Raw genomic sequence first — 120,794 nt, 5'->3', positions numbered from 1 at the left:
GGAGCTCTCTGGGTTACAGTGACTGGTGTTAAGTACTACTCAACGAACGTAGAGGGCAGCAACACACAAGCGTGTTGCTCTAAGGAAGGTCAACTCCGCTCGAATTTTGTGACCACTTTAAAAAATAAGGTGGGGTTTTGGGAAATTTGTCGAGTTGATTTTTTTCATTTGTTAATTTCAAATATTTTTTAATGAACAATTATTAGATCGGTTATTCTGGGTATAAATATTAAAAATATTACTTTTATTTTTAAAGAAAATATTTAGCTTAAATAATCATGATTTTGACATTTTTCCTCATTTTGGAATATTAAGTCTATGACGAGGATACCTCATATCTCTTATTTTCTTCTGCTGAATTTCGCTGCACCACTAATAAATGCATAGACAACCACCGTAATAATCGAGGTCATTTTTCTGGCCTGGCTGCGCCGAGTCTGGGCCGGTCGCGCAGCTAGCTAGTGATGTTGATGATGCGCTGGGGCTTCAGGCGACTCGTCATAGACCTTCTAGCAACATAGACAATGACGTCTAATTTGCCTAGTCTGATTTGAAGTGCAATTGCTTCAGGGCTGATGTTTATCAACGATTATTGTTCAAGGTTAGATTTCAAATTTTTAATTTCATTCGACTTTTAAATCTATAAATCTGAAATAAAGGCGCTGTTTCCCCGAAATCCGGGTCTAAATTTCAACTTCGAGTCCGAGACTATGGACGGCGAAAAAACCCATGCATCGGATGCATTGCATTGGCTGCGCGCTGCGCTGCAGCTGCACTGTGATGATGGGTTCAGCGAAGAGCTCAGAGAAAATAAGGTGGTCATATTCAATCCCGAAATGCTTTGCGAGTGGTCACAAAATCGTCTCGACGCAAATCACCTAATACAGCCGTCTGGTGAAATCGCTGATAACAACAATCACCGATTTGGTAATGATTTAGTTTCTAAAACTTATATTTGTAAAGTTTTAAATATCAACTTATGTTTTTAAATGTATGTATATTCTCCAACATAATTTTTTAATGTTATCTTTGATATCGTTGTAGTCATATTCTTTCATATTGTTTTCGTGATCGCTACTAATTTGTTGTTGTATTTGATCGGCGTATGATTTCGTTGGCATAAATGATAAAATATGCGCGTACCTCAGCTGCATGCGCGTATCGAGTTGACCTTCCTTATAGCAACACGCTTGTGTGTTGCTGCCCTCTACGTTCGTTGGTACTACTTTACTACTACTTACACGAATATAGTAGCGTCGGACTGTACGCGCACAGAAGCTGACTCCGGGATCTTTCGGAGGGGATCAATGGTTGCAGTTACCGATTATCTGCAAGTGCAAAGAAAATTCCACTGTAGATTGTAGGTCCTAAATATGCAGCTTATAAGTACTGTTCCAGATCACTAGATATTCTGGAATTCAATTGTCTATATCCACTATCCAGTCCAAATTCTACCAGATTCTTCAAGTTCAAAATTGAAGGAAGCAGACTACACAGACATGACAGAAGGAGTCCGACGTCGAGACTAATTCTGCGCATCAGAATAGTATGGTATTTTTAAATAGGCACATTTGATGCTTGTATTTCCTTCTTCAATTTCTTCTATAGTTATGTGACGGTAGGCCTATGAATTATCTCGTACTTACTGTGAAAGGCCGAGCCAGCTGCAAAGGACGAGGGCGTTTCTGGAAATTCTGGTCTTGAACTACATTTTTTGTCTTGTTTTTCTCCTTTATTTTCTATATTAATCGACACATTTGCATCCCCCGGTGCATGCAGCCTCTCTATTCTACCCCATCTTTATTTTTGTTTTCCCCTTAGACTTAGTTTTAGTTCCTCTTTCCCTTCCCATTATTTTCCTTCTCTCTCGATTTCTTTTCCCCTTATTGCTGGGGGATACCAAGGGTGACATGGATAGACAAGCAAACTTACTTGATCGACCCCCCCCCCCCCAGGACCAAAATCCAATTGAAACCAGTTGGATTTCCAACTGGTTTCAATTGGTTTCAATTGGTTTTAACTGGTTTCAATTGGTTTTAACTGGAATTTAACAACTTCCAGTTGAAACCAATTGAAACCAGTTGGGCAACTGGAAATCCTAACTGGAACCAGTTGGGTAACTGGAAATGACTTCCAATTGGAAATAATTTCTAACTGGAACCAGTTGGGTTACTGGAATTCCCAACTGGAACCAGTTGGGCAACTGGAAATCCTAACTGGAACCAGTTGGGTAACTGGAAATGACTTCCAACTGGAAATGATTTCTAACTTGAACCATGCAATTGTGTAACTGGAAATCCTAACTGGTACCAATTGGGTAACTGGAGATGACTTCTAACTGGAAAGATGGGTAACTGGAAATGAATTCTAATTGGAACCAGTTGGGTAACTGGAAATAAAACTGGAACCAGTTGGGTAACTGGAAATGATTTCCAATTGGTTTCCAATTGGAAATTTTCCAGTTACCCAACTGGATCCAATTGAAACCAGTTGGGCAACTGGAAATCCTAACTGGAACCAGTTAGGTAACTGGAAATAACTTCCAATTGGAAATGATTTCTAACTGGAACCAGTTGAGTAACTGGAAATCCCAACTGGAACCAGTTGGGCAACTGGAAATCCTAACTGGAAATGACTTCCAACTGGAAATGATTTCTAACTTGAACCATGCAGTTGTGTAACTGGAAATCCTAACTGGTACTAATTGGGTAACTGGAGATGACTTCTAACTGGAAAGATGGGTAACTGGAAATGAATTCTAATTGGAACCAGTTGGGTAACTGGAAATAAAACTGGAACCAGTTGGGTAACTGGAAATGATTTCCAATTGGTTTCCAATTGGAAATTTTCCAGTTACCCAACTGGATCCAATTGAAACCAGTTAATTTGCATATTATCTGCTAGTGTGCACAGATTAATGTTTTATGAGATTCATCATCATTAACAATGTGTCTATTTAATTCTTTTCAATTTCAAGCAAGTACCACACTTTTTAAAGATAAGTATTTAGAACACTTAGCAGTGAAAACCATGTTCATAAATGTTATAGATTATAATTAAAACAGATTAAAGGATAATTAGTACACCACTAACTGCTACCAAATTACATCAAATAAAAATACATATATTTGAAGATCTTCCATATAAATATATACATTTGAAAGTCTGTATTTTATCGATGCCCTTTACATTGGTATTAATAGACATATAACACTGCTTCTGTGTTGGCATGAGCAATAGTTAGTGGAAATGCTAATTAATTTGTAACTAATTAAGTTCGTTCCAACTGGAAGTTCCAATTGGATCCAGTTGGAAACCAATTGGTTTCAACTGGTTCCAGTTGAAACCAGTTGCCTCCAATTGGTTTCAACTGGAACCAATTGAAACCAGTTGCCTCCAATTTGATTCAATTGGTTTTAATAGGGAAATTGGAACAACTGGAACCAATTGACACCAATTGCCAACTGGTTCCAGTTGCCCAATTGGTTTTAACTGGAACCAATTGGCAACTGGTTTTCAATTGGAACCAATTGGTTTTAACTGGAACCAATTGGCAACTGGTTTTCAATTGGAACCAGTTGTTCCAATTTCCCTATTGAAACCAGTTGGCCAACTGGTTTCAATTGGTTTTGCCCTAATTGGTTTCAACTGGATTTTGGTCCTGGGCCCTTGGCCCCATTAATAATTATGCGAGTAGTCGTCTGTATATCATTATCAATTCTCCAATGAACCAGTTTCTAACGTTCTCAACACTGTGTATATTATGCCGGGATATTATGTTGACTGTCAAACAAATATCCAACAAACTATAGTTTCCAACATTGTGTCAATGTTAACTGTCAACAACTCTCCAATAAACTATTCCAATTACGCTGTCCACGTTGTGCCATTGTCCGTTGTTCAACAACTCTCCGTCAAACTAGTTTCCACTCCTTTGTCAACGTTGTGCCATTGTCGACTGTCCAACAAATCTCCAAGAAAATAGTTTCCAACGTTGTTCCTTTGTCGGTTGTTCAGCAACTCTCCATCGATCTAGTTTCCGACGTAGTCAACGCTGTGCCTTTGTTGGCTGTTCAACACCTATCCAATCAAACACGCGTTTCCAACGTTGTGACGTTGTTGGCTGTCCAGCAAATCTCCAACACACTAGTTTCCAATGTTGTGCCATTGTCTGTTGTTCAACAACTTTCCAACGTTGCCAACGTTGTGTCATCGTCGACTATCCTACTGATCTCCAATCTATACCAGTTTCCAACGTTGTGCCAGTGTCAGTTGTTCAACAACCTCCCATCTAACTAGTTTCCAGCTTTATCAACGTTGTGTCAGTGTATACTATCTAACTAATCTCCAATCTACCAGTTTCCAACGTTGTGCCATCGTCGACTATCCAACAAATCTCCATCGAACTAGTTTCTAGCTTTGACAACGTTGTGCCATAGTTGGTTGTTCAACAACTTTCCATCGAACTAGTTTCCAACGTTGCCAACCTTGTGTCATCGTCGACTATCCAACTAATCTCCAACCTACTAGTTTCCATCGTTGTGCAATTGTCGACTGTCCAACAACTCTCCAACTAACAAGTTTCCAACGTTGCCAACGTTGTGCCTTTGCTGGCTGTTCAACAACTATCCAATCAAACGTGTTTCCAACGTTGTGACATTGTCGACTGTCCAACAACTCTCCAACTAACAAGTTTCCAACGTTGCCAACGTCGTGTCATTGTTGATTGTCCATCATCTTTCCATCAAACTAGTTTCCAACGTCGATTCAACGTTAATCCATCAAGTTTTTCCAACGTCCAACGACTTTCAAGTTTCCAACGTGGAGCCAACGTTGGCTTGTTACCTGGGAAAGCATTGGAAAATAAGATCAAAATTAAAGGATTTGCTCTACACTTTTGTATGATTCTGGGATTTTTTAAATAACAAATTAAAGATTTCATGACATCTGTGGGCAACTGTCCCGCCCCAGTCCACTCTGTAAGGGCATGCGATAAGCTTTGTTATTCGTTATGACCATTCAACAATAAAATGTATAACCAGGTGCCGCTGATCAGTCTTGACCGGCGCCGATCTAGATTTGGTTAGCAATAGGCCCTTCTTCATTATTCTACCGGCGCCTATTTATTGGAACCAGGGGACGCTGATCATTCTTGACCGGCGCCGATTTAAATTAAGGTGGCGCCGGTTAAGACAAAGGCTGCGCCGATTTGTCTTGACCGGCGCCGATTTAAACAAGTTGTGCTAATTATTTTTACCGACGTCACGTAAGATTCAGGCAGCGGCAATTCATAATCGACTGGCGCCGAGTTAGAACCAGGAGGCGCCGATTATTCTTGACTGGCGCCGATTTGAATTTAGGTGGAGCTGATTATTCTTGATCGGCGCCGGTTAAGACTCAGGCAGCGCCGATTTATAACCAGATGGCGCTGATTATTCTTGTCCGGCCCCGATTTAGATAAAGGTGGCGCTGATTATCCTTGATCGGCGCCGGTTAAGAACTCAGGCAGCGCCGATTTTTCTTTACCGGCGCCGATTTATAACCAGATGGCGCTGATTATTCTTGTCCGGCCCCGATTTAGATTTAGGTGGCGCTGATTATCCTTGATCGGCGCCGATTAAGAACTCAGGCAGCGTCGATTTTTCTTGACTGGCGCCGATTTATAACCAAATAGCGCTGATTATTCTTGTCCGGCGCCGATTTAGATTTAGGTGGCGCTGATTATTCTTGATTGACGCCAGTTATATGCAGGCAGCGCACAGCTACCGGCGAAGTTGTTGGGAAAAAGGTAGTTAAAAGAAAAGATAAGGAAGATGATATATGATTGTGCGTTGCTGGGGGATAGTCTTTCCTTTACTGTTGCTAATGTTATATCAGTGTATATTTTTTTAAGCGGCGCCTTTTTTTTTCTTTTCTTTCCTTTACTTTTATTTTTTCAAGCGGCGCCTTTTCTTTCTTTTACTTTTCTATTATTTTTTTTAGCCTTCGGCGCCGCTCAAATATTAGGGGGGGGCGTGCGCCCCCTGTGCCCCCCCCCCCTGGATCCGCCGATGGCCCGGTATACGATTCGTCTGTACACCTCGCAATCAGGGGCGTCGATCCATTTTTCAGATTTGGGGGCAAAATCATGAATCGTTCTAAAGGCGCTCGATCACACCAAACAAACTCACCTACACACACACACAGGCCTAATTATTATATATATATATGTGAGAAAGAGACTCGGACACATATCTCACCAACAAATTAATGCGAGCGCGAAGCGCGAGCTGAAATTTTTTAGAATGCTGACCTGAAAACAGGAATGGTACCTGTTTAGGACTGTTTGTAGCAGTAACTCATGTGGAGGATACATATCTCACTATACAGATAATGCGAGTAACGAGAGCGAGCTGAAATTTCTTTATATTCTGACCTGAAAGATTCATTTTTGGTACTAATGATTAGAATGGGTATCTAAAATAACAATAGATGCGAGCGCGAAGCGCGAGCTGAAAATTTTGATATTTCGATCTGAAAAAATTGACAGGTTAATGGACGTTTTTGATAAAGAACAAGATATATATTCAACAAAAGATTATTGCAAATCGGAGCGTGAGTTAATTCTTTTTAGGTTTAGAACTGAGAACGGGACATTCTTTTCACCTAATTAATCATGAAAAGTATGGGTTTTGGTAAATAAATGATGCGAGCGCGAAGCGCGAGCTGAAAATGTTTATATTCCAATCTGAAAAACGGACATTTTGAGCACGATTTTAAATAAAGAACGAGTTGTGTATCTCAATCTCGCTTGCTGATTTCTGTGTAACACTGCAATCTTATTTTATTTTTGCACATGCATGCGGAATTATTGGGGGGGGGGCAAAACGATATGTTTGCCCCCCAATATTTTCATTGGTGGGGCGATCGCCCCCCCCCCTGCCCCCCCCCCCCCAGGATCGACGCCTCTGCTCGCAATACCATCGGGGTGCAAGTTAACTCTTATGCAGGGGCCGCGGAAGCAGGGGGGGGGGGGGCTGGGGGACTTCAGCCCCCCACTTTTTTTTCCAAAACCGTGTACAAAATCTTAAAAATGACCATAGGATTCTGATTTTTTTGCATGGTGCCCCCACTTTTGGCTCAGCCCCCCCCCCCCCCCACTCTGAAAACCGTTCCACGGCCCCTGTTATGCGAGAGTCCGTGTCTGTTGTACACCCTGGTACTCTTTGCATGCACCCCACCAGTCTCGCTGATAGACGAGTCGCTTTTAAGACCTTAACAGACGTATGGTATAAATGAAATTGATTTGTGATCGAAGATTACCCGAAATAACAATGCACTAACGCCACACTTTACCTTTTTACTTTAAGTAAAATGATTTGTTAAAGATTTGATATATATGTGATGATTATTGCTTCAAAAACACATTTGATTACGTATACATTTGGAGAAACAGTAAATAGAGCTAGTTGAATCACAACCATCAGCACAAGCCAGAAAAGAATCGGATCATGTCGCTATAGGGACCTTATTCAGTCTCAGCGCTTCTCCCTAGCTGGCATAGCGGTAAAAATCCGATCATGTAAAACGAGGTGAGTTCGAGTCCCAACTAAAGAAACTAAACAATCGATACAGAAAGTGAATGAACCGGAAGTCTTGACAATCTTTTGTTTATTTTAGGTGGGGGCACTAGCGTACCTAGGGGGGCAGACTGCCCCCCTGACGAGTCACAACCCATGCAAGGGACGTATCCCTGCCCCCCTGACGAGTTACAACTGATCCCTGACGAGCCAATTTGTCAATTTTTTATAAGGTGCGAAATGTTCTGTCATATGCGGTTGAAGACCTTTTTTTTTTTTTTTTTTTGCTTGTCAATTTTTTTTCTGGTACGAAATCCTTTATTTGTGGTTGAAGACCTTTTTTTTTTTGCGGACGAATTTGCCCCCCCCCCCCCTTTGGAAAATCCTAGGTACGCCACTGGGTGGGGGTATATATTAAGCACCCTAAGGGGTCGACGTGTACACCCTCTAAGGTGCAGACACCCAAAATAGGGGTGCACACTGTACACCCCTATTCGGGGTGTACGTGTGCACCGCTAGGGTACGTACTCGTATAGGGACAAGCCTGTTAAATCATTGTAAATGATAAGTAAAAAAAAAAGTTTAATACTCACTTATGAAATGAAATTGAAATGAATGGGATTTTTTTTTAAAGAAACTAAACTGGCATTTTGAGATTTGTCTTTGATTTGAACGGTTTCAATAAAGTTTTGCTACTCACCATGCATGCAATGCAAATTATTTCGTCGATACATATATGAAAAAATAGATTATAACTACTATTTCCACACTGCAAAAACCCTGGTAGTTAATTTAACACCAGCCCGGAATCTATATATGTCCACACCAGAGAAGTGTTAAACAACACCAGTATCGTTTTGGTCTAACACCAGATAGGTGTTTATACAACACCAATTAGTATTAAAACAGCATCGGTTTGATTCCAAACTGGTGTTGTTTCAATACTTATCTGGTGTGGACATACAGTGCGTCCCACAAAAACGAAACCGAGATTTATCGATGATTTATCATAACTTAATCACAAATACAATAGACAAATGACCTACCTTTGTAAAGCTTAGAATCTCCTCTTTCATCTGAAATTAGTTAAATTATTTCTCATTCACGCATGAGTGAGCAAAAGCAATTTGAAGAGGGGATACCAAAAAGTCATTTGGCGGGCTGTATCAGGGTTTCAAAAGGAAAACCACATTTCTAAAAAGTTCAATATCTGCTCTTTAATTTGGTACCTCAATTACAGAAAATGGTCAAGAAATAAGAAAGTTCTGGTTATTTGAAATAGGGCTTGAATTTCAATAATTTCATAAAATGAAGAGGTTTTACAGGCTAGCGTTCAAACTCACTCGACACTCCGTTTTGTTGACGATCAGCCATGCATGAAGTTTTTTGTTAACCATGCGATAGCTTCTGGGAAACCGGTGAAAACACGTTTATTTAATGAAATTATGGAAATACAAGCATTGTTTCGAGGGAACGTAACTTTTTTACTTCTTGACCATTTTTTGTGATTAAGGTATCAAATTAAAGAGCAGATATTGAACTTTTTAGGCATGTGATTTTCTTTTTAAAATTCAGATACCCCCCGCCAAATGAGTTTTTGGTATCCTTTCTTCAAATTGTTCTTGCTTACTCATGCGTGAATGAGGAATAATCTATAAGTAATATCAGATGAAAGAGGAGATTCTAAGCTTTACATTGGTAGGTCATTTGTCTATTGTGTTTGTGATTAAGTTATGATAAATCATCGCTAAATCTCGGTTTCGTTTTTTCTGGGACGCACTGTATAGATTCCGGGCTGGTGTTATATCAACACCGGAGTTTTTGCAGCGCATTCGGAAAATAATTCTTTAATGGATAACTGACTGAAATATGCTAATTTCATGATAGACACAAACATGTTATTGCAGAGAAGTGGAGTGTGTCCTAAACATAGAGATGTATACTAATAATAATTAGTATACATCTCTATATGGTCCTAAATGCTTGTGTTTACCCCAATAATAGCATTAGGGAATTTTAGCAATCACTAAGCAGACGCTACGCGGATTATCTTTTGTCAAATGCCCTTCATAACAAAGCAGCCTTTGTCGAAAATAGGTTCAGCACTGTCGTCATGCCAAAAGACATATTTGCAATTTTTCGTCCGGTCCGAATGTTCCGTTTTAGATGGGTATTTTGGGGGTTGGAAATAATTATATCTAAATGCACAGGCGGATCCAGGGGGGGGGGGCACGAGGGGCCCGGCCCCCCCCCCCTATTGGCGGAGCAAAAAAAGGAAAGAAAGAAAAAAAAAAGGAAAAGAGAGTAGAAAAAAGAAGAGGAGGAAGGCGAGTGAATAAATAAAGATTAAAATGAGGGGAAGACTTGGAAATTAAAGAAAATTTTTCATGTCCCTACATAAAATTTTCGCTCGCGCTTCGCGCTCGCATTGCCTGTTAGGTGATTTACATAACTTGTTCAATATGGAGCTTAAATATCAAGTTTGGAAGTCAATATACAAAACATATTTCACCTCGGAAATCGATTAACTCTCATTATTTTGTGTGATTTACAATTTTTTTTGGTGCTCTGTAAAAGTGTCAGTTTTATGGTCTGATAACTAACATTTTATGCTCGCGCTGCGCGCTCGCAAATTTTGATTTATCAGGTACATTTTCAAAATATCCCTTTTCAGGTCTGATTGTCAAAAAGGTATCAACCAGCGCTGCACGCTCGCATTTTGATTGGCGATCGAGTTATGTCAATATTGTTTACACAACAAACTACTTAAAATTCCCTTTTCATGACAGTTTATCAAACTTTTTAGACATTTTTATAAAAAATTCGGTTCGCGATTTGCACTCGCATTAATTCCGCGCCCTCATTATGCATTTAATAACTAAATTTCCCTTTTGTTTCATCTCGCGCTTAGCAAGAGGATAGAAAGATAGTCATCATGTCCTAAGGATGTCCTATGTCAAAACTTAAAGTAATAATAATGAAAAATATCAGCTCTTTGTTAAGTGCGACCCATATCCACCTTACAATTTTCCTACACAAATGCTTGAAAATACTACAGCTGAAACTGACCCTTTTTTAGAACGGAATATCAAATATTTTATGCTCGCGCTTCGCGCTCGCTTTGATTTTCATGATAAAAGATGTATTAAGAATGCATAGCCATAGATTCTAGGATTAAGTCTAAAACACGCGCGCATCTCTGCTCGCGCTTTGTGCTCGCATTATTAATGCATGAAGATAACATGGAGCGTTGTGGTCCAGTGGATTAGTCTCCGGACTTTGAAACGGAGGGTCGTGGGTTCGAATTAAATCCCAGCCATGGCGTAATTTCCTTCGGCAAGGAATTTATCCACATTGTGCTGCACTCAACCCAGGTGAGGTGAATGGGTACCTGGCTGGAATTTATTCCTTGAAATGCGTGTGCGCTGTAATCTGAGTAATTACGGCAGCCAAGCTACAGCTGGGGTAATAATATCCAAGTCCTTTGGAAGCGCATAGAGACATTATTCATAATTGTGATATGCGCTATACAAGAACTGTTTATAATTATTATTATTAAGATCCCCTATTACCCATTCATGATTTGCAAAACATGAATAGAGTGTACGTTTTTAGGTTTAAATCTCGAATTTTTCCATCAATTGTTTAGTTATATAACTATCCTGTTCACGATTACAAATATTGATTAAAATTTTCAATTCTTTATGTAGAAATGTAAAAAATTTTCAGCTCGCACTTCGCGCTCGCATTATTTGATTGTTGAAATATTTAACGTCTGCATGGCTAAATGCAAGCAGTCCTTAGCAGGTAGAACCTACCTTTTCGATCAGTTCAAAACGTATATATATTTTTTACTGCTCGCGCTTTGCGCTCGCATTATTAACGTGAAGAAGAGCCCCAATTACTCATCCTTTTCATGATTTACAAATTAACATGAATAGAGTGTCGCATTTTTAGGTCTAAATCTCGAAATTTTCCGCTCGCGCTTCGCGCTCGCATCAATTGTTAAGTTATATACCTATCCTGTTTAAGTTACAAAAAGTGCTTAGAATTTCCATTCTTTAGGTAAAATGTCAAAAATTTTCAGCTCGCGCCTGGCGCTCGCATTATTTGATTGTTGAAATATATGTCTTCATGGCTTACTGCAAGCAGTAGGTAGGCCGACATTTTCGATCAGTTCAAAACGTGTATCAAAAATTTCTGCTCGCGCTTCTTGTTCGTAGTAGGGGGTCTAATTATTTAGTTTCATACACATCTTTTTCAGGATAACAAAAATTGCCTAGAATGTTCAAAGTTTAGGAAAAAAATACACAAACTTTCCCCCAAAGAATTGCGCGCGCGAATAAGGATTATGATATTATATATTTATGATATTATATATTTATGCTGATTTATAAGAATAAAGCTAAAAAGTAACTATATAAGGACTGCCCCTTTAAAGAAACAAACAATAATCATGTTCGAGCGGCCGATCGGGGAAAATATGGCTGGAAAAAAATCGGCCCGCCCCCCCTATTGGCGAAGGCTGGATCCGCCCCTGAAATGAATAAATTAAATTTCACAGAACACAACACTGGAAATTTCATGATCAAATTCTAATAACAAATAACAAAGTAATTGAATTCTAAAGTTTAGCCTACCGTCATGGGCTGATGATGTCATATCAACTTTCCCTGTCCTTATGTTACATGATTAAAACTCATAAATTTTCATATTTTCATACATGCGTGTATGATACGTCTCCCTTGTAACACAGAAGTTTTGGCAGTGGTTATTTTACACATTAAATCACGAGTCTATATTTTCCCCCATGTATTAATATATATTTAACCTTCATTTTATAAGACTATCCCCCAAAGGTGCAATAGCAATTACTAGCTTTGTCCCAGTATTCTTCCCGACTGTCATGATTTCACCACTTTGTCCCAGATGATAAAAATAGAATTACTGGATTTCTGTAAAATACCTTGATCTGTACCATTGACCCACTGGCGGATGGGGAAGGGGGGCACAGCTAGCCCGTGCCCCCCCCCCCCTTGAGAGGCACAATTAAAATTTGAAATGTAAAAATGCCGTTAATTACCTCGGGAAAACGTGCCGCCCCCCCTTTCGAAAAATCCTGGATCCGCCCCTGCATGGACTTATTTTGGTTTAGCGTGACAGGCCCTTTTGAAAGGGGAATTGATTTGGGGTTATTTCGAGGATGAAAAAACAAAAAGAAACAAACAACTAAACGCAAAGGTCCGGGTGCGCACTCTGTCCTGCAATGCAAATTGTGTGACCTGAGATTTTTTTCGTTTCGCATCTGGAACGGAAATATTCAATCTGCGTTTCGTGTGCAAAATTCTGGTTGCTACTATGGTAACTTTCCAAAGCCACATTTGGTTCCTCCCAGAGCTTGAGAGGCCGCACGGGGGGCGAAATTATTTTTCCCACCGAGTTCTGGATCAACATATGAATATTCATGACTTGCGTCTTCGGATTAAGTGTACGCATGCGCGTGGACTTTGCCTCGACCGTATGCCGCGGTCGCAAGCATTCACGTTCAGTTGCTCAGAATGAATTAGCATCGTCAAATTACCTGTACCCTTACATAGTTACATAGGCCTTACAGGCTTTGATATATATATATATATATATATATATATATATATATATATATATATATATATATATATATATATATATATTCAATTCTTAAACACTTATCAAACTAGCTGCCATTATAATGGCAAGACATGTGCTAGGCTAGGAATAGCTTAGGCTAGCGCATTAACTTTACCTCAAATCTGGACCTGTCTAATAGTAATAGCCGACTAATGCCATTGTTAACTTCGAACCGGTCAATTCCGAACTTTACGTTTGATTTTATTTACCATGGTTTAATATGTCTATTCCGTATACAGAACCAGTCCTAGATCTAAAGAAAAAATATCTTAGTTCTAGTCTAGTCTCTAGATCTAGACTCTGATGTACGCTGTATCAGCATGGAACAACTAGTGTAGCGGGGGGGGGGGGGGGGCAGACTGCCCCCTGACGATTTACAACTGATCCAGGGGACGTGCCCCCCCCCTTTGAGAAGCCAAATTAATAATTTGTAATGTCAAAATGCAGCAAAAAAAAAGACTTATGTCCCCTCTTTTGAACGTGGAGATCTTTTTTATTTTTTTTTTTTGCTTGTCAAATTTTTTTCAGCTAAGAAATCCTTAATTTGGGGTGAAGACGGGGATCAAGATCACTGACGTTAGTTTGTGCCTGACGTTAGAATACGTTCCATGCACTGCAGTGGCGTAGCTAGGATTTTTTTTCCGGGGGGGGGGAGGGCACCGGCTATTTTTTCCAGTGTGTGTGCATGTGTCACAAGGGCGGATCGGACTTTCACCAATAGGGGACGGGACCCGAAATTATCTTCACCTATATTTTCCAGATCAGTCACTTCTTAGTTTTATTCTTATGAAACAATATAAACATGAAATAACCTCATAAGCCTTATCAGAATTGTGAGCGCGAAGCGCGAGCGATTTAAAAAAAAATATCATGGCATGGTATGTATGATCATGAACAAGATTCCTATGTTACTAGATGGTTACTGCAAACGCCAAGCACGAGCAGAAATTTGTATTAACTGTTCTAGCATTATCGAAAAGGGACCTGTTAAGGACTGCTTTCAGTTACCCACGAAGACGGTATATATTTCAATAATGCGAGCGCGAAGCGCGAGCAATTTTTTACATTCCGACTTAAAAAAAATGGTAATTCTAAGCACTTTTTGTATTAATAAATGGGATAGGTATGTAACTAAACAATTGATGCGAGCGCAAAGCGCGAGAGGAAGAAAGTTGAGATTTTAGACCTAAAAGCAGGGGACTGAGCGAAAAAAATTAACCTTTGTACATTTAAACAAAAATAATTTCATGATAGAGACATATTAAAATAATGATATAGTTACCTGTGTACACATAATCCATCATTTTTCTATAGGCGATTTACATTGCAATAATTATTATTACCACGGTCATCTGATCCTGGCATTCTCAACGTATGTTTTTCTCCACTCCCTGGGACAGGAGCAGCAGAAAATTGTTATTGGGGGGGGGGGGGGGTCAACACCAAAAAGGCACTCATTTATCAAAATGAGTTTTTTTGTGCAAACAGATACATGTATTTTCAAAATGAGATCATGAACTGCGTGAAGTAATTGTGTGTTTTGTAGAAATTAAGTTGAGCAAAGGCTTTCTAATTATAAGATAGATATTTTGAATTAGGTTTCACTTCTCAGCGACAAAGCATAGCGAGCAAGCGGTTTAAAAAAAATAATTCCCCGAGTTTCGTAATTTTGTCAAAATGATGAGGCAGAAATTATATCTAACAGAACGAGTGACAATTTATCCCGGCCACGTGAAGTTTATCGTCGGTGAATATCGTCTGCTGCTATTCGTTGAGTTGATTTGCCTTCAGATTCGGATATATTCACTTCTTTGTAAGTACAGTTATATCATTATTCTCCTTCTTTAGAGCCTTGACAGAGGGAAGAGACTCTGTATGGCTGGTCAAGGCTGGAATTTTCATGGATTTATTTTGGCCCGCAGTAGGCCTAGGTGCAGCTAGCACTAGCAGCTGCATGAGTTGGTAGCGTATCGGCATGCAAGTTGAAATGTCCGACTCATCATCATAGACGTAATTCCCCTAATTTACCTCCATCCGCGTCACTAGAGCTAGAAACTTCATCATCATTCTCTTCATCTTCAAAATCATCAATTTGAAAATCCAAAATCTAGATAAACTTCTGGGTTTTCTTTCATTTCGTGATCGAAGTATTCAGTGACAGTGTGGAAAAACGTACCCTCGCAACAGGTTTTGCATGCAAGTGGAGCTTGACGTGGGAGAGCCAATCACGTTTCTCGTACACTTATACACGTCATCAAAAAACCCCAATTTCGCGGACGTAATTGAGCGTGTTTGAAGCATTCAGATAAAGAACTTTGAACTATCAATTAAGTGAGTTTCATCGGTCTCCATGATGAATGATGCACACCATCGTGTTCTTCTTATTTCCCCCTCTAATTTGATATATAATTCTTAATTTCTATGATTTTCAATATATTTCTACTTTAAGAGATGCATTTTCATAATCTGGAAAAGCCTTGCTTCCTTTATTTAGGGTGCTTTTTGGTACCGCATGGTCGTGCCTGGTATCAACTCATCAATGGAATTAAGTGGTCCCCCCGCGGGAATTCGAATCTAATCCCCCATTTCTGGGGAAAGTAAAACATAATGCCCATTACATGGTGTGCTAGACGCATATCGTTTGTGTAGGAGTACACAAAAGGCTGGTACGTTCAGACGTATACATACTGTGTACATAATCAACGCATGCGAAATGGTTTCGGCTGGAGAGGTGATTTGACCCATGGAAATAATTGCCAGAGATCCACCAATAATCCACATTAAATGCAATATCGATTCGATGGACTGTAATGATTTATATCTAAGCCTTAATTCAGTAACTTTTTCCTCACTCAATATGTACTCGATTTGTTTGAAAAACCTCTTTCATATCCATGTCATAATCTATTGTAGGTCCTGCATTTCGAATATCTCCAGCCATCAGTCGTAATGTACATGCATGTAATGGTGGGGGTGTCGCGGGAAAGAATTTTGCACACGAAAAGCAGATCTGTAGGGCCTGTAACCCCCCTGTAACACAAAGCTTAGTATTGATTGTAGAGCAGTTTTCTACGTTTGATTCTATTGACTATAATGTACAATCAATCTTAAAAATCAAGTGTATGATTAAGCGTTAACTTTTGTGTTAGGGGACCCTAATATTAGCGTCCGTGAGGATTGCGAAAGGTGGCTATTATTAGAGAAACAGAACTACGCGGTACGGATAGATAGCATGCAGGGGCCTGTTGCATGAAATGGTCTTTGGTAGGACCACTCTACGTAAGAACGAGATATCGCTCAACTGTTTCACAAAGCCGGTTTGGGCGATACGAAGGATGGTCCTTGGAAAGACACCTCCAGACATGTCCTACGTAGGCATGATCTTCTTTGCACACCGCCCGCCACCGTCGGCATTGAGAGAAAATGCGTTTACGGCAAGCCACACTGACATATCACCTTTAAACATTTTTTGGGGTTGCACACTGATGCATTTTGTCTGGGATGGCGCCAAGTTATTTTTTATATGGGGGATAGTTGTCATCAATTTCAGGTCGTCTTTTTGCACGGCAAGACGATCGACCAAAAACAGATGTCATTTTAACTTCTCCGGGCATTATGTCCGGGGTAATGTAGGCCCAAATATTTTTTTTAATATGTTTTCTTTTATTCTCCGTCCTATCCCCACACCATTTCCATTAATTTTTTTTGAAATATTGAAATGGGCGGCACTATCTCTCTGACCCCTCATGCTTTCTCATTATAGATAATTAAACAACATGAAAACAAATATCTTTAAAAGAAATGATGTAAGGTAAAAAACTTGTTTATAACGTTCAGCAAAAAAACAAACACGATACAAAACTAAAATGTTAAACATGGTAAATCATTCATTTATTTTTATTTCATTTTCATTACAATTTTTTTTTTGCTGAGATTAATTTTAATCAATGAAAATTAATTGTCGGATTTGGGCTAACTTGAGATGTGAAACAGTGAAACAAAACAAAAAATCTGCAGTAACAAAATAGCTAATTGAATTTAAGATACAGATTAGGCCTATATATAGCTTACGAATCCATTACAATTATTACAAATGAAGATAAGCTAGTTCATATTAAAGAAAAGATTATGGAAAGTCCATATACGAAGAGGCGCATGTTAAATCGTAGGGTAGACCCCTTTCGGCCCCTATGTAATGTTAAAGCAATAATGTAGTCTCTACATACTCCTCAACTTTGAAATGTTGAACATATATATTTCTCATATTCTTAAACCTTATATTCTTATATAAGCTTCCATAAATTAAGTGATCAACTTTAAAGATGACCAACGTTTATATGATCATTGTAATATTTAGCATTATTTCTGTAAATAGTATTTTTTCCATTGCGGATATTAATTGCACACCTTTTTCTATGTTTTAATTGTAATTGCAAAGCTCTACTTTATCCACTTGGACATGTTTGCAGCAATTTTCATATTTTCCTTGTCTTCGGTTACTCATCATGCAACTGAGGTATGTTTATACTCTAAACACTCACATTTGTATTTCTTGCGTTATATCTGACAAATAAAATAAATAAATTAGATTTTTCACAGGCAGCCTCTCATATATTCCATTTTAGTCTCATACAATCAGACACTGTTGATTTTGTTTACTTCATTAAAACCCTATTTTTACCTCAACAGATAACATATTAACGCATAATTTGCAAAATCATCATTATATATATGTATTCTATAAAAAAAATCAGTGTATTGAACTAATAAAATGTCGAAATTACTTAGTTGAATCAATTTTTATGTCGGACAAGGGTCTCTTTCATTGAAATATCAATGAAAGGTGTCTCTAAAAGGACACCGTGTTCTAAATAAGGGAAATAATGAAAATTTCGATTTTATCCAGTTATGTTTGTGAATCTTGAAAGTTTTTTCTCTTTTTACCTCATAAAGTACGCTCCATACATCAATTCTACAATCAGTAATAAATAAAACATTATTTGATCCCCTTTTATTGAAATATATGATTTTATGAAAAGTCGTCATTCCGAAATAAAAGGTTCAGGTGACGATGAAGACTAAATATTTTCCCGATACTATCGATATCAAACGATGTCGCGGACTTGAAAGACAAAATTGCCTTCGTGAAACGGAAAGCGCTGATTTGTCGCCAATCTTCCAATCTCGGAAGAATGGTCCTAGGACGTTCCTACGTATCGCTCATCTCGTCATGCAACAGGCCCCAGGGGCCCGTTTCTCAACACATGGACAAGTTAGTCATATCTTTATCCACCAACCACGGAGTTAGTTCCAATCTTACTAAACCTGTTTCTCGAAAGGCTTCCTAACTAGAATACCTTGATATCGTTACTATCGGTAAAAAGAGCAGACGAGACATAGCCTTAGTCACAAAATAGCATAATTTTCAAAAAGAAAAATTATGACAAAATTGCAAATATCGTGATGAATTGGGAAATAAATCTTTTCAAAATAATAGCACAGGTGAATTATGCATCATACATACTGAGACCATGAAGATTGGAGCATTCAATTGCAGAGAAAATAAAATTCTGAATAATTCATTTCATGACTAAAAAATCACTTGTGGACGTTGAGATGGGTACCCCCGGGATATCAAATTTTAATAGTTTACGAAAGTAAACCATAACGGTTTTCTTTGTAAAATGATGATAATTACTACGGTCTTTTATGACTCCGAAAGTCATCAAAATTATAGTTTAACGAAACATTTTTAATAATTGATACCGAAACATACGAAATTTGACAAATTATATGCATAAATTAGAGATAGAATTTATCCAACTGTTAATAGGGGTCTGAAAACAACAAATACGAGTTCAGTTATGGATGGCCTGACGTGGTAGAATCTTTATCGATTAAATCATTTTACTATTTCAAAATGAATGGTTTTGTGGCGTTTTACCAACAGTTTTTATAGTTTCTTTGTATTACAATTATCATTGAATGCATTAATTATCCCACTTGTTTTGTGATGTAATTTCTATCTCTATGATTGATTACGTAAGATTATAATTTTTATAATTTCTAGGCACTTTTGCATGTCGTAGTCTACCCACGTGATGCCACTACGTCATTAAGAAAGAAGTTGACAGGTTCGGAGGTGTCATAAATATTTAGTGAGGTTGTTGTACCCGATCTTGGTAAAGAGGGCTTCGTGAAACGGTTAGCGGACAAGTAGCTCACTATCTCCGATTTAGTCAAGAAGTTAGACTTATGACGGTGTTGAGAAACGGGCCCCAGGAGCCGATTGCCCGAAAGGGTCTTTGCAAGAACCGTCTTTCGTGTCGCCCATTTATTATGATGCGCCATATGTGAAACGCATTTTAAATAAATTACCTGTAAATTAACACATTTCATTCATCCGTTAAAGTAAACAAAATCTTTGTTTATAAAATGATGTGATATATCATGAAATCGTATACAAATTGATTTAAATGCTAGCTAACAAATTTTATTTCTTTATCTTACATTTCAGAAATATCTCGCATACAGCGCATTTTAAAAGATGGGCGACACGAAAGACGGTCCTTGGAAAGACCCTTCGTGCAATCGGCCCCTGGGGAGCGTTTCATGAAAGGACTTGTCGGACGTTTTATCCGACAAGTCCCATTTTATCCGACAGTTACCATAGTAACAGTACCTCTCAGCCAATCAACATCAGAGAAAGATGTCAGATCTGACAACTTGTCGGATGAAAATGTTGATGAAACACTCCCCAGATCCCCATCCTCGGCCTCCGATCCGAGAGATATAATATATATGTAGTGACTGGTATTCAGACTAGCCTTTTGATTCTCGAGACTTGCTCGCTGTATGCCTGGACCTGGTAATTTTGCATCGATTTTCATTTTTGCAACGCAGTTTGCTGTTTGAGAGACGAAATTTATCGTTGAATGACTTGCACATGACTGTTCAATAAATAAAAACGATTCGAGACTTTTTTTGACGTATCTCAACCTGACTTTGTCATACCCTTTGCTTGGACAACTGCAGTCAATTGCGTGTATTTCTTTGTGTTTAGTCCCATGCATTCAATAATGTGGATTTTTTTCTTTTTTGATTAAATTTAAATGCAATCTTTGACTATTAAATAACGGTACAGTACGAATTCCATTCCTCCTTTCAGAATAGATGTGTATGCTGATTTCAATAAATGTGTACCGGTACGTATGCTTGTCTCGATGGTGATTGTGATAAAAAATATGGATGGACCTAATTTCAGTAGGCTAGGGCTAGGCACTCGAGTCCTACTCCTACTACCTAGTACCAATGAGGTCCAACATTACATGTATGGACCTCATAGGCGACATCAGTAGTATTTTTGGTTAGAAATCTCTGAGAACAGGATATTTATATATTATATCACAAGTACAAGCTATATTCCTTTCTCTTATTTAAATTATAATTTTATAGTGTAAATGCATCGTTAGCATTAGCAACAAAAAAAAATGAAAGAAATGAAGGGGAACTTACATTTTCACGGCTTTTTCCTGATTTTCTGGGCAGCTGCTCTTCTCTTCTGCTCGCGATCGAAGCTGATATGAAGATCACGTGATTCGCGTTCTCGTCAGCTGATCGGTTGGTTATTCTTTTCGTCAGACGTTAATAATATATTTTATAATGCTAGCATTCATCGCTAATTTAGGTGAAAGAGATTGAAGTTAAACAGCGCCAGGTCGGAATCATAATTATTTTGGAAGAGTGTATTTATACACTCGATCTCATACCTGACGTAGACGGCGCTATTCAACAAATGCACAATCTTCAATATAAAAAATAAAACAGAACGCCTTGAACACAGGCCAAAATGCCTAACGATTTCTCCGCGGCATTAACAACTATCGTAAAGGGCGCTCCATTTATCAATAAAGATGGATGCTAAGCTGTCTATGGCGACAAAATTTGCCGCAAATATTTACGAAGAATTGTGAGAAATGGTCTGAAAATGCAACAAAAGAACCGGTGAGTACCGATTAAACATTATCAATTTATTTAATAGAACATATTTAATGACTACAATGTAACAATTTCTAGATAATATTGCTTAGTTCTAAGCTAGGGCGGCCCAAATGCGCGTGAGTGGAGTCCCAGTTTATTAGCACGGGTAAGTATTGGGGTGTCGCCTAGAGTGGGGCTAGGGCTAGGGCGGCCCTACCGTAACTTAAATCACTCTAGGCGACACCCCAATATACTTATCCGTGTTAATATAAACTGGGACTCCACTCACGCGCATTTGGGCCGCCCTAGCTTAGAACTAAGCTTTGTTTTACTAAAAAATAAATATTCTTATGATTCAATAAATGTTACTTAATAAATTAGTACTGTTAAATCGGTACTCACCGGTTCTTTTCTTGAATTTTCTGGCAATTTCCCACGCTTCTGGCTTCAATTCTGCGACTGTTCCTGTCGCGGTAGACAGCTACATATGCAACTTTATTTATAAATGGAGCGCCCCTTACGAGAGTTGTTAATGCCGCGGAGAAATCGTTAGGCATTTTTGCCTGTGTTCAAGGCGTAGCTGTTCTATTTTTTTTTAATAGGTATGAGATCGAAATCACAGCGAACTCGTATTTACACTCTTCCATAATGATTCCGAAAGAGAGGCGCATCACCCCCACCCACATGGGCGCAAATCCCAGGGGGACATGTCCCCCTCACCCAAAATAGTCGGGGGCACATTATGAAATGCCCCTCTACTATTTTTGGTCTTTTAATTCAAAATCGAAATAAAACATGTATTTTGGAAGAGACGATCTTACTTTTGGGGTGCCCTTTTTTTTGGGGGGGGGGGCTTGTTTGCTTGTCAAATTTCTTTTGGTCAAGATGACCTTCTTTTAATTGGGGTGATAAACCTTTTTTTTTTTTGCTTGTCAAATTTTCCAGCCCCTAGTCCCCCTACCTTTGGGGAGAGATTTCCGCCCTTGCCTAACACTACTCTTGATATTGTTTGCGAATCTGCACGGGCGTCGGGGGCTGGGGGATGAGGAAAAGCGGTGAGACGAGAAAAAAATAAAAGGGAAAAGAGGACAGAAATAAAGTGAACGAAAGATAAATTAATGGAAAATAAAAGGGAGGAGAAAATAGTGAGAAAAGTGATGGGTAGGTCGAGATTTTATGTGCCCGTGCAAAAAGAAATGAGCAGAGGTTGAGATGTTGTCCGTTTGGGCAAATGTTTGTCTGTTTGTTGGACTGGCGCTTGTTGCAAAAATTATTAAGCTGATTGAATCAGGACTAAATGTTCCAACTGCTTCATGAGGATTTAGCGGTTGTAGGTATAAATCCGTATAAATCGCGCTCTAACGCTCTAAAACTGTGTTCCGGGCTGTGTTCTTAAAAGTTGTCCTTCATATTCATTTTCACAAAAGAATAAGTTTTCAATCAATTGTCTATAGTTATCCCGTTTATGATAAAAAAATACTTAGAAATTGGGTTAGGTTAGGGTTAAAAATTATCAGGGCACAAAATATATTTTTTCAGCTCGAGCGTCGAGCTGGCATTATTTGATCTGTGAGATTATGTTTTTAATGACATTCATTCTATTCACAGCAATATATTATTAAACATTGCCGCACGCGCTGCGCGCCGCATGAATTATAGATAGGTCTATACTTATCAGGTGAATGCTTTACCGCTTCACACTGATCATGCTGATACTGTTTTGTAAATTAAAGGGGAATTTCACCTTGATAAAAATATTGTAATAATAAGAAAAATAATTTCAAAATATCGGTGAAGGTGTTATTATTTTTTTTTAAATTGGAGTTAATAGAATTTCGAATGCTTGATTTGTGACGCCATAAACAAGCAGTTGCTCTATATTCTATGTAATATAAAATGCCAAAATTTCCCATTTTTAATGGTCCGTAATGACCCACTTTTTTTTTTGTGGAACGAGTAGGGGTATGAAGTTATCTATTGAAATACTGAATGTACAATAAAAGTCATTATCATGTATTTCTTGACATTTCATTTACTTTTTTTACCATAATTATCCTAAAGCTGCTCGCATAGGCCTACGCCGTCACAAATAATTTTTTTTAAAAATCTCACCTTTAATTTTTTTTTTGGGGTGGGGGATGGATTTTCCTCGAACGCATACCAATTTTTCAAATTATTTTTTTCTGCTATTTTCATAATAAACTTTAAATGAATTCACCTTTGCACTACTTAATTTTTTCAAAGACAAATTACATCTAGTCATCATCATCATCACCAACTTCATTCTCATCTTCATCACCACTACCACCATCATCATCATCACCGCCACCATCACCACCACCATCATCTTTACCAAGATAATTTTCATCATCATAATCTTTGCCATCATCGTCTTTCTTTTTTTCTTATTTTTTCCCCTTCCAGTTCTTTTTTAGAGGGGCACACCACCACGCCCCCTCACTGGATATCCGCCTCTAAATGTGTTTGATGTTGTATATAAGTTGGCGGATGCCTCATGAATTGAAATAACAGAGAAAATAAGGAAATGGAAAAAAGTAAGAAGAAACAGAAGGATGAGAAGAAAAAAAGAAAGCCAAACAAACAAGAAAAAACAATATCAAAATTTCGTAATAAAGTCTTCTACGTCAGTTTAATAATTATTTTTTTAATGAAATGAGAACATAAAAGAATTGAAACAAGTAAAAAGGGCTACATCATAGTTAAAAGAAATAGAGGGAAGCTCCGAGACAATAAAAAAGGGTAAAAAAATAAGAAAAGACTTTGAAACACTCACAACACGAGCATAATAAAAAAATTGGGAATAAGCTAGGTCAAGACGCTGAGGGACCCCCCCCCCCTCTCTGGTTATTTATCTATCAAACTCGCATTTACAAGAACTTCTTACTAATCAAAATGTTGCGAGCAAAAAGCACGAGCTAGCATTTTTTTTTAAATATTCAAAACTGATAGAGAGACACCTTTTAAACAATTCATGAAACATAATAATCATTCATTAGCTTAATCGAATCATTCGATTGCGAAAGGATCTGAGAATTTTGTGCTTTTAGGAATTCATTAGAAACATAAAATTGTATCACAACATTAAAATAAGACGGGGCGCAACGCATGAGCTAAAGCTTTATATACCAATACAAAATTTGGACATTTAAAATATTTTCGTAGTTATGAAAAAGATTGATATTTCATGAAAGCTCGAATCCCGAGGAGGAATATTTTTTATTAATTGACTTTTAAAAAGGCTGTTCTAAGCCCCATTTAATATTTGATTATAAGTCGAACAAAACAGTAAAAGCTGAAAAAATAAATTATTTTTTATTCCATCATTATTCTCTTTCTCTTTAACCCTGGTTCCTTTTTTTCTGGGGGGAGTATTTTGGTTTAAAAAAAGAGAGAAAAAAAGATAATTGCTGGCTTGTGGACGGTAGTGGTAGGGACACCCCCCCCCCCCCCCCGTAGTTATGCGTTACGCCAATATTGGACCAAATGATCCTACATGTCCAAGGCGAAACTTGTGCAATCAATTAAACGTTATTTAAAAAAAAATTAAAGCTTGCGCTGTTTAACTTCAATCTCTTTCACCCAAATTTACGATGAATGCTAGCGTTATGAAATATATAACTATCAACGTCTGGCGAAAAGAATAACCAACCGATCACCTGACGAGAACGCGTATCACGTGATCTGCATATCAGCTCCAATCGCGAGTCAGAAGTGAAGAGCAACTGCCAAGAAAATCAAGAAAAGGTCGTCAAAATGTAAGTTTCCCTTAATTTCTTTCATTTTTTGTTGTTGCTAACAATGCATTTACACACTAAAATTTAAATTTCAATAAAAGAAACGAATTATAGCTTCTACTTGTGATATAAATATAGAAATATCCTGTTCTCAAAGATTTCTAACACAAAATACTACTGATGTCGCCTATGAGGTCCATACATGTAATGTTTGGACCTCATTGGTACTAGGAGTGACTTAAATAAGGGCAATCAACCCGTTTGGAGAGTTTCCTCAAATATATATAAATATAGAATTTACCTGAATTTCAGACCCGTCTTATTTCCAAGAGCAAATGCTGGTTATTCTTTTTCCGTTATTTTTTTCTTCAACCAGTTGACTGTGTGCGCGGGCGATCAAATTATACGGCGACGGATTTTGGTACTAGTATTCAACCCGTCGGCACTAGTATTCAACCTAGCGATGAAAGATGGCCCTGTCTCTCAATCTGCCCTTGTCCCATCCGACTATGGACTAGACCATTTGAGATGAGACCAAACAGGGAATTAATTAAAGCCAGAGACTTACATAGATCTAGATCTAATTTAGCAATCTAAACCCTTTTGAGATTTGCTATCAATCCTCACTAGGTTGAATACTAGTACCATTCAGTGCAAAAGGCCATCGCCGCATAATTCGATCCTCCGCGCATACAGTCGACAGATTGACAAAGAAAATATCGACAACAGATTACCCTGGAAATAACAAAGGTATAAAATTAAGATAAATTCCCTATTTCTAAATATTTTGGGGAATATGTCAAAATCTTTGAATTATGCCGGGTTGAATACTAGTGCCCATACGGTAACGTGTCGTAACTGTTGGTGTAATTATAACTGTACCGGTAATTGTAATTTGTAAAGAACTTGTCTTGACTTGAGTAGATCTAACTAAGAGTAAGAGAGAAAACCTAACGTTACAGGAGAAGTCCCTCATTTCTGTACCTGATGTGATGTGATAGACCCTAGATCTATTATGTAGAAAAAGTTAACAAAGTTGGACTTCGACTAGAGGCGCTGCACAGTGACAGTGGGCCGCCGTGGCGAAACAAAAGTGCGCCAAAAGTCATTTTGGGCAATTTCAGATTTTTAATTTTTGTAAAGCCCAGCTGAAAGACAACACTCTAAAGAATACTTCAGCAAAATATTTCACTCCGGAATGTGCATAGAGGTTGTTAATTTCCTACCTCAAATCGTAAAATGTGACATTTTGCGAAATGCCGCGTATATGACAACCTAGTTGAAAAACGGCCATTTCACAGGAGGTTTTTCATTCCTACATGTACATGATCATGTAGGAATCTGAAATGGCTCCCACATAATCCTGATATATCATTTTTTTTTGTGAAAGGGTTCAAAGTAGATAAAAGACACCATTCAGGTGGTTTATAGGATAATTGTTCCTCGAAATATGCTGATAATCCATGGTTTTTGCATTTAAATTAGAAACGTTTAGATTTCTGTGGATTTCTGTCTAAAATCTATCAACATTTTCACTGATAGCTAAGCTTTAAGATACCAAATTTAGCTGCCTGTTTTTATGTTAGAGCCGATTTTACTTGACAAATCACCCCCAAAACGGTCATTTTTATAGCAGTCATCGCAGCGCACCATATGGGGTGTACATTGCTGTTCATTTTTGCACGGTAAGGTTGATTCCCCTTCAATTCCATGAAAATGACATGAATTCCGGGCATGATGTAAAACAAAATGAAGGTTGATAACACATAAGGGCTACCCACCCCTCTTCCAGATATAAAATTGCTTGTAGAATCATTTCAGCCCAAAACCCCCCTTATAGTGATACATTCGTTGTGTTATAATACTCTGCGTTTCGACCCAAGTCTACACAGCTTGATAAAGCACGGTTAATATGTTCAGATTTTAAAGTATTTTTTTATTTTATGATCATGTCGATGCCATAACATTATTTTCAGGATCTCATACACACTTTTTAGTCATGTGAGAAGCATAAACCAACATTCACTCAGGTAAACCTTCCACTAACACATAACACAAAGTTTATATACTACACATTGCTTAGCGTAATTTGTCTTTTCACAGATAGGTTTTAAGTAGCCAATCAAAATTTAGTATCAAGAAGGTGTCATATCAGCTTTAAATTATGTTCAGTCGATTCTACGCCCCAAATTACCCCTAATCAAAATGTTAAAGTAAAAGTATAACACGGAATGTAATTTTAGCGCACTTTCAACTCCTTCTGGCCCACTGTGCACTGGTCAGAAAATCCAATTACAGCCCAGGGACACAAGAAATCTAGGAAAGTTCATTCACCTGTCATGAGTGCCGGCGCCAATCAAGTGTGCTCGTCAATGTAAACATATCAGGCTTCATAACAAGATTACTGGAAGACGTCAAGTCATGAATTAAATAGACGGTGAACTTGGGGGAATTTATTGAGGTCACTGTCCACTGAATCTATTTTTAGTATGCTGTATCCCTTAATTGCCGTCTATGTCCCGCAGGGGTAAGTGAAAAAAAAACTCCCAATAAACAAGGACAATCTCAACTTACATGTAAGTTAGACTGGAGTTAGACCGAAAGCTTCGGTCTCTGTTATATTGGTTGTTCCGCTGAACTCTGTTGGCTCCACTCACCAATTACAGAGAACAAAGTTTTAACTCAATCTGTGCAGTGTGCAGGGACTTAATGGCCATATGTTTATGTATTAAGTTTGGATAAACCAGCGAAGTGGGAGTCGCGTGACAGCGGAAGTAAGTCACTTTTTTTTCTTTATAAGCTTATTTTTCCCCGTTTTGGAGCATTTCAGGCCAAAATGGAATAATACTCTTTGTTTTGGTCCAGTTCTTTTTATATATTTTTATGAAATAAAGACAAAAATCAATGAGCCCCATCGGGGGGATTTTGCATTTTTAACCCCCTAATGGCTGTCTGTGTACGAGGAGAAATTAAAAAAAAAAAGTTTAAAAACTCCTCGAAACAAACAGCTGCCAGCCGTCTAGACTGGAGTCTACTTTTTCTATTTTTCTTTGGTAGAATCTAATTTTTTTTTACTGCATTCAATACAATGTAATGTAATCTATGTTAAATTTGTCCTGTTATGCTCAGCCACCATTAACTCTGGCAGACCAACGTCATGACCAGGCAAATGAATGTTAAATTAATCTAGCATGGCTACACCCGGTAGGCCTAGGATTCTAAACTGCTAACGTTAGATCTAGTGAATTTCTTTTACTGACAAAAATTCACCTTTTTTCAGGTTGAATGTTACATTTTGATTTCCCAGTCACAGGAAACTAGTAGTAGGCCCCTGTATTCTGTAGTGTTAAGATTCAAACACTTCTTTTTTTTTTTTACTTTTTGTTCGTAGTGTCTATTGCCTGTGCAATTTTCACCTCCAAATGATGTTGGTAAATTTTTTAAAACCAAACTAAGGCAAAATAATTGTTTTCTCTCCCATTTCCTTTCCCCCTTTTTTGCAGTGAAAGAGAAGATTTGTAGAAAACTCATCAAGAAATTATGGATCTAACTGAGGGGTCAACTTCTCAATCTCTGATGTCAGCATCATCAGGGACTGGAGGCCTCTTTAATATTACTGGATTTGAAGAAGATGTTTCTAAAGATGACTCACAACTGTCAGTAGAGGGCAGGTAAACAGCTTTTTGTATCTTGAATGTTGCCTTTTTATCAAAATGTAATCAAAATTATTACACATGGTTTCCTCCAAAGTTCAAGGTTATGATATAACCTTGTCCTCTGTTCTAAACTATTAAAGGACTCTGTGTGTGGAGAAATGAGGTTGGCAATGTTTGGCTTATTTTCTCTTGTTCTTTGGGACAAATGCTTGATTTTTGTTTCACACTGTCAGTTTCCAATACAGCTATTCATCATATAACTTTGCTATAAAGTTTTTTTGTTTTCTAAATCAAAAATAGAGATTATTTAGCGAAAATTCAGTCCAAGTTTACTTTCCACCGGTAGAGGGCACACTAAAAAAATACTCAAAATTAAAGGTTTGGAGTGCTCTGGTGAATAAAGAAAATAATTAATCCCCCCAAGTTATAATGAAAAAAAAACCCCAACCCACACAACTGTATGGAACTGAGTATATTTAGTTACAAAAATGATTTTCAAGAATTGTTTAAATGTGTGTTGTATGCTGCATATATACCGGTATCTACTGTAGATTCACCACATGCAGGGTGGTTTAACTCAGCATGTGGTTTCCTTTATTGAGAAGAAAAGTGTCTGACCTTCGCATAGATGGTACTAAACTTTAGTTACATGTACATGTAGGTCTGGATATGATATTGTGGCTAAACTCAAGTAGTTGCAATGAACATTGATTTGGAGAGAAAGTCATTTAAATCAATATTCATTATCATTCATATGATCATAATATGTTCTGACATAGTTATTGCAAGACTATTGACATGAAATAAATTACCTTGAAGTATAAGACAGATAAGCACATATGGACACAAGCATAGATCACCACTCAGAAAAAGGCTTCTCAAATGAAAGAAAACTTTACGTTATATTTGATAATTATTGAAATGATAGTTTGATCAGTTTTGATAATTTATACAGTGAGTATACATTGTATATAAAAAAGTTTTCACTCTGAAATAATCCTGAAAAATGATACATTTGTATCCTGATTCCTGAAGCCTTTTCCACATTTATACATTAGTATATGCCTCTTTAATAAGCCAATGACAATATGACTGATGATAAATCTTTCTGCTTGAGTAAACACCACTCACTTTTTTAAAGTTTGTGAAAAGTGATTGCGTAAAAATAAAAGTAGACTTTAGTCTTGAAGAGCACATGGGTTTTAGATAAGAAGATTGATTTAAAGATAGCTTTTTCCTTTGTAATTTGTTTCCTTTCCAAAACACTTCCTCGAGTGCCAATGCGCCTCCCACACACACCTAGACCACCATGATTATATGTGCTTTACATGTAGAAGTGATTTGCATGAAATGGCTTACATGTAGGCTTGATTTTTCTTAGATTTTATTAATTGTCATGCCTTGGAAAATATGGAGAAATAAGTATTAAATGACAAAATTTAATAAAAAACATAATTGTTCTGGAGATGTATGAAATAAACTTTTGTTTGCATTGATTTGTTTCATTTTATATGTATATCCTGGGATCCAGCTGGCACAGACAAAATGACCCCCCAAAATGATAAATGTACAGTATGGTCAGTTTGTTTTCCCCCTTTCCACTGTCAAAATGAGCATTTTTTGCGCATACCGATTTCTGTGAGCTTTCAAAAAATCTACAGTGCTCACTGAAGCATAATATTCCATTGAAAATTTAACTTTTAAGAGATAGATGAGACCAAACCCCACAAATGTATATCTCCACGTTGTATCTTTTTCAATTCCTGTGAATTTTTCAAAGTGTAATTTCTGTGGTAATTTGTAGGATTCTGTTTAAATTTGTTTTATAATGATCATATTTAGAATTTGTAATTAAGTTCTCCTATACTAAAAAGGGACATAAAAAACTACAGCAATGACAATTTTTGTAAATGGTGTTATAACTTAACTCTTGGAATTAACCCCCCCTGTATTTTATCATCATTAGAGTATAATTAATGTAAATTATGATATTTTATTCCTTCCAGCTTTAATGAATCTAATACACCTGATGTGAGTGCTTCACTGGACCAATCTCTGAGTAACCCACAAATAATTACAGATATATCTCAAGGTGAGAAGAAAATCTAAAATAGTAAAGTCATCTTTTGTCTTTCTTTGTTCATAAAAGGCCATAAGCAAGTTATTACAGATATACATGTATCTCAGGGTAAGAAGACATAGATCAGTCTTTTCCTTTTTTTTGTTCATTAAAGTTGGTGTACATGACCTAAATATTGGTATTTATTATGTTGTATTGAATATAGTGGGACATGCACTATACTGAAGAGCTCTGTAGTTGTGTGCTATTTTTCTTGATTTCATTATGAGTTAGAGAAATCTACATGTAACAGCACTATAGTAAAATGGTACATTGAATAAATTTAGTAGATGCCTACTATTACATGTAAGGTTATAAGAACAAGGATAAATTACTGGGCTCTATCTAATAGATTAGAAATTTATGATTTCACTAAACTAAGATTTGTTGTTTTCTTCAAAAGTTGAGATATTGCAGCAGGATACGCCATCACAAGAAGCAGTCGAAATCAATAAAGATTCTGAGGTGAGTGCATAATGTTGTATTTTGGATTCATTTATTGCTTATATTTCTGTTTATTTTTGTCTCAGATATCAATATTATATTTTCAGTTGTGAGACATTTAATTTTCTTTGTTATCGTTGTATTTACTGTGTCAATACCATAATGAGAATTCAGTATTATTGTATTTAAGTCTGTAATGCAATCCTAATGAAGTACTTTTATTACCCTAAACCAAATCATCATATCATAATATTAATTGGATGCATGATTATAAGTTAAAAAAAAACATTGAATGTTAGTAGTCTAGAATGAGAATCCTATCAATAAGACTATATTTTTAAAAGGATTTTTATTTTCAAAAGATATATATGTAACTTAAGAGTAGCAAGCAAAGAGTTTCAAAAGTGTAGGACTGCTACAAACATATTTTTATTTTCTTTTTAATTACTGCAAATGTGATCTCGGGAGGTAATTAACAATTCCTTTAAAGAAACATCAGTGCAGAAATTGTTAAGAAATGTCTTTGTTTTGTCAATTTAATTTCTATAGGAAATGTGATTAGTATTCCACCCCAAAATAGATAAGTATTGATGATTTAGATTCTCTTTTTTTCACTCCAGGCAGCTGCTAAAGGAAAAGGTGGCTGGCCTAAAGGCAAGAAGCGTAAAGTGAAGCCTCTTAGAGATCACAATGCTCCAAGAGCACCTCATACTGGGTATGTTAGATTCTTGAAGGAGGGTCAAGAGAAGATACGAGCTGAGAACCCTACTATGAGCTTTGCTGAAATCACTAAACTCTTGGCTGGACAATGGTCCAAGATGTCTGCTGCAGAGAAACAGGTAATATAATACCACAATTCTAATATTTGATCAATCTCTGTACATAGACAAGTCTTGTGGTTTTCATTTCAGTACCACTCTGATATGCCAATACTAGCAACAAAAAAATCAGACCTATCTGTTAGAGACTCATTGTGCTATAACATTCATTCTCTAATTACATTTTCATAGACCTATCTGTTAGAGACTGTCATTGTGCTATAACATTCATTCTCTAATTACATTTTCATAGACCTATCTGTTAGAGACTCATTGTGCTACATGTATAACATTCATTATCTAATTACATTTTCATAGACCTATCTGTTAGAGACTGTCATTGTGCTATAACATGCATTCTACCCCAGCCAGCAGGCTCCATTTACATCATGTTAATGGTTAGGTACATAAGAAGACACATTAATTTTTTTCCATTAAATTATTAAATTTAACTCTAAAACAGGTTGAGGGGATGTTGTGACCTTCCTGCTGTGCATTTTTTTTTTTCGGCGCTTGCAACATGTAACTTTCACTTTCAAATATTGCATATCTTTCAAGACCATATTTGCAATGCCCAAGTACACGGTTGCAAGTGATTTGGGAGTGATGTGATCTAGTGACATAACACCTCTACAACACAAGAAGGTAGATAAGATATGAAGAGTACACATCCAGATGAAACAAAATTAGATAGGCAATTCCATGAAATAAAATACTTTTTGATATGTCAGACACCCAAATTTATCAATTTTTACCCTTTATGAACTGTGCAAGCCTCAATAATTTTAGAGCATTACACCTTTTCATATGAATTATGAACTTGATAGAAATCATTTCAGGAAGGGTCACATATATTGGAATTACCCATAAATACTTACAAGAAAGAATATTTACTAGATATATGTTTCTTTAATATTCTAATTGAATTTGATGTTTTATTGTAGCGATACCTAGATGAAGCAGATAGAGATAAAGAGAGGTACGCTAAAGAGCTTCAGCAGTACCAACAGACTGAAGCTTTTAAAGCTTTCTCTAGGAAACAAGAAGAACGAAAGCTTAGGAATGAACTGATTGAGGCAGAAGAAGCTCAAACTAATGGTTCTGCTATGGAGGTAAGTGAAATAGAAAACTGTTCAGGATTGATACAATTGCAAGCGGATAAAGACTTTGATTTGTGTTTGTACCCCATGTAATTATTAATTCAACTATTGAATAGAGAATGAGGATACGTTGGGGTGTTTCACAAAGGTTGCAAGGAGGAACAGCCTCATCATGTCTCATCAGTCAGGTCAACCAGAATTAAGCTTCATTTTCTCTCTCAATATTCACACATGATACAGGTTATTTGTTTCAGTTTAACAATCACAAGACCTGTTTAGAGTCCAGGACTTATGATTGTTCAGAACTTTAGTAACCTGAAGTAAATGACTATTCGGCTATTCCGATTATTTACATTTGTTGGTTGCTTTAATCCTGAATAAAAGTACCAACACACACCTCATATTTTACATATAATCTTATTGATGAATATACAGTAGTCTGCATCATGTAAGCTTGATTGTTATATCCTGTACATACCTGAGAATTTACGTGTGATTTTTTAGTCAGAATTAATATTTTTGTGAAACATCCCAAGATAATTCAAATAATGTCATTCTTGGCTTCTTTTAATTCAGATGTCAGTAGATACATTAGAGAATAATTTCAACTCATATTGTTAAGTCCATCGGTGTTGGTAAAATAAGATGTCTATGTGTCAATGTGAGGAAGGTCTCCTACCTTAACAATTTGTGTTTGACCTTGAAATCTTTTCTGGATTTGTTGTAGTAGAAATAATCTTTTTTTACAAATCATATGGAAATAACATTCATATATCATTAGTAAAAGATTGTTAGCTCTGAAGTTGCAACACACCATGATGTTTAATTAGTAGTAAACCTTTGTGGGCCACCTTTTCTTTGCTGAAGTATTTATTGGAAGATATTTGCCTAGTTTAAATGAGACACATTTTTTCTTAGTTTTGGTTTGTCAAAAATAAAAAAATGGACCCAACTCAATGGACCAACCCAAATTCAAAACTAGATTTGTTAAATATCAAGTATGTTGCGTGAGTGAGTATGTGCACTTTGCAAGTAATTTCATTCAGACACGCAAAGCCGAGAAACACTTTGTGTACAATGTCAATGGGAACAAAAAGCAATGGACCAATCAAAGTTGTGCAAAGTTTCTGTAAAATTATAGAGTTTATCCCTTAAAAAAAAAGTTATTTGAGAGTTTATAGTTGCAATGCACATAACACAGTGGCAAATTGCCTATTGACTTTGTTCAATAGATAGCCAAGCCTGGTAGACCGCTTATTGGTTTAGCATGCATGCTTACAATGTTTTTATTCATAAATTGGCTTGTGATCGTGGCTGGATGCGGTCAGGTAATAAGTAAAATCTATGTCACCTGCTGTGGTGAATGCTACGTTATCTGTTTGGTGCAATTTGACACTGCATAAGTAGGGTGACGGATGTCTTCATATCTGAAGAACATAAAGAATTTCGCATTTTGATGGATCACCTCTTAACAAACCTCAAAACAAAAACAAAATCAATTTTTATCTCTCCTGTAACAGTTTGTTGATGAAAACAGAGAAGAAATCCCAGGATTTGATATTCCTATCTTCACTGAAGAATTCCTCAACTATAATAAAGGTAAATGATAGGGTTACTGAAGACTCATTCCCTTTAAAAGATAACCAATTCCAGTATACTAGGGGTTTAAGGTTGGTTTTATCAGTTTGAGCTTCTAATTCATGCAATTCAATAGCATAGAAGTGATAATTCCTGAAAGCCCTGTGATTAATTCGTAATGACATTTTCAACTTTAGGAGAGACAATTTCAGTAAGTATGAGGTAAAATATGGGTTAATCAGTTCAAGCTTGTGATTCATATAAATATAAGAATGCTTCGAGAAGTAATTAAAGTTGGCATGTAGATGAAGAATGTACATTTTACTAAATGGTTCTCTTTCTGCAAACTACATCTTGATATTTGGTTGAAAGGGAAGTGTCTTTCGTTGAGCCGTTAGAGATAATATAAAGACCAAGCCCAGTTTTGTTAGATCTCAAATATGGATTTAAATGGAAAATGACTGAACACAATGCCTTGTTGGTCAATAGCAAAACAAAGGCAATTCTCTTCAAGATGATAGAATAATTAAACTAGATACAAAATTAAGCTGGGTGTATTATTTTGTTTTCTACATGTGATATGTGTTGTGAATTCAGTGTTTGAATGAGGGAAGTCTTCCCGCAAAGATAGTGTAACATGCTAAATGGGATTGCATACCCAGATGGTGAGGTCAATTGTCCTAGTGAGAATTGTTACACCCAAATCATTTGAATTTCAGGAGATCATGAGCTTAATGCGGTAGTTGAAACATGGAGAGTTAAAACTACCTGTATATTGAGACAAATTCAGACTAATGGTTTATTTCTATTAATGGGGAAGTTCATTCTGGTTTGAAAAACAAAATAAACATTAATGAGGATTTGGCAAAATCCAAAGTTTAACGGTTATTCGATTTTGATGTTTCGGTTTTGTGACATCACATGCAAGCAGCTCCCCATTTTTCATGTGAAATAAATTCTATCAAAGGGATACTCTAGGCTGAAAATATATCTAAATAAATAATAGTAATATTCACAGAGCAAAATGCTTAAAATTTCATAAAAATCTGTTATCATAAAACAGTCTGCTCATTGAATATTCATGAAGACATGCCTAGAACTGTTTTACCGGAATAATGCAAATCTTTAGAATGCCAAGCTTTGTTCTACGTTGTCCAATGTTGATCAAATTTGCAGTGTTTTGTTTGTCTTATTTGTCTTTATCTGTTCAAATATTAATATTTTCAATCTAGAGTACCCCTTTATGAAATTTTGTCATAAATTGAAATGATTTTAGTCATGCTTTCATTATGACATCAGATGCATTTTTAATTCCCAATTCTAGAAGAAAAATATTTTCAGTTATCAAGAACTCTTAAAAGAGGGCAATTTATGGAAATTATATTACATGACTTATTGGACGACTGCTCGCAGATAACATAATAATTCAAATCTTTCAAAATTTATAACTCTCTTATGTTGTAATGGATTATCGTCACCAATGTATTTCTCTATTTTTTCTGCTTTAATTAAAACACCTTTATCGTTATAAAGTGAGCTTCCCCTTTAATTTTGTACTAGACATGAAGTTTAAACTATAATTTTGTAGATTTGTGATGTCCTAGTTATTTATCAATTAAACTCTCAAAAGAGTACTTCTTACTACCAATAAAATATCAAAACTAATTGGAATGCCTTTATATGAGGAGGGTTATATTTTGGTTTCTTGTTTGTCTATAGAAGTGATTAAATAATTTTATTGCACAGCAAATGAGAATTGGTTTAAGTTTATATTTTGATATATTTCAGATTCTCAGAATTCACCCGTAGAAGTCATTAAATAATACACATTTGATTTGTTCCACAGCAAGAGAGAATGAGCTAAGACAGCTTAGAAAGTCTACAACGGAGTATGAGGAACAGAATGCTATCTTGCAGAAGCACATTGATAAGATGAAGGAAGCTATTGATAAGCTAGAAACAGAGACAGTACAACAACGTAATACTAACATGGCACTACAAAGTCACCTTCAGCAACTCCGAGCCACACTCACAGCTAGTTTTGCTGGGGTTCCATTGCCAGGTAGGGTAACCAATCAGAGGTGTTGATACTACTATTATATTGCACGCTGGATAATCTATGAAGGTTTGTATGATGGTACAGATATCGAGGTTTTAAGGTTCACCATGTTATTCTTAAAAAGGACTGTTGGATGGTGGAGTGATAGATATGAAAATAAAAATTGATAGAAAGATGAGAGTGAGAAGTATCTTTTGTGATAGAAGGTATAGTCCTTTAAAGAACTGTAGACCTGATGTGATTGATGAGATAAGAAGTCCTGGCAGTGATGAGTAGATGAGTAGCAATGATTAGGTGAGCAGTGGAAAGTAGAAGCAATGAGGCGTTTCGACATTCCGGGTAGCTTGAGTGTCCATTAATACCTCATGTCTAGAATTTAATTTATAATCAATTGAATATAGGCAAATGTGAATTTAGCTTCCCTTTTCAGCTTCGATCCTTGCTCCTGTCCAATATGAGAAAACAAGTCTTTGCATTTTTTTGTTGTATGCAGGTTCTAATGAAGTTCCTTCATTAACTACAGTTGATTCCTACATGACCAAACTTCATCAACTAATTATGGATTCACCACAGAATGAAAACCTAATCTCAAATGTCAGAGAGATAGTCAATAGATTGGATCTTCATGGGTAAGCTTTCAAATATAAAATTATAATCTTAATGGGTAAGCTTTAAAATATAGAATTATAATCTTCATGGGTAAGCTTTCAAATATAGAATTATAATCTTTCATGGGTAAGCTTTCAAATATAGAATTATAATCTTCTTGGGTAAGCTTTTAAATATAGAATTATAAGCTCCATGGGTAAGCTTTCAAATATAGAATTATAATCTTCTTGGGTAAGCTTTCAAATATAGAATTATAATCTTTCATGGGTAAGCTTTCAAATATAGAATTAAAATGTGAAATGTAGTTGCCATCACAAAAGCTAATTTCTTTGGTTAAATCCATTTTCTCCTTTTTATCTCCTTTTTGGTGCCGCTTTTCCGACGGCAGCGGCGTCAACATCAAATCTTAACAAATGGTTAAGTTTTTGAAATAACAGCATAACTTAAAAAGTATATGGAACTTGTCCATGAAACTTGGACATAAGGTTCAACAAGTATTACTGAATATCCTGCCTGAGTTTCAGGTCCTCTGACTAAGGTCAAAGGTCTTTAGGGTCCATGAACTATCTTAACCTAAGGTTTTTGAAATGTCATCGTAACTAAGAAATTATATGGACCTAGATCATGATCAAATAATGATAATTTTCTTTTACATAACGCTTTATCAATCTGCGACTGCTCAAAGCATTTCACAATTATTATTACCCAGTCACTGGATTCATAACTTTTTAGCGGCCTGTTAGGCGCACACTTGCTAAACCAACCACGATGAGGGTTGTTTCCTACTGGTACCCAATTAGCACCTGGGTGAGAGTGGCAAAGTGTGGATTGACGCCTTGCCTTGCCATGGTGGGATTCGAACACACCACCCTCTGATTATAAGGCGAAAGTCAGAAATGCTACATCACGGCGCTTCCACATACTTTTAGGCCTTCAAGTGCTACAAAATAAATGCTCAACCTAAATTGCGTTTATCTAAAAAAAAAAAAAAAAAATTGTCCGCAGTAACTCTGCCGGAATGGTTCATAAAATGGTGATGTACGAGTCCTTATAAGACTATGAAAACAGAAACCCAATGTAAGTCTTACATTTCTCTTACTTTCTTTCTCAACTAATAGGGATGTGGATCCAAAGTTATGACCATCACAGGCCAGCCCCTTTCGTACTCTGTAACCAGTAGCAGCTTTATATCATTCAAAATGATCAGCCTTGTTGCAGGAAATACAGAAGGCATCAAGCATCTTTGATGACCCACCTTATGTACTTATTGATAATGGAATTCAGTTTATCCCTACAGGCCTTGTACATGGACCACCCACCTAGTTCTGGTGGACAATTGATTAAATCATCAAAATATGTGATCTTCTTCACTGTTGAAACATGGAATAACACTGAACATCATTTATATATGAATGGAAGGAAACCCTCTTAGTACAAATGTTTGGATTCATACAATGGATCATAAGATGTCATCACCCCCAAACTAAAATTTCATTTTGCTGCATGTCTACAAACTGTTAATATTGAAAATATTTCTAAATGCGTGTCACCTTTCCTAAAGAATCATTAGGATAAAGGTATGTATTCTGGATAATGTACATGTTACCAATGGAGGATGAGAATTTCTTTGCTGCTTTGTACTGCTCTCATCGATATATTGCCCATGGATCTTTTGCTTCACTACTAAACTTTTACATAGTTTACCTGTCTAGCTTGGATACAAAGAAAGTGGATTATCAACTAACCTCATTTTGTGTAACAAATGCATACTGCATGTAGCCTGTAAAGCAGAGGGCAGGGTGTTTTACATAGAGTTAAATTAGACTTGAAGCCAACGTTACTGGGGCAGGGTGCATACTTAAGCCCACTGACAACTACCGTTTAGTGTGTACCTATTGAGCATTATATGACAAATTGGATAATCTTTCACATATGCATCTACTTTTGTGCTTCTGTAAATCCATTTTCACACTTTGGAATCAACCCAAAAATGTTTTATTGGCATTTATTCATGTACTGTGTATCCAGGTTAATTTCAGAGAAGATGAGATACGTGATTAATAATGTCACATGACTTGAGAAGCTCATGGAATCAACACTTTGTACTCAATTTGTTCACATATTTACACTTTCATGTTAAATGCACGTATTATAATAATCAACAATAACCAAAATGGTAATTGCCATTTAAAGTGGACTATAAAAAAATACAGCTTGATGCAGCAAGTGATTATTATTCATGTGTAAGTATATTTCTGCTGTATATTCTGCAAATTGTATATATGTTGTTGTATATACTTAAAAGTTTGGTGCCACTTTATGCCACTAAATCTATTCTTTAAAAGCCAAGTCCACCCCCAATAGCAAAACGAAATCAAACAAGTGTAATATTGACAATATAATCAAATTCAGATGTAGAATTAGGAAGTTATGAAATTTTAAAGTTTTGCTAAATTTTACAAATTATGAAATATTACATGTAATATTAGATATTTCAATTTTAAAGCTCAGGTAAAGCTCTTCACCGATTCATTTTTCAACACGTATCATTGGAGGAAAAATAAAAATGATTTATATTTCAAATGATAAAATATTAAAAATTTAGTGATATCATTGGCTCCCTCATTCCATAATGACAATGTGTATATAACTATTGTGTAAACATACACAAAATTGAAAATGTCATGACTCTTATTATAGATTCAATTTTGATGAAATCTTCTGTGTTATGCTTCTTCAGTTTTCCTATAGTCTACTTATTCAAATCAAACTATGGTTGGGGTAGACTTGACTTTAAGCCAGGTATACAATAGAAACCTTCAGCACCATTGAGCAGCTTTATCTGTATCTTGTATTGCCTAGCCTTTCCTCCTCTTTCACTCACTGAAATGTTCCCATAAAGTCTGATTAAACATATCATTAATTCGGTTCACAAATTTGTAGACATGTGTTCAGTAGTATCCCATTTACAAGCCCTGGTCAATATTCACTTAGCTATCTCATTTTATAGGAAACAGCAAACATATATGCATTGAAAATTGTATTGATATGGATTGGTAAAAACAAGCAAAGCACTGAATGGAAATTCCTTTGAAATGAGATGAGAGAAATACTAGGATTTGCATTATTTGAATGATATGTATGTAGTTGTATGATTATGCAATGGAGAACTTGAATTAATCCAATGCCACCAATACTATGACTGTTAATGCTATTTGGATTGGCTTCAATGCCCCTCCCATTAACCTTGAAAAATTATTGTGCTGTAATGTAAAAATATGCCCTATAGATAAGTGGCCTTGCCTTTAATATCAAATTTAAGACCTGGCAATGAGTGAGCTGATACTGTTTAATGCCAGTGCATATTAAGTCAACTATCCACAATTTGAATAATCATCTAACTGAGAGCATTATTTCAGACCAGAATATACAAAATATGTTTTAATAACATCTCCCAAGTCAGTTGATTTCAGGATTATATTAACTCAGGATCTTTACTCATGGTATGTATGCACATGTACATAGGTTTATGAGTAATGCTATCCAATCACACTGGTATCATATATGAATTGTGTATTATTATTGATATCTAGAAATAAACATTTTACTCTTGTAACAAACTGAAGATTTGATTTGAGCACTGCCAAGTTCACTTGATAGTTTATGTAAGAAGTGGTGACTGAAATGTATTTTGAATTCATGTTAGTTAGTTGACACATGACAATCTATGATCAAATTGGGGAAATTTTTTTTTATATACAATACAATCTTGTTTTCATGTTTTCTAAAATCCTTCAATAAAGTTTGTGTATTTTTTTTACTTGTACTTTCATGTTGAAAATAAGCCAGCATGAACAATAAAGACTGAGTATGTATACATTTTCTATGTACAAGTTTACATGTGTTCAATTATGAACTGATACTGAAATTCATTTGATCCATCAAAATTGTTTGAGTCTAAGGCCCAAGATACACGTGCATCAGGTTTCAAGCCTCTCCCAATGTTAGCTTTGAAGCTGCCTTCACATCTGCAACATTGGTGGTGATAACACATACGTTGAAAGTGGACTGACACATAGCCAGCCTCACGTTGCCTATTCACATGACACCTGACTTTTAACTTTGAAAGGTTTGCATTGCCAAGAAGAAGAGTGTATTGGGTGTCACGGTACACCATGTGATCTTTTGTGGGCATATATAAGTCCTGAAAAAGACCACCCAAACTCGACGTATTCATTCTCCCGAAGACAAGAACACACTTGTCAAAACGTCGAGTTTGGGTAGTCAGGACCAACATAAGCCTATGATGGTGAAACCCACTACACTCTTCATGTCAACATTTTCTAATGTTCACTAGCAATAACTATTGTTTGTTATTTCTCGTTCAGTGGTCAAGCCAGCCCAAGTCCACTTGGGGGTGATACAAATACCAATTACTGGACTGACGCAGCCCTCAAACCAGATGGTCTCAGTCCTGCTTTCAAAATAAAGAGGTGATGCACAGAAGTAGAGCTGCCTCCGATTCCGACATAAGTCCACTTTCGGCATATGTGTATCACCACCCAAAGACTGTAAACAAGTGTTTTAGGCATTACTTGTATTGCAATGTCTAGCAATCAGCAGCCTATTAAGAAAAGCTTTAAAGGGGAATCTATAATTTATAAGGAAAAGAAAAATCAGACAAGTTGATAGGTGAAAGTTTGAACAATAAGAAAGTTATGAATTTTTAAAAGTTATAAATATTGGTAATCACTATACCCATGGAGACTTCAAATTGGCCGCATATGGGAAGTCATAGTGATGTAAGACAAGGACTACTCTTCCATGTACTCCAATACATATTATGGCTAAAATGTCATTTTCCCCAAAAGTTTTATTTCAAATTATATTTTTCTTTCATGAGGACATAAAACAATATACTACCTGGGTTATATTTAGATTACTGCCCCAGGGGAGTGGGTACTTAGGAGAAAACCACAAATCCCTGATAATAAAGTACATGCCCCTTGTCATAATTTACTCACTCAGTTGCCAATTTGAAATCTACATAGTATTAGTGATCTCTATTTTAAAGCAGCTATAACTTTCTTATTGCTTGTCCGATTTCTTTCAAACTTTCACCATTCTGTTTAATTTATTTTTCTCCTTCCCAACACAACATTTTATAGCCAAGGCTGGATTCCCCTTTAAAATAACTTCATTGAAAACAAGTAAAATGAGTGTACAAATCATTCAATAAAGAGAAAACTTTGATGCAATATATTGATAATCCTGTTTCCAATTTCAAATGTGAACTATAATTGCATTCATGTTGAGATGGTTTGGTAATAAATGCTCATTTTATTGCAAACATAAATGTAGCATTTTGGTATCTAAGTAAGTGTATTGTACAACTGGAGTTTTTACAGTAAAAAAGATTTTCTTTCCTTGTGCATAAAACTTTCCAACTACTTTTCAGAATATAAATGTACATTTAGTTCTCTATAATTTTCAGATGGGTTTTGAACTGTTATCATATAAATCCACTTTCATTCCATGCATTATTTAAGTAAATTAAATGGGGAAGATTTAACTTTTTTTATGTGTTAGTGAATGGCAACTCCATGCACCAGAGGGACATCTTGTATTTTGCCGACATACTGTTGATGCATACATGTACCTCTACTTTGAGTCTCTTCACACATTACTATATTACCCACCTATTTTTATTGTTGCCTGTTGAATCAAAGATCCATGTTGATGTACGATACTTAAATGTATTATTTGTTTAGTTGCTTGTCATGTAAAGTACCATTGCTTTAGTTTTTAGCAAGCTTATATATTATTTCATGTTGTACAAATGTTCAGTATTAAAATGCCAAAGTGCAGTATGACTGCTTTGAATTAATGACTGAATTGCCTTTATTTTCTAACATTTTACTGTTTATATATCAACTTGAGCCTTTTTGCTTTAAAATACATTTCCTGTTTTTAAGATTTTTTTTTGCTGTGGAAGAAAAAAAACTAATAGGAGTTATTGATATCACGTAATAATTTTCATATTCTCATTTATCTGAAGTCAACTATAACCAAAATACATTAGTTATTCTTGCAATTTCTATACTATGACACAGACTTACTCATTTGCTTTAACTTCACATCTTGCTTGCATCCTCATCGTCACGGATCACAGAGCTAGGGTCTAGGGTCTTTCAAAGGGGAAGGGAAAAAACCAACTTTTTTTAATGTTTTGGGTTGAAAAGTACAAACCATCTTTTTTGTAAGTATTTTGTTTCATCATGTTTTTTCATGAACACCAAGTTTAATGAAATGCTATCCCTCTGTTGCCTTTTTGTGATTGACTGATATTCACATATCTTTATTGCTGCTAGTGAGTACATCATTCACCCCTATACCCAATTGTGATCGACTAATATTCACATATTTTTCTTGCTGCTAGTGAGTACATCATTCACCCCTATACCCAATTGTGATTGACTGATATTCACATATTTTTCTAGCTGCTAGTGAGTACATCATTCACCCCTATACCCAATTGTGATTGACTGATATTCACATATTTATCTTGCTGCTAGTGAGTACATCATTCACCCCTATACCCAATTGTGATTGACTGATATTCACATATTTTTCTTGCTGCTAGTGAGTACATCATTCACCCCTATACCCAATTGTGATCGACTGATATTCACATATTTTTCTAGCTGCTAGTGAGTACATCATTCACCCCTATACCCAATTGTGATTGACTGATATTCACATATTTTTCTAGCTGCTAGTGAGTACATCATTCACCCCTATACCCAATTGTGATCGACTGATATTCACATATTTTTCTTGCTGCTAGTGAGTACATCATTCACCCCTATACCCAATTGTGATTGACTGATATTCACATATTTTTCTTGCTGCTAGTGAGTACATCATTCACCCCTATACCCAATTGTGATCGACTGATATTCACATATTTTTCTTGCTGCTAGTGAGTACATCATTCACCCCGATACCCAATTGTGATTGATATTCACATATTTTTCTAGCTGCTAGTGAGTACAACATTCACCCCTATACCCAATTGTGATTGACTGATATTCACATATTTTTCTAGCTGCTAGTGAGTACATCATTCACCCCTATACCCAATTGTGATTGACTGATATTCACATATTTTTCTAGCTGCTAGTGAGTACATCATTCACCCCTATACCCAATTGTGATTGACTGATATTCACATATTTTTCTTGCTGCTAGTGAGTACATTATTCACCCCGATACCCAATTGTGATTGACTGATATTCACATATTTTTCTAGCTGCTAGTGAGTACATCATTCACCCCTATACCCAATTGTGATCGACTGATATTCACATATTTTTCTTGCTGCTAGTGAGTACATCATTCACCCCTATACCCAATTGTGATTGACTGATATTCACATATTTTTCTTGCTGCTAGTGAGTACATCATTCACCCCTATACCCAATTGTGATCGACTGATATTCACATATTTTTCTTGCTGCTAGTGAGTACATCATTCACCCCTATACCCAATTGTGATTGATATTCACATATTTTTCTAGCTGCTAGTGAGTACATCATTCACCCCTATACCCAATTGTGATCGACTGATATTCACATATTTTTCTTGCTGCTAGTGAGTACATCATTCACCCCATACCCAATTGTGATCGACTAATATTCACATATTTTTCTTGCTGCTAGTGAGTACATCATTCACCCCTATACCCAATTGTGATTGACTGATATTCACATATTTTTCTTGCTGCTAGTGAGTACATCATTCACCCCTATACCCAATTGTGATTGACTGATATTCACATATTTTTCTTGCTGCTAGTGAGTACATCATTCACCCCTATACCCAATTGTGATCGACTGATATTCACATATTTTTCTTGCTGCTAGTGAGTACATCATTCACCCCTATACCCAATTGTGATCGACTAATATTCACATATTTTTCTTGCTGCTAGTGAGTACATCATTCACCCCTATACCCAATTGTGATCGACTGATATTCACATATTTTTCTTGCTGCTAGTGAGTACATCATTCACTATACCCGATTGTGATCGACTGATATTCACATATTTTTCTTGCTGCTAGTGAGTACATCATTCACCCCTATACCCAATTGTGATCGACTGATATTCACATATTTTTCTAGCCGCTAGTGAGTACATCATTCACCCCTATACCCAATTGTGATCGACTAATATTCACATATTTTTCTAGTTGCTAGTACATCATTCACCCCTATACCCAATTGTGATCGACTGATATTCACATATTTTTCTAGCTGCTAGTGAGTACATCATTCACCCCTATACCCAATTGTGATCGACTGATATTCACATATTTTTCTTGCTGCTAGTGGGTACATCATTCACCCCTATACCCAATTGTGATCGACTAATATTCACATATTTTTCTAGCTGCTAGTGAGTACATCATTCACCCCTATACCCAATTGTGATTGACTGATATTCACATATTTTTCTTGCTGCTAGTGAGTACATCATTCACCCCTATACCCAATTGTGATCGACTGATATTCACATATTTTTCTTGCTGCTAGTGAGTACATCATTCACCCCTATACCCAATTGTGATCGACTAATATTCACATATTTTTCTTGCTGCTAGTGAGTACATCATTCACCCCTATACCCAATTGTGATCGACTAATATTCACATATTTTTCTTGCTGCTAGTGAGTACATCATTCACCCCTATACCCAATTGTGATCGACTGATATTCACATATTTTTCTTGCTGCTAGTGAGTACATCATTCACCCCTATACCCAATTGTGATCGACTAATATTCACATATTTTTCTTGCTGCTAGTGAGTACATCATTCACCCCTATACCCAATTGTGATCGACTGATATTCACATATTTTTCTTGCTGCTAGTGAGTACATCATTCACCCCTGAGTACATCATTCACCCCTATACCCAATTGTGATCGACTGATATTCACATATTTTTCTTGCTGCTAGTGAGTACATCATTCACCCCTATACCCAATTGTGATCGACTGATATTCACATATTTTTCTTGCTGCTAGTGAGTACATCATTCACCCCTATACCCAATTGTGATTGACTGATATTCACATATTTTTCTAGCTGCTAGTGAGTACATCATTCACCCCTATACCCAATTGTGATTGACTGATATTCACATATTTTTCTTGCTGCTAGTGAGTACATCATTCACCCCTATACCCAATTGTGATCGACTGATATTCACATATTTTTCTTGCTGCTAGTGAGTACATGATTCACCCCTATACCCAATTGTGATTGACTGATATTCACATATTTTTCTTGCTGCTAGTGAGTACATCATTCACCCCTATACCCAATTGTGATCGACTGATATTCACATATTTTTCTTGCTGCTAGTGAGTACATGATTCACCCCTATACCCAATTGTGATTGACTGATATTCACATATTTTTCTTGCTGCTAGTGAGTACATGATTCACCCCTATACCCAATTGTGATTGACTGATATTCACATATTTTTCTTGCTGCTAGTGAGTACATCATTCACCCCTATACCCAATTGTGATCGACTGATATTCACATATTTTTCTTGCTGCTAGTGAGTACATGATTCACCCCTATACCCAATTGTGATTGACTGATATTCACATATTTTTCTTGCTGCTAGTGAGTACATGATTCACCCCTATACCCAATTGTGATTGACTGATATTCACATATTTATCTTGCTGCTAGTGAGTACATCATTCACCCCGATACCCAATTGTGATTGATATTCACATATTTTTCTTGCTGCTAGTGAGTACATGATTCACCCCTATACCCAATTGTGATTGACTGATATTCACATATTTTTCTTGCTACTATTGAGTACATCATTCACCCCTATACCCAATTGTGATTGACTGATATTCACATATTTTTCTTGCTGCTAGTGAGTACATGATTCACCCCTATACCCAATTGTGATTGACTGATATTCACATATTTATCTTGCTGCTAGTGAGTACATCATTCACCCCGATACCCAATTGTGATTGATATTCACATATTTTTCTTGCTGCTAGTGAGTACATGATTCACCCCTATACCCAATTGTGATTGACTGATATTCACATATTTTTCTTGCTACTATTGAGTACATCATTCACCCCTATACCCAATTGTGATTGACTGATATTCACATATTTTTCTTGCTGCTAGTGAGTACATGATTCACCCCTATACCCAATTGTGATTGACTGATATTCACATATTTTTCTTGCTACTAGTGAGTACATCATTCACCCCTATACCCAATTGTGATTGATATTCACATATTTTTCTTGCTGCTAGTGAGTACATGATTCACCCCTATACCCAATTGTGATTGACTGATATTCACATATTTTTCTTGCTACTATTGAGTACATCATTCACCCCTATACCCAATTGTGATTGACTGATATTCACATATTTTTCTTGCTGCTAGTGAGTACATGATTCACCCCTATACCCAATTGTGATTGACTGATATTCACATATTTTTCTTGCTACTATTGAGTACATCATTCACCCCTATACCCAATTGTGATTGACTGATATTCACATATTTTTCTTGCTGCTAGTGAGTACATGATTCACCCCTATACCCAATTGTGATTGACTGATATTCACATATTTTTCTTGCTGCTAGTGAGTACATGATTCACCCCTATACCCAATTGTGATTGACTGATATTCACATATTTTTCTTGCTACTATTGAGTACATCATTCACCCCGATACCCAATTGTGATTGATATTCACATATTTTTCTTGCTGCTAGTGAGTACATGATTCACCCCTATACCCAATTGTGATTGACTGATATTCACATATTTTTCTTGCTACTATTGAGTACATGATTCACCCCTATACCCAATTGTGATCGACTGATATTCACATATTTATCTTGCTGCTAGTGAGTACATCATTCACCCCTATACCCAATGCACCCACCTCCCTTACCATGTCTTGCTCTGCTCCTCTAACCCTCACGTGATAAGGAATAAGAACGCCAATCTCATGCCATAACATAATGAGCCTACCGAGTCATCAAGGATGTGCTCAACCAAGATTACACCTGCACACCAATTGTAAAAGTTATGTAACTTTATATGCACTAGCAGAAAGTTGGCAGAGGGGATATTTCACTGAAACTTGCTATGAAATTCCCTAATGAAACCAAACTTAAAAACAAAGCTGGTTTCATACAGGTACATGTATATATATAAACAAGTGGAACGCCTCTGGCAGTCTCGCCTGCATTACGCGATTTAATATAGCAGCAGTGCTAACTTTGAAAACTACTATAAAATAATCATTCACAAAAACACCATTCATATAATGACATAATACCACGTTCATTGACCATAAATGACATTTGAACGGTGACTTAAGACTTGTCAACTACACCCATGTCCACATTTCATTCACTCTATCCATAAACTTTCAAAGTTATGATGGCAATTCAACAATTACCCCAACATGGCCTAAGTTTATTGACCTTAACTGACCTTTGTTTTGTTACCTGAAACTCACAGGGGATGTTCAGTGATACTTGATTACTCTTATATCCAAAGTTTTATGAACTAGATCCATAAACTTTCAGAGTTAGGATGGTAATTTAACAAATACCCCCAACACGGCCAAAGACCATTGACCATGGTCATGTAACCGGAAACTCACACAGGATATTCAGTGGTACTTGATTAACCTAATGTCCAAGTTTCATGAACTAGATCCATAAATTTTCAAAGTTATGATGGTAATTCAACAAATACCCCCAACTTGGCCAAAGTTCATTGACCCTAAATGACCTTTGACCTTGGTCATGTGACCTGAAACTCAGGCAGGATGTTTACTAATACTTGATTAACCTTATGTTCAAGTTTCATGAACTAGATCCATAAATTTTCAAAGTTATGATAGTAATTCAACAAATACCCCCAACTTGACCAAAGTTCATTGACCCTAAATGACCTTTGACATTGGTCACATGACCTGAAACCCAAGCAGGATGTTCACTAATACTTGATTAACCTTATGTCCAAGTTTCATGAACTAGGTCCATATACTTTCTAAGTTATGATGTCATTTCAAAAACTTAACCTTCGGTTAAGATTTTGAAAATAATTTTCCCAACATGGTCTAAGTTCATTGACCCTAAATGACCTTTGACCTTAGTCATGTGACCTGAAACTCAGGCAGAATGTTGAGTAATACTTGATTAACCTTATGTCCAAGTTTCATTAAATAGGTCCATATACTTTCTAAGTTATGATGTCATTTCAAAAACTTAACCTTAGGTTAAGATTTGATGTTGACGCCGCCGCCGCCGCCGTCGGAAAAGCGGCGCCTATAGTTTCGCTCTGCTATGCAGGCGAGACAAAAACCATAACTTTGAAAAAAGTAGTTTTTGTACCCTTCACCTGCAAAGGACCATAACTTTGTGGCCCATGGCAATTTTGACAAAAGGAAGGTGTCAAAGCAAAGTTGATGAATTACTCCGTATTGTAGAAAGATTAATAAAATAAACCATATATATTGATATAGCTGACCCTTGAACTGTGGTTGATTACCAGTTTTAGAAACAACCTGGATAACAAAAAAAGACAAAAAGAATGTGATTGGGTATTGAAAAATATATAACTCCATACAAAGAACTTGTTCTCTAATCACGTTTCACAACCATTTGTGTTTTTGTCAGTTTGCAGCTTTTCAGTTCAGATATTGCTTGAATACTGCCCTTGCCGCATTGGCAAGATAAGAACAGATAGGCTATCATTCCAAATTAGATTAATTAATCTTTGAATGATATCAAACTAGTATTGGTTGACACTGAAAAAAAATTATTGGCAGAATCAGATTCCCACACTTGAGTTAACAATTAAATTCAAGTTTTCATTCTTGTATATGCATGTAACCACAGAGTTTGGAAACTATCCCTAAATTTTTAATGTATCAAAATGACACTCTAGTCACATTCCAAACTGCTTCCGATGTACATTTGACCACCTCAGTTTTTTATTTTTGTATGTGACTGTACACTCAAATTGTTGAGTACCCCTACCCCCCATCACTCTCATGCTTACACACCCACCCACATGTAAAATGCATTTTAGAGGGGAAGTTCACCCTGACAAAAAATTACTGCAAAAATAGCACAAACAATAGAAATATTACCAAAGATTTGAGAAAAATCCATCAAAGAATTATTTGATTTGTGACATCATATGCAAGCAGCTTTCCTACATATTGTATGATAAAAATCAATGAAATGACATTTTCTCAGAAAATTGTTTTTACTGTGCCTTCAGCATATCAATAGACAAAATATTTCACTCCCATTCCTAAAAAGAAAACCAAAATAAGTCATCACGAACCATTTAAAAATGGTTACCATTTTTAGAAATTTATATATACTATATTACATAACATATGGGGCAGCTGCTCGTTTATGACGTCACAAATCCAAAACTAACAATTCTAATAACTTTCTTAATCTTTAATGGATTTTCCTTAAACTTTCAACAATAGTTTGTTTTTTCTGCTTTTTTAAACAAACTTTTCTTCAGGATGAACCTCCCCTTTAATGCAGGAAGTCTGTAAGTATTTCACTCCATACACAATATTTCAAATTTAATCTCTTTAATAGAAAACATTCATATTCAAAATCTAATCTGTACAAATATATTACAAAGTAATTGCATTTTTGAGAAAAAACAAAAACTATATACAATGTATTATACATTTAGAATTTCGAATGGATGTAAATAGAACACAGTATGTACATGTATATATACATATAAAAAAAAAACTTTATCAACTTAAACTTTATCAACTTTTCCGATACATCAGGGGCTGCGGAACGGTTTTCAAAGTGGGGGGGGGGGGGCTGAGCCAAAAATGGGGGGCTGACCATGCAAAACATCACAATCATATGGTCATTTTTACGTTTTTGTACATGGTTTTGGAAAAAAAGTGGGGGGCTGAAGCCCCCCCCGCTTCCGCGGCCCCTGTACATACATACGGCATACATATATATTCAAGTATATTCAAATATATACATAAACTTATAACTGATATGCAAACATATTTTTTCTGAAAAGAGTTGGCTCAGCAGAAGACTCGTACTTTGATAGCTTCCCTCTTGTTGGGAAGCCTTTTTAGTTTGCATCATGAAAAGTTTTCATATAACATTATATGTACCTTAACAAGAAAACAAAATGACTTTGAAAGCTTACTTTTTTTGGTCTTTGTATCAATAGCAACCCTTTGAAAATCAGAGATCTGGAAAGGGTTATTTTGAAATCATAAGTTATTGACATTGCAGTAACCAAAGTTGTAAGTTCTTCATTAAATGGGCCCTCTAAAGGTACCTTGTTTGAAAGAACTGAAGGGTTTTACCACATTTCAGACTAAATAGTAGTGCATAGATTCATGTATGATTGCTCGTCTTTCATAAACATCATAGCAATTCATCAATGATTGAAAAGACACTATTTTTAACTTATACTCAGGATGTATAGTATATTGACATGAATCATGTGGAATACATGGTATGATATCCACAACTATTAGAAGATTAGAGAAGAATTGTCACTTATTACACAGTACCCCCCTTCCCATACACCGGGCCCATACAGCACAGGGGCCGCGGAACCGGGGGGGGGGGGGGGGGGGGGGGCTGGGGGGGCTTCAGCCCCCCACTTTTTTCCAAAACCGTGTACAAAAACGTAACAAGTGGAACGTCTCTGGCAGTCTCGCCTGCATTACGCAATTTAATATAGCAGCAGTGCTAACTTTGAAAACTACTATAAAATAATCATTCACAAAAACATCATTCATATAATGACATAATACCATGTTCATTGACCATAAATGACATTTGAACAGAGACTTAAGACTGTCAACTACACCCATGTCCACATTTCATTCACTCTATCCATAAACTTTCAAAGTTATGATGGCACTTCAACAATTACCCCAACATGGCCTAAGTTTATTGACCTTAACTGACCTTTGACTTGGTTTTGTGACCTGAAACTCACAGGGGATGTTCAGTGATGCTTGATTACTCTTATATCCCAAGTTTTATGAACTAGATCTATAAACTTTCAGAGTTAGGATGGTAATTCAACAAATACCCCCAACACGGCCAAAGTTCATTGACCTTTAATGACCTTTGACCATGGTCATGTGACCTGAAACTCGTACAGGATGTTCAGTGATACTTGATTACTCTTATGTCCAAGTTTCATAAACTAGATCCATAAATTTTCAAAGTTATGATGGTAATTCAACAAATACCCCCAACTTGGCCAAAGTTCATTAACCCTAAATGACCTTTGACCTTGGTCATGTGACCTGAAACTAAAGCAGGATGTTCACTAATACTTGACTAACCTTGTGTCCAAGTTTCATGGACTAGATCCATATATTTTCAAAGTTATGATAGTAATTCAACAAATACCCCCAACTTGACCAAAGTTCATTGACCCTAAATGACCTTTGACCTTGGTCACGTGACCTGAAACTCGAGCAGGATGTTCACTAATACTTGATTAACCTTATGCCCAAGTTTCATGAACTAGGTCCATATACTTTCTAAGTTATGATGTCATTTCAAAAACTTAACCTTCGGTTAAGATTTTGAAAATAATTTTCCCAACATGGGGATCTCAGAATCTGCCAAGAACACTCTATCTGTCAAGTAAATTAGGCACCGGTTTATCTGAATCTTACCAATCTACTGAATATACATATATCATATGATAGTGATTGAATGATTTGGCACTCTCATAAAAGGGAAGAAGAAATTTAGAGATTTAAAAAAAATTCTATATTTGTACTGTACATCAGTGAATTACATTATGTTCCACTCAGAACGTCGTCTTTTCATTACCCATATGTGATTGATTCCCCAGATGAATTAATTATAACATCCTAGAAGCAGGCATAGGGGGACATCCCCCCCTCCCTCCACCCTAAATTTAAGAACGTTGTACAGCAGTCTTTGTGAGAGGGTAACCTTGTCCCATCCACCTGTGATATATTCTTTAATCAGAATGTTTTAAGTGATGATATATGCTACGTATCAATTAAAAGACTTCACCCATGAGTGAATAAGGTCACAGGAATATTACAAGCTGAATGAAATATGAAGGATTAATCTTTGCTATAATGAAATAATTTCACTGAACATGCGGTTCATCTCAGATACCCATCAAGAGAATCCGCATTTCCAAATCAGTACTATGTGATTTACACTATGAAGCGACAATGAATATAACATTATCATCTGCCAAGGTCTAGAAATAGAACATAGCTTCGTAAAAGTGCAATTTCCTTGTTATTATTACTATGAAAATATCCAATATAAAAACAATTGAATATTATTCAATAGAAAAGTTTAGAAGGGTTTTCAAAATCATTTCAAGACTGGGACCAATAAAAGATTCATCGTCAAGGACTTCATAAAAATGGTAGATGAACTAGCTTGATTAGATTTACTGGGTAAGACAAACTGAATTAGACAAAGGTTTGACTAAACCAGACATAAATTGGACTAACAAAGTTGGACAATTCAGGGTTGGGATAACCAGTGGTTGATCTGCTTTAGGTTAACAAGCAGATGACCATTGGATTGACCAGCTGTTGATTGGTCATCTTATGAAGGACCCTATGGCTGGGGCTAGTAGAATATAGATAATTGGATTTACCAGTGGTTGATTGGTCATCTTATGAAGGACTCTTTGGCTGGGGCTAGTAGCATATAGATAATTGGATTAACCAGCGGTTGATTGGTCATCTTATGAAGGACTCCATGGCTGGGGCTAATAGAATAGATAATAGGGTTAACCAGCGATTGATTGGTCATCTTATGAAGGACTCCATGGCTGGGGCTAATAGAATAGATCATTGGGTTAACCAGCATTTGACTGGTCATCTTATGAAGGACTCCATGGCTGGGGCTAGTAGAATAGATCATTGGATTAACACGTGGTTGGTTGGTCATCTTATGAAGGACTCCATGGCTGGGGCTAGTAGAATAGATAATTGGATTAACCAGCGGTTGATTGGTCATCTTATGAAGGACTCCATGGCTGGGGCTAGTAGAATAGAACATTGGATTAACCAGCGGTTGATTGGTCATCTTATGAAGGACTCTATGGCTGGGGCTAATAGAATAGATCATTGGGTTAACCAGCATTTGACTGGTCATCTTATGAAGGACTCCATGGCTGGGGCTAGTAGAATAGATCATTGGATTAACACGTGGTTGATTGGTCATCTTATGAAGGACTCCATGGCTGGGGCTAGTAGAATAGATCATTGGATTAACACGTGGTTGATTGGTCATCTTATGAAGGACTCCATGGCTGGGGCTAGTAGAATAGATCATTGGGTTAACCAGCAGTTGACTGGTTGTCTCCTGAAGGACTCTGTGATTGAGGCTTGTAGAATGGATCTTTTTGAATCATCAGATCATGCAACTTCTGATAAGTCTCACACTGCCCAGAAACACTGTTCTTCTGTTTTATAGGGGGACAAAATGAATAATACTCCTTGTATCATGATATTATGACAAACAGAAAAGCTTTGTAAATGACAATCACTGGACTTCCAAAGGTAATAAATGTTTTCTAATATAAATTCACAAGTTTTCACACATAGAACTACAAATACATGTAGAATAAAGATATTTCTTTAAAAAAGCAAAGACTCTGAGATTGTATAAATCCCCATTAGTGAGTTCCTCAGGGGGCCATTTCATAAGGACTGTTTGTAAATACAGATGAATTTATGCTCATTTGGTGAACCCTATCTTGTGCTTTAAAACAGCATACTCAAAATTATTGGTTTTAACATAGTAGGTGTGCTTTTCCTATAAACTTAATAAACTAAATACATTAAAAAATACATCTATCTCAACTTTCTGTTCAGATGCTTATTAAGAATTAATAATTTCAATATATGCAGAAAGTTTCTAATTAATTATTACTTTCATTAATTAATAATCAAAAGTAAAATAATTCATAAAATGCATTTGAAATGCAAGAAAAGAGTCTAAACTATGAAATAATCATAACAATTATACAATTTATAAGGAGCTACATAGTGTATGACACTTTCACTAACCAGGCTGAATGCTAACACAATATAGTATAAAATGGCTTTAATATGAAACCGCTAAAGCATCATGAAAAATCAGGCAATTCTTGGAATGTAGTCATTCTCATCAATGCTCCTGCCCTTCTTTCATTATCTTTGGCTTTAAAGAGCAGGATACAAAACCTCAACTTCAGAGAAATCTAATCCTTTTCTAATATCCTGAGCCACTAAGAAATTGGAAACTGATCTGCCCAGATCTTTAGTTTTCTTTGATTTAAAGAAACACAAGATAATGGTAATAATAATGTAGGCTGACATTCACACTTTTTAATTTTCAAATAATAGATCTCAAATATGTATGTCAATTTCATTTGTATGTAAATAGAAGCACACCTGCACAAGGAGTTTTAATAATCAAAGGATTTACAAAACTAAAGCCTTGGTGATTCATCATCCAGAGCTCTTTCCCAATGATGTATTGATGAAAGGATATAATGGGACATATATAAACCTACAAATCATGAATATTTTATTATTTCCTTTTGTAAAGATATCAGACAGGAAGAATAGAATTTGGCTGTTATTAATGCAAACACATTTATTATTAAGGTGTTTACGTAAGTAATATACTAAATATGACAATTTATAATTTCAAATATCCCCCCCTCAGCCAAATAAATCTGTACTCTTTTGCTTTCTTAAGTGTGTGTGTGTGTGTGGGGTGGGGGTTTACCTGATGAAATGCTACTGGATACAGGAAAAAAGGGAAATGAATTTAAAAAGAGATGCATTGCAAGCAACATTTGTGTTTTGATTAAAAGTTAAGCTCTCTGTTTTAAAAAGGAATGATCTCTCTCAAATTTAAATGTAAATAATGAATGAGCATGCTAACAAAATGAACAAGGAGAGAAAAAGCAAAGCTGACAGGAGAATTGATGATAATCCATCTCAAAGATCATCAAGGTACCAACAAGGTATTATTCAACAAAGCTTTCCTTTAATAGATCATTGCAAAAAATTCTTCCTACACAGTCATGATAATTTCAAAAGAAATTCCTTATATAAGCTATAAGAAAACAATATCCAACATTTGATGTTTCAAGAAATAAATTTGGTATTCATCATTTCTAATGAAACAAGAAGCAGGTATTGGCTTTACAATGCGCTATATAATGTCTTCTGCTGGGTCCTGTAACAAATCTTAGTGCATGAATATAAGGATGATATTTGAACACAATTATTTATTTATTTATTTATTTATTATAAAATATTTATTCAGGATAAAAAGATCAGCTGAATTGCTGTTTTACATCAATGTCCTGATTTAACAGGGATAAAAAACATATAAAGTTACAATAATATCATAATGGAAAATACATATAAATTTTTAAACTTAGCTACTAAAATATGATCAAAAAAATACTGTAAATAATTATGTTAAGACATTGAAGAAATTAGATTACTTAGCTACTGAAATATGTTAATAAAATACTGCAAATAATTATATTATGACATTAAAAACAAGTGGAACGCCTCTGGCAGTCTCGCCTGCATTACGCAATTTAATATAGCAGCTGTGCTAATTTTGAAAACTACTATAAAATAATCATTCACAAAAACATCATTCATATAATGACATAATACCACTTGAACGGAGACTTAAGACTGTCAACTACACCCATGTCCACATTTCATTCACTCTATCCGTAAACTTTCAAAGTTATGATGGCACTTCAACAATTACCCCAACATGGCCTAAGTTTATTGACCTTAACTGACCTTTGACTTGGTTTTGTGACCTGAAACTCACAGGAGATGTTCAGTGATGCTTGATTACTCTTATATCCCAAGTTTTATGAACTAGATCCATAAAATTTCAGAGTTAGGATGGTAATTTAACATATACCCCCAACACGGCCAAAGTTCATTGACCTTAAATGACCATTGACCATGGTCATGTGACCTGAAACTCGCACAGGATATTCAGTGGTACTTGATTAACCTAATGTCTAAGTTTCATGAACTAGATCCATAAATTTTCAAAGTTATGATGGTAATTCAACAAATACCCCCAACTTGGCCAAAGTTCATTGACCCTAAATGACCTTTGACCTTGGTCATGTGACCTGAAACTCAGGCAGGATGTTCACTAATACTTGATTAACCTTATGTCCAAGTTTCATGGACTAGATCCATAAATTTTCAAAGTTATGATATTCAACAAATACCCCCAACTTGACCAAAGTTCATTGACCCTAAATGACCTTTGACCTTGGTCACGTGACCTGAAACTCGAGCAGGATGTTCACTAATACTTGATTAACCTTATGTCCAAGTTTCATGAACTAGGTCTATATACTTTTTAAGTTATGATGTCATTTCAAAAACTTAACCTTCGGTTAAGATTTTGAAAATAATTTTCCCAACATGGTCTAAGTTCATTGACCCTAAATGACCTTTGACCTTGGTCATGTGACCTGAAACTCAGGCAGGATGTTGATACTTGATTAACCTCACGTCCAAGTTTCATGAACTAGGTCCATATACTTTATAAGTTATGATGTCATTTCAAAAACTTAACCTTAGGTTAAGATTTGATGTTGACGCCGCCGCTGTCGGAAAAGCGGCGCCTATAGTCTCGCTCTGCTATGCAGGCGAGACAAAAATGAAATTCAGTCCGAACTAGTTAAGTAATCACAGCAAGATAATCTGATAACACCACTCCAACCTTTCACAAGCAAACCCAGATCTGTCCCCGACCAGTAGAATCGTTACAATGATGCTTCATATGATAAGTATTAATGGAGAATGAAACCCTTAGAACAAAATAGCCCGTGTGAAATCAGAAAAATCAAAGAAACAGACCAACGAAAGCCCAAGAAAAATCGGACAAACAATGAGAAGGCCACGAGCACCTGAACAATGCGATCACCAACGCTGCGGAGATCCCCACATTGGCAACGCAACAAGAAGTACGTGCTATGCCACCTGCGAACAACTCTCCCGTGGGGCATCTCACAGTCCATCAAAGGGAAAGCTGCTCACATGCGACATCACACATCCCCGTGGCACCGCCAATGGGAGGATCCCCACAGCATCACTGATCGCAACATTCAAACGCCCACAACCCTCCCACCGCCCGTCCGACCCCTCCCAAACCCTCGCCGATCTGCCTCCTTGACCTTTCTGCCTTGACACCAGCCTACCTATTCCAAAGATTTCACTTCCCTTTAACATTGGAAGAGCTTTTTATACATTCTCTTGAAGAAGTTAATTGAAGGTAAATTTTGAAGAAAATGTGGTAAATTATTCCAGATTTTTTATCCTGAAAATAAAAAAGACTTCTTAAAACATTCTAAATTCGGTTTGGGTGGTATAACATTGAGTGTATCACAATTTCTAGTTCTTACGTCATGCCTATCAACTACCAACTCAATATTATTACATAATCTGGTAGGAGCCATTCCATGTATACACCTAAACATAATATTGGCTAAAAAATAATTGAAATTATATTGAACATATAAACAATCCTGCCTACAAGTGTACAATTAAAGGTCCACCTCAGAAAAATCTTGAATTGAATCAAGAGAGAAAAATCAGACAAGCATATATGCTTGTCTGATTTTTCTCTCTTGATTCAATTCAAGATTTTACTGCTGAAAAAGTTATGACATTTCAAAGTTTCGCTTATTTCTTACAAAATAGTTGTATGCAAAATTTAGTCACATGCAAATGAGAGAAACGATGATGTCACTCACTATTACTTTTGTTTTTATTGTTTGAATTATACAATATATAAATTTTTACAGATTTGACAATAAGGACCAACTTGACTGAACCATAAAATGTTAAACAATGGTAATTCCACATGTTCAGGGCGAAATATAACTTTGTTTCACAGGACAATGAGAAATTTTAAAATATTTCATATTTCATGTAACAAAATACAAAAGAAATAGTGAGTGAGTGATGTCATCAGTTCCCTCATTTGCATACCGACCAGGATGTGCATACAGGTGTATAACTATTTAGGGAAATTAAGCGAAACTTAAAAATGTCATAACTTTCTTATTTTACATTCGATTTTGATGAAATTTTCAGTGTTGTGCTTCTTAGATTTTTCTCTTTTTATTCAAATCATGTTTCTTGTTGGGGTGGATTTGTCCTTTAAGCTTTGTGTTATGAGGCCCATGCAATAGTAACATTGTCACTCTACTACAGGTGATACATTTAGCCAAACTTTTTACTCAGTCAAACTCTACACCTAAGTGACGTCATTGACAGAAAATGCCATGGTTTCAAAGTAATTAATTCAAATTAGTTAAACGATGATAACTCTGTATATCAAAGTTTATATAGCATCAATGTAGAGGTTTCATGTTACAACATATTCTCTGCCAGATGGTTTGTCCAAAAAAAGCATCAGCAAGACATACTTAGATTGCTTACTTGAATTGAATTGACACTTATTTTAATTGATTATAAAGCTTACTGGAAATGAGTATAATACTTACTGTAATTGATATAATACTTACTGCAATTGATATAATACTACTGTAATACTTACTGTAATTGATATAATACTACTGTAATACTTACTGCAATTGATATAGTACTACTGTAATACTTACTGTAATTGATATAATACTACTGTAATACTTACTGTAATTGATATAATACTACTGTAATACTTACTGTAATTGATATAATACTACTGTAATACTTACTGTAGTTGATATAATACGACTGTAATACTTACTGTAATTGATATAATACTTACTGCAATTGATATAATACTACTGTAATACTTACTGTAATTGATATAATACTACTGTAATACTTACTGTAATTGATAATCTCATTAATCCTTTGAGTGCAGGGTGTGGTGAAAGAGTGCTCAATGTCTGTTGATACTGTACAGCTAATAACAAAGATTTCATTCCTGATTCACCAATATGATTACCTGGGTAGAGAAAAGATAAATCACTCAAAGATTACTGGAATATTACCAGAGAATATATACAGTGCATCCCACAAAAAAAGGAAATCCGTTTTCAGAGATAGATTTTACAATCATTAAATTTGTTTTTACTATTAATTTGATACTCATGGCAAGATTGGAATCTCATCTCTAATTTAAAACCAAGAGCTTAGCAAATCGTTCACGCATTGCAGATAAGAAACAATAAACATTGAGACATATCAGAAACGATTTGCGCAGAAACTCATGTGTGAATCTGAATCTACTCCCCTACTCTCATTTCAGGGATCAGTGAGAATCTTAAGAAAGAATACAAAAGAAATACTAATGAGCCAATCGTCGAATAAGCACGATTGTCGTATCACAAACAAATATTGTCAAAGTTTTCTGTGCAACCTGGTTTTGACATCAAAATTTCAAACTCCTCTTGCTCATTAATGTGTTAAAGTGTTTGTCTCATATTAGCTGGTATCAAAATAAAGAAGAATAATTGAATGACGTGATTATGTAAATGAAATATCGTAATTTATTAGCCTTGGAAGAATGAAGACAAGGGAATCCCGGTTTCCTTTTTTTCTGGGATGCACTGTATATAGCTCAAATTGGTATTTAAGTATACTTTTAGGGCTGATATTGTATCTGAAACATCAAATTACAAAACGAATTTGATCCCACATTTTGGGGCTACTTTTCACAGCTTAAATTTGTTACATTGGTTAAGTTGTAAATTTGTAATAAATAGAGATTTTCCACAGCTCTTTTGAGCATTTCCGGAGAAAATTGCCTCAGGCCTCTGTGTAATGTTTTCCCTTGTGTAAACTATTTTGACCACTTGTACAGATAGATTTTGGTAATGTTAAAAATGTACCTATTGGATCAAAAATGAAGGAAAATGGACTTCTGCTGAAAGATTTACCCCTTTTTCAGTAATTCTTCTTACAATTAAGAGCTACAAGACAGTTGTAACGAAATATTAAATGAACTAACGTGTAAGATTGAGATTAATCAAAGCTCTGTTTCCTGGGATCCATAGTTGACCATCAATAGACTCGGGTTGCTCTGCTATCAAAGGATTAATAGCTTCTAATATATCAGGTGACTGAGAAGAAAAAAACATAGAGAGGATATTATTTGTACATTTATTCATCATATAATATTATATAAAATCAAGAACAGACTATGATACAGGTGCAGATATGGAAATATATTTTTATCAAGTACAGCACATCGCAAAAATAGAACAGAACTAATTTAAAATAACATACTAGAATAATCACATATCAGTTTTATGATATCTATGAAAAATTAGCTACATACCAGAAATCTCTCTGGGTAAGAATATAAAAATAAATATTTGTATATCTTCTTAGAATATCATATTCTACTAAACTATGATGTATCTAATGACATTTTTTTTAATGGCAGTATGTATACTACAGTTTGTATACTGCAATGTGTATATAGATTTCCAATAAGATTGATCTATTTACATCAATGTTATCCATACCTCTGCCTCACTCTGTTTCTTGTCTTTTCCTTTGGTTTTTCCTTTTGTTGCTTTCATTGTTTCAGCTAGTAATAAGACAAAAATTATGAAGATATTTAGACCCATGATTCTCAAGTGAAACACACACTATGTTTTCATGTACAAATATTAAAAATAATATAATAATCAACACAAATTGTCTTGTTTTTCTCTCAAACATGTTCATTTATGGAAATGTATACCTTATTAAGCATCTTTTTGATATGTAACACGCTCTTTAACAATAAGTTTTAGTTTTACTCATTTGAACTGTAATGAAATAGATACACATTATATTATCCTCTGTATTTCAATAATATCATTAGAATTTTCAAATGAAGTACAATAAGCTATTTTTTCATGTCCCATAAACGTCTTAACCCAATCAAATATTATTTCTGGGAAATTCATTTATAATTCGACAAGACAATCAGTATGTTGACAAGGCTAATTTTGGAATTGGGAGTTACACATTTGTCAGTTCCTAAATTACTTTGTTGTATTTTCTTGAAACTAATAAACTATATCAATATAATTTTATGACTTCAATGACAGTTTTTAATAATTTTTATTTTTATTTCATCAATTGCACCAACTTACGTAAATGCATTAATATAAACATATCACTCAATTCAAATCATCTAATACTAACTACAGTGCAAAGCAAACACGTGTTAATGGTGAATGAAAAATGATATTTTTGCAATCATTTTCTAAAACGTATGTTCCAAGTTGTATGCTTTTTCTAACAAAGATGCCTGAACACCTTATAAGAAAATGATTGCAATCATTAACTGAAAAAAAGGGTTATTAAAGTTAGATGAAGTATGAAAGGGAACATTAGATGTAAGCAAAAAAGACATCCTGATATGTCAGTGTTATTCTTAATCTTTAAAATTTGAATTGCCAATATCACAGATGTATATCAGATTCATAACATTGTACATATGGTTAATAATTTTTGCATGTATGTTATGTTCTCCACAAAGTACCAAATTGATCTAACAATCCATGAAAATTGTCACGGAACATAAAAAATAAAATTGACAAATATGATAAAAAGAACAAAATGAAAAATCATCATTCCATTACATTGAAATATCAAGCTGTGAAATGAAAATGCCTGTTTATTTATTTTTTTCAACTTTGTAATATCTTGACTGAATTTTGAAAACCATTACAGTATTTGAAAGATGGCAACTGAAAGAAAATGGATGAATATATGTTCAATTAGACTTAGAGATTACTCTTCCTTTAAAAATGACAATTCTTTTTGCCACTGCAAAACAATGAAAAGACTGTGCTGAAATTTTTCAATAAAAGTATTGGTGTTATTTAGCAGGAGAATTTGGAGAAACAAAGTCACATCAAAATGACACAAACAATGACATGGTAAGTTGAAATTAAAATGTCTTGAGAAAAATTGCGAAAACAAAAATTATGGTTTTTATGGCAAACTATCATATACAATCACTTGATGCAAACATAATTGATAATTTGGTAAGTAAATTAAAGCCATTATAAATAAGAGAGGTGAGTTTTAACATCAACTTTTTTTTCCTTTCATTCAAGCTAATCTAAAATCCAATGTACACCAACAATATATCTGTATCGTTATAACTTAGTTACTTCCTGATCTTTGTTTGATAAATAGATAACTTATATACTATGTTTCATTATATTGCATTATGCTATACTTTCTCTATGTTAAACTTCAATAGTCATTTCTCTTTGTATAATAATATATATATAAACTGGAAATCTATGGAAAATGTTTTGATGTATTGCTGATTTATACAACATACTCTTATAAATATTTTTGTTTATGTTATCATTGTATATATTGTAAAACAAAATGTTTTTGCCAATGAATGAAGTTTGCTAATTCAAAGTCAAATCCAGTCACTTTCTAACATGTACCTATTTCTTATAAATGGAATAAGAAGTGAATTTAAAGAGTAAACATGACTATTAACAAATTTAAAATGCATCAAGTAACGAAGAATATTCACAAAAAACAATTTGTTTTTACAAGTTTTTCTGACTTAAACAAATAAAGTTTCAACCAGTTTACACTAATAAACACTGGTACTAAGTGACTTGTTAAACTATCAGGAGACATACTGATTAAAAGATGAGTTAATATTGAAAGAGTTTCCATGCATGGCTTCATAAATGAATCTATGACAATAATATACTACATGTAATCTGAACTGTTCTATCATATGAATTGAAATTTAACTGCAATATAATCTGTCATCTATAGAGTGAATCTTTCTATCTACATCCGCACATCATCCATGGATGGAATGAACAGTCTGACTGAATAACTACAATATATTGATTCATTCCCACTTTCACCAACACTGCTCCAAGATACTGAAATTCATCAAGTGTACAATGAAATGCTTCTTGATGATATGCCATAACAGCTTTCATTTATTTCAACTTATATTATGATTGATTTTCAAATGCAAATAAATTTCTTGCAAGGCCCAATAAGGATATGAAAAAAGGCAGATGAACAAACCCATATGTCTGACTTTGACTATTTGACTTGTTTAATTTGAATGCATATATTTGTTTGTTTGCTTTATCATAATTGTACATGATGTCATGAGTCTTGAAATCAATCTTATTCAATGATGGTATTTTGTGAGAATGAACCATGGAGGGGTTTCAAAGAGTCAGGTTTGACAATTACACTAATGGTATTCACCACTCCATCTAACTGCATCACTCTTTACCATCCCAAGTACGTTTCAGCAGCAAGAAACAAATTTTGAAAAGGAATGTGATGAACATACACTGTACATTTATATTTTTCTATAGATATACCAAAGTATACTATCTAAAATATTCATGAGGCTGTTAAAGACTATGAGAAATTACAGACATTTGATTGTCAAGTTTTTCATTCGTTTTCTTGGGACACTTTGTAAGAATGGTGATGATTTGATAGAATGCTAGTAACACATTGGAATATTAGTATGAATTGAGGTCAAACATGGCTCTTTGTGATCCCCTCCCCTCTGATTGATGAGATGAGGAACTATAATTTACTAATCAATCTATTAAACACCTCTTGATCCATGACGTTGGGTATCTGTTTATAAATGGCAGACAGACAGTGAAGACACATGATGATACAGGCGATGTGCAGGCCGCATAAATGGTGATAATTTTTGACAATTTGAAGGGACAAATAAGTGTTCAGTAAGGCATATTAAATGAAGAGGGGTGGAAAGGGAAGGGATATTTGGTCAAGTATTTATTCATTATGGAAATGATTATAATATTCATATCATTAGGACATGGGAGAGGATGGGGGGCATGAAGGGTAAGGGGAAAATTGGAAGGGGGTCATATGGGCATGAGTTAGAAAGGGAGAGGTAAACAAATTAAATGGGGGGGGGGTGGGAAGGTGTTGGAAGGGGGTAGGGAGGAGGGGTAATGTTACTGTAAATCATGAAAACAATTATGAGATCATGATTGTATGGGAGTTTTTTTTTGGAGCATAATAATAACAAATCACCAGAAAACAGGGAGGACAAAACAAATAACATAAAAATATTGGTTAAGGATTTACACAGAGTTCAGTTAACCCAATCAACCAAACCTTTAAAATGTCAATGTGTGCTAAACTATGAATGTAGACATGCCATGCATTCCATAATTTTGTACATGTTAAAAAGAAATCAGATATAATAGCGTAAAGTTAATAATTTACTTTAAGAAATCTATTAAATTGAATATGACCATATACAAAACATCCCTCAAATCATGATTTTGCAATGGTAAGGTTAACTGAAACAACGTAGGAGCAAATGCACAAAACATTTCATGTGAATACATCTTGCCAAGAAATTAATCAAGAGAGTATTAAGAAAGAATTTTTTTTCAAAAGAGTAGAGAAATAAGGAAATATATGAATATTTAAGCTGAATCATTAGAGCTCTGGAATGTAAAGACATACAGGTGTACAATAATAAACAACTAAAGATGGCCTGGGAGACATTAAAAAAAACCCAGAAAGTTCAAGTAAAAGAAGGGAATTTGGGAAAGAATAAAAATTAATTAATTTTGAGAAAAAAAATAAAAATTGAAAGAAAGTTAAAATGGAAATGGAAATTTGGTGACAATTTACAAGCTACAAGAACATAAATCTACTAAATTTGATTGGGATTTGCAATGGAAAGTGAGAACAGTGGAATTGTAGGAATTTATAACTCACACTCTACAATGAAATAAGAATAAGTCAAATCAGGACTGTTGTTCAGAAATTGAACAACAATGTAGGACTAAAAGCATTAGCACTATTAGAACTTCAGACAATACAAGAGCGTATGAGAACCAAAACCAAAAATACTTAGTAATGGAATTAATTAAGAGTTGGGAAAGGGGAATAGAAGCATGGAACTAGGAACAATGTTCTGAGCTGGAAGTACTGAGGTCTAGGACTAAGGAGGAACTAGACTAACAAGACACAATAGTGAGAACAAGAGCTCAAAGCAATGGGACTGAGTAGATTAATGGAACCTATGGATCTTGGGAGCTACATGTACATGGAGAAGTCTTGAAATAAGGAGGACCCAATTCATTATCAACTATATTATGGACATATGGCAACACAAAGCTGTTGGACAATGTAATCTAATACAGCAATGGACCTAGGATTTAAATCAATGAAAAAAGGAATAGAAGACTTTTATAACATAAAAATGTTAGAGAGCAATTATAGAAATACACATGCAGAAGGTAGACTTAAAACAGAACAAAACAATGGAAATAAACATGAAGAGTACTTTTATAAAACAATGTGAGGAATCAACTGAACTAGGAAGACTTAACGACATTCCACAGTTAAAATGAAATCCACGTCATCATTTACACCAAATTTTGCACAGTTACTTTAGCACCTAAATATCCCAAAACCAACATGGGATCATGTGCTTGATTTTTTTCTATCGAGCTTTGAAGTTCACCCATTTCAATGGTCTCAAGAAATACGCAATATGTAGACCTCCCGAGATCACATCGATGAGTTTAAACTCTATTATGTGTACTCAGTCAAAATCCATCTAAATTTCCACCAAATTTTACATTATAGTTCAAAATTCTATACAATTAAGATATGGAATCCACTCATATTGCTATTTGTTTGCTCTTTAAAGAGTACCAGCACCTTCAATTTTGAAAATAAGGTGTGAAATGCAGATGACTGAAAAAATCAGATGATACCTGTAGCTGATTACTCACCTGTTCACTTATTGTGACTTAACGCGGCATGTAGCAAAATATGCGCACTAACATAAGTGGGGAACGTCCTTAAGCATTGGATATAGGAGGACTTAGTGCATCGGAACAAATTGAGGCATTGGAAATAGGACTTCAAGCTTTGGTACAAAAGCAATAGAGAAATGAGGACTCAAATCAATGTACTAAAGTAATTGAAATACATTGTAGAGTGACTTGTAGTAATCAAACTAAGAACAGAATTGGAGAACTACAACCAGAGGAAATTCAAGTTAATATGGAACCCATTACATAAAGTTAAGAAATACTGTAGTAATGAAACTGGGAATAAGATGCAATAAATAAGGAATAGGGTGGTCAAAAAAAAAGAGAAAAAATATGACAAATTCAGTGGCTTTTGAGTCATTAAAAGTAGATAGGAAGAAAAGGGATACTGGAATTAATATTATTGGAAAATATGGACAAAAAGGTTGGTATAGACAAGGCGGGAGTATAAGTTGATGAAGTATAAGGGTGAAATGAAACTTGTCCCAAACATTTCTCAGAAATAATAATCTTTACAGATTATAATTCAAATCCCTATCAAATAATGATATCATATCCAAAGATTTAAGAATCAGCTCTCCATTTGTTGATCTTTAAGAGAAGAAGCTGACTTTGGGTTGGATATAATCATGAGGGATCAGAAAATAATCTCTCCAACTCCACAGAAGGAGGTTTGGAGCAGGGGATTAGCTTTCTAGAAATGTTTAGAATGAATTGCATTGGAATGACCAAAGCACAGAATGGATTAGAAGGGCAAGCTATAATGGCTTGCCCTTCTAATCTTTGTTGTGTACTCGGAGCTTTACACCATTCCACAGTTGGTATAGTGTATCTAAATAGTGGTATCTATAGAGGATGTAGAGAGCAGAGTATAATGGGATGCGTACCTATGGTAACAGCAGTAGCACGGCCACCACCTGCAACACAGTGGTATACAACATGTAGGTGATGGATGAAAGCAAGCAACACAATCATATGCAAAATATAAAACAAGAACAAATATGAACATGCAAGCTATACATAAGGCATACAAATGATTGTTGAATGTGAAAGAAAAGCATTTGATTTTTGTTTGAAAAACAGTGCTGGATTTCACTAAGATGTAGACTATACATGTACAATGTTCAGATTAGCAAGTAATATGAGTTTCATACTACTTTGGTTTAAAAACAAAATTGGAAGACAAGCTTTAGATTTACATCATTTCACACATTTTTCTGAAAATGATATAACAGGTTATGTGTATGAATACATTTTATGTTAACCCCCAAACACTTAATGTTTACCACAAATCTAAATTGTATGCAAACACATTTTTAGATCTATAAACTTATCATTGCTAATTTGCAATTGGATATAGAAAACAATAGAATACTTTCATTCATTCATGTACATGTTCTACTGAAGAGCTCGCAATATATGTATTTCAAACTCTGAACTTCCAGGCATTACAACTTCTTCTGATTAATTCTGAAGATCCATCAAAATTTAGTGTCTTTATGAATAAACAACACTTCCCTTTTTCATGTACGATTAAAATAAATAGGAAACAGAAGGTCTGACATCATTCAAAACTTCTGTAATTATAAATTAATAAAAAGAGTTTTTGATTAAAAGAAGCATATAGTCCTGGATGTTTTCCACAGGTAAATAGGATCATATTAGCAATTCCAATCATAAACTAATGAATAACGACAAATTATCTCATCAAAATGTCAGTTTGCATGATTATGTTATAATGTAATGAATAAAACTTATCTTTCTCTCAAAGATGGGATATAATATCTACTGGATTTTAGATTTAAAATATCTGAGTGGAAATTGAATCAAGTTCTGGTGGTCAAATCAAAAGCAAAGTACATGTATAGCGTTCTGTTTTCTTGCTCCTATACAGGTTTCAAAAACCTTTTAATTACAAGTTATTAACCCTGTCATGTCTTCCCTCTAATGAATACAGAATTGTATAGGTAAGGGGAAGGGGTGTAATAATAATTAATATATGATTATGGTAACACACATGACCAACAGAAATGAAAATATATAATTGATAATATGATTCAAAATAACCTCATAATGATATTTCAGAATGTAGATAAAACTGGATGTGAAATATATACATCTACATGACTTTGTGTAGATAAACAAAAATAACTGCGTTTGCATGTTTGAACCTTCCCTGACATTTTAAAATAAACCTCACACAATGGATATCATAATGCTCACTCTCTAACTTCCTATAGTCTGAGCAAAGCAGAAATTCCCATTATGTGAGGCAATTCATTAAGCATGATCAATGCTTACAGCATCAAACTACGTACAGGGGTAAAAACACAATTTAATAGAGGGTGCAATGTGAAAGGTGCTGAATGATGATGGTAGTGCACAAGCATATTCACTGCACATGAAATGTGATCAAGTATATATAGAAGATCTATTCTATTACCAGTTAAGGACATTTTAAAGCCAGCTATAAAAAGGAAGGGTAAAACATGCATACAAGCCATATAAGTCAGATTTTGATTAGAATCTTTCAAAGATATGAGAAAATTGCATTCTTAGTTCATGTTGCAGTCATATCATTGATAATATGCATGTTGAATAGTCTTCAATTTCAGAAAACAAAGTAATTACTGTGGCAGCAGAGCTGACAAAAGGAATAGGGAAAATGGGAAATGTCAATTCATGCTAGCTTCTCTACATTTCTATTTTAAGAGAAAAATAATCAACTTCAAGTTAAAATTCAATGATTTATATATTTGTTTTTACCAAAAAAACACCTACCTTATTATGATATACTATAACATCTGGCAAAAACCTAGCAGGAAGTTCATTGTATGATGCTTTAATATGCCTTTATTCTTTTTAATTTCCTCAGGAAAAGTTTGATTTTGTCACTGAATTAGGTAGGACTCTTTCTTTCTCATCTTTTGATTATAAATGCAAAAAAAATATAATGAATTGAGGATTTGGAATTATAGAATCAGAATAACTCGCAGAAAAGGAGTATTGTTAGTGAGTGGTAAAGGTTCTGAATAGTGAAAAAGGGAAACGGTAAACCTTTATAATATACTAATAAATATGCAAGGGAGACGGAGATTAGCATTTTCTAGCAGATCTGTTAGTATGATATAATATTGTATGAAGGACTGATAAACTAAATCTATGAAATGGACATTTCTTCTAATTTCAATGCATCAAAATGGCCGGCTATATGTTCCTATCTTGGACATGATGCTGTGACAATGGACAAAGATAGATATTTTTTAAAAATTGAAATTAAATCTTTCATTTTAAAATCTGAAATATTAACAAATTATGAAAATTGGATCGTGATGCATAATGTGTATCTAAATGAATATATTTTTGTAACATAAAACAGTGGCCTTACTTTCTGTAACAGCTTTCAATTGAAATAAAGAAAATAAGAAAGAAGAGGATTATCTGGATTACTCAGTTCATCCATCAACAATTTACTAAGCATGTTCCAATTGCTAATTCTTTCTGTTATTATACTAATAACAATTATAAATCTATCTAAAGGCAGCTAAGGCAGAAAATTTTATATCAAATAAAGTTTCACAGGAGAAATGCATAATAAAAGTACTAAATACAATTGTAAGCACTGATCACAAATATTAGTAGTAAACTGAGAAGAAAGTCTCATCACAATGCACTTAATGAGAAAGAAAATAATGCAAGCAGTTCATTAAAAGAATAATAAGAAATATCAGAAAATTATAACATTTTTTCAATCAGAAATAACATTCAGCATTCGTCTAAATAATATTCACAAGCATAAGTACTAAAGAATGTAAGCAAGGAAAATTGAATGAATGTTAACTGAAAAAATAAAACTTGATTAGCTAAGGTAAAGTAGTAGCTCACTTGCCCAAAGAATTCAACAAGTAATAAAAAATCATAAATAGAGGGGAAAATTTGCTGTTTATTTACATAAAGTGGGGAAAACACATATAATTCATCACAATTTAATAACATACACAGAAAAATATAAATATAATTTCATTGTTTGAATTAAAAAATTATATGCATTTCACTTTCTCAAAGCATTTTTTTTAATAGCTTTATGAACTTTCTATTCTGCTAAGAACTTCATAATACTTGTTTGAAAACAAAACACAAACCCCAACAACCACAACATTGTCATGCAATGACATGATCAAATTTTTTTTTTCTCTCTTTAATACACAAAGGATTGTGACACAATTAAAAATTACACTTCATGGACACTTTTACATATTTCATGCTAAAAGAACAGGGATGGGGGCTATGTGACTGCTACAAGACAAAATTCACAATTTTGAATTTTTTAAAGAGGGAAATATCAACATCTGACTGATTACATAGGTAAACTAAGGAAAAGAAACTTAAAAGTCAACTAAACAAAACATTTTGCAAAAATTTGATCAACTATGTTTTATAATAGAAATAATTGTTTCATACCTTTCTTCCATTTGTCATCTTTCTTTGTCCCTCCTTTCTGTGTTTCTTCTTTATCTTTCTTGCTATCCTGTAATGAAGGAAACAAGCATATCATCAACATTTATTTTACAACAAAATGTATTCATAAGGACTATGATTCTTTTTACATTAGATGACATAAATACATAAATATGTTATACACCATGGTCCAATCATGAGCATGTTTATCATGAATAGTTTATCTCTTATTGGTAAAACACTTTTCATTTCCTACTCAGTTTTAGCTGAATACTTAAATTTAAGTATATCTCCCCACCCGTTTTGTGTATTAAAATGGGTACATTCAGATAAATCATGAAATCAACGAGAAAGGGAACAAGAGAGAGAGAGAGAGAGAGAGAGACAGAGAAAGAGAGTGAGAGTTCAAGTTCCAAGTTTTGGTCAAATATTTGGAGGGGGCACCTGTTTATTTCATGAATTTGAAACAAGATGAAAGTATAAATTTATTCTTTTGCCAATTCTCCAAAGCCATCAACATGCACAATTACATAGTCACCTCCTCATAAAGTAAAAGTCCATGTTAAATATTGAGTCTAAATACTTCCAACCAATATTACTGACAGTGAATTTCTAACTTTTAACATTATGATACTCATTTTCCAAAGGCCCTAGTCAAAGGTACATAAAGCATGAGACTCACTGAAATAAATAGCTCATCTGATAAATAAACTAACTGAATAACAACTTCAAATTGTTTAAAAAATATATATACATATATATATATATTTTCCAGAAAGTATTGTTAGATGGCAGTACGTGGCATGGACTGTAACACTTTGGATTTATTTGATTTATTGCAAGAGGTAAATTGATGCAAGCTGTGATATTTTGGGGCTACATAGAAGGTACTTACACTGTATGAAGCCTTCAGAAGAATAGAATGAGAAAATAATATTATGTTAGAACTTTGTCAAATAAATGAAGCAATTAAAACCATGCATGTTTCAAAAAGATGAATTAATATTAGACAGTGAATGATGCTGATTGGGAGAAAATGAAAAAGCACATAATACAGGAGAAGAATAAAGAAAAATGAATGTAAAAAACATGCAACTGAGGATTTCCTGTAAAACAAATAGTTTTCTACATCTGCATATTAATAGACTGATACAATACATCACATACAACCAAATTTTGGTTAATAATGCACTAGAGCAATGCAATTTTTGTGTTATTTCATGAAATGGGGTGCATTTTTATCCCAAGAAGAAATAGTTACTTCTTTCTGTTGAGCAACCATGAGTAGACATTGGTTTCATGCATATTATAAACTTGCTCAAACTGTATTTGTAGTTAATATAATTAAGTTGACTTGTCTTTTCTGATGATGTATATTACCTTCATTATAATATTAGATTAAAATCAGCTTCAGAAAAAACACTAAATAAATCTAATTTTTTAAATACATAAAACATATCTCTATCAAGGTATGTCATTTAGGTAACAACTATTCTCCTTGACTGAATCTACATGAGTCGTAACAAAATAACAGTTTGTTATCAAACAGTACAATTAAAATTCATGTCTTGCAGAATGACAAAATTTATGCAAGATAAATTTCCTTCCTCCAAAACAGCAAAACATGAATAAATAAAAGTAATACATAAGTGTGTGAGTAAATATGGAAATATGAACCCTGTATTGAATCATTTATAAGTAAAACATAATGAATGCATTTTGCATCCCGTTCTTGCATGCAGCTTATAGTAGTTCAATATGATGTGAAACAAATAAGAAAATCGAAAACAAATGCGAAGTCATCTGAATAAAACAACTTTAAAAAACGTTATCAAATACTAGTAATTGAAGATAAAAAATCATAACAGAAACACTGCATAACTCTTATAGTTCTGCATGAGTTCTTTTTGGTGTGTTGTAAGATACATTATGCATAGTGCAATGAAATAGAAAACATTTTAAAAACTTTCTTCACCATTTTTGCCTTTACTACTACCTCACATGGGCAAAAGACTTGATAAATTAAAGTGCTATTTGCAATACTACTGAAGCACAATGCAGAAAACAGAATAAATAACCTGAAGCATCTCTGCAATGATATTTTGAATAATAGTATCGTCAATGTATTCATCGTATTCATCAAATAATACAAATGATGGCTTGAAATTATGGATGAATATAAACCTAAAGTATGAACATTCTGGTGGATCTAAACCTATGAAGTTCTCACAATAATTTAGTCACCATACCTTGGAAACCGCTATATGATGTATATACATGCATTCCTTTCTTTCTGAAATATTTCCAAACAATTTTATCACGCATATGAAAACAACAAGTCATTCATTTATCAAATAGTCCTTTTAATTTAAAAAAAAAAAATGGAAACAAAGCTGAATATGCCATCATATTTCATAATACATGTTTGTAGAGTGGGTGTATAGAGTGCTTTTGGAGGATGAACTAGATAATGTATATGTACTGTCTAAAGATCTAATACCATGCACAGAAGGAACCAGTGTTGTAGAATCTCAGACGTGTACAGGATCAGCTATATGGTACTAGTGTCATACAGTAGGGCCGTCTGCACTAGCCAGGGTTTTCACTAATCACGCTACTTCTGATCCGTGAAATTATCGCGATCTGAACAATCTCAAGATTATTTGTAATGGAGCCGCAATCATTGCGATAGTTTGCTGGATTAATCTCCAGCTATTAAAGTCAACTTAGAATTATTTGCAAAATATAGCACGCTATTTACGAATCATCCCGGTAATTTGCAGGTGCAGACGCACTAGAGATTCGACTCTGGATTATTTATTCACAACGTCAGACCATAATGCATCGATGCCTCGCTCGAGCACAAACTGCTCTTCTCGCGCTGGTGGAGATGGGGTTTCTTGAATCTCAAGATTAATCACGAAGAGGGCTGATCGGACTAAAATCTCAAGATTGAACAAACTCGGGCTGGTGCAGCACAGCCTAGAGGTGTATAGCAATTGGTCATACTTGTGGATGAAATAAGTATTGAAAGAAATATTGGCAATGTTCATGTGACAAAGAAGTTTTTATTTTTATTTTAGAGTAAGTTATCTGCCATATCAGGATGAACTAGTTTGGATAGACTCAGTGTTGGTAAAGCTATGAGGTCATATTATTGTTCATATGTGAACGGAACTATTGTGTTGAGGAATCTCAGAATTCAGAATTAGGTGACATTATGTGGATGGATGTAACTAATTAATCCAGGGGGGGGGGGGGGCACTTCCATTGACAAGTGGATACCGGCCATGCGCGTGACCATGGGGTTTTGAAAAGCACCCTAAACAAGTAATTTCCATATTCTGAAAACGCACCCCTTAACAAGTATTGGCGTGTTAGTGAAACCCTACCCTTAACAAGTATTGGAAATAAAATGGTACCCTCGACAAGTATTCCCTGAATTTATCACATAAACAAATACAACAATATTTTAATTGTTATATGTCACAGACGTCGGCTTTACCTTTAGTTACATTGGGTTGAACGCCCCACCTACCACACCTCCCTCAAATCGGACCCTAAACACGTAGTGTTGGGACAAAAATTACATCCTTTATAAAATACCCTCACAAATTGGACCGTAAACACATAATTTTCTTTGCGAAATATATAACCTTTTTTCGTTATTTTAGTGTTTTTGACACCCTTATTACGTTATGTACGTAACATGCCCTATCTTGAAAAGAGCTCCTTTTAACATGTTTCTTTGGTCGCGCATGGTATCCACTCGTCAATGGAAGTGCCCCCCTTCCCCGGGGCTAATTATGGTGATCTCTAATTGGTGTCCAATAATCTGCAAATATCAGGATGAAATACACAGTATTGTGATCCTTTGGGTTGTGTAAGAAGGAATCAGTGTTGTGAGGTTAGTAGGTTTATACAACCCCTAAACATCCAGGGTCAAGGGTCAAAGGTTGAATGATGTTACCATGGATGATCTGCTTGTTTTTGTCTTCTCTTCTTCCTTTTCTTTCTTGCCATCCTGTATAGATAAATATTATTGCACATTCAGATACAATTAAGCATAGTTATAACCATGATACACTCTCAGATATGATACACCACTGAAAAACAATCTAATCAATAGTATATTAGTCCATGTTTTAATTGATTTCCTTATTCCATAATATCCACTTCAGTCAACCATCTTACTTTTATTCTACTGTAATCATCTGCATGTGTATTTCATATGCATTTTTTTTCATTGAATTCCACAATGCACAGTAAATATGAAATAATTAATGTAGTACTATAAGATACTATCTTTCCTAAAGACAATTTCAGACACAATTTCCTAACTTTCACTAGGCCCTATATGTATTTTCAGTTATAAAAGAATTCCAAGTCTCCCATTGACTTATAATACATGTATATTATGTTTTATTTTCAGCTCATATTTTAGTGACCAGCATAAGATTTATCAGTCTCTTCATCTTCACAACAAACTCTAGAAATGATAGTGCATGCATCACCATGATCCTGTGAACCACGAGATCTCATAAGATTACTGTGGGGTTTGCCATGGAAGCAGGATATAGTATGGAACTTTGGTATCATCAGGCAAGTCCCACAGAAACAGCTCATGTGTTTGTCATTGTAACATCCACAATTAATGAGTACTTGTATACCTTATCATCTCTGGCGACTGATATCAACCACCAGTGCCCATCTGTCTTTCAGACATCAACGTTATCACCACCTGTAATTTGTAACAGGGCGGTTTTGGGCAACATTGTGACATACTGTATATACATGTTACAGTGCGCTGTATCACTTGGATGTATATATATATATATATATATATATATATACATTGTATATATATATATATATATATATACATCCAAGTGATACAGCGCACTGTATCACTTGTGATCTGCCCATTTATAACCAGTGATCTATCACCACTGGTGATTGATAGTGATATCCATTGGAATTAGCAACTGATTCTGAAAGGGTGAGAGCATGTTTCACAATGATGTACTACTATTTAAATAAATCATTAAAAATCTTGTTCTTCATACGAAAATACAGACAAGGTATTAGTCTGAAAGAAAAATTGTCCAATCAGCAATGGAAGAGAGCTCCTAGGAAAATCAAGATCAAATCTGCAATAACTTGTCATAGATCTGTGTCCCGTCTAACAAAGGAAAGGAGTGTGACTGATTCAATCAATCTCAACTATAGAAAACAAGCAACATCATCACCTAGAATTCACATGCCCTTTTAATTCATCTTAATTTGCTATTAATAATAATAATGTTGACATTACTCAGCAGTGCATTTTTTGATGTGTTGCTATAGCTTTCCATATCAGAGGTTGATCGGATCAAGATGAATTCGAAGCCTTAGTTGGATATTATTAGTTTTTTCTCTCAGAAATTATGTTGTCATATTAATGTGATGGAAGAAGTAATTGACATTTGTTATTTAGGATGAAATTTGATTGAAGAAAGAGAGAAAGTTAGAATGATAATGGATTCAATGGGCAGAAAACATTTAGCTACATGTAGATAATACATACTGTACACATATTGATAATACCATATACATTAGAACAACAAAAGAATAGGAAGAGAGAAAAAGGGACTGTGATCAATTAGTTTTGCCTCAAACTCTTTTTGTATTTTGCAATTAAAAGACAAAAAGTTTTTTGATGCACCCCACTGAAAGACACAAATAAATGAATAATCAAAAGGTTATATACAAATAAATAAAACCCACAAAACCCAATGAATGCTGCAACATATTTCATATTATTGTTTCAACATGCATTAATCAGCTGAAATGATAACAAAGCACCGATGATATTCCCATTGTGAAGAGACAATTCATTACCAAATGGCCTCCCTTTGAAGTTTTTGTTTCTTCTTTTATTTTTACAATCTCCTGTTCAAAAGAAAACATCACATTCAAATAAAGTAATACATGACTCTACAATGGGCCAGTCCTATACACTGAGGATTAATAGATGTCAGCTACTATACTCAATGCAAGGTTTAACACTTACCATAACAATAAAAATTGATGACAAAATTAACAAATATTGAGCATTTACATGTATTCAATTCTTATTAACTCTACCTAGAAGCATGTTAAATGAGAATGTATGATAATCATAGCAAAGTATAGATTAAATGATTCTAGATATATATATTTTTAAAGAAATGTCAGCCTACAGTCATACTTGAATTTTCACAAAAAAAAATTATTCATAATTTATCATACTTGACTTTGATGATTTATTTGAATTGACTTACTTATAACAGGATTGGTATATCATTTGACATCTTTTGGTAACTAATATAGATTAACACCCTTCTGGCCCCTATATAATTTTTTCATTATTTTTTCCAATATACAGCTACCATCACTTAGTTCCTCTCCCCCAAACAAGCTAGCTTTTAAAATTGAGAATTTCCCAAAACACTTAATGCTCTCCAGGGAAATTTTGATGGTAAATGGAAATGAATTATAACTGCAAATCAATGCTCAGCGACAGTTCTTTTAAAATGTTTGTTTATTCAGACATACTCACATATCAACATCACTTAGTGTTGCTTATATCTTTTCAATTACAAGAAACATACTGTACATGTACAAGTAAGCATCGCATTTCAAAGTAATCAAAAAGCAAACTAATATTTCAGTCAAAATCTAGCTAAACTCCCTTGCTTTTCTGAAAGTTAAACCTTAATTTGACTCAAGATGAATGAAATACAATGTAATCTTTCTTCAACCAAGATAAAAATAAGTAATCCAATATCAAAAAAATTATCAAATTTCACTACTGATTATAACAATATTATTTTTTCTGTAATGCCTTTCTAAAGGGAGAAAGGAGCCCCACCCTCTCAATAAAATCACTTTTATATATGTACGTTATAATAGGAGTTTGTAAATTAAATGCATCACTTGCAAGTTAAAAGTGAATAGGAAAAAATGAAGGAGAGGTTTACCTTTCTTTTTGACGATTTATCTCTCTTTTTATCTGTTTTATCAAGATGGCTACCGCTCTTCACACTCCCTGGTCTGTCTTTAGACTCGGCTCTTCTGGAAGGGGGTGGCTACACAAACAATTATATACCAATCATGATCATCTAAGCTAGATTTATACAGTGCATCTCAGAAAAAATGAAACCAAGAATTATCACAAAGCTTTGAGTCACCTCTATTATCTGATAACTTCTTCATTCAGGAATGAGTATAAACAATTCACAGAAAGGATACTAAAAGTCACTTAGCAGGTAATCTGAATTTGAAAATAAAAACCACTTGTCTTAAATGCTAAGAATCTGCTCTTTTATTTGATACATAAATTACAGAAAATGGTCAAGAAATATTGAGAAAGTTTTGATTGTTTGAAATAATGCTTGTATTTCAATTATTTCAACAATCTTGCTTTTACAGATTCCTTACCATAGCTATCGCACGGTTAACAAAAAACTTTATTCATGGCTGATGTCAGAAAAAGTAAGTCCCAAAGCTAGCCTGTAAAACATTTTCATTTAAAAACTTATTGAGATTAAAGAATTATATTATATAAACAGAACCTTGTCTGTGATTGAGGTATTTAATGAGCAGATCTATATTGAATTTACCTGACATGTGATTTTAATTATGAAATTCAGATAACGCCTTCCAAAGAGTGTTAGATATCCTTTTTTTAAATTGTTCTACTGACTTGTGTATGAATAATATGAATTAGACCAGTGGGTGATTCACAAACATTTAACTGTGACTTAGAGTCGCACTTAAGGACGTTCCACAGTTATATTTGTGCGCATTATGATCTGCGCATAGTTTACACTCTGCGCGCTGACGTCACAATGGATGAACAGGTGATTAATTAGCTGCGGGTGTGAGCTGATTTTTCTCATCTTCTGCATTTTAACTGCAGATCCGATGCGTTATTTCATGAAGCTAAAAAAATGAATTATTCCATGGACCATTCAAAAAAATATTCTCTACAATTTCAAAATACTTTACTCTGCAGTGCTGCCAAGAATCACGAATATTAGCCCGAGTTTGAATAAATGGTAGAGTGGTTTTGATTTTTTCTTCACATAGATACTAAGCATTCGGCCCATTTTTGGTGTTTTAAAAAGCACATTTGCTCTAAAAAAAATGCTGATAGTTTAAAAACAAGCACATGAACCCCTATTTTTTAATGTTTGTACCTCTTAGATATACCTTCCTCTACAACTCTGCAAATTTTGGTGAAAATGACATGGATTTTGAATAAAGTGCAGCATTTATTGTACGTTTGTAGTTTGTTACTGAAATTTTACATTTTTTAGATTGGGATTTTGTTATCTTTTACGCCATTTTTAAGAACTGACAGTGCTGTTAAACTTAAAATTTTAAACAAATAGCACTATTAATAGATTCTCCATTCTAACGATACAATTATTACCTCTCTTGCGAAATTTGATGACTTTTTCATTTCATTGTAGTAATCTTGGGCGGTCTAAAAATGCCAAATTCTTTTGAATGCGCAATTCTTAAGAACATCAATTTGGGTGAACTTTGAAGCTCTATAGCAAAAAATCAAGCACATGGACCTATGTTAATTTTTGCATATTTCGAATATTAAGGTTCTAAAGTATCTATGTGCAAAGTTTGGTGAAAATGACATGGATTTCACTTTAACTGTGGAACGTCCTTAAATTCCCAGTTGCATACGGTATAGAAGACATCACCACATTGGTCAGATCATGCGCTCTACCGCATATCCATCAATCAGATTGTGTGTTGCATATCATGTGCGCGTCGGCATTTAAGTGCGACTTATACTTAAATCTCTGTGAAACATCCCCCAGGGTCCTGTCTTTAAGAGTTATGATTGATCTTATCAATCACAACTATGGATGGCCAGCAATGTCAACATCTAACATGCAAATTTGTTCAAAATAGTTTCTAGATATGATGTATATTCATACATTCATCATTCTCTTGGAGATTCATGTGATTCTCTTTTTTTACTAAGGAGATTGTACAAATTTCCTGTAGAAAAAAATTATGGAATGGATGGATTTCCAAACAGTTGAGATCGATTGGATCAAACGTAACTCTTTGTAATACGGGGCCCAGGTGAACGAAGAGACTCTAAGCTTTACAATGATAGGTAATTTGTCTATTGTTTTTATGATTAAGTAATGATAAATCATAGATAATTCTCAGGATCATTTTTTCTGGGATGAACTGTATAACAGATTTTCAGAAGATAAAGAGCACAACAAGTTTAGCACTAAGTGCATTCAAGATATCTATCAAATCTGGTACCCATTCACTTCACATAAATTGAGTGTGGCACAATCTCTTGATGGAAAACATGCCACGGCTGGGATTCCAACCCATGATACTCTTTTTGAAAGATGAAAACAAGAACCTCTAATCCACAATGCAACGCACATCAAATCATAGTATCAGTAAGTAATTGGAAAGTCCTACAAATACTAATCATCCTATCATTACAAACAGAAATTGAGTTAAAACTGATATTCCAAGCCTTCAACCAATCTATTGTTTTGAATAAGCCTTTAATTAGCCTAATCATTTCCATTTTAATTTAGCACCATCAATTTATTTCTAATCTTCTTCGATGATGTCCAGGGGAGCATTTCATTAAACAAATATTCTGTGATTTTTAATGAGTATTATTATAACTTACTGTAATCCTAGCATCTGATTGACTGATTGAGTATTAAAGTGAAAATAACTGTCCATTGATTGACTTACCGACTTGCCACTTCCTCTCTCTGGTGAGCCTTTATCACTGAGTGCTTTACGTCTTTCTACCACTTCAGTATGTGTGAGAGGAAATCTTGAGAAGATTTCACCTGCATATATAGCTGCCTTGTCTGTCAGTTCATTACTAGCCAGTGACAATGATAGAAGCACTCGGTTCATTCTTAAACCCTGAAAATAAATGAAAAGTGTTTTTGGTTGGATATGAACAAAATCATCTACTAGTATCTGCAACATATTCCAGATGAAATAATAATAATAAAGGCATATTTACCCAGGGTAGCCACTTCAGTTCCGAAAACTGTTCTCCCGGCGGGCCCTGCTATTATTATTACCCCGGCTTTAGCACAGCTACCGTGATCTGGCGCTCGAGCATTCAAGGAATTTCTTCCTACCGGCTACCCATTCACCTCACCTGGGTCGAGTGCGGCACAATGTGGATAAATTTCTTGCCGAAAGAAATTATGCCATGGCTGGGATTTGAACCCATGACCCTCTGTTTCAAAGTCCAAAGACTAATCCACTGGGCTACAACACTTTCATGAAAATGAAAGATAAAATTAATATTTCACTAACATTAAAATGAAATCATACCTTTTGTTTATATTTTAATTGCTGCATAGATATATAGAGTGTACCTTATCTGCTTCCTCACCACCCCCCTCTCTTTTGCTCACTCTCCTCCAGTACCATGCAGGGAGTAAAAGAGTAAATAATAATAATAATAGAACTTATCAAGTATTGTTACCCCGTTCATCAGATCCTGGCATGCCTGCAAACAATGTATGTTCTTTTCCCACTCTCTGGGGAGCGTTCCACAAGATTTTCAAGACTCATTTCCTAGGCATACAACATAGGCTTTCTCATCCTACTGGGTACCCATTTAACATCTGAGTGGAGAGTGGAAAATTGTGGATTGATGCCTTGCCAAAGGATGCTAGGCCGTGGTGGGATTTGAACACACAACCCTCTAATTGCAAGGGGAGAATCCGAACCACTACATCATGACACTTCCACAAATGCGATAGAGAGAGACAGGGAAAGAAAGCAACAAATAAATAGATGGATTGCATATTCTGCTATCAAACATTGTCAGAGATGACACTTAGATGCAAAATTCCTTGAGAGAATATATATGATACATACACACACAAATATTTCCTATGGGAAAAAAGGTGTTAAGAAACTCAGAATTTCTAATTGTCTCTCAAAACTAACATCCCTGCGAAATGGAAAATAAGCTGATTTGCTGTGCAAAATAGCAGAAATTATAATTCCAAGGTAACCCCATGGGGAGTTTATCTGCCATGCATTCATATTATTTATTTGATATATCACACAAAGGTATGATGGGAGTAAAATCCCTCGAAAATAAGAAGGGTGAAAGATAGTGTGCAGTTATAAAAAAAAAAAATGTGTTATGTTATTTTCTGAATATATCACTTATTGTCATGATTACTCTATGATTTTCATTACACATATACTATTTATAGGATTTATAGGATTATATTATTATACATTATATGATAGATTCAGATTGACAGAAGATGCAACATTACCCTTTAAACTGCTTATTCGACTAGGCATGCAAAGTCAACAACTCACTTCTTACCTTCACTCTAGGGAAAGATGCAATGAATAGAAAATGACACTGGAACTTATTAGTCAGATACACAACTACCCCGGGATGCAAGTACCCTTGAACTATTCTTACAGACAATTTGTGTATCCTCTAGGCAATACCATTTAAAAAGTAATGGACTTGTTTCATGAAAACTTTTACTTATTTCTTCTAAGGTGATTCTTAAGAAGATTATCAACAATAATTTGATTTCAGGTATTATAAAGAGGTTCTATTTTGGAACTCAGTGCACTTTCAATTTGTTTCATTTTAAAGGAAAATTTGATAACCTATCTACAGAAGATACATGTACAAACATAAAATGAAATGAAATTCAGAATGGAGAATATTGGTGCCCTTCGTCTACTATAACAGGGTTTAGAATGCTACAATTTTTATTATCTAAACTAAAATGATTGAGGAGAGACAGAGAGAAAGACAGACAGAGCCAATTTTCAAGCAAATACACTTTATTCAGCATATTTACAATTCGTTGCACGGCTGGCAGAAGGGTGCAATTTCCTGCCAAGCAGAAGGGCACATGCACTAAATCCCATATAACCTATAAAATATCTGCTTATTTCAAACCAAATTTACTATGCATTTCCATTTTATCCCTTTACTCACTCATTTAAGTTTGGTCTCAAATAAGTTAATATTTCATAGGTTAGATGGGATTTAGTGTGTGCGCCCTTCTGCCAGCTGTGTGACAATATATGCAGCTAGGAGGTGAGAAAGTAGGGGAGAGAAAAAGAGACAGAAAACTAAACAAATATCTTTACTTTAGCACACTAACTGGATTTATTCATTTTAGAGTCACAGCTAGGAAAAACAAGAGTTGTTCACCTTAAAGGAAAATGAAAGGATATATTTATTATCTGGTCATAAGCCGATTACATTTCACTGATTAAAATAAAAGTAAAATGATGCAGAACTGTTTCTTATTTTCCATGATATGCCAAGTCAAAGTTATCAATATTTTGATATTCAAAAGACCTGTGGAGGTCGCCATTTTGCTCATACTCCCTATATCCCCGTGGGGGGTTGTGAAATCAGTAACGGACAACTCGGTGTCTGACCCCGGCGCGCGCCTGTAATTGCTAGCTTAAAATCGGTCAGAAAAGGGCACAAAATGCAGCTTTTGCCGAATTCCCGACCCGCAGAAGAAGCCAGAAATCTCTAAAAATGGGTGGCTGCACTAAAGGTGGAGAAATACAACAAGCCTTCCTCCAAATTCACGAGGAATGATGTTGTTTGTAGCGAGCATTTTACCGATTTCTTCGGCCGAGTATTGGAGCTCGAAGTCGTAGGCTCTCAGGCCTTCTAAGTTCTATTACAATACAAACGTCAGAAGAAGGCCCTTAGAATAATTTTTCAAACTCATTTCAGATCACACACAGATGTCCTTTTTTCCAAAATAATATTTTAAAAGTGAATGATTTATAACTTTTCCAACTCACCCAATTTATGTATAGTATAAACTAAGTAAAGATGATCTCCCCACAATTTTGTCAAATATGTTCTATAAAAACTCCTCCATACATGATTATCCAACGAGACAACGTAATTGTTATCACCTACCCCCAACCCGTACTCTATTAGCAAAAACTCTTTCGTCTTTTTTGGACCAGTGTATTGGAATTCACTGCCCAATGACTTTAAAGAATCACCAAGCATTAATATTTTCAAGCGCAAACTTAAAAAGATGCTAATTTGTCAATACTCCACACCAAAAAGTCAAGCTAACATATACCTGTAACTAAAAGTATTTAAATCTAATCTTTAAATATCAATAAATTTGTCAAATATTATATATTCTAAATAATGTCACTACAGTGCCTAATGACCTGTGTACCTGCCATGTTCCTCTTTTCATTTTCAGTTTTATTTGCACCACCCTTTTCTCGCTCCCTCTTTCCTTTGTCTCCCTTTTCTACTCTTATAATGTCTACTTAAAATTTTATCATTATTATCTTAATTATCATTACAATTATTATCTAAATTACTTTCCATTTGTTGTTGTTGCTTATTCGCTCTATTTTGGTATTTTGTAGATTATGTATTTCAAGTTTGTTTTCCGTCCGTCTCTTGTATATAGGTTATATGTTAATTAGTATTGGAACTAAGTTTAGGGACTTGCCTTTTTTACAAGCTCTGCTTTTCTTGGCAAGTACCTCCGTTCAGTTAATTAATCTTCAGTACGTATTATTTTGAGTATGTATTATTTTGAACATGTATTTACACTGTTACTTCGATCATATCATTTTTTGAATGGAAATAAATAAATGTAATGTCAGAGATGCCAACTTTTGGAAATCAAAATTAGGGAGGATTTGCAACCGACACCAAATTATGTGCGCGTAGCGCACATCTCGAGCGCGGAGCGCTCGACCCTTGCGACCGGGGTCCAGCCGGGGCCCGCCTTAGGGCCCTGGAAGCTCTGGGTTTCTAGATGCTCTCTGGTGCAATTTGACCCTTATTTTTGAGCATTTCACATGTTTAAAAAAAAACATTGTTCCAACTTTTTTAACATATAAATTAAAGAAAAATATCAAATATGCATTTTTACATGTAAAAAAAATGAGGGGACAATAGAAGAAAAGTACTTGTTCAACAATAATAATGAGGAATTATCCTCTTTATTATTATTAAAGCGCGGGTAACGTCTTCCTCCTCGCTGGTCCCTTGCTTGGTGAAATAAGTCAACAGGGTACTACTACTAGTGGAGCTCGAAGATCTCGTCTTCGCAATGTCCGTATGCCGTTTGCTCCCTACGTGCTTCCGAATATCATCACGACCTCCGTGCTCAACTGAAATGTCCACGCTGCAAATTGTGCAAAATGCATGGTAAATTCCTCTTTCCGACTTCCGAATACACAGGTACTGGAGACTGTATTCAGTCCTATACTTCTGAGACCATTTCTTGGTCTTCTTTTCTTGATTTTCCGCCATTTCGTGTCAATATCAACCCATCAATACGCCGAAATCACACACCGATATTCCACCGCACTACTCGACATATCTAGTGGCCGCGAGCGCACACGCCTCACGAAGCTAGCCGGGCCTAACGGCCTGGTGCACAGTGGATTCCCATTGGGCATATCACATGCACCAGCTTTTCGCTGCTCCTTATTTGTCTGCCTTTCACACAGAATTTAGTAGCAGCGAACGTAATGGAGTTACTACATGCTAAAGTTAGCAGACGATACATGTACTTCCAATCCAATTTGATCAATGCAAAAAAATCGTAATTTCGGGAGGATAAGGATGGTAATCGTAAGGGCAGGAGTTGGGATGAATTTTTGGGAGCCTCCCGATGAAATCGGGAGGGTTGGCATCTCTGTAATGTAATGTTATCTAATCATATACACCTATATGGATACTTTCAATAATAGCAGAATTGTCTCTGAAGAGAGAGAGAGCAAGCCAGAGTCTGATACTGTTTGTTGTAGTTGATAAAAGTTTATACTTACATCCAAAAGAGCTATTGCACCAGCTTCCCCAAGCTTGTTATTGCTTAGGTTGAGAGAGAGTAAGTTTTTATTGCAAGTCTTCTCATTTGAGATGGCCTGACCTAGCGCCTTAGCTCCTTTCTCAGAGATGTTGTTATGTCGCAATGATAAGTTCACGATTCTGTCCACAAGAAGAGCAAGAGTTTTAAGTTAAAAACAAATATTCAAATAAATGTTTTGATTTGTATGATAACATGATTAATCTGTTTATAGCAGGCAAAGACCTCCATAACACCTTCTTCAAATGTATAACCACTGACTGGTACACTGTAGATACCACAGGATTATTAGAATGCATCCAGTAATCACTTTGGAAGCAGGGTTTTATACTCAATGTCTCTCTTGTTACTACTTTTTTGATGTGGCAAGAGTTGGACTCATGGAATTGAAGGAAGCAAACAGATCAGAATCAACTTCATAAAAAAAAAAATATAGGGTAACACAAAATGAACAAATACTTCATACATGTATATATCAAAGAGGAACTACATAGTAATGATGATTTATGATTTTTTACAATCAATAACTGAGGATGAAAAAGCAACAAAGCCTATTACTTACATGCTGTCTTCACCAATGAGACATGCCCAAGGCTCCTCAGGGATGGGATTACCTTCGATTGTCACATTCCTTATATCAAAGATAATAAATGAAAATATTATTAAAAGATGGTGGAAGAAAGCAAAATAAACACAAGTCAATTAACTGTTATGAGATCAATGACAAAGACAGACATGAATTTCAGCAGAGAAAGAATGGAAGAATGAAGAGAGGATGAGAATACAAGCAAACAAGAAGATAGACAAAGATACATAGAAAGGGGAGTACATCATCCAAATGAAGGAAGGGAGGCAGAGAGAGAGGGGGGGGGGCAGGGATGAAGATTATCCTGTCATTGCTTAATTTTCATTAAATAAACATACATGAATTGAGAGTTAAGTGTAAGTGCATATTCTAGTAGATAATTGGGCAAACAACATTTCTTAGAAAAGATAATGCTGAAGTGCAGGAGAATATGACGAGTGATCCATCAATACCCCTCATAAGCATTTACATGTAGCTAAAATTTACTAATTTAATCTGCACTTAAATACAATTAAACATGCATATAAGACATATATTGAACAATTAAATAAATTTTCTTTTCAAAATTAGAACCAGGATATAATGTTTAAAATTATTAATTACAGCAAAATTACTGTATTTAACTTTGAACACTTTTACTTCATGCATTAATACGGGTTGTGTGGTCCAGTGGTAAGAGCATTGTACTTATAATCGCAAGGTTGTGAGTTTGAATCCTAACTCTGCCGTTGTTTCCACTTTGATAAAGAGGCCAGAGAGTGATATCTGTCGTCTATAACATCAGCCACTATGACTGATTAACCTAGACGTAAAATGTTTCATCAGTAATTGGTTATATGCCAGCTTGGCGTTTACCAGCAAAACACTGTCCACTGCCGAGTTCCTACGGGAGTTACCATAAACAGAAACAGAAATACTTACTTTAGATTCTGACATTGAGGCAAGAACGATGACAATTCCTTTAATGTTTTTTCTGTCAAGCTAGTGTTCCATAAGCTATATTGGACAAGAAAAAAATGAAAGTTAAATTTACATGCATTGAAAAAGAAATGAATTTATTTTAGACAATTCGATGATTATACCTATATCTTTTCTTCAAAGGTTAGTAATCAATTGTTTGTAATGGTTATAATTGGTGAACCCACATCCGGGGCATCGTGGTCTAGTGGTTATAACTCTTGTCTTTCAATCATAGGGACATGGGTTTGAATCCAAGCCATGGTGTGTTATCTTTCGGCAAGAAATTTACCCACATTGTGCTGCACTTGATCCAGGTGAGGTAAATGGGTACCCGGTAGGATTTACATGTATTCCTTGAATGCTATAGCGCATATATGGCGGCTCAGTTACAGTCGGGGTAATGATATGATACCAAGTATCAAATACAGTAGAGTACAGTGGTGCCCCAAAGTTAGTGAACCCCACCAAAAAATAAAGTATTAAAGTTCTGCCACGTTTTAGATGATATTCAATTGTGAAGTTGGTGATAAAATATTACATTCAATAAAGTTTTTCTCTGATGGGCTCGTAGAGCACTGTTGTGTTGTTTTATACATGTACATTCAACACTCGGCATGAATGAGTGCATTTTGTGGAGGGGTTCACTAACTATTGAGCACAACTTGTGGCTGTGCTATATAAATGATTATGAACCATATTATTACTATCATTATTATCCATACTGCCGTGTGACAAAAAAAGAGAATATGAAATGTCAACCTACATTGATGTTTTAAAATATTTTCAAAGTTGATTTTATTTCCAAGCCAAATTTGATAGAACAGACAAATTTTGCTCTTGCTTGGATCCTTCTGTCAGAGTAGGGCAGCATCCCAGGACCAAAATCCAATTGAAACCAGTTGGATTTCCAACTGGTTTCAATTGGTTTTAACTGGAATATAACAATTTCCAGTTGAAACCAATTGAAACCAGTTGGGCAACTGGAAATCCTAACTGGAACCCGTTGGGCAACTGGAAATCCTAACTGGAACCAGTTGGGTAACTGGAAATGACTTCCAACTGGAAATGATTTCTAACTGGAACCAGTTGGGTAACTGGAAATCCTAACTGGAACCAGTTGGGTAACTGGAAATGACTTCCAACTGGAAATGATTTCTAACTGGAACCAGTTGGGTAACTTAAAATCCTAACTGGAACCAATTGGGTAACTGGAAATCCTAACTGGAACCAGTTGGGTAACTGGAAATGACTTCCAACTGGAAATGATTTCTAACTGGAACCAGTTGGGTAACTGGAAACCCTAACTGGAACCAGTTGGGTAACTGGAAATCCTAACTGGAACCAGTTGGGTAACTGGAAATTACTTCCAACTGGAAATGATTTCTAATTGGAACCAGTTGGGTAACTGGAAATCCTAAGTGGAACCAGTTGGGTAACTGGAAATCCTAACTGGATCCAGTTGGGTAACTGGAAATGACTTCCAATTGGTTTCCAATTGGAAATTCTCCAGTTACCCAACTGGTTCCAATTGAAACCACTTAATTTGCATATTATCTGCCAGTGTGCACAGATTAATGTTTTATGTGATTCATCATCATTTAAAATGTATCTATTTAATTATTTTCTATTTCAAGTACCATACTTGTTTCAGATAAGTGTTTAGAATGCTTAGCAGTGAAAACCATGTTCATAAATGTCATAGATTATAATTAAAACAGATTATAAGATAATTAGTACACCACTAACTGTTACCAAATTACATCAAATACAAATACATATATTTGAAGATCTTTCATGTAATTTATATACATTATGAAAGTCTATTTATCAATGCCCTTTACATTGTTATCATAGACATATAGCACTGCTTCTTTGTTGGCATGAGCAATAGTGCAAAATCTAATTAATTTGTAATTAATTAAGTCATTCCAACTGGAAGTTCCAATTGGATCCAGTTGGAAACCAATAAGTTTCAACTGGTTCCAGTTGAAACCAGTTGCCTCCAATTGGTTTCAACTGGAACCAATTGAAACCAGTTACCTCCAATTGGATTCAACTGGTTTTAATAGGGAAATTGGAACAACTGGAACCAATTGAAACCAATTGCCAACTGGTTCCAGTTGCCCAATTGGTTTTAACTGGAACCAGTTGGCAACTGGTTTCAATTGGTTCCAGTTGTTCCAATTTCCCTATTGAAACCAGTTGGCCAACTGGTTTCAATTGGTTTTGCTCTAATTGGTTTCAACTGGATTTTGGTACTGGGATACAATGTAGCTTCCTTACATACTGTACATTTGTATATAAACCCAACGGCTAGAAAATAATTTCATATAAAGTTTCAAAATGATTTGAAATCGTAGAGTCAGTACTATGAAAAATCTAAAGTGTAAAACACTAACAATATGATTAAGGAATCATTGTGCTATACAGTGCGTATAAAAAAACGGGACAGATTTAAAGTCTATAAAAATTTTTTTTTCAAATTATGCTGTCTATATTTTGGTGTTAATAGGTGCTCTTTCAAATGCCATTAAAAAATTTAGTTTTGTTCATGCTTGAGTGAACACAGAATGTTTTTGTCTGGGGTTACAAAGGATGCTTGCGCCAAAATGGCATAAACTGATAAATATGATGATCGGACTTCTTGCTAATCAGCAGACTTCCTCTTAACCTTTTCATTATCTTTGCCTTAATTTTTGAATTATACGGTCAAAATTCATTTTCAAATCTGTTTATTTGCTTGAATTGTTCTGTTGTTGTTTCTTTTTAATATGCTCTCTTTTAGCTTTCAATATTCCTTCTTTAAGCAAAAACATTTTTTTTTCAACCTTTCATTGTGTGCTACAAAGGTTATGGTGCCTTTGAACAGTGGCATACAGATGGGCAGGGGCTCGGAGTGTCCCCTCCAAAAAAAAGTGGAAAGGATATAAAAGAAAAGATATAAAGTGAAATATGATTTATTTTCTGAATATTATGTCGAAATTTATCACAAAATTTGATATTTTAATAAAAAAGTGGAAATTTTTGCTTGCTCTCTTCGCTCTCTCACAACTTTTTTAATACATTTTATCCGATCTGCCATATCGAGCTCCTTCAAAATTGACTCAATACACCATTGCCATTGGAAGATATGAATCCTTTCCTGTTTGTCCTGTCAAGCATATAATTAAACTTGGTCAAGGAATCAATAACCCCTTAAAAATGGGATTCATATTTTTTAAAGGTACCATAACATAATTTGTTTCACATAATAAAATACAATTTTAATAATTACAAGTTCTCCCAATTGATAATGCAAACCTTCTTGCTCGGGTTGACAAAGTCTTCTTTTCTTTATGAAGGAAAATTCAAAGGTTAAAGAAGTTTTAATGAAAAACAAGTGGAACGCCTCTGGCAGTCTCGCCTGCATCACGCAATTTAATATAGCAGCAGTGCTAACTTTGAAAACTACTATAAAATAATCATTCACAAAAACATCATTCATATAATGACATAATACCACGTTCATTGACCATAAATTACATTTGAACGGAGACTTAAGACTGTCAACTACACCCATGTCCACATTTCATTCACTCTATCCATAAACTTTCAAAGTTATGATGGCACTTCAACAATTACCCCAACATGGCCTAAGTTTATTGACCTTAACTGACCTTTGACTTGGTTTTGTGACCTGAAACTCACAGGGGATGTTCAGTGATGCTTGATTACTCTTATATCCCAAGTTTTATGAACTAGATCCATAAACTTACAGAGTTAGGATGGTAATTCAACAAATACCCCCAACACGGCCAAAGTTAATTGACCTTTAATGACCTTTGACCATGGTCATGTGACCTGAAACTCGTACAGGATGTTCAGTGATACTTGATTACTCTTATGTCCAAGTTTTATGAACTAGATCCATAAACTTTCAGAGTTAGGATGGTAATTTAACATATACCCCCAACACGGCCAAAGTTCATTGACCTTAAATGACCATTGACCATGGTCATGTGACCTGAAACTCGCACAGGATATTCAGTGGTACTTGATTAACCTAATGTCCAAGTTTCATGAACTAAATCCATAAATTTTCAAAGTTTTGATGGTAATTCAACAAATACCCCCAACTTGGCCAAAGTTCATTGAACCTAAATGACCTTTGACCTTGGTCATGTGACCTGAAACTCAGGCAGGATGTTCACTAATACTTGATTAACCTTATGTCCAAGTTTCATGGACAAGATCCATAAATTTTCAAAGTTATGATAGTAATTCAACAAATACCCCAAACCTGACCAAAGTTCATTGACCCTAAATGACCTTTGACCTTGGTCACGTGACCTGAAACTCGAGCAGGATGTTCACTAATACTTGATTAACCTTATGCCCAAGTTTCATGAACTAGGTCCATATACTTTCTAAGTTATGATGTCATTTCAAAAACTTAACCTTCGGTTAAGATTTTGAAAATAATTTTCCCAACATGGTCTAAGTTCATTGACCCTAAATGACCTTTGACCTTGGTCATGTGACCTGAAACTCAGGCAGGATGTTCAGTAATACTTGATTAACCTTATGTCCAAGTTTCATGAACTAGGTCTATATACTTTCTAAGTTATGATGTCATTTCAAAAACTTAACCTTAGGTTAAGATTTGATGTTGACGCCGCCGCCGCCGTCGGAAAAGCGGCGCCTATAGTCTCGCTTTGCTATATGCAGGCGAGACAAAAATTAATTCGAGTAAATAAATAAATTTGTAAATGAAATTTGACAGCATAATTAAAAAATCATGGCAAAGATAATAAAAAGGTTAAGAGGAAGTCTGCTGATTAGCAAGAAGTCTGATCATCAAATTTCTCATTTCTGTTATTCTGGCGCCTCTTTTTGAACCCCCGACAAAAACGTCCCATGTTTGCTCAAGCATGAACAAAATTTATTTATTTAAGGACGTTCCACAGTTAAAGTGAAATCCATGTCATTTTCACCAAACTTTGCACATAGATACTTTAGAACCTTAATATTCGAAATATGCAAAAATTAACATAGGTCCATGTGCTTGATTTTTTGCTATAGAGCTTCAAAGTTCACCCAAATTGATGTTCTTAAGAATTGCGCATTCAAAAGAATTTGGCATTTTTAGACCGCCCAAGATTACTACAATGAGTTTAAACCTCCATTACTCATTCAAAATACATGAAAAAGTCATCAATTTTCGCAAGAGAGTTAATAATTGTATCGTTAGAATGGAGAATATATTTATAGTGCTATTTGTTTGCAATTTTAAGTTTAACAGCACTGTCAGTTCTTAAAAATGGCGTAAAAGATAACAAAATCCCAATCTAAAAAATGTGAAATTTCAGTAACAAACTACAAAAGTACAATAAATGCTGCACTTTATTCAAAATCCATGTCATTTTCACCAAAATTTGTAGAGTTGTAGAGGAACAAACATTAAAAAATAGGGGTTCATGTGCTTGTTTTCAAACTATCAGTATTTTTAATAGAGCAAATGTGCTTTTTAAAACACCAAAAATGCGCCGAATGCTTTGTATCTATGTGAAGAAAAAATCAAAACCACTCTACCATTTATTCAAACTCGGGGTAATATTCGTGATTCTTGGCAGCACTGCAGAGTAAAGTATTTTGAAATTGTAGAGAATCTTTTTTTGAATGGTCCATGGAATAATTCAATTTTTTAGCTTCATGAAATAACGCATCGGATCTGCAGTTAAAGTGCAGAAGATGAGAAAATCAGCACATACCCGCAGCTAATTAATCACCTGTTCATCCATTGTGACGTCAGCGCGCAGAGTGTAAACTATGCGCAGATCATAATGCGCACAAACATAACTGTGGAACGTCCTTAAATGGCATTTCAAAGATAAGATTTCAGAACATCTATTAACATAAAAATATAGATATCATAATTTGAAACAATTTTTTATAGACTTTTCAAAACTGTCCTGTTTTTGTATACACACTGTATAGGATATACACTGTACTCTACTAAACTCTGAAGAATTCTCCTTGTCCTCAGGTGTTATCTTGCTGCTGTGATTACCAAAGAATGGTTGGAAATCATGAGAGAGAATTACTAAAGAAATTTAAAAAGGGTTTGAAATAAGATCCTACAACTGGATTTATAGCTGATGAAGCTCTCTCCCCAGCTGATACCTCACTATCAGTCAGGAAACACAATGACCAATCATGATCTACTGCAAGCAAATCACAGGTGTTTCCTAGCTACAAATTTGCAATCAACTGCAAACCTTTTGTTTAGGAGCCTTGAACTCTCTACTACTCATGAAAGCTCAAACATAACTTTCAGGTTTGGAAAGACCTCAAAACTCTTCACTACAGATTCTTAAATAAAGCTATATACAGTCAATAGTACTAAAATAAAAGAAAATTCATTTTCCTCATCAGAATTCTTAGCATGCCTGATGAACTACAGTTCAATGGGATTTGGTGCTAAATGACAACAGGCATAGAAGTGTATAAAGATTGAACAAAACAGGAAGAGAACATTGGGTGAATAAACAAGTTCTCAGCATACCAATTAATCTAGACCATGGTTGTGATAGTGGTTGGCCTGTTTAATACACTTTCAGGAAGAACTTCCAGTAAGAGATAGGCACACTAAATTGGTCTTTGCATCCTACTGGGTAGCCATTTAACACCTGGGTGGAGAGTGGCCAAGAGTGGAGCGATGTCCTACCAAATTATGCTAATTCCACAGTGGGATTCCAAGACACCATCCTCAAACTACAAGTTTATTTTATACCTTAATTGCACAATTGTAGAACTTCAAAAATACACTGAAATACACTCTGTACAAATGTATAATTTCAGAAACACACTGAAATACTATTTGTACAAATGTACTTCAGAAATAAACTAAAATACTCCAGGGCCCCGTACATCTATACAAAGAATTACGATTCAATTGAACAAACATGTATTTTAGATGTGGGCATTGCTAGCTTTCTGTAGTTGAGATCGGCCCAGGAATCATGAGTGAAACACTCCATAATCTTCCACACATATCTTTAAATTCAATAAATACAATGGATACTCTTTTAATTAGTTTCAGGTCAACTCAATATTAATCAAGTTTCTAAAACTGTAGATGAGCCTCAATACAAGGACCAAATGGTTGATGGAGGCACAGGGTTAAATGCACTTTATTCCATGTGAAACATTCATACATGTATTTATTCACATAAAAATTGATCATGTGCTATTCATAATGAAGACAAATTTTGTAGCAATATATAAACAATGAGCACTCAACAGAGCAGATGTATGTACATCACACTTTATAATAAAAGCCAAGTAAATGATTGGGGGGGGGTACAATGGATGGGGTTGGTGATGTCATAAGAATCACTTAATGTACCTTGTTGTAGAAGCATGGTTGGTATACTGTTAATGTGCATAACCAGTGTGATAAGCACACAGACTTTCCATTTATATTATAATGTTTTTAGATTACTGTATGTGCATTATATTGCAATATCACAAGAGCTGACATAACTGTAGTTCAGTGAATCCACAACATGAGCCCTAAAGATTCCTGACTGGGAATTTGTATTGCAGCAACTCCGCATAAAAGATATCTCAAAAGTTTCTTGATCGATCTCAAAATGTAATTTGATAACAGCCCATGGGACGATTGCTGTGAGATTGCATTTGTGAAAAGAACTTTTCTCTATTCAGATCAATGTATTTGGACAATTCCCTGTTTTTCTGCAAATTGCCTGTTTGAAATATCAGAGTTAGCTTTAAGGATAAAAGCTCTGATCCCTTGATATGGCAGTAAGTTTTTCAGTCAAGATTTTTCCTTTGTTAGTACACTGGATTCTCCTTTGATTTTCAACTCAAGTACAAGGAAATTGTTATGTTATTTTTTCACATTTCTCAGCAAAACACCCCGCCCCCTTTATTCTAAAATTAATATCTGAGCATTTTTAAAGAAATATCAGCTCCATAAACACCTAGCTCTGGGATATTCCGTTAAAATATTTTAGAATGTTTTTTTTTCACTTTTATACTCTGTTTCATCTTCTTGCGTTTTTTTTAAAATATCAAATCCAGAACTGTTCATGAACATGATAGGGGGTCATCTGTTTACTCCAGTCTGTAGAAGAAGAGGTAATTCTGTCTATATTTTCATTAAACTAACAATATTACAGTATTTTATTACATAAAGTCGCCACACACTAGCTATTCCCGGTGAATTAAAAATTAAAAAAAAGATCTAGAATATTTTACTTCGAGGTGACTTTGAACAGATATTCATATTTTTCTTCAGTCCCTGGAGTATAATTAGTTTCATACATGTATGATCAACAATCATAGTCTGGTTTACTCAGAACAATTATAAAATAACACAAAACGAGATGTAGAAAATGTCAAATAAATGATTATTACATCTCAGGCCCCTTTTATATAAATGATTTGTGCAATATATCTTCGAAATTGAAATATATTATACATTATTTGCAGATGATACAAATATCTTTATGTAACATGACATGTTGATGTTCTGGAAGTGCAATTTTATTTAAATAAACAAAGGTGACTTCATGGTTGGCCATTAATGAACTATCTGTAAATATTTCTAAAACACAGTATATGGTTTTTACAAATAAAAACATATGCATTGACAATCTGCAGATGCAATTAGCAAATTTCAGTGTAGAAAAGGCATCGCAAGTCAAATTTCTTGGTGTGTTATAATAGATAGTAAATTGCTATAGACTCCTCATATTGATATAATTTGTAGCAGAATTTCCAAAATTATATCAAGGCATTTTGTACAAATTATGCAATTTTCCAATTACTATTTTATAAAATATTTATTATGCACTTATTGCACCTTTTTTAAGTTATGGTATCCTTGCCTGGGGCAGTGCTTCACATCTGGATAGAATTTTTAAACTGAAAAATGTGCAATAAGAATTGTAACCCCATTCATCTTTTTATGCTCATAAAGAACCAATGTTTAAGTCTCAGTGGATTTTAAAATTCTATGACTTTAACAATTATGAAATCGCAATTTTTATGTATAACTGTTACCCCGGCTAGTCAATATTATTTTATTTTGAATTGTAATGTACATAATTATACAACGAGGGGCAATAGTCATTTTTATACCTAAAGTAAGAACCAAATTATTTAAAAATTCAATATTTTATAGGGGAGTATTAATTTGGAATGTTTTATCAAAGGAAATTAAGGATAGTTACTCTCTTAATGTTTTAAGGAGGAATTATAAATACCAAATCATCACTACTTATTCATTTTTTATTTCATCATTATTTAATGATTATTTTGCTTGTTCGTTTGAATGGGTTAGTAAGGTATTTCTTTCCCCTTTTCTGCATTAAAATTTTGTTATACTATACTATGTTATGCTACACCCTTTTAGTATAATACTTTCTTCATGTTTAATTTATGTCATGTTTGTACCATTTATATTGTTGTTTTTATACTGAGAAAAATAAAATTGAATTGAATATGCAGGGCAGAAAATGTTTATGACTTTTCAGTCAATTTTGCTTGTACAGTAGGCCTACATTTGATAGTATTTACATTGTGTTTTTATTGAAAAAAAAAACATCTCCATTATCTCAATTTGGAAATTAGCAAAGATTTATTTCCCCAAAGGGGGCTTTCTGTTTAATCCAGCAGAGGTTTGGTGTTGGACTACTGACACTTCATCCAGGCAAGCTACATACAACCCCCTAGCTACAGGATACATCTTGTCACTTTCAACATCTTTGCCATGAGGATTCCTAACTCATCACTCTTAAAATCACGAGCTCAATAATCATCATATTTGCAAATGCCCTCTGAAAATGGTTAACCATCTCTGCACAGCATTTTCATTATTGTCTGGAGACAATAAAGAAAATGACAGTGCAATCAGTAAGGGCAAAATATCCTGTCAATAGCTCCTAGCTAGATACAAACACAGAAAGGTTTGTTATTGAGATATTGATCTATTGCAATAACCAATCAAAACATTTGCTTTTGAAGGGCACACATACAGTACATTATCAAGATAGAAGGGAAATTAATTCTCACTGCAGACTAATAAACTATTGATAGCCAGTAGACAAAATATTATTTGTCCATCTCACTTAAATTAAATATTTAAACATCTAGATTGAATTCATTTCCTGATCCAAACTATCTGCTCTTGGCAAGTAGGTGTATAAAGGTCTATGCACTTTTGGATCAATGCATCAACCAAAGAAATAATGATGAAAGCAGAGAGCAAACTTGTTATAAAGGCTCTAAAACAAAAATAAAGAAATAAGAAAAAAAATGACAAGTACACTATACATGTACTAATCATCCATAGAATTGAAAAGAAATCCCACAACGAATGTTTTCTCATAGACTAGGGAATATGTCAATGAATAAAAGCTGGCCACAAATACATTATATGGAATAAGCTAAATTTACACCAATCTATTTACCATTTTTCGAAAAGCACTTTTCTATTTTGTTTCCTAGACGGAATCTATTTTTTTTCCCAGAGTGTCAGATGGGAATTATTCACACACTTTAGTGAATAGAAATACTCCAATCAAAGGATAATTGCATGCATGGTGTATCTACACATACTCACGTATCAACCTTCCCAATAGTGTTTTCAGATAACAAAGCCAATTGAAAGTTTTTATTTAATTCATTGAAAGCAAAAAACTTAAAAATGGAGCTTAACCCGTTATACACAGCAAGCAATACCCCCACTCCCCCCCAAAAAAAAATGAATAAATAAAACAAAATTATCAATGCAACACTTTACAAACTCTCACTCTTTCCTGGAGAGCTTTTTCAAACTAAAAATCGATTTGTATTCTTTCCACTTCTAATATCCCAAATTGGTAGAGCCTCCCTCCATAAGTACACTTGAAAAAGAGTTGTTTTCACAGAAGATTGACATTTCAAATATGCACTTCATTTGAATGTCCTCAGGGTACAGTAGTGATATGTCACAGTGAGTGTGTTCATGGATGTGTTTTCAAGTTCAAGAACATAGCAATCCAACCATGTACAATACCCAAAGGGACTCAATCTTAAATTTCAAAAACAACTTCTGAAATAAAAACAACGCACTTTAAAAAAAAAAAAAAAAAGTAGGTTCAATTCAATTTTTTTCACTTCAGAATGCAACTTCAAATGACCAAATGACCGGAGCATTCAACCTTATGTCCAGTCCACTATGGCAGTGGATTCATATTTTTGCAAAACTCAAACATAATATAACTTGAAGTTTCCTCAGGCAATAATCATTATCATTAGATAATAGTCCGGCAGCCCAGGAGGTTTATTCAACCGAATGTCAGACAAGCAAATGACCCCACAGCTGGATGGCATGGACCCTGAAGTTTACAAAAATGCATTGCTGCCGGGTTTTATTCGTGGTCTTCCCACCGAAATGACGTAATCTATGATGTCACTACAAAATGGCCCTATTTCACAATTTTTTAGACATTCTACACATAGCATGAAGCCAAGGGAAAATATCTCAGCCAAACCTTGCTTGTTTTGTATGAAACTTTCAAAATATATTGTTCAAGTAGTGCAAAAGAGACATGCAAAATTTCACGAACAGAAATTATTGTTTACATATGCAAATTACGTCATGAAATTTGCATATCATTAGTTTGGGATATTTCTTGCATCAAAAATTGTCGAAAATCAATTTAGAAAATTATTTTCTTTTTTAGTGTACTTTCTGATATATTTCCTGTCAAGCATAATATCGTTCTCTTTATCTATATCTCTACTTTTAGAAAATATATGTCAGTAATTGAAAATAACATTATAGACTGTGAATTCAGCCCCCTTTTCAATATGGTGCGTACATAGAAATTGTGAGTTTTTTGGCCCATTTCACCATATTGCTGAGGTATGCGAACGATACGCCTACATTATTAATGTTTCCTGCAATTTACATGATATTAAATCTTCCAAACAGCATATTTTCATCTTCATTATGTCTCTGCTAATAAATAAATGATTTCAGCAAAGATTGATTGCCCACCGGGCAGTCTATAGGATACGTTTTCAGCCTAGTATTCAACAACGAACCTATACCATGTATGACTGCTTTATTGTAGTCGAGTCAATAATGGGGGTTCCTGTGCACCATGAAAATATATTTTTAATCAACGTTTTTGTATTTCCTGAAGTGTTTAGTTAATGAATCTTGATGTTTCCTTTCCAAAATCGTGTCCCACGGGGTTCAAAATTGATATCTTTGGCGGCCCTCTTGGATTTTTTTAATGAAAATCAATTATTTTCATATTTTTGCACAGAGTCTGACAATGGTTCAATCTTAAATGAATAAGCATTTCACTATGATTTAAATATTAGAAATCAGTTGAAATCTTTTCTTGATAGTCTGGTTAAAATATTTTGAAAAAATAAGAATTCATCCAAAAATTTTGGTCCAAATGACATCTATCTGTTTTATCTTGCATTGCCATATTGATGTGCCTAACACGCAGAAATGCATGTAACATGCGTAGCGATTGAAAGGCATATATTACTTGTATGAGGGTAAAATGCGTTTTCTACACAAAGCAAAGCCTCTTGAAAAATTTAGAGGATCAAGGCATTGCTCTGCATTTTTATTTTGCATGCAATTACTTTCGGGCACCTTAAAGCATAGTCCCACAAGAGCCTGTAGAAGGTACCCCTCCGTTATCTGTAGCTTGACTATTAAGATATCGTGCTTTTCGGAGCCCCAAATGTGGCAAAATATTGTTTTGGGTATGTATTTTTTCCCTTTAAATCACTTAGAGACAAAAGAGTAGGCTTTTCTCTATCAGCTACATATAAATAAGTTAGGGCATAGCAAATCCTACCCCCTCAGGGGGCTGCCAAAGTCATCCAATCCCTTTTTCGTATTTTTGGAAAACCATTGAGGCAAAAGGTGTTTCTGCTTTGCAGTAAAGCCACTTTTATTGTTTTGTAACCACATGGAGATGACAAAATAGGATCTTCTTTTCCAGCTTCATATAAAGATGTGCTGGCACACCGAAGCCTTCCCCCGTCAGGGGCTGCCGAACTCTCCCCACCTTGTTTGCCTATGTTCCCTCTTTATTGAAAAAAATGCAGTGTTTGAGCCCCCTTTCAGGCAAAAGGGCATTGCTGCTATATACATGTAGTAAAGCTAGTTTTGATTTTGGAAACCACTTGCAAATGAAAGAATAGGCTTTTTTTTCTATCAGCTACATGTAAAAAAAGTGCTGGCACATCGACTTCTACCCTCTTCAGAGGCTCCAAAATTGGCAGATTTTCCCATATATTGGACAAATACGGAAAAGGGGTGGGTGACTTTGAGAACCCCCTGAGGGGAAAGGCTTTGCTGCGCAAGCACTTATTAGCAGCAGATATAAAGGAAAGTCTACTCCTTTGTCTCCACGTAGTTTCAAAACAATAAAACTGGCTTTACTACATAGCAGAAACACTGTTTGCCTCAATGGGGGCTCGAAAATGGCATATTTTCCCATAAATAGGTAAAATATGGAAAAGGGGTGGGTGATTTCGGCGACCCCCTGAGGGGGTATGCTTCAATATGCCAGCACTTCTTTATATGTAGCAGATAGAGGAAACTCTACTCTTTTGTATCCATATAGTTTCAAAACAATAAAAGTGGCTTTTCTAAATCTATAGCAGAAACGTCTTTTGCTTCAATGGGGGCTCCAAAATGGCATATTTTCCCATAAATGGGTAAAATACGTAAAAGGGGTGGGTAACTTCGGCAGTCCCCAGAGGGGATAGGCTTTGCTGCATCAGCACTTCATTATATGTAGCAGATAGAAGAAAGTCTACTCTTTTGTCTCCATATAGTTTGAAAACAATAAAAGTGGCCTTATTATATAGCAGAAACGCTTTTTTACTCAATAGGGGCTCCAAAATGGCATATTTTCCATAAATAGCTAAAATATGTAAAAGGGGTGGGTAGCTTCGGCAGTCACCAGAGGGGGTAGGCTTTGCTGTACCAGCACTTTTTTATATGTAGCAGATAGAGGAAACTCTACTCTCTTGTCTCCATGTAGTTTGAAAAGAATAAAAGTGGGTTTACTACTTAGCAGACACACTTTTTGCCTCAATGGGGGTTCGAAGATGGCATATTTTCCCATAAATGGGTAAAATACTTAAAGGGGTGGGTGACTTCGGAAGTCGCCAGAGGGGATAGGCTTTGCTGTATCAGCACTTCTTTATATGTAGCAGATAGAGGAAACTCTACTCTTTTGTCTCCATTTAGTTTTAAAACAATAAAAGTGGCTTTTCTTCACAGCAGAAACGTTTTTTGACTCAATGGGGGTTCCAAAATGGCATATTTTCCCATAAAAAGGTAAAATATGAAAAAGGGGTGGGTGAATTCGGCGACCCCCTAATGGGGTATGCTTCAATAGGCCAGCACGTCTTTATATGTAGCAGATAGAGGAAACTCTACTCTTTTGTATCCATAAAGTTTCAAAAGAATAAAAGTGGCTTTACTACATAGCAGAAACATTTTTTTTACTCAATGGGGGCTCCAAAATGGCATACTTTCCCATAAATAGGTGAAATAAAAAAAAGGGTGAGTGACTTCGGCAGCACCCTGAGGGTTTAGGCTTCGCTGTGCCAGCACTTCCCTATATGTAGCAGATGGAGGAAAGTCTGCTCTTTTATCTCCAAGTGGTTAAAAACAATAAAAGTGACTTGACTGCAAGGCAGAAACATCTTTCCCCTTCAACAGGGCTAAAAAATGGCGAATTTTCTAAGAAATTGGCAAAATACGAAAAAGGAATGGGGGACTACGGCGGTCCCGAAAAGAGGAGGGGGGGGGTGGGGGTAGGCTTTGCTGTGCCCTCACTTCTTTATAATGTAGCTGAAAGAGAAAAGCCTACTGTTTTGTCTCCAAGTGATTTCAATAAAATAAGAGTTGTTTTTCTACATAGAGGTAACACCATCTTGCCACAATGGGGGCTCCAAAAAAGCACAATATTTTATAGTCAAGCTACTGATAAGGAAAGGGCACCTTCCCCAGGCTCTTGCGGGTGTGACTAAGACACAGAGGTTGCTTTTTGGTGTCATTTTATCACAATATCGAGTAATACATGGTATTTGCCCTTTAACTCGGCAAATTAAGACATTCATATATACTGTCATGAAGCGTTTCAGTATTCTTGATAATATATCCTCTTTCGTGTCAAATGCTGATATTTTGCAATAGTTGTTGATGTTAATGATTGAACAGATAGATATCAATGCACATGCAAATTCTGGACCAAAAGCATGGCAATTTCGGGATAATTTTCATTTATTTCTAAATATGTTAGCCGGACTGTCCAGAAAAAGATTTCAACCGATTTCTACTATCCGAATCATAGTGAAATGGGTATCCATTTAAGATTGTCCCATTGTCATGAAATTAATGAATTTACATTTAAAAAATCCAAGATTCATTAACTAGACACTTCAGGCAATACGAAAACGTTGATTAAAAATATATTATGATGGTGCACAGGAACTCCCATTTCCGACTCGACTACGATAATGCAGTCATGCATATGTGGTATAGGTTCGTTGTTGATAACTAGGCTGAAAATGTAGCCTATAGACTACCAAGTGGGCAATCAATCTTTGCTGAAATCATTTATTTATCAGCAGAGACATAATGAAGATGAAAATATGTTGTTTGGAAGATTTAATATCATGCAAAATGCAGGAAACATCAATAAAGTAGGTATATCGTTCGCATACCTCAGCTATATGGTGAAAATAGGCCCAAAACGCACAATTTCTATGTACGCACCATATTGAAAAATGGGCTGAATTCACAGTCTATAATGTCATTTCCAATTACTTACATATATTTTCTCAAAGTAGAGATATAGATGAAGAGAATGATATTATGTTTGACAGCAAATATATCAAAGAAAGTACACTAAAAAAAAAAAATTCTGAATCGATTTTCGACATTTTTTGATGCAAGAAATATCCCAAACTAATGATATGCAAATTTCATGACGTAATTTGCATATGTAAACAATAATTTCTGTTCATGAAATTTGCATGTCTCTTAACTACTTGAACAATATATTTTGAAAGTTTTATACAAAACAAGCAAGGTTTGGCTGAAATATTTTCCCTTGGCTTCATGCTATGTGTAGAATGTCTAAAAAATGGTGAAATAGGGCCATTTTGTAGTGACGTCATATATTACGTCATTTCGGCGGGAAGACCACGGTTAAAACCCAGCAGCAATGCATTTTTGTAAACTTCAGGGTCCATGCCATCCAGCTATGGGGTCGTTTGCTTGTCCGGCTTTCGGTTGAATAAACCTGCTGGGCTGCCGGACTATAATGACCACTTTCATATTATTTGGATAATTGGATTAATCTATGATGTATGCATAGGCCTGACATCAGGTAAGAAATTTCCACCAGGGGAAAAACATAAACATGCATGATTTTGCATTAATATACATGTACATGTACTTCAAATAGTATATGTGTAGTGAAATATCAATTTTTAGTTCTCAAAATATGTCCTCAAAGATAACTATCAGGGTGGTGTTTCCCAAAGTACAATGATGAAAAAGTCAGGTCCATATTAATGCATAATCTCATTGATGGATATGCCCCGGGGGGAGGTACTCAACCAAAAAAGTGATAGGTATGTGCCGCTGGCAAGACAAAAACCGGGGGCCTTGGAGTGGGCTTATTGTAAAAAGGAGGGTCCTCGGAACAGGCTTCTGAACTACAAATGTTTGTGAAAACGGGGGTCCTTGGAACAGGTCGCCTGCGTGTGCATCCCTATGGAACTGGCATACATGTACGTGCATGCAGCTAGCCCGGAGGCACAGGCACCGGGTGCGCTCGCGCAGAGGCGATGGTCAGACAGCTCTCTGCGGCCGCTTTTCACCAAAATTGCAGCTCATTGTAGCCGATCAATGCGGCCGGAGCGGCGTAACAAAAAATATGCGAAGCTTTGGAGCGTATTTCTTTCTTTTTTTCTCTCGATAAGAAGAAAATGCTATGCTTTGGAGTGACTTTCTTTGTTCTTTTTCTCAATAAGATCAAAATGCTATGCTCTGGAACGGAAATTTGAGTATAAAAATAGGGGTCCCCTTCGCGGCACATACCCACCACGCATTATATACCGAGTGTCACCCCCCCCCAGGGGATATGCCATGACCCGCATCCCCTATGCATGATCTGACCTATGCTAGTATCAATGTGTTTTCGTCCATCTGGAAATGTGTAATTTTTAGTCACACTTACATACACATCTTTGTGAAACACTGCCTAAAATGAACATTCTCATTCAGACATGTACAGCATTTTTCATCTGACTTCCATTTTATAGGGTATGCAAATAAAGCAGTGCTCAAATAACAACAAATAAACAAAAACCGAAGAATGGTATCAAATGTATACAGGATAATATATCAAGTGACGTTTAATTATCAAAATCAGACTGCTGGATAGGTAAATAATGTACTATGATGGAGTCTAGGTCTGTTATTAGGGCTTTCAAGAAAGTAATTTATATAGCTGCTGTATGTACAAGAGTATGTTACTCACTTGATGGTATGGAGCTTTTCTATTGCTGGGAAGCATTGCTTAAAGATTCCAACCATTGTTTCATCAATCTTCCAACCTAAAACAAGAAACAAAATGGGCGTTCATCCCACAAATAACCATTTGAGTAATTAAATTGATTTAAGATACACTTTAGTCTTCATTGAATTCCTATGAAAATGGCAAAGTACAAATGTGATGAACAAAAGTTCTCTACATTTGGAAATGGTTGAGAACTTCAAATATCTTCTATTCCACAGTAAAGTTCCGGTACATTTGTTTTTTTACATTTCATGAACAAATCAAATATGCGATTTAATTTGGATTTGAATCACATAAAAACTAGAGATGCTCGGCAGGGCGCGCGGCCAAGCACATGTATCCCCCGAACCCACCGCATCATCCGTCATTGCGATATATAGAGCTCACACAGAAATTTGACAAATAAATACAATTGTCATGGCGACAATGACCCTGCCCACATTTTGCCAGTGGGTACCAAATTCGATGACATTAATATGACGTAGCAGCGTGACTCTGCAGAAGCTAAAGTATTGTCCAGTATCACCTGTTGGGGAATACAATTATAGAGTAAAAAAAATGATAGGCATCTTTGCTTCACCTTCTAATATTGCTTCTGTGTGCCAACTGTTATGACAAACTGGAAAAAAAGCAGAAGTTACAGGTTTTACCAAATTTTCCACAAAAATATAGTTACCATGGTAACCAAGTCTCCACCCACTCCAAAATCATTAGGCGGCTTTGCTTTACCATAATGGACCTTCATGACAAATCAGAAGATAATCGGAGAAGAAATGCAGCCAGTAGAGCACTCACAAGGAAATCTCTGCTATTTCCACAAAAACTCTTGTTACCATGGCAACGATGTCTCCGCCCACACCAAAATCAATAGGCGGCTTTGCTTAATGGACCTTCACGCCACATATGAAGATGATCAGAGAAGAAATGCAGCTGGTAGAGCGCTCACAAAATTAGCGTTGTGGCCCAGTGGATTAGTCTCCGGACTTTGGAACAGAGGGTCGTGGGTTTGAATCCCAGCCATGGCGTAATTTCCTACAGCAAGAAACTGATCCACAATGTGCTGCACTCAACCCAGATGAGGTAAATGGGTACCAGTAGGAAGTAATTCCTTAAGAAGCTGTGTGCGCTGTGAACGCCTAGCTTAGCCAGGTAATATAGGAGCACCTTGAGCACCTAACAAGATGGATACATTATGTGCGCAATATAAATACCCTATATTATTATTATCTCTATTTCCTCAAAAACTCTTGTTTCCATGGCAACGAAGTCTCCGCCCACACCAAAATCAATACGCAGCTTTGCTTTACCATAATGGACCTTCATGCCACATTTGAAGATAATCGGAGAAGAAATGCAGCTACATGTAGTAGAGCGCTCACAAGGACATCTCTGCTATTTCCACAAAAACTCTTGTTACCATGGCAACGATGTCTCTGCCCACCCAAAAATCAATAGGCGGCTTCACTTTACCATAATGGACCTTCATGCCACATTTGAAGATGATCGGAGAAGAAATGCAGCTGGTAGAACGCTCACAAGGACATCTCTGCTATTTCCACAAAAACTTGTTACCATGGCAATGATGTCTCCACCCACACCAAAATCAATAGGCTTCTTCGCTATAGCATACTCAACCTTCATGCCAAATTTGAAGATGATCAGAGAAGAATTGCAGCAGATAGAGCGCTCACAAGAAAATCTCTGCGGCGGACGCTGCGGCGGAACGACGAAGCCAAATCCATAGTATCCCCCGAACAGAGTTCGGAGGATACAAAGATCAAAAGTACATGCAGAGAATAATTCATTAGAGGAGTCAATCCCGACAAATAGTTGATTTGAATAAAAGGAAAATTAAATTAAATAAAATTTGAATAAAAATCCAATGAGATTACACTAAAAATTTCATCAAAATCGGATGTAAAATAAGAAAGTTATGACATTTTAAAGTTTCGCTTAATTTCACAGAACAGTTATATACATGTACATGTATGCAGATCCTGGCCGGTCTGCAAATGAACAGACTGACGACATCACCAACTCACTATTTCTTTTGTATTTTATTATATGAAATATTCTAATTTTCACCCCAAGTGAAACAACGACTAATTGTGATGTAAAACAACAATTTATTCCTCCCTGAACATGTGGAATTACCATTATATTTAAACAGTTGGTCTCTATTGCCAAATCTGAAAAACTTGAAAATATGTATTAATTCAAACAATAAAAAAAAGAGAAATAGTGAGTGAGGAACATGATCGACTCTCTCATTTTTATACTGTACATGTGCCACATACAAAGTTGTGCATATTTTTGTTTTGCAAAAAATAAGCAAAAATGAAAAATGTCATAACTTTTTTATGTATCCGATTTTGATGAAATTTTCAGTGTTATGCTTGTTTGATTTTTGTCTATCAATTCAAATCAACAATTTTCTAAAGTGGACTTGACCTTTAAAGTAAATTCTCTTTGTGGCTAGTAATCTCTGGCTTCCCCCCCCCCCCCTTCTCTCTCTCAACTTATCCTGATACAAACACATTGTGTAATTATAGAACCTAATTGAATGGATTATATTCAGACCCGAGCTCTACAATGTAATGGTTTTCTGCCAATGGCCAATCAAGATAATTGTTACACTAATTTTGTTCAAAACCGCTGCAAAGGAACTAAACCAAAACTATTTTTTTGCAATCCAACACTAACCCTATTTTTAACAGGACCCAGAAATGTAAATAATCAAATTTCTATCTTAATTTATTGGCTTATTATACTATAGCCCACATTGAGATAAATCTGATGAGTGAATCCCAGAGGATATTATCTGCAAGCTTTATCTCAATAGAGACCTGCAGTTAAACTAGAAATTACCAACAATTTCAAGAGAAAATTTTTATCATGGTAATTATTAAATGTTTTCAGACAAACAATTACAAAATGTCAAAATATTGTAGAATTACTTCACATTGAATTGAAAAAAAAACAATGATGAAATTATTAAAGCAGTGGTTCCACATTACAAGATACAAAACATTTGGAAGAAAGAAACAATAAAAAATAATACATCTTCTTTTAAGAGGATGTTACATAAAAATTATCAAAAAATAATGATTCATGTAATTGACATTCTAAATAATTGGTTGTCTTTATGTTTGATATTTGGAGATGAGATTGCCACATGTATAGCCGCAATATGACAATCTGCCTGATGAATGTTCTGATAGTGAACATCATGGTGATAGACCCTTCATTAATCTGAAGAAAGCTTCTTTTTTTTCCATTTCACTCTTACCACTGCAATTCCAATCAAAACGGCAAAAATCCAAAAAAATTCTCTTGAAAACACTGCTATCTCTGTTATTTCAGGCTAAGATGTGTGTTTTAAAAGATTATTCTTGACAAACAAACAAAAAGGGTGAGGGGAAGGGAATATCCCCTTCCAGTAACAGACGGCTATGAATTTGACACAATTCATCTTTCTTTTGTATACTGTCTTGTTCTTGTACTGAGCTGAGAAGACAAACACCAATTCATCAACTATTTCATATCACAATTATACCCATTTTAAGATATTAGACAGGTTGTAGGCTACTTTATACAAATTCATCCATACACATTTGTCTTGAAATATGCACACACTATATTTTTCGCTATTCCCATACCCCACCCCCCCAAAAAAAATGTAAGAACACCTTTATGAATTAATCACAATGTGAGTGTACAGGGTGTACCTTTCTTACTTTAAAAGATAACTGTAGTACATGTACAATATAGGTAGAATACTCTTTTCGGCTGAAAACATCAATTCACATTTCTTCAACTATCACATCTTTAAAAGAAAGCATCCTAGACAATAAATTGTTCCGACACTCTCCATATGATGTCATCATCTGCTGTGATATTGCTCTAAGCAATTACCACTTCAATCAAACTCAAGATACGGATCAATCTCAAAAAAACATCAAGAATATAGAACTATGAATGAGGCATATACAGCAATGGGAGTTTCTTTTCATCTCTGCCTGGAATATTTCAATTTTAGTCTGACGACTCATTATTTACTTGGTTGGGAACGATCATGAATCTTGAGGCTTAGTCACAAAGTTTGGAGCGAGCTCGAGAATCAGCTGGCTCGCTCACATGTAGCACAGATGTATGGAGCATGCGCACACAAGAAAAAATAAGGGCTTTCCCTAGCCCTTCGTCATTGGCAAATTGCGCAAGATAGAAGCGCATGAGCACATGCACATCAAACGAGTTACATGTACATGTACCTGGCGATAAATTATCGGTAAATTGGCGCTGATGTTACATGTTTCCACTGTTTTTTTCCAATTTACTGGTTTGAAATTGTATGAGAGATAATTGGCCAATTTCTCATTTTCAAAACAACCACTTGCCTGATCAGGCTATTAACTTTGAGAAATGCTTGCAGGCACGTCATTTTCACTTGCCCTGCGCAAGCGGACTAGCGAGTTTGTCACGCCCTGCCAAATAATCATACTATAATTAGCCTTTCCTTTTTTTTTCATTTTCTATTCCCAAAAATAATTTTCTGGGACACTTCTCACTGAAGAAAAAATAAAAATAAAGAAATAAAAATCAATACTTAGTGAATGAGTCAACTGGCAATTGGTATCAAGCAATCCATAGAGCATGATTGACTTAACCCTATCGAGCCCCCACCCCTCGACATGTCTCATGATACATTTGTAATGCGAAAAAGATAATAATCCTAACTATGGCAAGACCAAAATATAGCAGTTTGGGGGCTACACATATATTTAAAGATTTACAGGCAAATTGTGATTTTATGCATTAGTTAGCATAATCAATTAATTAAAAATAAATTTGAATTATTTTGGTACAATTGACAATCAAATTGTGGAGTTTATGTCATAGGTGACGTGCGTGCCAATTTTTGTCGGGATCGTGCAATTAACTGCTGAAATCTGGGGTGGGGGGCCAAATCAGCCCCCCTCCCCCTCCCAGGGATATGCAATTTCAAAATAGCCCTGGCTATATAGGGTTAACATGATCAATGTTATAATAGCAAACATAGATTTGAAGAGGAAGATGCTCTCAGTGCTTTTTGTTTAGAAATTATTTTCTGACCTTCTCAATCTTATATCTTGATTGTGACAGTAGTTGTACATGTACATCCTAGGAAAAGTAGACCTAAATATGTTATAATACAACATGTAACAATTATGTTACAAATATTTTCTTAAAGATTAAGATACAATTTAACTTCAATGACGACCTCATAATATACTTATTAAAACAACTGGATAATAAAAAAAACATTGAAAATTTTATACCAACCTCTGATAAAGATTTCTGTGACAGTATCCTGTTTATCCTCTTTTTCCATCTCTAAATGAATCTTAGGCTTAAAGTAAGAGAACTTCTCCTTGGTAACATATGTCTTTGGTTTGGTTTCCTCTCCATCATCTTCTACTTTATCCTCTGGTGTTTGATCTGCTCCCTTAGCTTTTGGGTCTGGAGGGGGAGGTGTACCTGGTCTCTTGGGGCGGATGACTACTGGGGGCATCTCTGTGACCTGTAGCCCCGCCCGACGCCAAAGTTCACTGAAGTCAGCCTCAAAGTGACCTGTACATGTGTAGGGTTCTATAAATAATGAGTAGAGAAAGGATAAAATAATGTTTATGTGCATGTGTATTATTTAAAGAGTGATTATAACTAACACACAAGCATCAAAAAGTACCTCAAATTTTTTGCTCTTACTTTCACATGGATTCCGTGGATCAATAATGCGATTCAATATAGCAGCAGTGCCGACTTTGAAAACAATACTTTATTCACAAAACATCCTTAATATGATGATCAAATACATGTACTAAGTTCATTGACCCTAAATGCCATTTGACTATGATCATGTGACCTGAAACTGAACTTGTGCAAACTGATCAGTGATAGGGCAAGGCCAAGAGTTACGCATGGGACATTTCAGAGGCTTTAATGACTTTCATTAGATGTAATACCATCATAGTAGACATCTAGGAGAAGAAAAATCATGTAAAAAATGGTGACATATGACCTTAAAATTTCATCCGGGGGGGGGGGGGGAGGGGCACTAAAATTGACGAGTGGATACCATGCGCGACCAAAAAAACATGTAAAAAGGATGTCTTTTTCAAGATAGGGCACGTTACATACATAACGTAATAAGGGTGTCAAAAACACTCAAATAATGACAAAACGGTATCTACAGTATTTTCGCTAGGAAGGCTACATGTTTAGGGTCAAATTTGCGAGGGTATAAACAATTAAGACTATTTTATAAAGGATGTACTTTTTGCCCTAAGAGTCAACACTACGTGTTTAGCGTACGATTTAAGCGAGGTGTGGGAGGTGCTGTACTAAACCCAATGATCATGTAGGCCTGTAGGTAAAGGTAAAACCTTGTTTAGGGGTTCAATTCAGGGAATACTTGCCAATAGTATCATTTTGTTTCCAATACTTGTTAAGGGTAGGGTTTCACACGCCAATACTTCTTAAGGGGTGCATTTTCAGAATATGGAAAATACGTGTTTAGGGTGCTTTTCGAGACCCCATGGCCGTGCATGGTATCCACTCGTCAATGGAAGTGGCCCCTCCGGGACTTTTATAGAGAAAACATGTGCTGTTACATATGGGACTTACAGATAAAAGACAATTTAAGATATTTTTTTTTTCAAGTTGACTTCTTAGTTGAAAATTCTCTGAAAGTATTTCATATGAAAACTTGTTACTCAGTGTGATAAAATTCATAACATCTAAGGCAAGTTTCATGTCATAAGGCAAAACACTATTAAACCAATTAATGACATGTTACATATGAGAAAGTTACCTACATGTATGTATGTATGGGACATTTTGTCCACATAGAGAATGTACATAATTTTCCCCATAATTTACAATATTAAAATAAATTTCAAATTTTGAAATATTTTTATTAAACAAAATATTTTTTTAATGTTCTATTGAGACATATGTGACATGGCTGAAAGGAAATAAGTCATTTCAACAATTTTTTCTTGTTTTTTCAGTTTCATGAATTTCTTATATATTTCTATTGTTTTTAATTTTTTCATATTTTTCCATTTTCATTATTTTATTGATTACATTATTTTCATTAATCAATATTTATAATAGCCTTCCTAAAGACATTAAAAAATGTACCTCTGTCGAAACTTTCAAAAATCTCCTAAAAACTTTTTTATTCAACTCTTAGCTCTTTATGCGCCTTGAGCACTCTACAGAGTGGATTTGGCGCTTTATAAGTCACATTATTATTATTATTTATTATAACAAATCAGTCTTTGTACACTTTCAATATTCATTTCCCCATTGACATTGTGTACAAATGTCCCATACGTAATATCTTGTCCCATGCGTAACTTTTTATTATTATTATTAATACATGTGAATAACATATATTTTTGAAAATTTTCATGGTATAACATTTTCATAATCAATAAATTAGAACTTCCTAGAGATTCAACAATACAAGTATTGCATTCTGAGAACAACAATAAAATTATTATGTCACAGACGTGATCACCAATGTCAGCTTTACATATACCTTCATTGGGTTTAGTACCACCCCACACACCTCGCTCAAATCAGACCCTTAACAAGTAGTGTTGGGGCAAAAAGTACATCCTTTAATCTTTTTATACCTTCGCAAATCTGACCGTAAACACATAGCTTTCCTAGCGAAATATATACCCTTTTTTCATTATTTAAGTGTTAATATTACATTACATACTTAAAGTGCCTAATCTTGAAAAAGGGATCCTTTAACATGTTTTTTTTGGTCACGCATGGTATCCACTTGTCAATGGAAGTGCCCCCCCCCCCCCCGACCATGGTTCAAGCAGATTTCTTACCCTCATTATGACATATTGAGAAAGAGTCCAATAAATTTATATGTGTTTTATTGGCAGGCACCATTAAAGAGCCCAACGTTGTCAATTAATATCTGGCTTATCAATGTTCAGTCCATACCAAAATGCAAATTTTACACCTTGGGGGACAAAAGCATGTATTGATTATTGGACTTCTTCTCATTTCTCAATCTATGAATGCTTTAAAACTAAGCAATTTGAAATATATATATGCCTTAAATGGACTCAAACCAGAGGTTCAAAATCGCTTGTGCGAACTCATGCCGAGATGCTTGAATGTTAAACATATTATAACACAGGGGCAATTAAAGAGAAATGGTTTCAAAAAAGTAGGTAAGGTTTCTAAAGAAAGAAGTCTATTCATTAATGTAAGAAATGTTTAAATAAGTGGGTTTTTTTTAACTAATAACCAATGAATAGATTACCTGGTGTTTTATTGGCATCATCTTCATTATCTTGAACTGATGATGGAGGTCCTTTATCTTTTTGAGTCTTATCTACTCTCTTTCCCATCTTGACTTTCTTCACAAGCCTAGAAAAATGTATAAGAAACAGGAACAGTAAATAACTATGATAAAGAAATATATTCAAAATGTAAAGTGTAGACTAAGAGTGGTATGCAATGTTCCTTATTCACTTTCCACATTGAAAAGACTTCTTAAACTCAATTATCTATTCTTAAAAGATGTCTATCTTGTTTCAAATTACATGCACAAGTTGAAGATTAGAACTTTCCATTTACTTTGGTGTTATCCTTCAATTTATTGATGTTTTATTAAACAGTGTAGTATGGTAATAAAATGCCTAGAATAAAATGACAGTATTACTACAGGGCATACATGCACAGATGCACTGTACATGTATGTGAATAAACATTTGATTCATTTGGCATACAAGTGAAATGTATCATATTCTTGTAAAGGCAGATACAATTACAAACCATGAATATAGCTCAACAAGAAGACCAATGGGAATATGGGTAAAAAAAAGTGTGATAGAAAAGAAAATAATAATGATAAGTCTGGGGCGGGGGTACATTAGAATGAGGAGAAGAAGGAGAGGGTAAGGGAAGATAAGGTACATGTAGAATTAAGGAAGAAATATAAGATCACAAAATATTTTTTTAAATCAATAATTCTAAGTCATTTATTTCCAATCTTTTCATTTCTCCACCAAGTCCAAGATATAGGCCTACTACAGTATGTAATGTAGCACATTTTACCATGTACCTGAATACATGAATATTACAAGGTGGACAAAAATGTAATTTGAACATCCATTAATGTAAATAAAATGATAAATAAAAATTAATTTCTGTTTTCACAATTTTGTTTCCTAGTTATTGTGACCACAATCTACCCTAGTCCCGTGAGTATGAGTAAATGCACGGTGAGATTCTGAGCTCTCGGTGAGCTCTCTAGGTTACAAAACGGGAAAAAATAAACTTAAAAAAGGAAAAAATACAGTGACTTACTTCGGCTGTCGCACAACTTTCACTTCCCTGGTTATATCGGAACTTCATACATAAATATATGGCCATCGAGTCCCTGTATGGCAGTGAGTCCAAACTTCGCGCGTGTCCATACTTCGCGGACGGCCGATTTCAAAACATCGCATGCGATCGCGATCGATCAGCGACCGATCGCATGCGATGTTTTGAAATCGGCCGTGAATAATACGTGTGAGGAAAAAGATACTGGCCCAAAATTACCAATTTTGAGGATAACCAGAGGATGGACACGGAGTGAAATACGGGTGTAAAGTAAGATATTAAGTCATTCATATCCCTCTTTATATTTTTTTCTTTAATTTTTACGATAACCATGATTGCCATCCCACCTTTTATGACTCAGAATATCCGATCTAGTTCTCTGTCCCGATGTTCGGGTAGGTGGAGCGTAGTGTAGCGGTACCGTATGGGCACTAGTATTCAACCCGGCATAATTCAAAGATTTTGACATATTCCCCAAAATATTTAGAAATAGGGAATTTATCTTAATTTCATACCTTTGTTATTTCCAGGGTAATCTGTTGTCAGTATTTTCTTTATCAATCTGTCGACTGTATGCGCGGAGGATCGAATTATGCGGCGATGGCCTTTTGCACTGAATGGCACTAGTAATAGTATTCAACCTAGTGAGGATTGTGATAGCAAAATTCAAAAGGGTTTAGTTTGCTAAATTAGATCTAGATCTAGTATGGAAGTCTCTGGCTTTGATTAATTCCCTGTTTGGTCTCATCTCAAATGGTCTAGTCCATAGTCGGATGGGACAAGGGCAGATTGAGAGACAGGGCCATCTTTCATCACTAGGTTGAATACTAGTACCGACGGATTGAATACTAGTAGCCTACCAAAAACCGTCGCCGTAAAATTCGATCGCCTGCGCACGCAGTTGACGGGTTGAAGAAAAAAATAACGGGAAAAGAATAACCAGCATTTGCTCTTGGAAATAAGACAGGTCTGAAATTCAGGTAAATTCCATATTTCTGTATATTTGAAGAAACTCTCCAAACGGGTTGAATACTAGTACCCTTAGTTACGGTAGTGAAGTGGAGTGGAGCCTGCACGAACATCGCCTGAGGTAACCGTACTTAATATGACTCATTATGAGCCCTATGCCGGGAGTCTTCCTCCTGTGTAAGACTAAGAGGAAGAGTAAAATCAGATAATGTTTCTTTAAAAAACTCCTCCACAACAGCGGATTTTTCAGCGCGCTAGCCTTACCCTGCGAATCGAATCCTCACTGCCACTGGGTAACTTTATTCTTCGCTAGCTCCGACGCCTTTCTGCGGGGGAGCTCCCGCTGGAGTTAAGTAGAGAGAGCGGTGCCAGGGCAGTGCCAGTGGCATATTTTTAACACTGCACTCAGCCTCAGGCTCACACTACTGCAAGATGATTCACAAATATTTCATTTTGATAAAAAGAAAGAAGGCAAATCATCAATACAACGTATTACCAGATAAATAATTCCTTTCTTTTTATGACCACTTACTGGTATAATTCTTTACTAGTTTCATCGGCCGTCTTTGCTTTCAGTTTTCACGTCGAAATTGAACTGGTTTGTGTACATTAGCAACACAAATTATGGCGCCCTCTGTGCTTGCACAACTCAGCGCATGCTTGCAAAGTAGAAATGAAAATAGAAGTATAGGCTACACTGTAAGTCAAAAGTATGCCAAAAAAAATAATAATTATAGAAAAAAATACGAATAAAAACAAAAATTAAAATAAGAATAAAAACTACAAATTGAAGGAATCAGATATCTTATCTTTATTTCGAAATAACTTATTTTCCCTTATTTTGGCGCACTTTATTACTCAGAGGTGGCGTCTGTGATTTTCAAACACTAACGAAAAGAAAAAAAATAATATGAATAAATTGAGTCTTGCAAATCTAAAACTTAAGGGAAAAGAGAATGCAGTCTCCTATAACGTTGGTCAGCACCTCGGCACTGCCCTTGATTAGAGCAAAAGGTTTATTAGTTGAAACAGGATGACCAAATATTTCGTCGGTTTATTGCTACGTCCTTGGCAAAACTTTATTTTGTTTCTTATGATACCCATCCAACTCCCATCAACTTGTTTCTCAAACGAGTCGATGTGGTGATGTATTTGAGAATGTTACATCATTGATATTTATGAGTTCTAATGATGCATAATTTTTATGCATAGTTTTGATACTATAGGCCTAGAGCTGTGTCATCAAATCGTATTTCTCAGTGTTAAAAAATCGAAATAAAAAACAAATAAATATTTGAAAAAGGGCCGAATTATAGATATTTTGAGATAAATCAAGGTGATTAAAAGTAGTTATATGCAATAGTTCACAGTCTATCGCCTATAAGTTTTTGGTCGATTGGAAGTGATAATTTAGGTATAATTTGCAGTGAGTAATTATTTATCAATGGCAATAGTCATGCAAAGGGCGACGGGGAAAGTTAGGAGGGGGCAATTGGTGTGGGGTGGGGGCCTGTGAAGGATATAGGACGAGAGATAAATTACTTATCATCATCGCGTGGTATTAATGCGAAAACCGGAGATTATGATGCAGGTGCGTTGGATGTAAAGACGGGGACGACTGCTCAAGTGGAGAAGGGTAGATGACCTGATAACAGTCCACTGAGAAATCAAATAATAAGCTCAAGGCACAATTGGATTACATGCCAAGTTTGTCACATTTTGGTGTTTCTGTTTCCGAGTCAAACCTTGCTGATGTAATGTTCCTGATTGCATGGTTGAGAAATAAACCAACATATTTCCCTTAAATTCTCACTCAGTATCAGCATCTTGCGTCCTTATTTGGCAAATTCATAATCGGTGATCGTGTTTATAATTGCATGATGACCACAGTATACATGGTATAAAGGATCCTATATGTGTTTATCATTATTCTTGGAGCAAATAAGGAAATTTGGGGAAGGAAATATAGTAGCTTATTTTAGTCTAACATGTGTTTAATTCATTAATGTATTAGGTTTAATTTTGATACTGGAGTATCCTTTATGGGTACCGCACGCGAATCTTATAGCACAATACATAAGCGAAGATTCAAAACAATAATAACGCGATGAATTAACCAACTAATAATGGGTAGAAGAGCTATACTTTAACCTCTTCCATAAACTCCCTATTCATTTAGTGAAGATACATGTACATAATTTCCACAAGTTGTATAAAAATGGCATTAACAATGAAATCGATTATTGATTTGTAGATGAACTATGGATAATTAATCAGCCACTATAATTTGCATGATTTTTTTTCCAAAACCATACCCCCTATTCGTATAGGCCCATATAGCCCTCGTTGTTAAAGATATATATAAAACTGAACAGACAAAAGTCTTATTGTGCAATTTTGAGCAAATAGTATACATGGTATGAGCGGAACTTAAAGGCCCGAATCACAAAGGTGGTTTTGAAAACCCACGGTTGAGTCCATGGTTTATGCAGATTTCCTGTATAAATTACGCTTAATTTAGCGCGTATCGGGCGCGTGTATAAAAAGTGTCAAATGCTAATGCGCGCTTTGGTCACAGTGCGCCAAATTGACGCCTGTTACCATGGTTATCCACGCTATTTTATTCATGAGTCCACTGTTTTTATTCATGAGTCCATGCACTGTTTGAAGAGTGGACTCATGAATAAAAACAGTGGACTCATGAATAAAATAGCGTATCTAACCATGGTAACAGGCGTCAATTTGGCGCATTGTGACAAAAACGCGCATCAGCATTGGGCACTTTTTATACACGCGCCCGATACGCGCTAAATTAAGCGTAATTTATACAGGAAATCTGCTTAAACCATGGACTCAACCGTGGGTTTTCAAAACCACCTTTGTGAATTCGGGCCATGTCTCTATTTTACATTCTATTAATTTTCTATAATTCTTCACGTGTCATGCTGGTAATTACTCTATTTATTCACAAGAGTCTGTACTTGGGGGTCGACATGCCTTTAATAAAGAAAGAATGATCGTCCGACAGAGTGTCAGCGAGTGATAAGAGTGACCGCGTGGGCGCTTCTTTTCTTTTTAAACGCCTTTTATCATAATTTATTCTTTCCCTTAAAACCCCGATTTTTAAGCCTTTTATTTTCTTTACCCACTTTTTATTGTAGAATTATTGTGTTAAGGTATCCCTTTATAAACAGTAATCTGGAGGATCGAACGCCCATTTCCACCCAAGCTCATGTTTTTACTGTTCTAGCAATCATGTACAGACCCACAGATCAATCATGACTTGTTAATAAGTACTTGCCCGACTTTTTAGATTTTCAAGAATAAAAGATGAAATATATTTTTTCTTTGTCTGAAGAGTTACATTTCAACCTGTATTAGACGAATTTTCAATCTTGATTGTGTTTGAGGAATACAAAGATATGGATTGATGGATGAATATAGTACGGCTCTCATCTCGATTACTGTATGGTTCAGGTTTTAAAAAAAATAGAAGGGAGGTAAGAGTAGTAAGCACTTAAGAGCAGTAAGACCTGATATTTCAAAGCAAAGAGACAACAACAATTTTAATGATCTTTTGACAATTTGACAATTTAAATTTAGAAACTAAAGTTGTCATGTATATTTTAAATGTGCATCGATAGATGTCATTTACTGCATAATCACAAAAAAAAAATCAGGTTTCTGATTTACAGTAACAGAAACATTAATCACTACAAAATCTTTCTTTGACAATATTTCAATCGTTTCTTTATATTCTGTTTTAACGATATACATTCAATTTTCTGTCTTTGTAGCATCCAAACGAAAATATTGCAGTCTTTCACAATACAGTGTTGTGCTTTAAACGGAAGTTTTTATATGGTAAAACTAGTGAATTGTAATGCGATTCCACTCATTCTCACATGAAGTGTTTTGTGAAACGAATAACATTTTGCTTTAAACGAAGTGTATATATATCACACTCAGATGGTATGCTCTATTTCCATATGGTCGCAATTAAAGTGGTTCATGGTGTGTAGGGTGTTCATGTTACAAACAACAGTGAGAAGAATTGCAATATTGTGGTTATGTGAATGGATATCTTCTACTTCTCTTCGTATTATCCTAAACTCATTCTTACTTCTCATATTGCACACATTTTTAAGGATGCATTTAGAAAGGGATATAATATGATTATCAAACCTCACACCTAACCCCATTACTGAAGTCTGTTTCGCGAACACCACTTGTGGTCAATGTTACAGATCCACGAAATAATATCATGAGACAGCTCATCCGGCCGCAAGCCAAGAAAAGAGAAATGACGAGGGAGGGGGGGGGTATATTTCGAAATGCATTAATGTCAACAAAATCTTCCATGCCATTGATCCCCACCACCCCCCCCCCCCACCAAACAAATAGAAAATAACCCTCTAAAATGAAAATAAACAACAACTCTAGATTTGCTGAAGAAACATACTCCTGAAGAATATCTTTAAAGGGGAAGTTCACCCTAATTAAAAGTTAGCTGTAAAAATTCGAGAAAAAA

General features: G+C 35.2%; 2 protein-coding genes across 8 annotated transcripts; one reads left to right on the top strand and one right to left on the bottom strand.

Moving 5' to 3' along the window:
• The first annotated feature begins 19,763 nt into the window (after positions 1-19,763).
• On the top strand, positions 19,764-43,227 carry LOC129256633 (high mobility group protein 20A-like). Its single transcript, XM_054894792.2, has 10 exons — positions 19,764-20,094; positions 28,465-28,632; positions 30,624-30,709; positions 31,140-31,201; positions 31,801-32,019; positions 32,943-33,110; positions 34,619-34,697; positions 36,523-36,738; positions 37,229-37,364; positions 38,463-43,227. The coding sequence occupies exons 2-10, from the start codon at positions 28,502-28,504 to the stop codon at positions 38,482-38,484; spliced, it is 1,119 nt and encodes a 372-aa protein (XP_054750767.1). The 5' UTR covers positions 19,764-20,094; positions 28,465-28,501; the 3' UTR covers positions 38,485-43,227.
• Positions 43,228-51,037: 7,810 nt separating this feature from the next.
• On the bottom strand, positions 51,038-116,892 carry LOC129256635 (leucine-rich repeat-containing protein 71-like). 7 transcript variants are annotated; one of them, XM_054894793.2, is made up of 19 exons: positions 116,528-116,860; positions 114,228-114,334; positions 111,215-111,520; positions 105,854-105,929; positions 88,221-88,295; positions 87,276-87,344; positions 86,676-86,835; positions 81,573-81,752; positions 78,791-78,898; positions 77,670-77,720; positions 75,760-75,813; positions 71,793-71,859; positions 69,775-69,798; positions 68,219-68,248; positions 65,113-65,136; positions 62,013-62,077; positions 61,493-61,604; positions 60,369-60,487; positions 51,038-54,941 (listed from the first exon to the last, which is right to left on the bottom strand). In XM_054894793.2, exons 2-19 carry the CDS (start codon positions 114,313-114,315, stop codon positions 54,816-54,818), a joined length of 1,734 nt encoding a protein of 577 aa, XP_054750768.2. In that variant the 5' UTR covers positions 114,316-114,334; positions 116,528-116,860; the 3' UTR covers positions 51,038-54,815. The 7 variants fall into 7 exon arrangements, with proteins under 7 accessions (XP_054750768.2, XP_063953862.1, XP_063953863.1 ...); XM_064097792.1 differs by lacking the exons at positions 65,113-65,136; positions 69,775-69,798; positions 75,760-75,813 and having other exon boundaries at positions 116,796-116,892; XM_064097793.1 differs by lacking the exons at positions 65,113-65,136; positions 68,219-68,248; positions 75,760-75,813 and having other exon boundaries at positions 116,796-116,889.
• Between the last annotated feature and the right edge of the window lie 3,902 nt (positions 116,893-120,794).

Source organism: Lytechinus pictus, chromosome 3 (genome assembly GCF_037042905.1).
Source record: "Lytechinus pictus isolate F3 Inbred chromosome 3, Lp3.0, whole genome shotgun sequence".
Lineage (NCBI taxonomy): Eukaryota > Metazoa > Echinodermata > Echinoidea > Temnopleuroida > Toxopneustidae > Lytechinus > Lytechinus pictus.
This window is presented reverse-complemented; position numbering and strand designations above follow the sequence as displayed.

Bases quoted from the DNA above. Each gene is read 5' to 3' on its own strand.
- LOC129256633 (XM_054894792.2), top strand. From the start codon at position 28,502: ATGGATCTAACTGAGGGGTCAACTTCTCAATCTCTGATGTCAGCATCA. The intron at 36,739-37,228 runs GTAGGGTAACCA...TGTTGTATGCAG, and splicing joins TGCTGGGGTTCCATTGCCAG to GTTCTAATGAAGTTCCTTCA. The intron at 37,365-38,462 runs GTAAGCTTTCAA...CTCAACTAATAG, and splicing joins AATAGATTGGATCTTCATGG to GGATGTGGATCCAAAGTTAT.
- LOC129256635 (XM_054894793.2), bottom strand. From the start codon at position 114,315: ATGGGAAAGAGAGTAGATAAGACTCAAAAAGATAAAGGACCTCCATCA. The intron at 81,753-86,675 runs GTAAGTATAAAC...ATTTATTTTCAG, and splicing joins GTGCAATAGCTCTTTTGGAT to GGTTTAAGAATGAACCGAGT. The intron at 61,605-62,012 runs GTATGGATAACA...TTTTCTTCTCAG, and splicing joins AGAAACAGAGTGAGGCAGAG to TCACCTGATATATTAGAAGC.